At 44.0% G+C, this 127,646-nt stretch overlaps 1 protein-coding gene across 1 annotated transcript; it reads right to left on the bottom strand.

Moving 5' to 3' along the window:
* Positions 1-39,733: 39,733 nt before the first annotated feature.
* Positions 39,734-109,535, bottom strand: LOC124788006 (UDP-glucosyltransferase 2-like). The gene is made up of 7 exons (XM_047255048.1): positions 109,440-109,535; positions 82,765-82,947; positions 75,540-75,721; positions 74,063-74,522; positions 63,034-63,253; positions 45,362-45,581; positions 39,734-40,428 (listed from the first exon to the last, which is right to left on the bottom strand). Exons 2-7 carry the CDS (start codon positions 82,939-82,941, stop codon positions 40,152-40,154), a joined length of 1,536 nt encoding a protein of 511 aa, XP_047111004.1. The 5' UTR covers positions 82,942-82,947; positions 109,440-109,535; the 3' UTR covers positions 39,734-40,151.
* Between the last annotated feature and the right edge of the window lie 18,111 nt (positions 109,536-127,646).

Here is a 127,646-nt window from a genome sequence, read left to right as displayed (position 1 = left end):
AGTAGTGTTGCACTTTCAGAATCCGATGGCGCTGCTACGGCTCTGCAAGGGGACACAAAACTACGAGAGAACCTCCACGTAACAGGTTGGAAGAATTCCTATGTGTCAGCTCACTAAGCCAGTTCAAGCAAGGACTGGCTTCCTTACAGCGAAACTCGGGTGGGAAAGCTTGGCCAGTTATATTGTATGCCCCTTATAGCACAACCTACGGATTCACCTGCTGACTGTGACGTTTCTGGAGGTTTAGTATAAGCGACGGGTTCTTTCCACTTTTCAACGGTTTGTAACTCACTTTGATCTGTGACCATTACAGCGCCATCTATCACGCAACAATAAAACTGTTCTATACAAAAGTTACGTATTCTTTCCGCAGAATCCGAATACGCAATAAAGATTGGGTTGCTATCGAAGATTTCAAAGCTGATCACCATCCCACCCGTCGGGGTGTGGCAGGGTGTTCGTGTCATTGGATGTCCCCTTCCGAGACGAACAACTTTTGTTAGAACCTTTTTTCATTCCGGTTATAGTGTCCCAGATATTTCCACAAAGAGTTTTAACCGCCCCACCCTTTATATGAAGGGCTTATTTCAATAGTGGTACAAGTCCATTTTTATTGAAATAAACCCTTCATATGTAACTGCAGGGGCAGATTCGTGACTGGAAGTGAATCGGCAAACTGCAGTGTAGTCTCCTGACTGTAAATGGGGGAAAAGGGTCCTACACGCATGTGTTCAGAAAGCAGAGTAATCCGGTATTCATGCCGGAAACAAGGGGGATGCTGTTTGTATACGGCTAAGCAGATGGAAACGGTCAAGAGGTAGCACGGCTAGACCACAGCAAGTACCCTCACAGATACCAACAACATCACTCAACGTTTCCAGCCCTTTTTGGGCGTTTGTGTGATCATGGGTTCTTCCAGACAGGCAAACGTGGAAGGAAGCGGCGGATTGTGCGTACACCAGGTCTGGAACTTGTGCTAGGTGGACTGTCTCAATATCATGTAGAACTGGGTCCTCCAAATCTGGCGTACGCCGCATCCCTGCATGTTCGTCTGTCTGAAAGGGCCTACCATTACACAAACGCCCAAAAAAGGCAGTATATTGAATATAAAAATAGGAACTACATCGTGATTTTAAGTTCGAGCTAAACATTTCTTACCCAGAAACTGGCGACGTCAATTGCATTTGGCTTTGCTGCCATAAGGTCCTCTATAGGGAATTTGCGGCCTACAGTGGTCAGGTGTACATATGAAGTGTGGTTTGTAGTAGTGCACATTCGAAGAGGTTAGAGTCTATGGGGTAGCTGCATTTATTGCAAGTATCTCTCTATCTTGTGGTGCCTGTAGGTGGTTTGTTTAGTGCCTTCCAGATTCCTCCATTCTTGGCAGCAGCGCTGAGAGGCTTCAGCTGGTGGTGGCTTTAAGATGTCGGTCACATTCTGTTGAATGTTCTCCAGTATACCAAAATGACGTCCTTTTAAGACAGCCAGAGCTTCAAAGGTTCTCTTCATTACGTGTTTCACGGCCGTTCTTCATTTCTCTAGTTCCATTATTTAGTACTCTGTTTTGCATATACTTCACGGGATAGACTAACTAGTTCCTAATTTTGGCCCTAAAGGACGTACTTCGACAGCATAGCGAACCAATAAGGACAGCAAATCGTGTTCTGTTATCTAGTATGTAAGTCTGTAATTAAAACAGCACTATCAGTGACTGGAAGGAATTTACTATTCAGAAATGTGTTAAACCATAGAACACTTTTAATTAATAACGTGTAAACTGACGTAATAACAGCAGCTTCATATTGTGGAAAAAGTGCAACATTTAAATGAAGTAAGACTCGCATAGGGATTATTGTATTCTACGTGATAGCATTGTTTGATTATGGAAACGTCCAGACTAGAGACACGAAAAAGTTATTTTGCCTATCAGTTATCGCAGACCAAATTAGGTTTCGATACTTACAATTTTTAGCAGTCATACATAACTATATCAGTTATCTGTGAGATTATTGGCTGATGGAGAACTAACTGAAAAGACACCATATTTGATTTTATCATTCTGTAGCGTACGCTGTGCGCCGTATTTAGCAGTTTTTAAATTACGACGGTAGTTCAATAAGTAATGCACCACATTTTTCTGTCAGAACATATTTATTGTTAAGAGTCAGAATCTGGTGACTATATACATCAATATGCCTTGTCTATGTCCTATTTTTCTACGTAGTCACCATCACGTCCCATGGCCGTACCCAACGTTGTGGAAGGTCATCTATTCCCTGTTGGTAAAAGCTCTTGTCTTGTAGGCTTAGCCATGTTCTCACTGCATGACTGACACACTCGTCATCTTCAAAGTGTGCAGAGGATCTGCAAGCGGCCAAAAGAGATGGAAGTCCGAGGGTGCCAGGTCTGGACTGTAGGGTGGATGAGGCCATGATGTCCAACCCAATTTGTTGTGTGCTGTCATTAGGTTAGTTAGGTTTAAGTAGTTCTAAGTTCTAGGGGACTGATCACCATAGATGTTAAGTCCCATAGTTCTCAGAGCCATTTGAACCATCCAACCCAATTTGGTGGTGTGCACCCGGGTTCCATCATTGCAGACGCGCTTCCAATGCTGACAGACAACTGTAGAGCCAACTGTCGAGTTGTGATGCGCCGGTCAGCACAAATAATGGCATCCGCACGATTCAGTATGTCTGGAACGTGGCTGTGACGGCACGTCCCGAGAGTGGATGATCATGGAGCTTTGTTTCTGCATTTCCTGAGGCTGTAACTTTCTTTACACTGTTTATGGATGTTCACCACGGTTTCTTTTCCTGCGCACAAGAATTCAATAACAGTACGCTGCTTATAACGTGAGTCGTATGTAGACGCCATTTTGACGCTGTACTACGGCTCTACCATCTGCCAGAACGGTTCGAAACTTCACCGGCGCACAGAACAAACATCAAATGTGGAGCACCAACAAGCACGACTGTCTACGTATATTAATCGCTTTTTTAAAAATATGTCGTGAATTACTTATTGGACGACTCTCACATATCTCGAATCCATCTAAAAAGAAAACCAGCTGTATCAGCAGTAAAGCGTTAGACGTCTATCAAAACCTTAGATTTTCTTCACGATTTCTTAACATACTAATATGAGAGAAAAGACATAAATCTGAATTTTTATCTACCGAAGTTTTTACTTTTCAAACAACAATACTGCCCCTTCAAAGCAGTTCCCTTCGGCAGCTGTATATCGTCGGAGTCGTTGTTTCCAGTCTTGGTAGCAGCGCTGAGAAGTTTCAGCTGGTGGGGCCTTTAATATGTCGGTCACATTCTGTTGAATGTTCTCCAGTATCCCAAAATGACGTCCTTTCAAGACATTTTTCAATTTCTGGAAAAGAAAAACGTCGTAAAGACTCAGATTAGGTGACTAGCGGTGATGTGGCACAACAGGTACGCTTTTTGAGGTCACAAATTCCGTGATTGGCCGCGTTAGATGGGGGGGTTGTCATCCACTCCGGTCTCCATCGATTCACCTTCTTCCTGAGCCTTTCAGGGACATCCTTGTAAAACGCTTGGTTGATAGTTTGTCCTGGAGGAACAAATTCCTCACGCACGATACCCCTAATGTCAAAAAAGCAAATCAACATCATTTTGATATTTGAGTTGGTTATTCGAGCTTCTTTCGGTCAAGGAAATGTCTCAGTCAGCCACTGCTCACTTTTCCGTTTTGCCTCAGAATCGGACTCAAAAATACACAACTCACGACTGAACCGTTCGTGCTCATTAGGAGTTCTCTCAAGAAGATCAAAGCACACGTTTCTTCAAGTGACCTGCTGCTCAATTGTGGGGTTTTTCGACACCTTTTTGGCACAAACTTGTCGCATGTGCAAATCTTCGGTCAAAATTTGATGTACGGGGAAAGTATCTTTAACAGATCACCCATCATCTTAACTACTAAACATCGGTCTGATCTCACAAGAGCACGCACACGTTCGACATTTTCGTAGATTTTTGAAGTTGTAGGTCTCCCTGAGCTAAGTTCATTTTCAACGTGTTATCGGCCTTCCAAAAATGATTGCTCATGATAAGGAATGTTCCTCAAAGACCTGTTTCAACTTTTGAAGTTTAGCACAAAACTTGATTGCATAACCTTGCTCTAAATTCGATTGCTCCATTTTCGTAACACACAACTAAACACAGCCGGCCGGTGTGACCGAGCGGTTCTAGGCGCGTCAGTCTGGAACCGCGCTACCGCTACGGTCGCAAGTTCGAATCCTGCCTCGGGCATGGATGTGTGTGATGTCCTTAGGTTAGTTAGGTTTAAGTAGTTCTAAGTTCTAGGGGACTGACGACCCCAGATGTTAAGTCCCATAGTGCTCAGAGCCATTTGAACCATTTGAACTAAACACAACTTCCCCGATGGCCTTCTCAAAAATCACATAATGGCTGTACGGAGCTGATTCTCGAACTGAGCATCTAGAGGGATGAACACACAGGTCTACACAAGCAGAACTACACAGCGTTGCCAGATCGATCGCAATGTTGTCAGTCTCATTATTTTTCTCAAGCTTGTCGTACTATGATGTTTGTTTGTTCTTTTATCTCGAAGTATGTACTTTCTCTGTTTCTTAGCAACTGGATGCTTAACTCGGTTTGTGGAATATTAGATAGATGCCTCTCAGGCCAACAGTAAACTGATAAATCCTACAGAATTTGGCTGCGGTTCAGATTTCCAGCGATAATACTTTTTATCAGCTTCCCATTTGCTAAGTATGTAACAGAGCCACACGATGACGTACAATAGCAAACCTTAGTGTCATTATGTTCGTCACATTTTGAGTTTTTGTTCCTTTCCTAATCTTCTCTAGATTTAAAGAAATGGTGAATTCTAACTTTCCTCATGCAGCACAAATTAATACTCGACCGGTAATAAACTAACGCTGCTACATCTCGTCAGAGCTACTTACCGGTGCTGCACTGCCCTTACAAACCATAAACCATACATCGTCCCTATTCTCCTCCCCCCCCCCCCCCCTTCCTCTCTTGCTGCATATGTGTTAACTTTCAACGAGTTCACACTTACTCGCAAGACGCAGAGAAGGCGCAAAGATTGTGCTGTTTCTGTTGATATATGTATGGACCCAGCATACTGGAAACTTCTGACGAACGACTACTATGGGAATATCGAAGTGAGTACTTCGAATTTTTCGGTGTGAGTCACGGAAGATCTACTACCGCAACACAACAGAACCGTGCGTACTTGTCCACGCCTTTCTTCGACTTTGAAATGTATGTGCTTAGGATATAACGTTTCATCAACAGTGTTGCATTCAGTGACAATTGACAAACTGATTATTGCCCACTATCCCTTTGCTGCGCAGAAAGGTAAAAAGGGCGGTCTTTTGTGTTGCCTCACCGAAAATGATTTGGAGAAAAGTTTAAAGCAGCGGAAGGAACAAAAGCAGACGCGTGAGAACTGAAACTGGCGCCACTTTGAGGGTGAAAGCTACTTAGAGAGACATTATCGCAATCTCTCTCTCTCGCAAAATATTAACCTAATTTAAAACTTGTTCATATTGACTTGTAATTTAGATACGTATAAATATTTAATTGTAGCCATGTTGACTACTCCAGGATGACAAAGCATATCACCAGATCTGTAAATACAGCGAGAAAAATAAAACACTGTGCCGGACCGAGACTCGAACTTCCGCGGGCAAGTGATCAATGAAATGAGCTACCCAAACACGACGCACGAGCTCTCCTCACAGCTTCACTTCCGCCAGTACCTCGTCCCCTACCTTCCAAACGCCCAAGCTCTAGCCTCGGTACGGACACAGTTTAAACGTGCCAGAAAGTTTCGCATTAGCGCACACTGCTGCATCAAAATTTCCTTCTAAAAATAAAATAGTTTACTAACTGCAGAAAGTGTGACGTGGTAACTGCAGTCAAATATTAAGAGAAGAACAGCAAAATAAAATATTCAAAAGTCGATTTCTTCACAGGGCAGTCAAACAATTTCACTTAAAAGCCAGGGACATGCACTCTTCATACAGTGAAGAGGGGCTTCAGACAACTATACAGCATGACATAGCAGACCTTTCTCACATCTGCTGATGGGCAGCTTTATCTGCGAGAATAATTTTGCCAAACTTCCAGAGAATATACGAAGTACAGTGAAATATCGTATTTCTTATGGAATTGCGTTACTGACAAGCAGAACATGAAATACATTTCAATATGGAGGTCACATGATGCTTAATTTTCGACTCAAAAATCGTATTTATTTATATTACCGTCGTAATAAAGTGGGAAGATGTTGAAATATGTGTGAATTCCTAAGGGACCAAACTGCTGAGACCACCGCTCCCTAGACTTACACCCTACTTAAACTAACTTAACGCTAAGGACAACACTCACCCCATGCCCCGGGGAGGATTCGATCCTCCGGCGGGAGGGGCCGCACGATTAGTAATATGGCGCCTCTAACCACGCGGCCACTCCGCGCGGAAAGTGGAAAAGACAAAGCCACTTTGGAATGGGCGGATGGGCGGCTTTAGTGTATCACATAATTACTGCACTCTCGGTGTAAGTCACTTATTTTTTCACAGACATTCAGTCATGCGTCGCACCTTACTGCTAGAACGAGGCCCTTCGCCAAAGCGAGAAAGTACAGGACTATGCAAGCGTGAGCGGAGAGCTTGGAGAGCTTTGACCTCCTGCGAGCTAAGGCAATGCTAGGCAGCAAAATCCGGTTGTGTTCCACTACACTCTACTGGACAAAATTTCTTACAAGCAGCACGTTGTAGGAAACGGCTTTTCAGTCGTCTGTCAAGTGTGAATGTGGACGCATTCGACCAGCAAACATCGGTGTTGAGGCTGGGGGCACACGAACGGAGTATTTGCGGAACGTCAGCTGCCCCCTGTCAACAATGACTTATCCAGCCGCCCATCGCTGGCGCCCTATGCTGTATCTTTCCGCCATTTTGCCGATCGGTTCGGTACGCGAGCGCACCGAACAGTCTTGTTTTCGAAACAGAGACCCAACATTATTCAGTACGCATTTCGAAAGCGATGCCGAAGGGTCCTAGCGAATCGAAACACTGTTGTCAGTTCTCCTCACGCCAACCATAAAAACCAATCTGCCTCAGATCCGGGCATGCGCACTGCAGCGCCACAACGGCACGAACTCGAGGCGGCTAGCAGCCGACACAGGCATGCCATTCTTCACAGTACCGAAAAGTTTGGTTAGAGTAAGTAATACTGTTCAAATTTCGCTGACCACGGGCTTCCATCAATGCATGATAACGATAGAATATTGACTGTGGTCTGAAATCTGTCATAAATGTCACATTATGTCATTTTATTCTCATTCACATCGACGTATTGTTTTGGATTTTACGTTTCGGAATATGAGTTAGGAGTGGAGTGTAGTACCACATTGTACAAATACATCAATAGAAACATCCGAAAAATTCGTCATTTTTTCTGTTTTTCGTCGTTCCTTTCAAATTCATGGAGGTACGTTCCGTTTGTCCAACTAATTGAAGGCAGTTTGTTAATTGCCATACGCGTTTCGCTTCCTTTATTCGTGATGATGCTTCACAAATAAATGAAGCGAAACGCGTATCGGAATAAACTGCCTTCAATTAGTTGCATAGGTGGAACACATCTCCAAGAGCCTGAAAAATTATTTAAGAGAATGTCAAAGAATAAGAAGACGCATAGAATGTGGTTGTAGCTCGCTCCTAGTGGCGATGCAAATGATGAAGTAGCCTACTTCCCTATATGATACATCAACGATTTGGTTCATAAAAACAAAATTTTAAAAATCGCCTTTTCGAGAGCGTGTGGCGAGTGCAGCTACAGAAGTTCGTTGTAGTTTGTAACATGCATCTGATGAATAAAAATGTTTCATACATGGTAGTATAGTCTGAAAATATTGTGGCAGGAACCTTTCATCTTTGTCTACTGTTGTTAACGATTCGTTCGCAGATAAATACATGTGACAAGCTAAAATATAAAGACGATTGCTGCTAGTCTCATTCGCAGTAACTTACGTTGTGATATTAGATTCCTGTCTGACCATAGTCTCGGAAACCGCAACGTATTCCGAAATAAATGAACCGTTTGTGACAAGAAGTAGTATTAATGTCACTGTTAGTTGTTTCACACACAGTAATTTCATCTTTCATTTCTTGAACATGTGGAAGTCACGAAATTCGTCATCTACCAACTTCGCTACTACAGCTAGTGTGCTGTTGCCGCTTTATTTTATGTAATTCCCAGAGAGAGAGACGCAGGCTGACAACGTTGCTGAATGATGCGGGTGTAAGCCGTAAATGCATCAAATTCTGGGCCGGCCGGGGTGGCCGAGCGGTTCTAGGCGCTACAGTCTGGAAACGAGCGACCGATACGGTCGCAGGTTCGAATCCTGCCTCGGGCATGGATTTTTGTGATGTCCTTAGGTTAGTTAGGTTTAAGTAGTTCTAAGTTCTAGGGGACTGATGACCTTAGAAGTTAATTCCCATAGTGCTAGAGCCATTTGAACCAACCATCAAATTCTGGAAGGTTTCCTCTATCAGGCTTCACAAAATTCCTTTGCATTATTATTTAAAAGTTTTAAACGCGTTTCGATAGTTAATAAGTAAACCATTTGCGGAAAACAGTAGGCGAAGTCACTAGTAATTTCAGCTAACACTCATGTAATATACATAAGCAGAGCCGATGTCTTGATATTTAATGATCTTTAAACTCTTAACTACATAAAATAACAGGTGTTTTGAGAGAATATTGACCGAAAACTTTTTTTTTATGTTGTAATCATTCACAGTAACAACCTAACCTAACCATATTTCTGCCAAAGGAAAATAGTCTATTATAGACTCACTTCCCAACTGGACGCGTCCTGTGGTGATTCCTTAGTAACACAATCACTAAATCCAAAGCTAAAACCGCTCAGTATGTTTAAAATAACAAACTATAGGTAAATAAACCACAGCTAACCAAGCGATAGGGCCATACCGAAATCCAAAACCTCTCAGTATAGTTGTCGAAAAATCGGTCAGAGGACTGATCGGTATCAGGCCTCAGATGCTTACTGAATAGGAAATTCGGATAAAGAACTGAAGATGGCGTTACTACTGAGACTAACCTACTGCACTGATCGGTATGTACAATATAGAATAGGGCTCTGGACGGCCCCAGTTCGGTAGCAGACTTCGAGAGCATCAGTAGTGAATAATAGGAAGCTGATACTTAGCCTGCGTTATGTGAGTAGGGAAAAAGGAAATAGGGAAAAGTATTTGCATGTAGGAGGCACAGTAAGCAAATTAAGTTACGTTTATTTTCTTTTTAGAAATAAAGTGATTAATTAATGTTCAACTTCCTTGTTAGTGTCCTTGCTGACACCCACAGCAGCCGACACAACATTGAGAAAACTGACAAAAAGATTTTGAAAATGAAGGAATAGAAGAGGCCTTGTATTTGGGACATGTGAATCGATGAACAGAAAGATAAAACCAAAAAACATATGGCATAGCATGATATTTGCTGTCAATTACTTCTTGATTTCGCAGAGCCAAGTTGAGAGAGAGAGGATCTGTTGGTATTTACTTTCATCTTTTCATTCTTAACTAATTCTCTGGGTTACAAGATCAGTCGAAATTACTACAGAATTAGCGATACAGTTTCCCCAAATAGGTAACACATTTTTATTTAGAAATTCATCAAAGTGAAAAGTTTTGAGAAACTAAATTTTTATTATTGCCTTATCTTGCTTCTTCTGACACAGTCTAGCAAAAACACTAATTGAATTGCAGTTATGATGGAATCCAATAACTAGGTTTAAAACGTGATTGGATCTAAGGGAAAGATAGATAAAATACGATGGTTGGAACTTTAATAGTGGCAACTATTTAATTACAGCTCGTACAACATAGATACGTCTTTCAAGGTTTTACTGACGTTCTAAGTAGTCACCAGCATTGTGTATAACCCGTTGCCAGCGATGTGTAAGTCGCAGGATACTCTTAGCAGTGCCAGTTGTGTTGACAGTTCGAGCGGCGCGGTCTATTGCCCGGCGAATTTGTAGCAGTTCTGAAGCGAATGCCGTGAAGTGTTTCCTTCAGTTTAGAAATCGAGTTCAACTTACGAGGGCTTAAGTCAGGGGAGTACAGTAGGTGGTATAGCACTTAGCAGCCCCATCAGTCAAACAATTCAGTAACATCTTGTACTGTACGTGCTTGAGCATTGTCCTGCAAAATGATGGTCACGTCCCGCAGAAAGTGTCATCACTTCTGTCTCTAAGCTGGTCGTAGGTTGTGTTCCAAAAATGAACAGCTCAGAGACAGAAGTGATGATACTTTCTGCAGGATCTGACCATCATCTTGCACGACAATGCTCAAGCACGTACAGTGCAAGCTGTTATTGATTTGTTTGATTGATGGGGCTGCTAAGTGCTATACCACCTACTGCACTCCCCTGACTTGAGCCCTCGTAAGTTGAACTCGATTTCTAAACTGAAGGAAACACTTCATGGCATTCGCTTCAGAACTGCTACAAATTCGTCGGGCAATAGACCGCGCCGCTCGAACTGTCAACACAACTGGCACTGCTAAGAGTATCCTACGACTCCCACATCGCTGGCAACGGGTTATACACAATGCTGGTGACTACTTTGAAGGTCAGTAAAACTTTTAAACACGTTATCTATTTTGTACGAGCTGTAAATAAGTAGTTGCCACTATTAAAGTTCCAACCCTCGTATTTACGAAAATTCTCAATAATACGATTTCTGAGCTATTGATCGATGATTGGATACAGGGAAACATGACTAATATAATTAATGTTGATATGAAGACAAATATGTAACTTGTTAATTATTTGACTGTAAGCATGCACAGCAAATGCAATGACAAGAATGGGTGGCAGCGTGCGTTACAGTTTCTTATAAGTCGTGGCTAACGTTACTGTTTCAATTCTCGGTTCGTGAAGAATCGGCAGTAATGATATCGATTCCTTTCCATCCGATCAATTAAGCCACATAATCGCGTTGGGCAATCACGTTATTGGATATGAAATCAAATGAGCGTGTGTCTAGGACCTCCTGCCTAATAGACCGGTCACTTGGTGCAATTTTTTTTTTTTTTTTGTTGACGCTACTTCGGCCGCTTGAGTGTAGATGAGGATGAAAAGATGATGAAGACACCGCAACATCCAGTCTGAGACCGGAGAAAAATTCCCTCCCCGAACGGGGATCGAACCCGGACCCCTCCCTTGGCATCCTGCCGCACAAACCACTTTTTTTTACTGATCGCATTTTTAGTTAATGTTCGTTGTATTTCTTCGGGGCGGACATCCTATGACGCTGGTTCAAGCTCATCGTTGACTCATTAACTCAGGTTTTTTTTTATTATGGAGGGTAATTAACCCTCTGACCGAAGGCCACTTAGCTATGGAGGCGGACCAGGTTATTGGAGAAAGCCATGCATCAGTAAAAGTAGAACATTAAAAGTGCCACTTTCAGTAAGCGCTGCTCTAAAATGGATTTCTAGATGGTGTGAGAAAGAATCAACAGTAGCAGATTAGGTTTTGCATTGTACCTCAGGCAAATTTAGAGTTACAACTACCGCTAATAACAATCAAATTAACAAAATTGTACGTTTAAAGGAAAAAGCTTATGATTGCCCTTTTTGCTGTCTTATCAAAGCACTTTACTAGCCTCACTTACAATATAATTTGCAGTTACATCTCTGTCTATTATTGTTGACACATTTGTACTTCTTTCATCCATGTTTGTGGCAGACTCTGATCCTTTCATAGTAAATGCGTCCTCAGCTTGGTGCCCATCTCTCTCACATACGTAATTATGCAAAACACATCGTAGTTTTGTTATGCCAGCAGCGAATCGAATTTCACGTTCATTGACCGCTCGACCAGGAGCCATTTGTTTGACACTTCTCCGCCTCAATCTTTTCCAAACGAGCCAATATCGACAAAAACGTATCTATAATCTGAGTCGGCCACTGCTGGAAGAACAATGGAGAAGAAGTCCTTGTAATAGTAAAACAATAACCCACTCATTTTTGGCGTCACCAACCGTACGTGGTTACCATCGATTGCCCCTGTGCAGTTCGGTACATTCCCGTTGGTTTGGAATTCGTTTGCAATGTTCTTCCATTCCATCCCTGTGGGCTGAGGCGGAAACTTTTCACGCACTCAGCCAGAAATCGCACAGCACACTGTTCTCACTATGTCGCTGGCTGTTGAGCTGCCAGTTCTCTATGCACACCAAAGCTGAACTAAGTAACAAGTGGCCAAATACCTAAAGCCGAAGAGATAAATATATAAAATTATCATCAATTTTTAGTCATTATTTAACGACGTTAAACATTTCGAAGTTGATGGTAATTTTTTTTTTTTTTTTTTTTTTTTTTGCTATGTACACCAGTGGACTCACCAGAAGTGGCGAAAGAAGAGGGACTGTTGTCGGAAATATACAAAGAAAATGAAGATACCCGGTTCAGAAGCAGTAAGAAGATTGAAGTACTTGTATGATGACTAACTGAGATCCTTGTCACTTGTTTTAGAAGCAAGAGAGTCAATTTCAAATCCACAGGAAATCTGAATAAGGATGTGGTACTGCTCTTGGAATTATCTCTGGCAGAAGTCAACAGCGGCAACACTTGAACTGACTTGAGCAGGCTCATGACTTCTACAAAAGTCAGAAGTGTGAAACCTGATCTTGAAGCTAAATGATGGATATTCCTGGAAAGGTCTTCAGTTCCTTCTCATCCCTTGGTGACGAGGATAAGTCGTTTTTCAATTCCCTGTTGCCCACTTTGTGTAAGTTTGATCCGGAACTTGGATCTGCGAATGCCTGTCCCTGCTTTTAAAATGAGAATAACTATGACTGGGATGTTAACTGGAAGTCTGACTATAACTGACTACATAAACCACAATACGAAACGGAAATACGAGGCTCAACACCAAACAGCCCGTGGACATAGTCTAGAGTGCAGCTTGTCGTAGTCCATTGCGGCCGAACGCCAGTACATATCGCTCATTTATTCGGGATTGTGAAGAGGTATGGATTTCCTTGCAGAGTTAAGAGCAGCTCTGATGCGTTAGCTACATTTGGTACGCAGCATTTTACTGTATGTTCGAAAATTCACCAACCGTAAACTGGGCAGTGATGGCATTTTTTACAGCCGACTTTTCAAAATAAGCGCTTTTTTTTTATTTTCCTTCGGCGCACTACAATAAGTGTGAGCTATAACGAAAAGAAAAGCATTTCGTTGTCTATCTGTGATGTCAGACTATACGATGAGAGAAAATAAATTTATTTTATGCAGTAGTTTCCTGACAATCGAATGAGAGTGATTACATTGCAGTCTGAAAACTGTGCTTTTCAGTTTTTTATGCCAAAAATTGAAGTTTTAGTTATACACGGAGGGATCTAGCTTTGCTTCTTTTACATAAAACAAATTTTTTGTAGAGGCATAGCAGATGTTTCGATATTTGACCCTCCGTATGTGAGATTGTTACTCGGCGTTGTTATCGCAACCATGACTAAATCGTATAAGTAATCTACTGGTAAACTAAAGCGCTTATCTATTGCCTTTAGATACCGCGAACCCACTTTTTCCTGATATTATCAATTTCAGACGCGTGTGTTTGTCTTCATATCAGGTATGCCTCTTGTATTTGTGTTTGATTTGATTCAAGGCTACTTTGCACATGTCTTTCCTACTAGAGTTTCTGGTTTTCTTAAAGATTTTCAGCAAACAAGTTAAGTTGACACTGATGCAGTTACTCCGAAATTTCCTGCTGCTGAAACTACGTATCATAAAGCGAGGCATTCATATATGTTCATACGTTATCAGGCAAAGAAGGTAACAGCCGATCGGGACATTTGTCGCTGCACAAATCGAACCTGTAAGATGCGATTTATCGTACTTGGAGGTTATGCCGCATCTGATTGACAGCTTCACTGACGTTTTCAGTATTCAGTTGTGTTACTTCCGAGCAAGTTCCCCCTTTCTCGTTCAAAAATGGTTCAAATGGCTCTGAGCACTATGGGACTTAAATTCTAAGGTCATCAGTCCCCTAGAACTTGATCGTGTTATGACTGGAAGTAAATTTCAGGGCATAAAATGTGTTCATCATGTTATATGAAGAGTCGTAGCTAGTCGAGATAGTTAGACGGCTTACACGTGTTACTTTACAGATTTTTCATACCACTGCACATACTGGTGGCACACCCAGGTGTGGCTCGATGCAGGCAATTGTAATCCTGACAGCGGAAGATACATTTCTTATCCGTATTTAGGGAGCGACATGGCGCAGTTATTCAGACGACGAACTCAAACCGACTGCATTTCGTGTCTCCATTAGCCTCTCTAAATTCAGTTTTCTGTAATTTCCTTGAGCCAACGCCGTTGCCGCAGTAGTAACAGCGTTTCCCGTCATATCACCGAAGTTAAGCGCTGTCGGACTTGGCTGGCACTTGGATGGGTCACCGTCCGAATCTGCCGAGTGCCTTTGGCAGACAGGCTGCACTCAGCCCTTGTGAGGCCGACTGAGGAGCTATTTGATTGAGAATTAGCGTCACTGGGCACGAAAAGTGAAAACGGCCGGAAGAGCGGTGTGCGGGATACATGCCCTTCCGTATCCGCATCCAGTGGTGTCTACGGGTTGAGGATGACACGGCGGCCGGTCAGTACCGTTGGGCCTGAAGGCCTATCCAGACGGTGTCTTTGTAACTTCCTTAAATCTGCTGAGGCGAATGATTCCTCAAATAATGCGTGGTCAATTTCCCTACCCATTTTTGTCCAGAGTCCTAACCTGCGGAACCAAATGCAGCACCTTCCGGATCTCTTAGAATTTCGACTTTGCTCCAGACCTCAGCGTTCAGCAAAGTACCTTCTCTGGTTTTTGGCTGTTGAGAAAGAATAAGCTGCCATTTCTCCACATTACTCGTAACGGTTTTGTTTATTTATTTATTTGTTTATTAATTTTTGTGCGAGAACTGGTTCTTATTTTTTACTTTCCTGTGTGTCTGTATTTTTACGTGAAACTGAACAATGCATGCGGTGTACTTATATAAACTCTATCCGAAGAAAGTGTCACCAAATCCAACAGAAACTGTGAACTGTATTGCGCTTAATTTTTACCATAAATAATTGAAAACCCTAAGCATGTACTAAACGAGCTGGCCTGTGAAATTCTGGATTATCCTGTGCAGTGAAAAGTGCTACAATGTATGACGTAGCAGTAAGTGTCTTGCAGTTCTAACACATAAAACTAAGAGAGTAAGAATTCTGCATAAAATTACAAGCTGAACTTTGAAAGAATAACTGTCCAAAGTACTTCTTTAAAAAGCCCCGTAAATTTACGCAGGCACACTGACTAAATGCATTTCCAAATATTAGATGATGCACACCCGAATGTAGTACTGCGTTGCAATAGTATGGCTGTCTGCATAAGAAATGAAATCTTAATTGAACTGCACCTTAACTGACCCCGAAGATAAGTTTGAAAGGCAACGCTTAACTGTGAATGATCTTACTGCATCCCATCTGTGGTGCTAAACTGGCCCTAACAAACTTTTGTGACTTAGACTATGTGATCAAAAGTATACACACACCACCAAAAACATACGTTTTTCATATTAGGTGCATTGTGTTGTCACCTACTGCCAGGTACTCCATATAAGAGACCTCAGTAGTCATTAGACGTCGTGAGAGAGCAGAATGGGCACTCCGTGGAACTCACGGACTTCGAACGTGGTCAGATTATTGGATGTCACTTGTGTCATACGTCTGTACGCGAGATTTCCACACTCCTAAACATCCCTAGGTCCACTGTGATAGTGAAGTGGGAACGTGAAGGGACACGTACAGCACAAAAGCGTACAGACCGACCTCGTCTGTTGACCAAATGAGACCGCCGACCGTTGAAGAGGGTCGTAATGTGTAATAGGCAGACATCTATCCAGACCATCTCACAGGAATTCCAAAATGCACCAGGATCCACTGCAAGTACTATGACAGCTAGGCGGCAGGTGACAAAACTTGGATTTCATGGTCGAGCGGTTGCTCATGAGCCACACATCACGCCGCTAAATGCCAAACGACGCCTCGCTTGGTGTAGTGAGCGTAAATGTTGGACGATTGAACAGTGGAAAAACGTTGTGCGGAGTGACGAATCACGATACACAGTGTGGCGATACGATGGCAGGGTGTAGGTATGGCGAATGCCAGGTGAACGTCAACTGCCAACGTGTGCAGTGCCAACAATTAAATTCGGAGGCGGTGGTGTTATTGCGTGGTCGAGGTTTTCATGGAGGGGGCTTGCATCCCCTCTTGCTTTGCGTGACACTATCACAGCACCTTCTTGTTTCCAATTGCTGAAGAGCAATTCAGGGATGGCGATTGCACCTTTTAACACGGTCGTGCACCTGTTCATAATGCACGGCCTGTGACGGAGTGGTTACACGACAATAACATACCTGTAATGGACTGGCCTGCACAGAGTTCTGACCTGAATCCTGTAGGACACCTTTGGGATGTTTTGGAACGCCGACTTCGTGTCAGGCCTCACCGACCGACATCGATAGTTCTCAATGCAGCACTGCGTGAAGAAAGGGCTGTCATTCCCCAAGAAACCTTCCAGCACCTGATTGAACGTATGCCTGCGAGAGTGGTTCAAATGGCTCTGAGCACTATGGGACTTAACATTTATGGTCATCAGTCCCCTAGAACTTAGAACTACTTAAACCTAACTAACCTAAGGACATCACACAACACCCAGTCATCACGAGGCAGAGAAAATCCCTGACCCCGCCGCGGAATCGAACCCGGGAATCCGCGCGTGGGAAGCGAGAGCACTACCGCACGACCACGAGCTGCGGACCTGCGAGAGTGGAAGCTGTCATCAAGGCTAAGGGTGGGCCAACACCATATTGAATTCCAGCATTACCGATGGAGGGCGCCACGAACTTGTAAGTCATTTCCTGCCAGGTGTCCGGATACTTTTGATCACATATTGTACCTTCAAGCAACGGATACCCGATACTGCTCTAATGTGGTGAAAATTAAAATGCAGTGCAGCAGTAAACCAGCTAAAGAAAAACCTTGCCAAGTGCAGTGCAAGGACGAACAGCTATACCAAGCACATCACGCTTTACTTTGAAGACTATGTTCCGCTCGGTGCAGTGCTGTGACACACAACTACAAAACAGAATTTTCGTGGGTAGACACTGGAAGGAACTAAACTTCGTGAATGATTGAAAAGGGACTAGCATTCAAAACTGAACTACGAAACAACGATTCATTAACAATTACAACAATCTTTCCAAAATTAATTTCTTACGAAAAAAATACAATTCTGTCACGCAATTAGTTACTGAAATGGTAAACCATGTGAACAGACAATTTTGTTTAATCTCGTCTCGACAATCAGACTAACTGACCAAAACCAATAAAGAAAAATCATACTTTTTCAAACTCATCATAAATTACATGCGAGCAAGGAATGCAGCGATAACGTTACCTGAATATCTTCACAGTTCTCAAATCATATTTTCAAAAAGAGAAGATCGTCTGCATTTTCATCTCTGTGTTCTGATAGTTATTTCCAGACCACTCAGCAGCGTGACGAACACCCGACTCTCACTCACGTCTCACTGAAAAACTCCATTGACAACGACAATGCTAGTGACAACCAAAGATCACGTAGCTTGTTCTCAGAACCTCTGTGGCGTAAGATATCGACTAGTGAAGACTTCTGTTTTAAAAATACCCAGTGCACAAATATGAAGTGTGACACGTGGAACAAAAAGAGAGCTCACATTACTTTAAAACTGAATACCAAAAATAAGTTAGAAACGTTACATCATTCAGGTACTTCAATGAAAGTGTCCCCAACAGTTTCAAATGGTCATAAGGGCGAAGGATGGACACACGCTATATTGATGTCCATTAGCATTTGCCCATATAATTTCAATTAGATAGCATAAATTACCTGATTACACAGGATTTTATCCTTGTTACACACTTATTTCACTTACAGGATTTTATCCGTGTGACACACTTATTTCACTTAGTTATCATTAGGATAGATTGCTTATACTGACGCAGGGGGCTGATGAGATTTGGATTGCATTCCAAGACCACAGACCGTCACAAAGTCACATCTTAGGAGGTGGTGAACCTGTTGTTTTTTCAGCTTCCTCGCTGAACCTTCCTGACTTGTTAAAACTCTGGGGGAAAAACCGGACCCTTAACTCGAAACAGCGTCTTTCGCGGGCAGTGCTCTACCGACAGTCATGCAGGTAAGATTCACGACAAGTCTTCAGGCTTTATTACTGCCACTAACTCTCTTCTTCTTTCAACACTAGACATTAGCTCTCCATCATACATTGCTCACCTAGTGCTTCTGGACGAAAGGAAATTGCGAACAAATTGCTTAACGACACCATAGGACCTAAGCGATTGTTTCCAAAATGCAGCAGTGGAGTTTGCATTGTTCTGAAATTTCCTGGTCGACTTACCAGCGACTTCAACACTTGCAGCCGGCGGAATGAATTAATACCTTCCTCCGCTTTCTTTCTCCTCAGTATACAGGTTGTTCTGTGACGTCGTGTGGGGAGAAAATAACGAACGTACAGAATTATATACCAGTGCAGCTGACATCTTGGAACCCAAATGATGTTCTTCTAGACAATGTAGCTTCTGCATGTTACAACAATAACAAGACAACAGCTCGCTCTCTTGATACACGGTATCCAGCGAATCATAGATGCAGGTAGATTCTATCCCCCTAGATTTCAAAAAGACGCTAGACAGGACAGACGGTATACACAGAAATGTATGCGGTGCCTGCGAGTGACCTGTATTGTCTGAAATAATTCATATGGCCTAAAAAGTATTAGTTAATCCTCAACGGAATTAAGAAGAAAAGTTATATCGACAGTGCCCCAAGATAAAGTAAGTACCCCAAACATCGTCCAGTAAAGTCAGGAACCTCGAGCTGCCCGAGGACACTTCCTTTCCATCCTTTCCCATCGGAACTCCTCCAGGACTGATCACCTCGACGAAACTTCAGACTGTTAACATCGATTCCTCTTTAGCGCTCTTCCTTCCAAGGATCGTATGACTGAGGTTCGGTCACTTGGGTAAAGGCATTGAGAAGAAACTAGCTCGCCGGCCTGACTCCCACTGAGATAGCAACTGATGGAGGCTTCTTTTAGATAAAAAACATTTCATAACGTTTATCAACGTGATGTGTTATCATCTTGTGCCATTATTCTCTCAGATACAGCAGTCACAGAACACTGAAGGACTCGCGTTAACTTCATATTACACTTACGTGTCTGGTGCCGTCACTTCACTCGTCTCTCTCTCTCTCTCTCTCTCTCTCGCTGACAGCTTCGAAACGCCTGCGTTCAGACAGTCTTACGGCACCTCCAGCGGAGCGAAGTCTCTCATCCGCGGCTGGAACACGGCGTGGCATAAAATAATTCTCGTCTTTGTTGAAGTTGTACTGAGTTGCTACTGATACAAACATCGCGATCAATAACAAAATCAAGTACAGCACCGATATTAGCAGGAACACACGACAAGCAACTCGGAGTTCGTAGTAGGTTTCTATACATAATATGTCTAAAATACGTTGACAAGAGAAAAAAAGAAGCTGACAGTGTTAAATTCATGACATTACAATTTGATAATAGATTGTTTGAAGAAGTACACTACAGAATACCTGAAATGGCTAAACAAATCTTTATTGTAATTCTAATGTTGTCAGAAAAGCGTGAATAAAATGAGAAAACTCTATCATACTTTGGTTACTTCCACTCCATTTTCGGACAGTTCAGCAGGTCAAGCAACAGCTTTTGTAGTGCAAAACCGTGAGACACAAATTCTTCGTGAATTCGAGAACATCTTGCCGAAACCTGGTCAAGGAAGTGGGAATACTAGGTACTGCTTTGCAGTATATTTATTCCATAATTAGTCATTTCTACAAAACAAAAGCTCAGTTTGTGGAATCAGTTCTGGGAATCTGAAAAGTCCACATAAACACTTAAAGTCTTTTACTTAGGTCCAGAAAACTGCCCATTATTCAACAACAGACATTTTCAATAACTGCCCAGTGGCCATGTCCAACTCGTTCCTATACCACCGACATTTTTCTTAGTAGAACCATTTGACTTGTACACAGTAGGTCCCACGACAATATCCCCACCTACAAATCTTACTTAATGTATGTCAAAAGAGAAAAAACAACAAAGAGATTATATTTTACTGGTTTACTGGAATTTTTAGACAAAGCTGTACAGAACATATTAAATTAAAATTTACGTTTTATATGGGCACGTCGTCTCTCTTTAAGGGCTTGAACTCGACAAGTTTTTCAATGTACCCGATTCAGTATCATGGTACCAGACCTCAACAGTTTTCTCAGTTGGCAGTTTTCTACCGGTACAACAAGATTTACTTCAGTTTCTGTATGTTCATCCTTCTGGCCGAAGGTTTGTGGGACTTTGGCCTTTCACTTGCGTAATAAAATGAAACACCTGCGGCCGTTCTTTCGATGTTATTTTATTATGTAGCAACCAGTTTCGAAGATTTTCCACAAACATTGTCGCGAATAAAACAGTGACCCGTATATACAATAAGTTTCCTTCAATTTACGTCTATGGCCACAAACCTTTTGTTAACAGATTACCGGTTTCGGTCTATAATGACCATCATCAGATCTTTTTTATGAAAACAAAGTCCTAATGTACTGCAGCCATCAGATCTGATCTGATCAGATTTGATGATGTTCATTATAGACCGAAACCGGTAACCTGTTACCAAAAAGCTTGTGACCATAGACGTAAATTAAAGGAAACTTACAGTTTCGAAGACTCAATATACCGTCTTCAGGCCTTAACTGACGCTGCGGGGGTGAACTCCAATCGTATACACGATCCAATCAGTGGTCAACATCTATGACGTGGCTTTCGTAAACGACTGTAACAGTGATTCTGTGTCTGCAACCATCAACTGATTGTTTCAATTCTGGGATCAACTGTGGCCCCCATTCTGCTTAAGCTGTATATCCGTAACATGCAAGACACAAACTCCAAGAAAACTCAGTATGCAGGCATCATAGCATTAGTTCTCCAGAGTAAAGATTTTATTCTCTGTGAAACTGTTCTGACAAGTTATCTGACAAAACTGAGTGATAACTCCCCTTAACTGGAGACTTCATGGCAACCCTAATAAAACTGAGGTTTGCGCTTTCCATCTGAGTAATAAACACAAAAGAAGCCACTTAACAACTTTCGATGGAATCGAAGAACCCCGTAACTAGAATCAAATATATCTAGCAGTCACTCTGTATCGGTCCCTGGTACTCAAAGAACAGTGCATCAAGTTATTACCTAAGAACTTTGCTCGATACGAAATTACTTCATAAGATTGCGAAGTTGGGATGCGGCCGCCAGTACTCTATGGTCTCCTGCACAGGGTGATCGAGCCTTCAGATTTCCCTGGGGCACCCCAGAGGTTACTTTTGTCCCTTACCAACACACCAGGACACTGAGAAATTTGTGGTAGGCCAACCTACATCCTCAGTCATTCGTCAACGAATTACTCACTTTCATGACGCGAAAGCGCGCGGGTTGTGTGGTTTCCCCTACAGTTGCCGATACTTATAACTGTGTATAAATGTTTAACAATTCGTAAAGTAACAAAATAATTCAAGGATCGTAAAGTCAGAAATTTGATTATATACGACAGCTATGTTAAAGCCAGCTGAGTGCTGCTCACTTGAGATAATCAGACGGGGCATTGTAAACTGGCTACAAACGAAATAGTAAACTATGTTTAATGTTGGGGTACTCTTATAATATCAAGAAACTGAAGCGCCAAACAAACTGGTATAGGCACGCGTATTCAAATACAGAGAATTGTAAACAAGCAGAATACGGCGCTGCTGTCGGCAACACCTATGTGAAACAAGTGTCTGGCGCAGTTGTTAGATCGGGTACTGGCAGGTGATCAAGATTTAAGTGAGTCTGAACGTGGCGTTGTAGTCGACGAACGAGCAAAGGGACACAGCTTCTCCCAGGTAGCGATGAAGTCACAATTTTCTCGTACGACCATTTCACAAGTGTACCATGAAAATCAGGGGTCCGGTAAAACATCAAATCTCCGACATCGCTGCGGCCGGAAGAAGATACTGCAAGAACGAGAGCAACGACAACTGAAGAGAAGCGTTCAGCGTGACAGAAGTGCCACTCTTCCGCAAATTGCTGCAGATTTCAATGCTGGGCCACCAGCAAGTGTCAGCGTGCGAACCATTCAATGAAACATCATCGATATGGGCTTCCGGAGCTGAAGACCCACTTGTACACCCTTTGATGGCTACACGACACAAAGCTTTACGCCTCACCTGGGCCCGTCAACACCGACATTGGACTGTTGATGACTGGAAACATGTTGCCTGGTCGGACGAGTCTCGTTTCAAATTATGTCGAGCGGATGGATGTGTAAGGGTATGGAGACAACCTCATCAATCCATGGACCCAGCATGTGGGCAGGAGCATATCTGGGATGCCCTGAAACGTGTTGTTCAGAAGAGATCTCCACCCCCTCATAGTCTTACGGATTTATGGAGAGCTCTACAGGATTCATGGTGTCAGTTCCCTCCAACACTGCTGCAAACGTTAATCGAGTCCATGCCACGCTGTGTTGCTGCAATTCTGAATGCTCGCAGGGGCCCTACACGATATTAGAAAGGTATAGCAGTTTCTTTAGCTCTTCAGTGTAGCTCTCTAATCATAAAAGAAACTGCACAGGTTGGTCTAGGCACATGATTCAATTAATTGCTGCCAATGTAACTTATGAACGGACCCAGTTTCACTCCTCCGATAGCCACGAACTTGGGTAAACCCTTTTGTTTAATTCAGACAAGAAGGTAGAGAGGGCAGTGGAAAAGATTCGTGGAAATCGAGGTAAAATCTGCCTATTTGCTTGCATCCATATTTCGCAGGATAACGTGTATAAAATGCAATGCTGCGTTTCGCACTAGGGTTGCTATATGAAACACGCTGGTTTATGGACAGAAGTTTTTCCCCCCAGGGAACTCATTATATTCGATTTTCAGCATTATACGAATTATTATTATGGTACGAAGGTGCAGCGAATGACATTTATGTTGGATTGTCGGCTTAGCACATTTATGCCTATTAGTCTGCACACTTATAAATTTAAGTACATTATTACTCCCCCTTTTGTTCACAGCACGGTGCAGACCTTTCTGCTGGATGTAATTTCGGTCCCTTGCGCAACCGCTCGTCAGCTCTCAACAAACGCAATACAGTCTAACTCAAAAAAAAAGAAAAAGACGGACCATGAAGAAATTATCTGAATGGGTCGGAAATCGGTAGATGTGACGTATATGTACAGGCAAACAAATGATTATAATGTCCGGAAAATGATGATTTATTCAAATGTACGAGTTTTACAAATTTAGCAAGTCAGTAACGCGTTTGTTCCACCTGTGACCCTGGTACGGGCAACTATTCGGCTTGGTATTGACTGGAAGAGTTGTTGGACAACCTGAGGGATATCGTGCAAGATTCTGTCCAGATTGTGCGTTAGATCTTCGAAATCCCGAAGACCCTGACCACAATGCTCCAAAAGTTTTCAACTGAGGCCAAGGTAGGGTTTCAGAAATAGGAAGACAAGCAGTAGAAACTTTCTCAGCGTGTGGTCGCTGAAATATAGGGCAGGATTCCTCGCCATGAAGGACAAAGAAACGGGGCGTAGAATATAGTCAAAGTAGCGTTGTGATGTAAGGGTGCGGCGGATGGCAACCAAAAGGATCCTGCTAAGCAAAGAAAGGGCACCCCATCACTTCTGGATGTCGGATCGTATGGCTGGATACAGTCAGGTTGGTATACCGCCGCTGTACGTGGTGTCTCCAGTCACGTCTTTCGCCTGGAGTTTCATTGACTGGAGTGTAACTGTCTTCCGAGATGATTCCTACTTCGAAATGAGCACCGACGAACAGCAGAAACCCCCCAGACAGCACTGGGACACCAGCCTGATTATCGTCCGTCGTAAGACCCGACAGCCAGGAGGTGTCATATCGCTGCACAGCAGGACTCATTTGCTTGTCGTCTGCGTTACCCTTGCAGCACCGCCACATGTCGACTATATTCTACGTCCGGTTTCTTTGTCCTTTGGCAAGACATCCTGGGCTTATATTTCAGCATGACGATGCCCGCATGAACACGGCGAGAGTTTCTATTGCTTATCAAACCCTACCTCGGCCAGCAGGGTCGCCGGATTTCTTCCCAATTGGGGACGTTTGGACCATTAAGGGCAGTGTCCTCCAACCAACTCTGGATTTTGAAGATCTAATGAATCAGTTGGACAGAATCTGGCACGATATCCCTCAGGAGGTCATCCAACAACTCTCAATGCCAAGGCGGATAACTTCTAGCATGAGGTCAGAGGTGGGCCAACTGACTGGCTACCTCCTTTTGTGAAGCCTCTCTCCAGAATAAATCATCAATTTTTAATGAAACTGTACTCATATGTTTGTCTGTACGTGTACATCACATGTACCAATTTAGGTCCCATTCGGATGATTCCTTTTTGTGCGTCTTTTTCTTTTTGCCTCACAGTGAATGTGGAGGTGAAGGGTTAGGTACTTGTGCAGTGTAGCGTTGTGTTTGTGTTGTGTGTGCATCAGATATTCTACGCTACTACCTCTACTCGCCTTACTCTCACAAGACGGTCAAACTTGTCACTTCTGCCAGTGACATACATTTGTGTAAAACGGCTACTGCAGTCGGTAGTCTATATGAAACTCTACATTTCCCCGTACTCTGAGCTGACGAAGTCATGGGATAGCGATATGCACGTATACAGATGGTAGCATTGTCTTGTGCGCAGGGTATAGAAGGGCAGTGAGTTGGCGGAGTTGTCGGGTGATTCATACATCTACATCTCTACATCTACATCCATACTCAGCAAGCCATCTGACGGTGTGTGGCGGAGGGTACCCTGAGTACCTCTATCGGTTCTCCCTTCTATTCCAGTCTCGTATTGTTTGTGGAAAGAAGGATTGCCGGTATGCTTCTGTGTGGGCTCTAATCTCTCTGATTTTATCCTCATGGTCTCTTCGCGACATATACGTAGGAGGGAGCAATATACTGCTTGACTCTTCGGTGAAGGTATGTTCTCGAAACTTTAACAAAAACCCTTACCGAGCTACTGAGCGTCTCTCCTGCAGAGTCTTCCACTGGAGTTTATCTATCATCTCCGTAACGCTTTCTCGATTACTAAATAATCCTGTAACGAAGCGCGCTGTTCTCCGTTGGATCTTCTCGATCTCTTCTATCAACCCTATCTGGTACGGATCCCACACTGCTGAGCAGTATTCAAGCAGTGGGCGAACAAGCGTACTGTAACCTACTTCCTTTGTTTTCGGATTGCATTTTCTTAGGATTCTTCCAATGAATCTCAGTCTGGCATCTGCTTTACCGACGATCAACTTTATATGACCATTCTGTAGTGGTGGACTGGCAAGACAGCCAATCCACAGTGATGGGTAACCGAAAGGCACGCGCTTAAACTCACGCAGGCTGGCGTGAGGTCTGAAACAGGATACGTAATGAATGCTATAAAGAAAAGTACGTAGCTGCTGGAATACTTAACTTTAATCCACAATTGGTGAACATTGGTCTTGTTACTGTACATGCTTCATTAGATACATAGCAAAGGATAAATGGCGCCTTGCTAGGTCGTAGCAAATGTAGCTGAAGGCTATGCTAACTATCGTCTCGGCAAATGAGAGCGTATTTGTCAGTGAACCGTTCCTTGCAACGTCGGCTGTACAACTGGGGCGAGTGCTAGTAAGTCTCTCTAGACCTGCCGTGTGGCGGCGCTTGGTCTGCAAGTACTGACAGTGGCGACACGCGGGTCCGTCGTATACTAGCGGAATGCGGCCGATTTAAAAGGCTACCACCTAGCAACTGTGGTGTCTGGCGGTGACACCACATTCCTCCCCCGCAAATCGGCGGACAGTAGTGTTATAAGGCTTCCGCCCGCCGTGGAGAGGACCCTATGTTGGCGTATGCGACGAGGTGGGGAGCCTAACAACAGGCGAGGCTGTACCACCCGCACCCGGCCATTCGGTCCGAGGGGAGCTAGGAAACGCCTGAAAACCTAGTCCAGGGTGCACGCCAACATGCGGTGTATGCGCCCGTAGATAGACAGGAGGGGCCGAAGGGTCGACCTCCATCGAGTCGGAGCACCCGACTGGCGGAAACGACATCTGGTCCGGAGCGGGCAAGAGGTCCATGTCGGAGGACAGCTGGTCACGGGAAGCGATCGGCGGCGCGTGACCCAGGGAGGTGCTTGGCGGCTGCAGCGACGCGTCCACTGCGGGCGGCGCCGGCGGGAGAACAGGAGGCGGCGGCGGCGCGTCGCCATGGGGCAAAATGGAAGGCAGCGTCGGTAACACCTGGGGATGAGGCGAGCCAGTAGGTGGGTCCCCTTACTAGCACTCGTCGCTGAAAGCAGACGGGGAGCGGCAGAACCCAGACGACGACAGAGGGGCAGCTGATTGAGATGCCGGCGCACCTCACCAGAGGCCCCCAAAACCAGATACATAGCGCGGCCGAGGCAGCGAAGAATGCGCCCTGCGAGCCAACGCCCTGAACCGCGATCCGATAGTAGACAACGTCACCTGGAGCAAAAGCAGGTGGCTGCCGCTGCACAGGAACCTGATGCGGCGCATGCAGCAATGACATCAAGGTTCGATGAGGACGACCGTGCAACAACTCAGCCGGCGAGCGACCATCTCGGGGCTGAGAGCGATACGAAGACAAGAAGAGCAATAACGCGTCCTCCCGAGAATGCGACGCTTTTAACTTCAACATCTGGGACTTGAAAGTCCGGACCAATCTTTCAGCGGCACCGTTTGACTGAGACGAAAACGGCGCGGATGTCAGATGTTGAATACCATTGGCCTTGCAGAATGACTGAAATTCTGCGGACATGAATTGTGGGCCATTGTCGGAAACAATAGTCTGTGGAAGACCTTCAATACAAAAGATAGCGGATAACGCTTGGATGGTGGCAGATGACGTCGTGGAAGACATACGGACAACAAAAGGAAAATTACTGAATGAATCGACAACAACCAACCATCGAGCATTCCAGAATGGACCAGCAAAATCTATATGTAAGCGTTGCCAAGGGAAGTGGCTTTCGGCCATGCTAATAATTTCCGCGGTGGTGCGGATTGTTGTTCGGCACACGCCATGCAAGAAGAGCACATATTTTTAATCGCTGCATCGATTCCGAACCAAGTACAGTGCTGACGAGCAAGTTGTTTCGTTCTCCATATACCCCAATGACCTTGGTGGAGAAGCCGTAAGACAGAGGACTGTAATGAATGTGGGACCACGAACCTGGACTGATCATTATCAGAACGCAACAACAAAACACCACGTCGAACAAAAAGTCTCTCCTTGTGAACAAAAAATCTGCGAACCAACGGATCCTCGATCCGTGACTTTGACAAGGACCATTCCGTAGCAACAAAACGCAAAACGGTAGCAAGGACAGGGTCAGCAGCTGTGGCTGTAGCTACACGACGAAAATCAATCGGAAACGATTCGACCACATCATCGGTTTCCACATCAATGAACATGCAAGCAAGTTCAGAGGTATCGAATGCTCTATCCTCAGCAACAGGCAAACGGGACAACGCATCGGCGTTTCCGTGCTTAGCAGTGGACCGATACAAGATATCGTAGCGGTACTGCGAGAGGAAAATAGACCAGCGAATGAATTTCTGCGCTGTACGTGGAGGTACAGGCTTGTTCGGATGAAAAAGCGACGTCAAAGGTTTGTGGTCTGTGATGATGGTAAATTGACGACCATACAAGAAATCACGAAACTTTGTAACACCAAAGACGAGAGCCAAAGCTTCTTTCTCTATCTGTGAATAATTTCTTTGCGCTGACGAGAGCAATTTGGACGCAAAGGCAATAGGGCGATCATGCGAACCATCTTTTTGCGCAAGCACAGCACCGATCCCGAAATCCGATGCATCGACCATCAACAAAAGGGGTGTCCGGGGATCGAATGGCGTAAGGCAAGTATTTGAAAGCAACGCCGATTTCAACTGGCGAAAGGCGCGTTCGCATTCCGTCGTCCAGACGAACGGAACACCTTTACGGCGTAAGCGACGAGGCGGAGCTGAAATGGAAGAGGCATGGGGAACATAACGATGGTAATAATTAATTTTGCCCAGCACACTCTGCAGCTGCTTCAAATTCTGCGGCGAAGGCAAGTCTTGTATGGCACGGAGGTGCTCTGGACTCGGATGTATGCCCTGGGCATTGATTACATGTCCCAAATATGGTAAGTCACGAGCAAAAAACACACATTTGTCCTTCCGCAAGCGAAGACCATTTTGTTGCAAGACCTGAAATAATGTTCGGAGATTGGCGAAATGTTCTTCTTCTGTCTTTCCGGAGATCGCAATATCGTCCAGATAGTTTGCTGCAGTAGGGACCGACGCACAAACATTTTGTAGATACTGCTGAAACAATGCAGAGGCGGATGCACACCCGAATGGCAGTCTTTTGAATCGATATAAACCAAGATGGGTGTTAACCACCAATACGCGCTGGGATTCTTCGTCCACCGGTATTTGCAAATACGCATCTGCTAGGTCCAACTTAGAAAAATATTTATCCGGGCACAGTTCGTCAAAAAGATCTTCCGAGTGGCGTAAAGGAAAAGTTGCAATCACTAGTTGTGCATTCACTGTAGCTTTGAAGTCCACACAAAGTCTCAATTTTCCGGAAGGTTTTGACAAAATTACTAAGGGTGAGGCCCAGAGAGAAGCCTGCACACGTTCAATCACACCTTATGATTCCAAATCGTGTAATGTTCTTGCGACCTCATCACGCAATGCGTGGGGAACATTGCGCACTCTGAAAAATTTCGGTTGCGCGTTTACTTTCAGTTCCAAATGTGCTTTATAGTTCTTAGCGCAACCAAGGCCCGGTGCAAAAATGTCTGCAAACTCTTCACATAGACGAGAAACACTGGCTGAAGGCACAGTCTGTTTCACTGATAGGACCTGATTGACTACAGACAAGTTAAACAACTGAAATAAATCTAAACCAAACAAGTTCACAGCAGAAGAAGAACGAAGGACGTAAAATGACACAAGTTTTGTTTGTCCCTTGTATGTTGCAAGAAGGCTGCACTGTCCTAACACAGGGATATGCTGTCCTGAATAACTATGTAACTTAACATTTGCGGCACGGAACAGATGTGTGCCCAGTTGTTTGTACGTGTCTTTATTGATCAATGAAACTGCAGCTCCGGCATCGAGCTGGAATGGGATCACGTTGCCATTAATGTCCAAGTCTACAAAAAGTTTATTGTCCTGCTGACGACAAGAGCGACTGTCTCGTGCAACGTGAACAGACACTGGTACAGCATCACTTGCAACTTGACGTGATTTCCGTCGATGTCGACGCACACTTTTTGTGGGACGAACACAGTCACTGGTAGAGAGAGTGGTACTGGGCGGAGTGGAATTAACTACATGAATGTCCATGGGCGAAGGTTCACGAGCCTGAGTATTCTTGGTTCGATTCCGGAGGGAAGCAAAGGGCCTTGAATCGTTGTGAATGTCCGATCGGAGCTTTTTCTGGCAAACACTCTGAACATGTCCTTTTTTATTACAGAAAAAGCAAATAGCTTGGCGTGACGGGCAATTCTCACGCGAATGTCTAGTAGCACACCGCGGGCATCATTTTAGCACTGCATTTGCGTGCTTGCGCGGCACACTTAGCGGAGAGCTTGAGGGCAGCTGCGCGGACGGGTGCGATGGCTGTTTACTGTTCCGTGCAGCTCGCCCGGCGGGCCGGTTAATGTGACACACAGCTGGCGAAGTTTCAAACGATTCCTGAGCAAAGTCAAGTGTGTCTTGCCTATCCAATATGTCTATCACTTGTTGAAGGGAGGGATTGACTATTTTCAAAATTTGGTCCCATATACGAACATCAGAAACGTTCTGTGCAATTTCATCACGCACCATAGTATCTGAATAAGGGAGTCCACATTCACACTCAAAAGCACAAGCCCTTGTAAGGCCTTGCAAAGTTGCAACCCACTCCCGATTAGTTTGACCGGCCATACGTTTTGTACGAAAGAAAGCATACCTTTTTGCAACTACATTAACTGATTCTTTGAAATAGGCATCTAAAGCAGACAAAATTTCGTCGTAGGACAGAGTTGCTACGTCACGTCGGGAAAATAATTTCACTATCACACGGTACGTTTGCACCCCTACACACGCCAATAAATGAGGCTTCCGCTCGTTACCTTGAATTCTGTAGACGGCGAGATGAAATCCAAATTGGCGTGACCACTCCGTCCAGCTTTCCATCGCCGCATTGAAGTGTCGAAAAGGTGGTGCAACTGCATGTTGTGGCTGCGGGAGCGATGGAGCGGCGGCTGCCGCATCGTTTTGCATTGCACGTTGACCCTGGACGAGCTGTCCAAGGGCATCCAATAAGGCCTGCGTCTGCTGATTCTGCAAGCGATAAAATTCGGACAGTACATCTGGAGATTGTGGCGAAGCCATGACATAAGTAAATTAGAGCAATACGACCGTTTGTAGCCGAGTCACCAAAAATGTAGTGGTGGACTGGCAAGACAGCCAATCCACAGTGATGGGTAACCGAAAGGCACGCACTTAAACTCACGCAGGCTGGCGTGAGGTCTGAAACATGATACGTAATGAATGCTATAAAGAAAAGTACGTAGCTGCTGGAATACTTAACTTTAATCCACAATTGGCGAACATTGGTCTTGTTACTGTACATGCTTCATTAGATACATAGCAAAGGATAAATGGCGCCTTGCTAGGTCGTAGCAAATGTAGCTGAAGGCTATGCTAACTATCGTCTCGGCAAATGAGAGCGTATTTGTCAGTGAACCGTTCCTTGCAACGTCGGCATACAGCTGGGGCGAGTGCTAGTAAGTCTCTCTAGACCTGCCGTGTGGCGGCGCTCGGTCTGCAATTACTGACAGTGGCGACACGCGGGTCCGTCGTATACTAACGGACCGCGGCCGATTTAAAGGCTACCACCTAGCAAGTGTGGTGTCTGGCGGTGACACAACACATTCCATTTTAAATCACTCCTAATGCGTACTCCCAGATAATTTATGGAATTAACTGTTTCCACTTGCTGACCTGCTATTTTGTAGCTAAATGATAAGGGATCTTTTTCTCTATGTAGTCGCAGCACATTATACTTGTCTAGATTGAGATTCAATTGCCATTCCCTGCACCATGCGTCAATTCGCTGCAGATCCTCCTGTATTTCAGTACAATTTTCCATTGTTACAACCTCTCGATACACCACAGCATCAAAAAGCCTCAGTGAACTTCCGATGTCATCCACAAGGTCATTAACGAGTATTTGTGAACAGCAACGGTCCTACGACACTCCCCTGCGGCACACCTGAAATCACTCATACTTTGGAAGACTTTTCTCCATTGAGAATGACATGCTGCGTTCTGTTATCTAGGAACTCTTCAATCCAATCACACAATTGGTCTGATACTCCATATGCTCTTACTTTGTTCATTAAACGACTGTGGGGAACTGTATCGAACGCCTTGCGGAAGTCAAGAAACACGGCATCTACCTGTAAATCCGTGTCTATGGCCCTCTGAGTCTCGAGGACGAATAGCGCGAGCTGGGTTTCACGCGACCGTCTTTTTCGAAACCCATGGTGATTCCGACAGAGTAGATTTCTAGTCTCCAGAAATGTCATTATACTCGAACATAATACGTGTTCCAAAATTCTACAACTGATCGACGTTATAGATATAGGTCTATAGTTCTGCATATCTGTTCGACGTCCCTTCTTGAAAACGGGGATGAACTGCGCCCTTTTCCAATCCTTTGGAACGCTACGCTCTTCTAGAGACCTACGGTACACCGCTACAAGAAGGGGGGCAAGTTCCTTCGCGTAGTCTGTGTAAAATCGAAAATAGAGGTTTCCGACGTGATTATGGCTGCAGGACGGAAATTAACACTCTTTGAAGAAAATGATAATTCAATGGACACCCTAGCTGCAAACAGGCGTGATATACTTCATTGCGGACATGTTGAAAATGGGTTCCCCGACCAGGACTCGAACCCAGGATCTCCTGCTTACTTGGCAGACGCTCTATCCATCTGAGCCACCGAGGGCACAAATGATTGTGCACCTGCAGGGACTTATTTCTCGCACACTTTCCGTGAGTCCCACACTCCCAACATATCCACACCACTACATTTGTAGTGCGCCTAATAGATGTTTGCCCATCATACTCATTACTCGTGGCAGATTAATCTACCAAGTCCCGTACGAGTTCGGGCATAGCGTGTGCGTTCGCACAAGAAGGTCAATGACTGGGAAGCCATATTTTAGCTATATATCACGGTAGTATCTGTTCTCGAAAGATTAATCTGCCACGAGTAATGAGTAAGATGGGCAAACATCTACACTCCTGGAAATGGAAAAAAGAACACATTGACACCGGTGTGTCAGACCCACCATACTTGCTCCGGACACTGTGAGAGGGCTGTACAAGCGGCACAGCGGCACAGCGGACACACCAGGAACCGCGGTGTTGGCCGTCGAATGGCGCTAGCTGCGCAGCATTTGTGCACCGCCGCCGTCAGTGTCAGCCAGTTTGCCGTGGCATACGGAGCTCCATCGCAGTCTTTAACACTGGTAGCATGCCGCGACAGCGTGGACGTGAACCGTATGTGCAGTTGACGGACTTTGAGCGAGGGCGTGTAGTGGGCATGCGGGAGGCCGGGTGACGTACCGCCGAATTGCTCAACACGTGGGGCGTGAGGTCTCCACAGTACATCGATGTTGTCGCCAGTGGTCGGCGGAAGGTGCACGTGCCCGTCGACCTGGGACCGGACCGCAGCGACGCACGGATGCACGCCAAGACCGTAGGATCCTACGCAGTGCCGTAGGGGACCGCTCCGTCACTTCCCAGCAAATTAGGGACACTGTTGCTCCTGGGGTATCGGCGAGGACCATTCGCAGCCGTCGCCATGAAGCTGGGCTACGGTCCCGCACACCGTTAGGCCGTCTTCCGCTCACGCCCCAACATCGTGCAGCCCGCCTCCAGTGGTGTCGCGACAGGCGTGAATGGAGGGACGAATGGAGACGTGTCGTCTTCAGCGATGAGAGTCGCTTCTGCCTTGGTGCCAATGATGGTCGTATGCGTGTTTGGCGCCGTGCAGGTGAGCGCCACAATCAGAACTGCATACGACCGAGGCACATAGGGCCAACACCCGGCATCATGGTGTGGGGAGCGATCTCCTACACTGGCCGTACACCACTGGTGATCGTCGAGGGGACACTGAATACTGCACGGTACATCCAAACCGTCATCGAACCCATCGTTCTACCATTCCTAGACCGGCAAGGGAACTTGCTGTTCCAACAGGACAATGCACGTCCGCATGTATCCCGTGCCACCCAACGTGCCCTAGAAGGTGTAAGTCAACTACCATGGCCAGCAAGATCTCCGGATCTGTCCCCCATCGAGCATGTTTGGGACTGGATGAAGCGTCGTCTCACGCGGTCTGCACGTCCAGCACGAACGCTGGTCCAACTGAGGCGCCAGGTAGAAATGGCATGGCAAGCCGTTCCACAGGACTACATCCAGCATCTCTACGATCGTCTCCATGGGAGAATAGCAGCCTGCATTGCTGCGAAAGGTGGATATACACTGTACTAGTGCCGACATTGTGCATGCTCTGTTGCCTGTGTCTATGTGCCTGTGGTTCTGTCAGTGTGATCATGTGATGTATCTGACCCCAGGAATGTGTCAATAAAGTTTCCCCTTCCTGGGACAATGAATTCACGGTGTTCTTATTTCAATTTCCAGGAGTGTATTAGGCGCACTACGAATGCAGTGATGTCGACATGTTGGGAATGTGGGTCTCTTGGGGAGCGTAGAAGAGATAAGTCCCTGCAGGTGCACTATCCTCTGTGCCCTCGGTGGCTCAGATAGATAGAGCGTCTGCCATGTAAGCAGGACATCCCGGGATCGAGTCCCGGTCGGGGCACACATTTTCAACATGTCCCTAATGAATTATATCAGTGCCTGTTTGCAGCTAGGGTGTCCATTTAAATATCATTTCATTCTAGGAAAGCTGCATGGTCATCAACGGTAGCTGTTCTTTCGGGAACAGATACTACCGTTATATATACTCTTTGAACACGGGATGATAGTTGGGGCTATACGCATGCGGCATTCCATTTCGCAAATACCAAATTTCAAGTATTACTTCTCCCCAAGGACGACGCAGTGACCATTGCTAACAGCACGACATCGCCTGCAGTCCCTCTCCTAGGCTCGTGACCATATCGGTTGTACCCTAGGCAACTCGAAAACCGTACTCTGGTCAGATAAGTGCCGATTTCACCTGGTAAGACCTCATATTAGGGTTCAGTGTGTCGCACGAAGCCATGGACCCACGTTGCCAGCAGGGCACTGTGTAGACTGGTGATGGCTGCACAAAGGTATGGGCTTTGTTTACACGCAATGGTCCTCTGGACCAACTAATCCGATCATTGACTGGGAATTGTTATGTTTGCCTACTTGGAGACCATTTGCAGCCACTCATGGACTTTATGTTCCCAGGAAACGATGGAATTTTTATGGACTACAATGCGCCGATCACCTGGTCACAGTTGTTCGCGATTGCTTTAAAGAACGTCCCGGACACCCAGATAACCTGACATTAGTCCCATCGAACATTTATAGGATATCGAGTAGTCAGTTAGTGCACAAAATTGTGCACCGGCAACACTTTCGCAATTGTGGACAGCTGTAGAGGCAGCATGGGTCAATATTTCTGCAGGGGACTTCCGGCGACTTGTTGAATCCATGCTGCGTCGAGTTGCTGCACTACGCTGGGTAGGAGGAGGCCTGGCACGATATTAGGAGGTATCCTAGATAAAAAGGATGTTGTCGTATGCAAAAGATAAGCTGATTGTTGAAAGGTCGTTGTTGGATTCCTTTCATGTTAATTTCTTAAATATGTTGTCATTTACAGCATGCATACATTACACTTCTATGTGGTGTTTCTATCTGGGAGGAGACTGAGCAGTGGAACGTGTTATTTTTACACATAAATAAGAACGATCTGCCACATTACTGCACTTTAAAACACAGTTTATATGTAATACATGTCACACAGTCTCATATGGAACCTACATCCGCTTTCTTTTATATAGTGTATATGATAAGATACTGTCATCCCCCTTCTCTTCTGTGTGAAAGGATGAACGAGCAAATGTATTTCTAGTTGCATGCTTGATGGTAGCAGACAAGCGTGTCTGCTAGAGAACAGTAGGACCAACGTCGGAATAGGTAGCTTCGCTTTCTAAAAGCAAAGAGGTTTCTATTCTTGGTATGGTCCTTCCGTCCCTTGTCATATAGGAAACTGCCTCTCTGGTCACTTCCGACTATATTTGTGAGGCACCCTCGGTAGGTGCCCACACCAGTCTGTCCGCGGCGAGCGTCTGAAGTGGTAAGATATCCGGCTAAGCGCGTCTCTGCTAAGTCCGTAAGACAATGGATTTCTTAAGTTCAGTCTAACTGAAAATTTAATCACCTTTGTTTATATCTAAAATACCTTATGTTATCTTAAATTGCAATGCAGTGTAATTCGAGTGTGAAGTTCAGAATATCTTCCAGTAGTTGCTTTGTCACAACTTTGTGAGCAAAGTGGAACCACGTGTTGATGATCCGTAACTCTAACTAAGATCATCAATCTTAAATGTGAATGTGTGTGAGATTATAACCTCTAGTCTTGACAATATTTTTCAATATAGCAAGTTTTCTTTATGTTCAACCCACGTGGGGTGTACTTTGTGAGACCAGTACCACGTGCTTATATAATTGTTTGACCCATCAGGTTAATAGTATGACAATGGTAACCAGTTCGAGGTTTTTCTTTTGTAAATTGCGTTCAATGTAATTTATTTTAACTATCAAAATTATTGTGGAGTTACACTCGTTGTGTAAACCAAGTTGACCACGTGAAGCATGTGGTGTAATCATCAAAGTAACGCTCAGCTATTCTTTTCGAGAAGATTTCACAGACAATTAGTATGAATTTAGTATACCAGTGTGTGGTAATTTCATGACGGACAGGATTGCGCAACGACCGTAACTTCTTTGGGTGAAAATTGAATCGGTTGGTTGTGGTTAATTTCTTCTTGTATATGTTTCAACGTTCTTCGTGTGTTATTTTATGAATGCAGTGTTGTATGCAGTCTCCCAAACTTGGCTCCATATTTGATGTGTTCCGTAAGATTATAAACTCACATTTTCACAACCCTAAATAAGGCACCAGTGTAGTTATGAATCAAGTTTAATATGCTGAAATTTTAACGGAACAGTGATCAATGTTAAAATAAATGTCCAAATATAGATTGATTTATTTCTCTTTATTTAAATTCTCTTTATATATATGTATATATCACCTGTTGTCGTAAGATGACTATTAAAAGATTATAATTAATGTTAATCTGGTTGGCAGTTTGGTAAACTAGACTGGATACCTGGTGAAACAGTTGCTCAGTAAGGCAAGGATAACTTCCCCAGATACCTCACAGCTTTTAACCCACTTTTATGGTCTTGAATATCAGCACCGCTTTCAGAACAACGTAATGCATCAACATTACATATTTGCTGGAGCGTGATAAATGAAATGAAATCATCGTATGGCATTTATTGGCCGGGATATCCCCTTCGGGGTTCGGCCGCCGTATTGCAAGTGTTTTTAGTTGACACCACTTATAAAATTTTGTTTCGCAGATGCCACAGTTGGAATAAAACTCCCAAATCAAGAACTGAAGAGAGGTACGGAAATGTGATATACAAGATACCAGTTACTTCTTCCTCTGTAGAGCTAATGTTGGAGTTACGAGAACGTGAAACCTGAAGTATAGGGATAAAAAGGTAATGAAATTCTGGAGATGGGTGGCCGTAAACGCAATACAGTGAACACTCAAGTGACAAAAATAGCGCGAAAAATATGTCTGGACAAAACCAACTGGGGATACGCTACTCCCCACAGACCAGTCAGATTTACAAATTGAACCTACCACTGAAACGTAATGTGTACAAATTGACAAGGGAGGGATATAATTGTTACAGCCGAATGGTAAATATATCGAAGGATAGAAAAAGGAAGAGAAGATGATGGAAACAGTTATCAGCACAGCTTAACGTTACAGCCGTAATTTAAATGTAACCAGAAGAAAAACAATGCTTTGAACATAAAACTTATGCGCAAACTTGACATTAAAACGTATCTCTCGCCGTTCTCCGATTTCATTTTACTTTTTTTTTTTTTTTTTTTTTTTTTTTTTTTTTTTTTTTTTTTTTTTTTTTTTTGCGAGATATATAGTTTTCCATGACTTTCTTAAATCGCTTCACGCAAATGCCGGGATGCCTCCTTTGAAAGGCACGGCCGACTTCCTTCCCTATACTTCCCTAATCCGGTGGGACCGACGAGATCGCTGTTTGGTCCCCTTCCCCAAATCAACCAACCAATCAGCACTTTGTTAGAATGCAAAAGAGAAGAAAACAGCTTTAGTCGAAGTGTAGGATGTTGTCTACATTTGTAATAAAGATTTAGATTTTAAAAAAATGTTGGTGCTGTGATAACTTCATTGTCATTTCAACATTCCTCTAAAGCTCCTTATGGTGTGTGAATGAAAATATGATTCATATATAGTAAAATGTTTTATACACAGTACAACTATTTCTTGAATTGAAAAGGTACTGCGTGAAAGTGTGTTGATACCATGTATGAATTATGAATCACGAAAACGTTTTGACTCTTGTGTGTTGTACTAGACGCGAAGATGCAATAGGTATCACGTATATCAAGCTACTCTCGTTCCTATTTACGGCAGTCTGAACGGTTTTCTGCAGTTGCCTTTAGTCTCATTCTTATGTAGTATATTTACACGTAATTCACAGATGATCTTAGATTACAGGTTAATAAATTATTAATGGAATAAGTGAGTGCTTTTAGTGTGCAAGGGTTTTTACGAATCTGAAACGAATATGAAGAAAATCCAGATATGTTTCGGAGAATTCTGTACAGCATTATTTAATAAATTTATAGATTCTCCATAGTTTCTTTAGTACTACACTCCTGGAAATGGAAAAAAGAACACATTGACACCGGTGTGTCAGACCCACCATACTTGCTCCGGACACTGCGAGAGGGCTGTACAAGCAATGATCACACGCACGGCACAGCGGACACACCAGGAACCGCGGTGTTGGCCGTCGAATGGCGCTAGCTGCGCAGCATTTGTGCACCGCCGCCGTCAGTGTCAGCCAGTTTGCCGTGGCATACGGAGCTCCATCGCAGTCTTTAACACTGGTAGCATGCCGCGACAGCGTGGACGTGAACCGTATGTGCAGTTGACGGACTTTGAGCGAGGGCGTATAGTGGGCATGCGGGAGGCCGGGTGGACGTACCGCCGAATTGCTCAACACGTGGGGCGTGAGGTCTCCACAGTACATCGATGTTGTCGCCAGTGGTCGGCGGAAGGTGCACGTGCCCGTCGACCTGGGACCGGACCGCAGCGACGCACGGATGCACGCCAAGACCGTAGGATCCTACGCAGTGCCGTAGGGGACCGCACCGCCACTTCCCAGCAAATTAGGGACACTGTTGCTCCTGGGGTATCGGCGAGGACCATTCGCAACCGTCGCCATGAAGCTGGGCTACGGTCCCGCACACCGTTAGGCCGTCTTCCGCTCACGCCCCAACATCGCGCAGCCCGCCTCCAGTGGTGTCGCGACAGGCGTGAATGGAGGGACGAATGGAGACGTGTCGTCTTCAGCGATGAGAGTCGCTTCTGCCTTGGTGCCAATGATGGTCGTATGCGTGTTTGGCGCCGTGCAGGTGAGCGCCACAATCAGGACTGCATACGACCGAGGCACACAGGGCCAACAGCCGGCATCATGGTGTGGGGAGCGATCTCCTACACTGGCCGTACACCACTGGTGATCGTCGAGGGGACACTGAATAGTGCACGGTACATCCAAACCGTCATCGAACCCATCGTTCTATCATTCCTAGACCGGCAAGGGAACTTGCTGTTCCAACAGGACAATGCACGTCCGCATGTATCCCGTGCCACCCAACGTGCTCTAGAAGGTGTAAGTCAACTACCCTGGCCAGCAAGATCTCCGGATCTGTCCCCCATTGAGCATGTTTGGGACTGGATGAAGCGTCGTCTCACGCGGTCTGCACGTCCAGCACGAACGCTGGTCCAACTGAGGCGCCAGGTGGAAATGGCATGGCAAGCCGTTCCACAGGACTACATCCAGCATCTCTACGATCGTCTCCATGGGAGAATAGCAGCCTGCATTGCTGCGAAAGGTGGATATACACTGTACTAGTGCCGACATTGTGCATGCTCTGTTGCCTGTGTCTATGTGCCTGTGGTTCTGTCAGTGTGATCATGTGATGTATCTGACCCCAGGAATGTGTCAATAAAGTTTCCCCTTCCTGGGACAATGAATTCACGGTGTTCTTATTTCAATTTCCAGGAGTGTATATTAAACCTGTTTGTGAACATACGGCAACAAACGAATGCACAGAAGTGTAAAATGTTAGGCTGATATCAAAACTCTTAACTTATTAACACGACTATCCTGAAAAGGATGAAGAATGTTGTATTTTGTGGTAAAATGCTGCGTAAAAAATGACATACATAAAAAAACCAACTGCAAGCAGTGCTTGTGTGTCGCATTTCTGAAAAACTTCTTTTTTTTACACTAAAACTGTACCTTGCGTTACAGTAATGAGTTTTGTTTCCATCTGTAACGTAACATATTACATGTTAAAGTTGTGTGTCCTGTATTTTATACTACAGTCTAGACAATTATCTTACAAATCAATGTGCATGTATCTAATCCTCCACTTCACTTAACATATTTCTCAGTAAATTAATACGTAGAGAGCCTCTTACATCACAGAAGTTTAGATTCTCAGTTTCGTTTCAGTTTCTTTGATTTAAATAGTTTGGAGATGAGAAACCTAGCAATGCTGTAGAGAGCTATACAAAAGGTCACTACAACGGCCAGAACGAAGGCAATGACATCTAGCAGCAAGTACTGGTACCAGGTAAGATCTTTCGCTGCACTGCGCTGATGTGGTGCTCCGTTGTGGCGAAGTACGTACTCAATCCACCATATGGCCTTAGGAAGGGTCTCTTCCCTATGTTCGCGGTAAACTGCTGACAGCTGCTTCATATTCTCGCTTATCCTGTAGACAGAAAGAATGGTGATGATGGTTTATTTCCAATGTAGGTTATTTGTAATCGTAATCACTAAGTATTTAGTTGAATTTACAGCCTTCACATTTGTGTAGCTTATCACGTAATCGAAATTTAGCGGATTACTTTAGTACTCATGTGAATAACTTCACACTTTTCTTTATTCATGGTCAACTTCCACTTTTCGCACCACACAGATATCTTATCTAAATTATTTTGTAATTCGTTTTGGTCATCTAATGACTTTACAAGACGGTGAATGACTGCATCATCAGCAAACAATCTAAGAGAGCTACTCAGATTGTCTCCAATGTCGTTAATATAGACCAGGAACAATAGTGGGCCTATAACACTTCCTTGGGAAACGCCGGAAAATACTTTTGTTTTTCTCGATGACTTTCCGTCTATTCTGACAGGAAATCACGAATCCAGTCGCACACCTTAGGCGATATTCCATAGGCAAGCAGTTTAGTTAGAAGACGCCTGTGAGGAACGGTGTCGAAAGCCTTCCGGAAATCTAAAAATATGGAATCAGTTTGACATCCCCTGTCGATAGCACTCATTACTTCATGAGTATGAAGAGCTAGTTGTGTTTCACAAGAACGATGTTTTCTGAATCGGTGCTGACTATGTGTCAATAAATCGTTTTCTTCGAGGTAATTCATAATGTTGGAACAATGTTCCAAAACCCTACTGCAAATCGACGTTAGTGATGAGGGCCTGTAATTCAGCGGATTACTCCTATTTCCCTTTTTTGGTGTGACTTGAGCATTCTCCAGTCTTTAGGTACGGAGCTTTGTGTGAGCGAGCTGTTGTATATAATTGCTAAACATGGAGCTATTGTATCGGCATACTCTGAAAGGAACCTGACTGGTATACAAATTGGACCGAAGGCCTTGCCTTTATTAAGTGATTTAAGCAGCTTTTCTACACCGAGGAATCTGCTTCTATGTTTCTCATCTTGGCAGTTCTTGATTGGACTTCAGGAATATTTACTTCGTCTTCTTTCGTGAAGGAGTTTCGGAAAACAGTGTTTAATAACTCTGCTTTAGTGGCACTGTCTGTGACTTCACCGTTATTATCGCACAGTGAATGTATTGATTGCGTCTTGCCACTGGTGTGCTTTACGTATGACCAGAACCTCTTTGGGTTTTCTACCAGATTCCGAGACAGAGTTTCCTCGTGGAAATTATTATAATCATCTCGCATAGAAGTACGTGCTATATTTCGAACTTACGTAAAACTTTGCCAGTCTTGAAGATTTTGCGTTCTTTTAAATTTGGCATTCATTTTTCGTTGATTCTGCAACAGCGATCTGACCCGTTTTGTAGTACCATGGGGGATCAGTGCTACTGCCTATTAATTTATGTGGTATATATCTCTCAATTGCCGCCGATCTCCTCGACATCATTCCACATCTTTTCTACGCTTTCATGATCAGATCGGAAGGAGTGGAGACTGTCTCTTAAAAATGTGTTAAGAGCATATTTATCATCTTTTTTTAAATAGATGTACATTGCGTTTCTTTTTGATGGTTGTAGGTGTTACGGTATTCAGCCTAGCAGCAATTGCCTTGTGGTCGCTAATCCCTGTATTTGTCATGATACTCCTTAGTTGTCCAGGATTATTTGTTGCTAAGAGATCAACTATGCTTTCGCAACCATTTACACTTCGAGTGGACTCATGAACTAATTGTACAAAGTAATTTTCTGAGAAAGCATGCAGTGCAATTTCGGATGACGTTTTATGCCTGCCGCCGGCTTTAAACGTATAATTTTTCCAGCATGTCGAGGGTAGATTGAAGTCACCAACGACTATAATTGTATGAGTGGGGTACCTATTTGAAATGACACTCCATTTTTCTTTGAACTGTTCGGCGGTTATATGTTCTGAGTCGGGGGGAGGAGGGGGGGGGGTCGGTTAAACGATCCAATTAATAGTTCAGCCCGATTGTCAAGTATAGCCTCTACCCGTATATTTCGCAGGAACTATCTACTTCAATTTCACTACAAGGTAAGCTACTTCTGAGAGCAATAAATACTCCACCATTAACTGTGTTTTAATCTGTCCTTTCTGAACACTGTTAAATTGTTTGAAAAAAATGCGGCTGAACTTAATTTCCGGCTTTAGCCAGCTTTACGTACCTATAACTATTTGATCTTCCGTGCTTTCTATTAGGGCTTGTTTCCCAACACAGCTATGACAGTTTACAATTACAATACCCATTGTTTCTACAACTACCTTACTGTGCTTTACCTGCCCCCTTTTAGACGGACGCCATTTCTGTGGTTTCCTGAGACCCTCTAACTTAAAAAACCGCGCAGTCCCTTCCACACAGCCCCAGCTACCTGTGTAGCCGCTTCTTGTGTGTAGTGGACTCCTGACCTATTAAGCGAAACCCGGAGAGCCACCGCCCGATGGCGTAAGCCAAGGAATCTTCAGCCTATTATGAACACAGCTACTCACACACATTATGACATATGGTTAAATAAAATGTACCTATATTTTTAAATTCGCGTCCTTTCTTTGTGCTTTTGTTTTCAGTTAAACTTTTTCCCTTGTCTTTCATATTATTTATCTTCCTGTTTATTTTCCTTTCAGTGACGTCTTCTCTCGGTTGTCTGTGCGATCTGTGCTTTTATGCATCGCTTCAGTTTGCACGCCGACATTTTCTTGTTTTACACCTTTATAATCTTACCTTCGAGAAAGTTAGGTGTGTCTCAGGAAACGGTGTTGAAACACTTGTCTGTACATGTTACAAATAAATGACCTGGAAGGTAATATTAATAGTAACCTCAGAACATATTCAGATGATGCAGCTAGCTGTTATGAAGTCTAAAGAAGACTGCATACAGATGTAACTAGATCATCAAACGTTTACAAAGTAGTGCAAAGTTGGGAACTTTCTTTAAAAATTTCATAAATGTAAAATTGTATGCTTCATAAACATAAAACCCTAACAGCCTATGATTACAACATCTATGAGCCACATTTAGAATCTGGCAACTATATAAAAGGCTGTGTGTAACAGTTTGTAGGGATATGAAATGGAACGATCACCTTCAACTGTCTCTATTTCAGGTGGCATTTCTTGTGGTTTACGCTAATCCAATCTCATTTGTCTTGGATTCACATTTCAAATATCATTGATGTGACACTGTTGACATAAAGTCTGTAGGGAGACTGTTACCCACGCTAAGATGGTGGACGAATTTGCGGGATTCAAACTGCATATAATAATAGATACTGAAAATGCTCTGAAAGAATAGCAGCAATGCTCACACTTTTATTTGGCCCACGGGGAATCGCGAAGAAAATGCTGAAACAAATAAACTGGCAGATGTATGAGGGTAGACGTCAATCCGGCCTTGAAAGCACCTTAGAAATCTCAACGACCAATCTTAAGTGGAGAATCTAGATATATTCTATAGCGCCGTAGGTATTGCTCTCTCATTAACTGCGAATTCAAGTGCAAAGAAACATTTAACAGATCAGTTCTTCTGCAGTACACACACGAATGCCACAAGAAGAAACCCTAATATGTAACTTAATGGTAAGAACTAGTTTGTAGAGTGTGGAAGTAGCTACAGATAAGTTCTTGTGGTTTACGGTAATTCAATATCATTTGTCTTGGATTCACATTTCATATATCTCTGTAACTGCAATTTGTAAGCTGTATTCACTGTCGTTGTTTAAGGAAGCATGAAACTTGTTAATAGCAAATAAGATATAATATGCACAGACTAAGTAAGACTATATATGGTTAACAGTAAATTTTAGAGCGTTTGTGGCACGGAAAGAAAATGGGGAAACCTTCTGAGATCCTAAAATTCTTTTGTATATTGTGTTATTGTCTCTAACAACAACAAATGCATTTTAACCAGTCTATTTCTGTGTTACTTTTCATTTACGTCAATATACAGTAGTTAAAGGACTGGATGCTGTTGACTTGTTCACTGAGCAAAGACCTTATGGCCTCCTACCTCTCATTTTAAATGGCTTCGGTCTAAGCCATATTTCCACAAAGGTTTATAGCTCTCTTCGATTACAGTGAGTAATTCGGTTTCAAGAAAATTATTTCTCTCTTTCTCTTTACACATCATTGATAGCAACTTCCTCTAAAAACTATTTTCGCCCTTAAGAGTTTCCATGTTGTTTTAAACCATTAGCTGACGATATGGGTATTAGTGTATCTGTGCATCATAACAAGACGAGGCCTTTCGCTTAATAAAAATCGTCCAATGTTTTTACTCTCCTTACATAAAGCGAGGCGTCTGGCATTTACCAGCGTGATGTATGGCTTATGATCAGCCGCTCGACCGTGAAATCCAAGTTTTCTCACCTCCCGCCTAGCTGTTTTAGAACTTTCAGTGGATTCTGATGCTGTCTGTAATTCCTGTGTGATGGTATGGATAGATGTCTGCCTATTACACATTACGACCCTCTACGACTGTCGGCGGCCGAGATCGGCCTGTACACTTTTGTGCTGCACGTGTCCCTTCACGTTTCCACTTCACTGTCACATCGGAAACAGTGGACCTAGGGATGTTTAGGAGTGTGGAAAGCTCGCATACAGACGTATGACACAAGTGATACACAATCACCTGACCACGTTCGAAGTCCGTAAGTCCCGAGCGCCCCATTCTCCTCGCTCATGATGCGTAATGACTTCTGAGGTCCGCTGATGTGGAGTGCCTGGAAGTAGAGGCAGCACAATGCACCTAATATGAAAAATATATGTTTTTGGGGGTGTGCGGATACTTTTGATCACGTAGTGTATCTGGACCACAAAGCGATCAAGTTCGACAATGTTCCTGGGTACATTACGCGTCCCCGTCTTTCGCCATATGAGGGTTCGTTCAGTTACGGTTTTCTCACCATTGTCTATTAACAATAAGAATGATTGACTGACATTGTTCTTACCTTTTATCCGCAATAAGCGTCCGAATGGCGTCCGAAATCGTGTCTTTTGTGACGTCCAAGAATTTGAGCTGGATGCCGATGCCAGCATGTACCATCTTCGCCACATTGTGGTGCTGGTCGGAGAAGAAGGGCATCCCCAGAAGAGGAACTGCGTGGTAGACGGCCTCGTTAAAGCTCTGCAGGCCGCCCTGGGTGATGAACACGCGCACATTAGGATGCGCTGTAAGCCAGAAAACAGAAAGTTACTGAAACAGCACAAGGAGTAAAATTTTCCTAATTTGTTCCTATAATTTTACATTAAAACGTACATCTGTGATCTGTAAGCCAGTGTACGGAGTTTAATGGAAGGTGCACAGTGGTTAAGTGTCCTTCCAAAAACTTATTGTCACTTGCTCCAATTCCGTTAGCGGATGGCACAAGGGAAGACCCACGGTCAGTAACTACATAATGACGAATTCTCTAACTATGCTGTCATATGATTATGGCAGAAGTTCGTGCAAGTAAATTTATACGTCTCGTATCGTCCTGGGAAGTGTTCTCTCGTAGTTTTAATTTCTCTTTTAGTACCTACCTCTGGATATTGGTGAGTATGACGTTTAACCTAGGTTGGTGAGGGCCTCGAATTGAGGAAAATTACACAAGGACTGTTGAGCTGAGAGTCTTATACCGACTCCGTTCATGGATAAATGACGTTTCCTGTAACTGCGTAAACCGGACGGCACAATACAGGTGGGGGAAACGGTAGTGGTGGGGAACAGCTGTAAAGCATCGAGGCGCCGCAGGGGAGTTGTACCTCGACAGCTGAAGCCTGTGCACAGACGTTTATCTTGCGTAACTGGAAAGGTACAGCTAGAGAGTCTCAAAACAGTCTTGTTAACATATTATGTCAGTATGATCAATAATTCGACAAATGTAGACCTTCAAACTAAACAGTTTGTCACCAGAGTAACGAAAAATAAATATCCACATAAAAATATTGGCCAGGTGCGAGAAGGACTCTTGCACTGGGTATTCAATACAAACTCAATTATGCATTTGTACAGTTCATCCATCCTGTGAATCTAGAATTTCAACGATTTTTGCCTATTATCGATATCGATACTGGCAAGGAATTGTTCCTGGGAATTTCAAGACCGTATCAAAATTTCTTCAGTAGTTCGTCAGACTAGCCCGGACATGCAAAAAGAAGTGAACTGTGTACTTCAGTTTGTATATGCAGAGGGAGAAGATCTCCTACAATATTTTTTATTTATTTACTAAAACATGACTGCAACTTCCAGTTTATATTTGCGTGCAATAACATTCGTCCATTATGCTTTTCACGGATGCTGAATACATCGTATGTTTAAATGGCAAAAGATATTTTTATGTGATATAATCACAGTTTAACAATTTTCAATTTTTTATGCTTTACTTGTACTGTCAAACCTTGATTCTTACCAAATTTCATGATTCTAGGTCAACGGGAAGTATCCTATAGGTTTTGATAAGTGAGATTTGCTAGTATCAAAATATGTGGCGTACATGATCTATATTTTGATTGCATTGACTTAGAAGCCTAAATTTCTTATACAGTTCAGACACCATATACTTAAGAATGTGACAAATTTGACAGGGATACGCCAAACTGTTCCAGAAAAACAGGTTTTTTCAAAGACAAACTGACACTCAGTTAAAAAATGGCAAAACAATATTTTTTGATGTTGTATAAATACAAATTAACAATGTTCGGGTTTTTTCCTCATACTCTAAAACTTTGTTTCTTCTCAAATTTCACGGTTCTAGGTCAACAGGAAGCGCCCTATAGGTTTTGATGAGTGAGTTTTCGAGTATCTTTTGACTGAAGTGACTTACAAGCTTGAAATTTTTTCACTTTCAGGGGATCACAGACCTTAAAATGTGACATAAATTTTAACTTGAAACGTCTACCCGGTGCTGAGGAAAAGGGTTCCTAACTGTCGAGCAGACAGACAGAGAGATAGAGAGACAGAACGGTCCTGCAAGGGCTCCATTTTCACAGATTGAGACAAGAAGTCCTGAAAAAGTATAAACCAAAGCAATACAAGTCCAGTCACGCGCTGCCACGAGAAATTAACATAGAAAAATGGGTAAAATGTGGCATAGCGGAGAATGTCGCTTACTGCTATACTGAAAAGAAAATATGTCATGTGGAAATTATGTGTCCGTTCCTGGTAGCTTGTTCGAGGATTTCACCTAAAAACAAAATTTTCTTTTTCTTCTGCCGCATTTTTCCAAAACAGTGATGACTTGTGGCGTACTTGTAGCTATTTCTCCGTCTTTCTATTGTATATTCCTTCTATCGTGCGATTAAAATAGGTGGTGGTTCCAGAGACCCACTCAGACAAAGTTTTTAGAGAGAATTTTGCTTCCTCGTTTGCCTGTTTCGTCAGAAACGTAACAGTATTGCATGCAGTCGCTAATACCTGTTTAGAAGGAACTCCTTCTGGAAGTTGGGTGCGCGAAGACTAAGGTGCCATGCAGTGTAGTGAAGAGGCAGCGCCGAGAACAATCGAAGTGTGCAGGCGACAGTTAACTGATGTTGCCGCCCTTCGGGAACGGTGGGACGGAGTGGCCCAGCATCAGAAAGAGGATGCGTTTTTGAGCTGGTGTTAGCTTACTTGTCGCCAGCTTTAATAGAATTCACTCACAGAATTTCGATCTAGCATTTGCCTGGAAGTACGCTTTACCTCCCCATATTCACGAATAAGAATATTGTTGGTATTTCGGTTATTGACATTGATCCGATTTTCCATTCCTGTCGCATGCTAGATCTTCTTTTCATATCAGCGTACCTGCTTCATCCCACATCATCCGACAATCTGCCTAATGCACTCATACTGTCCCTGCGGTTCTTTTCTTCCGTCATCCCTTCGACTATATATTTCAGCAACGACTCAGCTCGTAATTTGTGTCCAGCCGTTCTGTCCCTTCATATCGTTATGATCTATATTAAGACGAGGGTTGGAACTTTAATAGCGGCAACTATTTACAGCTCGTACAAAATAGATACTTGTTTAGAAGCTTTGCCGACCTTCAAAGTAGTCACCAGCATTGTGTATAACCCGTTGCCAGCGATGTGGAAGTCGTAGGATACTCTTAGCACTGCCAGTTCTGTTGACAGTTCGAGCGACGCAGTCTATTGCCAGGCGAATTTGTAGCAGTTCTGAAGCGAATGCCGTGAAGTGTTTCCTTCAGTTTAGAGATCGAGTTGAACTCACGAGGACTTAGGCCAGGGGAGTGCAGTAGGTGGTATAGCACTTAGCAGCCCCATCAATCAAAGAAATCAGCAACAGCTTGCACTGCGCGTGCTTGAGCATTGTCCTGCAAAATGATGGTCACGTCCCGCAGAAAGTGTCATCACTTCTGTCTCTAAGCTTGTCGTAGGCTGTGTTCCAAAAATGAACAGCACAGAAACAGAAGTGATGACACTTTCCGCAGGACCTGATCATCATGTTCCAGGACAATGCTCAAGCACGTAAAGTGCAAGCTGTTACTGATTTGATGGGGATGCTAAGTGCTACACCACCTACTGTACGCCCCTGACTTAAGCCCTCGTGAGTTCAACTCGATTTCTAAACTGAAGGAAACACTTCACGGCATTCGCTTCAGAACTGCTACAAATTCGTAGGCCAATAGACCGCTCCGCTCGAACTGTCAACAAAACTGGCACTGCTGAAAGCATCCTACGACTTCCACGTCGCTGGTAACGAGATATGCACAATGCTGTGACTACTTTGAATGTCAGTAAAACTTTGAAACACGTATCTATTTTGTACGAACTGTAAATAAATAGTTGCCACTATTATAGTTCCAACCTCGTATTTTTCCTCGTTCCAATGCATCTGCATTGTTTACTCGATCATTCTCTTTGATCTTTAACAGTCTTCCGATCTTTTCAGTTCTGTCTGCCTCGCTACTCACATTTCCCATACATCCGGAGCTGGCTCCAAAACGTAGCTCTTTATTCTTCTGGTCTCAAGACCCTTTTTTTAGCAGTTGTTTATTTTCATATCGTGCCATGTTGCCTTGTGACATCTTTGCTACTGTATCTTTCTAGTATGTACCTCCCTTTTCTATTCTACTTGCTTGAGACGAAAAATCATGAACCTGTTTAGGACTCTCTTGTCCAAGTTAATATTCATCCATCCAACGTGTACACCTGCCGTGCAACGTCAATAGAGTGCACTGGGCTTGCACTTGCGCAAACAGCACGATGGGCGAGGGTAGAATGGTAGTGGTGGGGGGGCTCTGCTGCAACTGGTGACAGAGTGGTAGCTGAGGTGCTGTTAGACTGCTGAAACTGAGCGGAACTTCATAGGTACAGCTAGCGGGTCTGCAAACGATTGAGTTAACCAGTTATGCGTTTATGACCAATAATTTAACTAGGCATTCATCTGCGACAGGAGAACCAAATAGGAAAAGCAGCGCATAACTAAATGAAATGCCTGCTTCTAACCAATGGAGAGCACACCTCAGCAGGGGGCAGCAGGCTGAGGTAGGCGCCCCTCCAGAACAAAGGGGTGCACTCACACAACACTGGTAACTACAATGCGTTCCTGCACAGGTGCCCAGTTATTTTTCCTCAGTTGTACCTCGGTTTTTCTTTTTGTGTATGTGCATAGCATAGCCGTCCTCTATGTATTCAGTGATCACCGTTTTGTCATTTGCGAACTGTATCATGCTTATTTTTTCTTCGTGACAAACCACTTCCATGTCGAGATACTCCTTTACTTCCCTCACCGCATCTTCCACATATGGAGGAAATGTGTTGACTGTGAACGACCCTGCCTTACCTCACACCATTCCTGGTTTTAGCCTCTCGCACCACTCTTTCAGTCCCGAAGTATTCCACTTTGTTGCACACAAACAGAACAGGTTACCTTTTTAACCCTGTAGGTGATGCTATAATTCGTAAGTAAGGAAAACACTTTATTCTGTTCCGCATTTTAAAATCTACAAATGCAGTGTATGTTTCCTAAATCTATTATTTACTTATTGTATGAAAACTAATCACCGAAAATGTTAAAACATTTATCCCACTGTGAGACAAGACGGTCAGTGCCTTTATGGAAAAATGTTTGCGGTTGCATACAGAGACATGGCTGTACTCAGGTGTGCATCTGTTCTTCTGCCCACCCACACGTTGCCAAGTCTGTTTCGGGTACACTACAGAGGTTTCACTGGGAAGCCCTCACACATCCTCCATGTAGCCCTGGTGTCTATCTTTTCTGAGTTCTCAAGAAAGGCATTCAAGGCCGTCGACTTACTTCGGACGGAGAGGGTCACATGTGGGTACAATCATGTTTCCGCAGGCAACAGCAAACATTTTTCCATGAAGGCACTGACCATCTTGTCTCACAGCGGGATAAATGTATTAACAGTTATGGCGATTACTTTAAAATAATTAACATTTTACTTAGGCCGGTATTACACTATCAAATTTCTTTGTCAAAGATTTGATCAAAGATCTGACCCAATATTCCGTCCAATATATTTGACAAAGATCTTTGACGTAGCGCTAGAAGGGGTATCACACTGTCATCAAATTTTTCGTCAAAGTTCAAGATGGCTGACAACAACTTGTTATTAACCGCAGCAGTTCTACGTACCACAATTGCATTGTGTGCACATGCGGAAAAGAAGTGGGGGAAAAATGGAACCATACATACGAGGTTGACAGTCTTAAAAGTCCTGGGATTACAACTTGATAATAAATTCAGTTGGGAGGAGCACACCACAGAACTGCAGAAAGGCCTTAACAAATCTGTATTTGCAATTCGAGTGTTAGCAGACATTGGCGACATAAAAATGAAAAAGCTTGCATACTTTGCCTACTTTCATTCCATAATGTCATATGGGATAGTATTTTGGGGTAAATCTTGAAGTCAAACAAAAGTTTTCAGAGTCCAAAAGCGTGTAATACGTATTATTTGTGGAGTAAATTCACGGACGTCCTACAGAAACCTCTTCAAAGAACTGGATATACTAACTACTGCCTCTCAGTATATTTACTTCTTAATGAAATTTGTCGTAAATAATATATCTCTTTTTCCAACAAACAACTCAGTTCATACACACAATACCAGGAACAAAAATGATCTGCACAAGGACTTAAAAGCACTTACTATAGTTCAAAAAGGAGTCCACTACTCAGGAACACTCATCTTCAATAATTTGCCAGGAAACATAAAAAATTTAGTTAGAAATAAAGATCAGTTTAAAAGGAGCCTGAAAAACTTACTACTGGCCAACTCCTTCTACTCCATTGGCGAAATTTTTAATAGAAACAAATGGTGTATTGCATTTATTCATACTATTAGTATTGATATTTCAGGTTAAAAAAAATCGACATGTTGCACATCCACGAGGATCTCCTCAGCACGGATCTATGGAACGAAAAACTAATCTAATCTGGGTGAAGCCGTGGGTTTTACGACGACACGATAAAAGCATTCAACAAAACTTGTTACGTGAGCTTACAGTGGAAGACGTCAAGTCGTACATCAATTGCTTAAGAATGGATGAGCATACATTTCTGTATGTGCTCAATGAAGTGTATCCTCATATCACAAAGCACAATATTCACTTAAGAACTGCTACATCTTCAGAAGACAGGCTCACTGTAACACTCCGATTCCTTGTTACAGGAGAGGGTTATGTTATGCTAGGTTGGGTTAGGTTGGGTTAGGTCAGGTCAGGTCAGGTCAGGTCTGGTCTCCAATCTTCTTAGTCTATTTTTGTATTCAGGGTGCCTCACGTTGTAAAGCGCCTCATCAGCTTCAGACAGCTCTATTAATTTTGTAGTTGTCAGCACACACCAATTGTATTTACCGGCAATGGATATAAAAACACTACAGACGACAGAACGCTGCAGCGATGCTAGCGCTCCATGTGGTAACATGTCACATTGCAGTGAACAGAAGACAAGCGGTTTCTTTGATCAAATATACAGCGAGGCCCTAGATTTGATCAAATATTGGTCGACATTTGACAAAGTCCCTATTACAGTATCAAATCTTTGACAAAGATATTGCACAAAGATATTGGACAAAGAAATTTGATAGTGTAATACCGGCCTTACTTTACTCTAGGGTAATTCTGGACAACTCCAGGAACAAAATCGACAGTCACAGAGTTGCCAAATGTATTCTACAGTTCTGCCGGATCTCCATCAGACGATCAACAGCCACAATTCGTTTTTTCAGCCGATGTGTTTCTTTACGCAGGATTGCACGGGGAAGCAAAACCACTCGAAGGCGCGCCGTCGCCGCTGCTAGTGCATCGACCGGGAGCAGAAGTACCCAGTAGAGGCCAATGAGTTTTATTCGCGTTTATGTATCTATGGTTTGGATCTAGAGTGTACTTACGAACAATATTCAGATGCACCAAATGTCGAAAGTCGTAAATAAAGAGCAGGGAAAATCATTTGGGTGGTTTACCTCTTCAGTGGCGTGCCTTTCCACCTTAAGTGAACTGTAAACTAAAAAACCTCTTTCATCGTACGTGATGCTTTTCTAATTTTACCAGTTGTGAATATTCGTGTCTTGTAATCAAATTTCATAGGCTGTGAATAGCATATATTGTCAAATCACAAAAGGAAACCGTGCAAGAAAATCTTTCGCAATGACCAAAAAATAGGACTCAAAACCACGAAGATATTTAAACAAGTGAATCATTGTAGTGCAAGTTCGATTCCAGGGTTTCATAACATGAAAGGAGAAGCAGTTGTAATGAGAATGTGGAACAAGGAGAAAAAGTGCCAACTTTAATGTGCTGAATACGTCATTCTCGAGCAAAAGGCCGGCCGGTGGGGCCGAACTGTTCTAGGCGCTTCAGTCTGGAACCGCGCGCCTGCTACGGTCGCAGGTTCGAATCCTGCCTCGGACATGGATGTGTGTGATGTTCTTAGGTTAGTCAGGTTCAAGTAGTTCTAATTTCTAGGGGACTGATGACATCAGATGTTAAGTACCATAGTGCTCAGAGCCATTTGAACCTTTCGAGCTAAACTGTCATTCATTCTATAAAAAGCAAAGAGACGAAAGGTATCGCCTACTCGTAACAATTATAATATGCCTGCAGGCGATACTTTCTCAGTAAAAGCGAAAAGCTTCTGAAGACTGAGCTTTCCGATTTGAGACAACACAGAGAGGAACTAAAGTAACAAGAAGAAGTTGTCCCCGGTGAGCGTGAGACGGAATTTCTATCAGTTCCTCACAGCTGGCGCATTTCGATCGTAGTTTAATTCCCAGTTGTTTCACATGAACAGCCATCTAGCGTATCACAACATTCGTATGAGAATTATCCAGATGTTATCGTTAAAACAGACTATTGTTTTAAATACCACAGTACTTGCAGCCGGATCTGGATGACTGGACAATTCTAATTTTAATTTTACGTCATCTTTGACACTACTGGGAAGGCTTAATAACGCTTTTAAGATACATCCTGTTCACAAGATCTTGTCTCCTGATGCAACTGCTCATCGGCTCTTGCTTAACAACAAACTTGAGCGTCACATAAATAGGGTAAAACCAGAAGGACAAATAGTCATGGAGGACAGACATGCTATTATTTACATCACCGTTGAAGAACATGAAAAAGTTAAGCATTGGTAAAGCAACGAATTAAGATGACACATTAGTATCATCACAGCAGTCCAGAGAAACGCAGGACATGATGCTTCATTTCTGTAGCATATTAGTTTCTCAGGACACACTCTGGGCAGGTACTGCCCATTACGAAAAACGCATCATATAGCCCACAATATGGTACACAACTGTTCTCCGAGCTCGCACGCTTCCATGAATGGTAGGCATATACACTCCTGGAAATTGAAATAAGAACACCGTGAATTCATTGTCCCAGGAAGGGGAAACTTTATTGACACATTCCTGGGGTCAGATACATCACATGATCACACTGACAGAACCACAGGCACATAGACACAGGCAACAGAGCATGCACAATGTCGGCACTAGTACAGTGTATATCCACCTTTCGCAGCAATGCAGGCTGCTATTCTCCCATGGAGACGATCGTAGAGATGCTGGATGTAGTCCTGTGGAACGGCTTGCCATGCCATTTCCACCTGGCGCCTCAGTTGGACCAGCGTTCGTGCTGGACGTGCAGACCGCGTGAGACGACGCTTCATCCAGTCCCAAACATGCTCAATGGGGGACAGATCCGGAGATCTTGCTGGCCAGGGTAGTTGACTTACAGCTTCTAGAGCACGTTGGGTGGCACGGGATACATGCGGACGTGCATTGTCCTATTGGAACAGCAAGTTCCCTTGCCGGTCTAGGAATGGTAAAACGATGGGTTCGATGATGGTTTGGATGTACGGTGCACTATTCAGTGTCCCCTCGACGATCACCAGTGGTGTACGGCCAGTGTAGGAGATCGCTCCCCACACCATGATGCCGGGTGTTGGCCCTGTGTGCCTCGGTCGTATGCAGTCCTGATTGTGGCGCTCACCTGCACGGCGCCAAACACGCATACGACCATCATTGGCACCAAGGCAGAAGCGACTCTCATCGCTGAAGACGACACGTCTCCATTCGTCCTTCCATTCACGCCTGTCGCGACACCACTGGAGGCGGGCTGCACGATGTTGGGGCGTGAGCGGAAGACGGCCTAACGGTGTGCGGGACCATAGCCCAGCTTCATGGAGACGGTTGCGAATGGTCCTCGCCGATACCCCAGGAGCAACAGTGTCCCTAATTTGCTGGGAAGTGGCGGTGCGGTCCCCTACGGCACTGCGTAGGATCCTACGGTCTTGGCGTGCATCCGTGCGTCGCTGCGGTCCGGTCCCAGGTCGACGGGCACGTGCACCTTCCGCCGACCACTGGCGACAACATCGTTGTACTGTGGAGACCTCACGCCCCACGTGTTGAGCAATTCGGCGGTACGTCCACCCGGCCTCCCGCATGCCCACTATACGCCTTCGCTCAAAGTCCGTCAACTGGACATACGGTTCACGTCCACGCTGTCGCGGCATGCTACCAGTGTTAAAGACTGCGATGGAGCTCCGTATGCCACGGCAAACTGGCTGACACTGACGGCGGCGGTGCACAAATGCTGCGCAGCTAGCGCCATTCGACGGCCCAACACCGCGGTTCCTGGTGTGTCCGCTGTGCCGTGCGTGTGATCATTGCTTGTACAGCCCTCTCGCAGTGTCCGGAGCAAGTATGGTGGGTCTGACACACCGGTGTCAATGTGTTCTTTTTTCCATTTCCAGGAGTGTAGTAAGATGAACCACGGTTAAATTTGTTGGTGATGTCACCCACCATTATAGAAACTGAAATAAAGTACCTGTCCTTTCCTTGAGAAAATAAAAAAAATAATAATAAATATTACACGACAGACTTTTAACGGCCGAGAAGTTATTGCTTATCGTACATTTCAGATATGTGAAGTGTATAACAGAGATCGTGGTTCATCCTAGTATATGTCTACAATGCCGTTGGTTCTCAGGACAAGGAATCGTCGTAGTGCAAATGAATCAGAGACTCTGTCCGTATGGGTTAAAGGTGCACTGAGTTGTGCAAAGATTAAAGTTGTTGGTGTTGTCACGCATTATTAAAGAGACTGAAATAAAGTACCTGTCCTTTCCTCGAGAAAATAAAAAATGATAATAAATATTACACGACAGCAAAAATGAAACGTATTGGGTCATGTCAATGACCCATCCCAAGTCATCCAGATACTGATTCACCAAGAGACACTCACATCTCAGAGGGGGGAACCATGGCAATGGGGAGAGGCGTGCTCCCATAAAAAGTGTACTATGCACGTGTTGGGCCGTGTCAGGATTGAGAAAATAATAATTAGTAATAAATATTGCACAACAGCAAAAAAGAAACCCACTGAAGGCTGCGGAGGCAATTTTGAAGGCCCTGTCGAAGAATGGTTTCCAGCATGTATCTGAAGACTGGCAGAAACGCTGGGACAAGCGCAAAGCATTTATGGGAGAGTACTTTGAGAAGGACCATCAAAATAATGAGGATGAGTAAAGGTATGTTGTCAAAAATATTATGATCATTCTTTATTGAACAGCCCTCGTACTTATTTATAGGACACATTTCTTCGTGAACATTTGATGAGGAAAATTATTTGCAGGGAAGTTCAGTATAATCGGTATCCCATGTGCCTTGGTTCAAATGATTCAAATGGCTCTGAGCACTATGGGACTTAACATCTGAGGTCATCAGTTCCCTAGAACTACTTAAACCCAACTAACCTAAGGACATCACACACATCCATGCCCGAGGCAGGATTCGAACCTGCGACCGTAACAGTCGCGCGGTTCCGGACTGAAGCGCCTAGAACCGCTCGGCCACCCCGGCTGGTCCACCGTGTGCCTAACACCATCTAATGTTAAGTGAGTTGTGTTACAGTTTCGTGCTTCTAACTCCAATTTTGGGAAATTGGATCATACCACTTCTAAAAAAAATATACGTTTTTCTGTAGGCCAATACGAAGGTGCCTGAATCAGGCGAAACGCGTCTTTGGTAAATAAGTAATGATTGCAGCCAGACGACCAAAACTGTTTTTTTCTTTATCCAGTGAATGAGTTCTTTAGTTCGCAGTTCGCCTAAAACAGGGAAAAAAATTTAGTATTACGCTTTAGACCCAGACAATAGAGAAATGCGAATAAAGCTCACTTACTCATGTTAGGTATTTCTGCTTCTTGTCAACGCAGTGCTAGCCGACGACACTGTGTCTTCACAGGGTGAGCTTCCCCAGCTCAGGAAACACATCGGCTGAGCAAACCTATTCTGCCTGTCTGTGGTGTAATGGCTAACTGACGATATTGTAGAATATGTTTGGCAAGTATGTGACTGTCGATCTACTTCCTGGAGTGCTTCAGATTTATCCTGATAAATTCACTCAATAATTTCTTATGATTTACACATAATATTCTGAATTATTCTCACTTAGGGGATGACATGGAGGCAGCAAATTGATATTTTTGGGTCCAGGGAGCTAGTTTCAACAGGAACTGCAGTTTGTGGAGCGCTGTCTGCCTTAGTTGTATGCTAGATTAGTGGTAGCCGGCACGGTAGCTCAGCGTGTTCGGTCAGAGGGCTGCGCGCTCTCTGTAATAAAAAAAAAACTGAGTCAAGGAACCAATGATCAATTTGAACGGATGTCTTGTCCCCACCAAACGCAACGAACTATATCAAACAAAATGAGTAAAAACAGTGAAGACACCCTAAGACAAATTCTCCCCTATAAGTTTTGTCGCTACCTTGATTCTGTATCTTGTAGATCTAAATGTGAAAGACTTTCACAGTTGTTAGTGCTAGCTTTCTGTGCTTCTGTCAATTGTATTGACTTAATTGTCGCACTGAACCATTTGTTAGCTGATTTTTTTTTTGCATATACCCCTACTACTGCAGTTGCATGTGGTGTCACCGCCAGACACCACACTTGCTAGGTGGTAGCCTTTAAATCGGCCGCGGTCCGTTATTATACGTCGGACCCGCGTGTCGCCACTGTCAGTGGTTGCAGACCGACCGCCGCCACACGGCAGGTCTAGAGAGACTTCCTAGCACTCGCCCCAGTTGTACAGCCGACTTTGCTAGTGATGGTTCACTGACAATTACGCTCTCATTAGCCGAGACGATAGTTAGCATAGCCTTCAGCTACGTCATTTGCTACGACCTAGCAAGGCGCCATTGTGATGCATGTACAGTCAGACTGATGTTCACCAATTATGGATTAAAGTTAAGTATTCCTGAAGCTACGTACTTTTCTTGATAGTATAATTACTTTACCTGTTCCAGACCTCGCGCCAGCCTGCGTGAGCTTAAACGCGTGCCTTTTGGCTTCCTCTCCTAGTGGCTTGGCTGTCTTGCCAAGTCACAACATTGTATATTTTTGTGATAGTCCTCTAAAGCTTCTTCATGTGGACTGAACGAAGACTCTGACCGTTTCGAAGCCCAAATGCGCATATTGTTCAGAAATTCGTGACAATTTGGGATACTTCGTTCTATTAAAAAAGAGCTTTTTCGTATCATTATCATGATAAGTTATAATTCATTTATTTTAGCTCTCCGTCCGAACAGGCTTCGGAAGGTCCAACGGTACCGACCAACCGCCGTGTCATCCTCAACCGATAGGCGTCACTGAATGGGGATATGGAGGGGCATGTGATCAGCACAACGTTCTCCCGGCCGCTGTCAGTCTTTGTGAACGGAGCCGCTATTTCTCTGTCAAGAAGCTACTCAAATGGTCTAACAAGGTTGAGCCGTGGTAAAAATCGCTGTTTTGAAGAGCACGCCGCAGAGCGTAGTGTGAAGCAGTCGCCCTCCGTTTCTGGCGGTGGCGCCGCTGTGGCAATCGCAGCTTTGGTGTCTCCCTCTGGTGGGAAAGGGGAAAGGTTGCCTACTCACGTGCATTTAAGGGGCGCGATAAGCTCGCCAGTCGGTCAGTTGGTCAGTCTGGAGTCAGTCTGGGATCAGTCTCTCGTCCCCAGCTTGCTGCTCTGTCTCTCGTCCGAATTTGTGGCGCAGTGAGAGAACTCAACGAGTGGTCGCCCGGTCGGGGGCTTAGTTCCTGCATCTGAGTCTGCGCATTAGGCCTCCAGTCTGCTCGAGTTGCTCAGGCAACGCTCATTGGCGGTTGGATCGATCGGTTGGTCGGTCGCGCACTGAGACACAAGATGACTTGTCCGCCTTGACCGTCGGCGCATGTGAGGTCGCCACGTGAGTGCAGTGGGCCGCGCCGTATAGCGAGGGGTAGTGGCTTCGCGACCGACACGAGAGCAACAGGAGTCAACCCACGACATCAGTCTGGCCGGTGCGAGCTGCGACGCCTTCCTGCGTCCGTTGAAGCTGCTGGCAGCGGACAGTTCGGGAGAGCGTTTTGGGGGTGCTGCGCCAGGTCTTCGCTAGAAATCGCAGTTTATTAGGAGTTGCGTGATTGGTGATACGTTGTTTCATTTCCTTGTTAAATTCTACTTGTTTTCTTGGTGAGGTCACCAGCCGCTTTGTTTTGGGGTCGTCCCACCATTCTTCTCCGTTTGCCCACCCGCGGGAAAGTGGTTATTTATGAATTGGATGGTCCGTTTTTTCCCTTGTGGAGTAGGGGCGGGTTAGAGCAACCTGCGGTTCGGGTTGTTCGGTAATCTCCCCATGTACCTGCCGTACGTTAATAGCTGCCTCTGTCATGTTTGTCGGATTCGGTGTGTTAACAAATTTGTTGCTTCAAGTTTAGCGGCCTAATTCCTGAAATATGTTTTTATCTTGCCTATCATCTTGAGAGGCGGTATATGTGTACTGCACAGCATGTTTTGCCAACCTTGTATAATTTTATGTAACATTGCGTTTCATGGACTTTTGTTTAAATGGTCATTTTAGTGTATAAAGTTGCCACGCTTCCACTGTAAGACTTTCTTAGAAGTTATAATCAAGTTGCACGTTCGGTGGCAAGTTAATCTTTAATTTTTAGTGTTTTGCACCATTTCCATCCCTCCTTCGGGGTGCATAGTTTGTGTGCTTGTGTGAATTGTTAAAACTTTTACTTTAAGGTAATCTGGTGTGTTGCAGATTTTCACCTGTCTAGTCTTTCAGAGGTTGTTGTGAGCGGTCGTGAGTACAGTCGTGTCAAAAGGGAGTGGCAAGGTTCTCAGCCCGAAGGCTCTTTTATTTCTTTCTGCCTCTGAATAAATTGTAACTTGATATTTAGTGGGTGCTTTCTGCTTATAATTTTAAATGTTTCTAAAAAAGAAAAAAAATGCTTTTAGGAATAAAATTCCCATTTGTTAAAAATAATTTCATTTTGATTTCATCAGTTACTCCCTGGCAACTACTTCCACGCTCACATAGTGTGATTAAATGTGTTAATGTTCTTGGTGAACAGCTAGTAAATAAAGTAATGCATCCCATTTTCCAAAAGCGCTCGGGAGACCTGGAGGGTCATCAATCCAAGTGCTAGCCAAGACCAACAGTGCTTAACTGCGGTGATCTGACGGAAAACAGTGTTATCATTTGGGCAAGGCCGCTGGCTAAGTTAGTACGGTGCATACTAAATAGCAAATTTTCGTTAGTTTATTGAATAGAGCAGATAAACATGAGATATAAACTAATCAGCTGCAGTGTAGTCTCCCATACTATCTACAACAGTGTGACAATGTTCGGATGGTTTTTCGACTTGACGCCTGTAGATAACACGTTGGTAGTACCTCGTCTCCTTGCATGTTATGCCAACAGACAGTAAAGCTGGGAGTTCAGCATAACCATAAGGCGAGGAATCTCGGAAATTCTGTCACCAGCTGAACTTCAGACAGAAGGCAAAGCGGAAATTATAGACTTTGATTGGGCCATTTCCGGAAGTCAGTGTTGACGTCTCGTTTTTGTCTGTTTTTTCATTAAATTTCTAAAAATATTAACAGATATTTCCATTAGAGCTTCAATGTAATGTGCTGTTCGTTTCAGAGCATCTTGTGCTGTACACATGTGACTGGTTTTGATTATTTAATGAACGTACCGATAAATGTCTATGTCTGCAGACTATGTTCTCATTCTGGAGGCATCCCAGTTGCGACCATCGCTACGAGACTCACGTCATTCATTCAGTTTTTTCAGAGCCGTTTACCACAACAAAACCCCACCTCACGCTATAATGACACCCAGTCATTAACTTCAGCAGTAGAGCAGGACTTTGCACCGTTTTCTTGGGAAGGCGCTCGTCAGTGTTGTTCATTGAACTCTACACTAAAATTATTTCGACCTAGCTATGAGTTTTTAGTATTTATAGCAGTATCGTGAGAATGACAGTGATGAATGATTGCCCAGTAAGTATTCCGTTCACGCTGTTACGAACGAGTATTTCACATACTGGGTGATACCCAGTCCCAGCACGTTGCCCACTCCTCTCTATTAACACCTACGAGGTTTGTCCGGAAAATACGTATAAAAGTTGAATAATGTCTTTTGTTACAAGTTGCAGTCACCGCCAGGTGGGACTACTGCTGTAGTCAATCCCATCAACGCTCAGTTCGAGTCAGAGCACGCTTCATGAAGGTGGGAGTGTGCGGCAGCTTGTTGACAGTTACCCTTTTTCACCTGCCGTCGGCATGGAGCTCTCTCTGATTGAGGAACAGCGCGTCAACATCAAGTTTCTTGCAAAGCTAGGCAAGAATGGCCGTGAGATTTTTGAGTGTTTGAAACAGGTTTACGGAGACAATTCTCTGAAGGAACCAACCGTGAACAAGTGGTTAAAAAGGTTGCGGGATGGCCGAGAAGAAGTGAACGATGGCCCTCGCCCAGGACGCCGTCAACATCGAGTTCCGATGCAAGTGTTGAACGACATCGGGCTTGTGTTCTTAAGGACCGTAGCTTGACAGTCAGAATGATTGCTGACGAGCTGTCAATCCCCAAAACAATGGTTCAAGAAATCCTGACACAAAAACTTGAAATGAAGAAATTGTGTGCGAAAATCGCACCGAAGCTCTTGACGCCATAACAGAAAGCAAAGAGGGTTGAGTGCTGTGAGGATTGGTTGGAAGCAGAGGAACGAGGGGACTTTCTCAACCGAGTCATCACTGGAAACGAGTACTGGTTTTACGAATTCGATGTGGAGCTCAAATCTCAAAGCAAGGAATGGAAACTAGCAAGAGAACCGAGAACAAGACTGTCGCGAAAATCAAGGTCCAATGTGAACACAATGTTGATTGTTTTCTTTGATTCTAGGGGCATTGTTCACAAGAAATTTGTCCCTCCCGGCCAGAGAGTGAACGGAAATTTTTACGTTGAAGATCTGACACGTGTCAGAGCTCGTGTGGCCCGAGTTCGACCGGAGCTGATAAAAGGGGGCAGGTGGATCCTTCATCATGACAATGCGCCCGCTCACACGTCGCTCGTTGTGCGCGATGTTTTGGCCCGAAGCTCAATCACCGTGACAGACCACCCGCCTTATTCACCCGATTTTGCCGCGTGTGACTTCTTCATGTTCCCGAAATGCAAAATGGTGCTTCGGGGGCGGCACTTGGGAGATGTGGAAGCCATCAAGGCGGAAACGACACGGCAACTGAACAACATCACAACTGAAGACTTTCAGCAATGTTATCAACAGTGGAAACGGCGTTGGCAGAAGTGTATCGCGTCTTAAGGCGAGTATTTTGAGGGAGACCATATTGTAATACCTGAATAATTGTAAAATAAAGTTATTATTCAACTTTTATACGTATTTTCCGGACAAACCTCGTATATCACTGGACCGTTGAACATTCTCATCTAACAGATAGATAACAGTGAGAAATGATGCATGCCCTCACACCATGCAATTTTATGACGGCAAATTTATAACGGCATTCAAAGTTTAAAGGAAAACGTTGGTGCAGATATTCTAGCAGCACCTCTCCTTCCACTGATGGCCAAATATCCCTGTTGAAAATTTCTTCTGCGATCAGCATTCGAGGTAGTTGTCTCTAAATAGAATACTGCGGCACTTCCAAGAAACAGCAACACACTCTAAACTAGGCCAGGTAAGGTTTTGCTGTTTAGATCTGCTGGAGGCTCCGACAGGTGTAAGAACCATTCGAGATTTTTGCAGGTTTGGCTATCCGAATGTGAGACAGCCAAATGATGGAAATAGATATACAAATGAAACATATTCGTGATGTTGGTACGTTAGCTGTGCCATACCTAGTACAGATTGCTGCGGCAGCCATTTTGAGACTTTGACGTTGGGTGGCAAGTCGTCCATGTCCTTCTCCCACTTCCAGAGCACCCTCTGTCGCAGTTTCTTAAAACCCTCGAGAAACGCCAGCCTTCTTTCTTCAGGCATCGTGCTCGCCTGGACCATGGAACCCAGGCTGAAGTAGACGGCACCGTCCTCTGCCCCATCCAGCCAGTCCTGTATGTCCTGCACGTGAAAGTAAACAACTTTAGTTACGATCATTCGTTAATTATCGAGACAACTGCAAGGCAGGTACGCCATAAATTTCAAATGAAACACCTCATTGGCACTCTTTGTACATTATGAAGACAGTCAGATGCAATCACAGTTCCTCCAGTGATCAGCGGTGAAGCATAAGCAGCTTAGACACTTGCGATCGCTTTACCTTGTCTAGAATTTTTCCACTAAGTAAAATTGCGATATCTTTATAGGAATAACGCAAGCAGTTGACTACCAACTGTTTGGCGTATATTTCAGGTATGCGCCAACACTTGGCACTGCTGTATTGGCTGTAGTCTTTAGGGTTACCTGAAGATTCAAAAATCCAAGAGTGTGGGAAATTTAAAAATAGATCAAAAAGTTTAAGAAATATTCGAAAAATCCATTATGGCGGAGCTAGTCTAGTTGTGGATTGAAAATCCATCCGCCTCTCCTTCCCTCTCCAGTCAACTTCAGCGTAGCATTTTAGTGGGTGTTAAAATGAAGCAATAACAGCATAGTAATTGAGCAGGTATTAAAATGAATCAACCAGCCACAATGTAGCTGTGAAATTAGGTAAGTTTCATTTGAACTGCGCAATAATGGTGCCAAATTCAAAGATATTTGCCTATGAATTGCGTAAAATGACGTAACGTACAATATTTCCAAGTTGAAAAAATATTGAAGCTTCACTTGACTTGGTGTTATATTGTAAGATATTTGCCTCTGAATTACATAAAGTGACACCATAGAACACATACACACACACACACACACACACACACACACACACACACACACACACTCGCTGTATGTTCCACTTCTGTAAATAAATCGTCAAATTTCATCCGTCATACGTGCCCACAATATCAAAAGAATTACGTATAACATTTGCCCATCTGCCTCATCATCATCTCTCTCATTTATACACATCTATAAACTCTGTACTGCCGGCAGCTGTGACCGAGCTGTTCTAAGCGCTTCAGTCCGGAACCGCGCTGCTGCTACGGTCGCAGGTTCGAATCCTGCCTCGGACATGGCTGTGTTTGATGTCCTTATGTTAGTTAGGTTTAAGTAGTTCTAAGTATAGGGGACTGATGACAAATGTTAAGTCCCATACTGCTTAGAGCCATTTGGAACACTGTACTGCCTCATCATTAAATTCATTCCACATATGTGCATTGGCATGTTCAATAAAGTATAAATACATGAGCATCGTGATTAGTAAAACACACACGCACGTACACTTCTGTAAATCATTTTTCTCTGTTTTCATATGTGAATACTATACTCCTTCCAAATATGCAGCCACTTACTAGATGGTCTAGAGAGAGGGAGAGAGAGAGAGAGAGAGAGACTGAGGGAGATAGACTGATAGATAGATAGAGAGACAGAGAGAGAAAGGGAGAGAGACATTGGGGGCCTGTGCGAGGGGAAAACTAGCTCTTCACGTCTGTGGTAGAAGTGTCTGGTATGCTGGAAAAAGCATTTAAATCCGTTTCTCAGTCGCTACAGAGAATAACTCAAGAAGAACAGTTATTCTGATAGGAGAAGAAGAAGACAGGCCAAGATTACGATGAGGAGTATGTTGGTGATGAGGAAGGAGAGAATGTTTGTTATGAGGAAGACGATTATTATGACGATGATGGGAGGAATATGAACAGGAAGAAAAGGAGGATGATTACGACGAGGAAAATGACGTTCACGATTGGAAAAACAGACTCCAAAAGTCGCCAGCAGACATCGACAACTTTCATTGGAATAAACTTAATGAAATGGTAGAGCAAGTGGTTTTGTTTCTAACTTTGAAAAAGTAGGGAATATTTCGCATTTTAAGGAATTAATTTCTACAGATCGATTAGTACTTGAAGTTCATGGTGTCTGTCAGAAATCAGGTGTGTGTGTGTGTGTTTGAGAGAGAGAGAGAGAGAGAGAGAGAGAGAGAGAGAGATACAAAGAGGGAGGGAGGGGGAGAGAGGGAGAGAGAGAAAGAGAGAGAGAGAGAGAGGAGCACAAGTGAGATGAGAGATACAGTGTCTGATGACCATCACTGCTCCACCCGGTAGTATCTGGGGTAAAGGCAGTTACCTGTGTAATGTAGCCAACATTGCCCCATCCACTAAGTATCCTGGGGTGATGGCAGTCACCTATATAAACTGACAATTAGCTCCATCCAATGGTCCAGTAGTATCCATGGGGTAATGGCAATGAATGGAATAATATTGCTCTAACCCAACAAGGTGTGTGTGTGTGTGTGTGTGTGTGTGTGTGTGTGCGCGCGCGTGTGTGTGATGGTGCCAGTTTAGACAATTCAGTCTCAAATATCTTTGAACATAGTGCCAGAGCCAATTCAAGTGAAGGTTACGTATATTTTCAACATGGAGGTATTGTACATGACATGGCTGTACACAATTTAGAGGGACCGGAGTGGGGAAAGGAGTAACAGTGGGAGGGGGAGAGGAAGGGGAGGGGGGAGCTCACAAACAGCAACTAGGCTAAGCGCCAATTTGGATTTTACAATTTTTTACATTTATTCTTAATTTACCAGAATCTTGAATTTTCTAAGTTTCCTCCCAGCGCCACTTGGTATTTTTAAATTTCCCACCAGTCGCCAGCTTGGATTTTTTTTATTTTCCACCACCACCAGAGACTGCAGTGCCGCGATAGCAGTGCTGACTAGCGGTGGAAACTTCAGCTACGCACCAAAGAGTTGGCAGCCATACTACTACTCTCTGCTTTGTCTATGCACAAAATGAAGTGAATGGTTTAACGTCTAGTTAACGTTGAGTACATAAACATGAAGCACAAACTTGAGCTTGACAAGGATAGAGAAAGCCATCAGCTGTTTCCTTTTCCGATTATCCATCCGGGGATTTATTTAGGGAAACCAAGGAAACTCTAACTCTGGATGGCCAGATGTAGAATACAGCCATGTTCTTCCTGAATGCGCATCCCTCGCTCTAAGTCTAGTAACGTGATTCAATAAAGACGAAAAGCGCAGCATGAAGCCGATAGTGCCTAACTCGTGTTCGCAATTTCGTTTCGTCTAGAGCTTAGTCGCCTGTCAAAGCTTACAACACAACGCCACAAAGACGCTGTTTGTACCCTTTTGGCAGATCAGAATCCTTGGAACAGATGAGAAACTGACTGGAAGCTCAAGAGTACTGAACCTACCACCAGGTGCCGTATCAGGCTCCTTAGCGACGATTAGTGGACATGGAAAATTTTCGTGGTAGGTGGTTGGGGGATGACAAAGAGTAAACAATCCAGTAACGTTGAGACGGGTGTTACGATTAACCAAGGAAAACCCCCAGTTGGGAAACGGGGCAAAAATTAGTTGGTTACTGTCGAGTTGCAATTTACAATTTCTTTATTGATTACTTTAACCATTAAAAGTCATTTCTTTATCACTTGACCAGGAACAGATCCAAAAAACCTAGTAGGTATGAGTGCCCTTTCAAAACAATTTACTTTACAGTTAACGGCCAAGCCATTTTACTTAAAACCGACTTTGATAAAACATTTGATAACAAATCAAAATTTTCCAAGTAATGAAACTAAAAACTTTACTTTACCGATAATAGCCAAGCAATTTTACTTAAAACAGACTTTGATAAAGCATTTAATAACAAAATTAAAACTTTCCAAGTAATGAAACAAAAAAAACCACTAGTTTGCTTACAATTTCGCTACCGAACATGTAGGGAGCCAACTTCTTTTAAACTTTGGCACAACAAAATATTAAATTACAAGGGCTCGCTAACAAGGAGGTAGAACTAGCATTTTCAAAGGATGCCAAGTAGATTAAAACAATCAAAGTAAAGATAGTCGTTCACCTTTTACAATAACTAACCATTTTAAAGCCACGTAATTTTAAAAACCCACCAATGAAAGGCAAACTTAACCTTTTTAAACAGTGGCCAAAAACAATCAGAGTAAAATACAACTATTTAACATTTTACAATAACTAACAACTTTAGTACCATGTCCTGCCACCAAAATGTCCTCGGATAGAAATAATTAACCGACCGGGTGTAAGGGCGGCCACAACTGTCTCCCGAAGGATGCTCAGGCTAGAAGCGGGCTAACAGACCCACAACGCCTCACATTCAGCAATCACATCGACCTCACGGGGCGCCAGGGGAGGAGGAGGAATCAAATCAGGAACCATAATCCCTGCCCAAAAATACACTTCCTGCCAGGCAGTACTAATAAGAAGCCAAAAGATCACTGTCTGTAATTACACCGGCGACAGGGACAGAAAACCCGAACGCAGCAGGCCACAAGGCAGAAAAGACGCTGGTTGCACAAATCAAAATTCTTCAATTAACATCTAAACCTTTAACCAAGTTAACTTGCAGTTTATCAGAGAAACAGCAGGTGAACTCCGATGCAAAGGTCCTCACACCCGACCGTGTCCACGTCGCCAGCGCACCCAACTGGGCACAGTCACGTAGCCACGCGCTCTGTCGCCGGAGCCCTCGTCTTCTCTGCATCCACGGCGGCGAAGTACCACTCCTCAGGTTAGGCCAGTTACTAGTCCATCATTCCCGCCTCCAGACGGAAAATTTAAAGACATCCGTTGCCGCGTCCCACCAAGTAGTGACTCGGAACCACAGCCGTGGCCCCCGGGTGCTCACAGCAAGAGCTTACAGCCTTGTCCCGTCAACTCGTCCCACTCGTCTCGCACCGCCAGGGATAGACCACGCGGCTTCTCGGAACAACAGCCAACTCACCACCGCCACGCCACGCCGCGGTCTCATCGTACGACATTCTCTAATTCCCGATTTTAAAAACCGACCGACCGACTCGTCAGCGCTAGGCAACCAACCGGCCATCCCCCCAGAGATCTTATTCCCTTACACAAGGCTATCAGGAAGCAACGACTAGATAAGACCAGACACGCCGCCAGAGGGGAATTTCAACAGAATCGTACGCACCGTAACGATAAATATGAAAGAATCAATTAATGATGGAATGGAAGGGCTCAGAACAATCTTTACAGCGCGATATATGTTGAGAGCCGACACACGGCTCAAACGTCTTAGACGTGTGGTCTGAACTGTATTAATAAACCGAACGATATATGCAGAGCATACACCCACTCCCAAGAAACTACCTGTCAGTTTGTCAAAGAAACTGATCTATGTGAGACAAGTCCAGCAATGTGTGTACCGCACACTGACATTCAGAGCCCCGTTCATGCAGGAGTATGATTGGGTGGAGAAACATTGTTACAGCACAGAATAGTAAGTGGTTAAAAATCAGAAAATTTTATTACAACTCTGTCACCTTGCTACAAGCAAAGTGCGGTCACGCCAGAGGCACAGACAGGACCAGGAAATAAGCTCTATGTCGCAAGTGGATCAGGCCTCGGCACGTTACAACACTGCGCTGAGAGAGAGAGAGAGAGAGAGAGAGAGAGAGAGAGGGAGAGAGAGAGAGAGATAGAGAGAGAGGACGGCCTCAGCAGAAAACAGCACAGGACAGAAAACCAACAGAAATGTGACACGCATATTCGTTAGCTCTTAAGAGATGTCGAAGAAAACTGTACCAATCGTGAGAAACAGTATCGGAGAACCTGCTCAGCAGTTAAGAGCCTATTAAGCGAATACAGCAGAATAAGAAGGACACATGCTGTCATTACGGACCGAGGATGGCGTCATAGCCTCACGTTGGTCCCCTTTAAATACACGAGCTCTCCATCTCTCAAGAAGTTGATCACTGGGCTCGATGACATTCGCAGTAATAGCACTCGATTCAGTGATTATGATAGTGTATCGAATCTATGTCCTAGATTTTTCAGAACATTTTTGAAAAATATGTAAAAATCTGCCAACCGATTGCATAGATTTTCTGTATACCTGGACCAGGTTTCGTCTAAGGGTGACTTCATCAGGAGGTAAGGTAATTACATGAAAAACATATCGTCAAAGATGTACAGTGATTTAAGAGCTGAGTTGCTCAAGTCATACATTAAAATATAAAACTCACACCACACCGGTGTCACTTATGTTTTAATGTTTGACTTTTCGAAGAACATTATGTCATATTTTAATGTATGACTTGAGCAACTCAGCTCTTAAATCACTGTACATCTTTGACGATATGTTCTTCATGTAATTACCTTACCTTCTGATGAAGTCACTCTTAGAGGTGACTAAACCTGGTCAAGGTATATAGAAAATCTATGCAACCGGTTGCCAGATTTTTACATATTTTTCAAATTTGTGCATACGGTTGCTGCACACCTCAGCCATGTTCAAAGTTGTTTTCTTCAGAACAGTCTACGAACCAGCCAAAGATGTAAATGTATATGACACGACGGACTTCGCATGATGAATTTCATACTGTTCGCCACCTACCAGCCGGCCGGAGTGGCCGAGCGGTTCTAAGCGCTTCAGTCTGGAACCGCGCGAACGCTACGATTGCAGGTTCGAACCCTGCCTCGGGCATGGATTGTATGATGTCCTTAGGTTAGTTAGGTTTAAATAGTTCTAAGTTCTAGGGGACTGATGACCTCAGATGTTCAGTCCCATAGTGCTCAGAGCCATTTGAACCATTTTTGACCCAGCTGATGGAGAAACCGACAGTCTTCTAACAACACCATGTCACAGAGTGCTGAAATCACCGAACTTCAACACGGACACCAGTAGCAGGGCCTAGTGGGGTCCACGTTCCTGGTCAACACTTACGCGCCTGCCGGTGCTGAAACCCACCTGGCCCGTAGGAAGGGGATCGACCGACCACACGACTTCCGACAACACCACTCGCGGATGGGTCATCAACACAGAATTCGGAGTGGGATCGAGCACACTGCAGCAGCTAGTGGAGTCCATTAGTGCTGGACCATAGCCTCGGCGCGATGTCGCTCACTCTTCGCTTGAGCCCGCAGACGAGGAGTTGACTCGGCAGCCGTCAGCGGGTATCCAGCAAGCAGCTGAATGAGGCATCGGCTGCAAAGCCGGTGTGGAACAAGGAGACCGTTAACATGGTTAATAAGTAACTGGACTCTGACCATGTTTCACTAACGTCAGCAACGCTTTACAGGTACCAAACTGCTATCCGGTCTTCATGCAGAAGTGTCTTCTCTCGGTCCTTTCTTTAGCATGGTCTTTGCAGACGATTCCCGCTTTTATTTTGAGAATGATTCTCATCGCAAATTCATCTGAAAGGAAAGACGTCGCGAATACAATCACGGGGACGTCATGGGAATCAATTACTAGTAATTTCGTGGTGCCGAAGTTCTGGTGTGAGAGCCATCACATCAGATGGGCGTAAGGCGACTCATATTTTCCCAGGTGGTTGGAGGTAATGTAGCGATATTCGTGAGTTTTCAGCGAAGAAATGCGACCAGACTCCATCTTTGGGATATTAGTGCTTGTTCAGACGCAGCTGTTCTGGTGGGTTGGTCAGAAAGGTCATCTGATTGTAATATCTCTTTATATTCTACTAATTATCCCTGCACAATTCTGTGAGTGAATTACGTTTGCTACTTGACCATCTATATACTCGTAGAATCGATGTGCAGAGTAGTACAGTACTATTACTATTCCATGAGCGCACAATTACTCTTTGTAATATTCTCTCTGGTGTGTTGAGGGGACTTCTAGGATCTTCTTGTAGGGAAGCAGCCTACTCACGCCGTATAAAATTCACATCAGTCTTTCCATTGTGTGCCAGCCTAGTCCGCTGTAACTAGCTCTGACGTCATAAATGTTGCGCAATACTTTAAAAATCAAGTAAATAACCTGAAACGTTTCTAGTATGTCAGGAGTAATACTAAATCAATATGTGTTGAATATCAGTTCAATAACTTTAACCATTTTCGAAATTTGGATGTTTTCTGTAAAAATCATTGGCGCAACAGAAAAGAGCTAGAAACTTAAAAATTTGTATTTAGATTCCTTTTGCATAATAATTTAGTAGAAACAGTATTCTGGATCTCATAAATAAAAATTTTAGTTGAAATTCATGATTTTCTGGTTTTTGTCTTAGAAATTAATGAAGCAAGATAGATTAAGTAGTCGAATAAATAAGGCTAGGATTTTTAAATTTAAGTAGAAGGGAGATCCGCTATAATCATAAAGATGTGACAAGTTTCAACTGAATAACTATAAAACTATAGCGATAGCGTATCTCCAAAGAGCAAGTTCAAAGCTCGTCTACTGCGTGTAGCGTAATTAAATTAATTCTCTCGCCCAAAATATTTGACTTAGCCACGTCAGACTTTTATTATGATTACTTACCTGTGTGCTGAATGCACATTTAAATTGAGAGCTTCATCGGCCATCAGCAAAGCAAGCAATGATTTATTCGATAACTTAAAGTGGTGCATTACTAGCCCCGCGGCTAGTCGGGAGAGCGGAATTGTTCAGGCGTTCCCTTAGCCGTGTGCACCGCGGCTTTATATATAAGAACGCTGCGCGAGAGAAGAAGGCCCCAGTTCTCTCCAGACGCTGCATAGCACGCCACCTGTGCCGGGAGTCGCGTCGCGTCGGTATCATTGCTATAAACAGCCTCGGATGCCGTAATAAGTTAGTCGGGATACGCGTAACCATGAAATCGTTTTCGATAAAGTGTTAATTCTGGGATGACTTAAATGATCTATCTTCAGTTTGCGTATGTCGTATTTTCACGTGCCGCCGCGGGGCAGACATTCTACCATTATTTAGCGTGGCGTTTGATGAACATTATCATCAAATTATGGCGAGCATTCACTTAAACATTTAATTTTAACAGCTATAGTTGGATCAGCGCATTAGACTCTGAATTGCTCTGGTAGTTTGATTGTGTGGATTCTTTTTGGTCTGTGACTTTCAGAATATAGTGAACCCTTTATAGAGAATCGTTTTTGATTATGAATCCCAGACAATCTCCTAATTCCTCAGAGCTATAAGTGTATTTCTCAGATGAAGTGGGCACTAGGAATTCTGATTACAGGCTTCACGTTTTGCTAATCACCATCTGGTTGCTAATTTCGTAGTTAGAGAGCCAGTGTTGAGAACGGCAAAAGACTGCATAAATAATAGGAACATTTTTATAACAATTAATTCCACCCGCCGCCCCACATATGATTAATCGGCCGGGAAATGCATCTTTTCTGCATTACATTCTACATATATTTATAAACCAATATATTCCACTAGCCGCCCCACATATGTTGCTAATCGGCTGGGAAAAACAAACAAAACATTTATTTAATAAACAATTATTTCACCCGCCGCCCCACATTCTCCATGCCGAATAGCCGCATTGAATAATTGTAATTTTGCTATCGAGATTAGTGGAAGAAAGAGATTGAAAATATATTGTATGCTACTCAAGAAAATATATACTGAGCATTTACATCAAAGGTGTGTAAGGAATTTCATTGTATATGTATTCTCTAATTGGAAATTTGCACGGAGGTGTCATTTCGTTGGTAATGAGAGGGGAACTTCCGATGAATTGGAAACGAACCTGCAACTATTAGATCCAAGAGCTCCATTATCTAATCGGATAATTAAACTCTATCAAAGCAAACTTTCCGCTTGATCGGAGGTTTCCCGACTGACTACGCATCGCAAGAAAACCAAGACATTTTATTTACACAGATCGCTTCGAAAAATCGAGACTGCGGACAAGGAGAGTCATCGTCCGATTCTGATTAAACAAGTAAAGCTTAATTATAACTTTCTTGAGCGACTGTGATATGGCTGCTTATGAATGAGATCATTAAAAAATACCAATAACTAACTTTCCTCCTCACCAGCAACCAGTATAAACACAATATTAATTAAAATTATATGATCTGAACCCTACAGAACATGTCTGCGAACCGAGTTTCATCTCTATCTCTGACGCTAGGGACCTTCAAGACCTGCACACAGTCCTTGCTCAGGATTTGGATTGACTACCGACAGAGCTGTCCAATCTCCTCGTACAAAGCATGCAAGGTTATTGTCAACTGTTATAGCTAATGGTACGCATATCTCCTGTGATTTATCTTATTCTTTTGGAAGAGGTTTTTTACAATTACAGAGCGAGGTGATGTAAATGCTAAGTCACTTGACTTGCATTCCGGAGAATGGAGATTCAAATTTCTGTCCGGCCATTCACATTTAGATTTTGTGCGGTTGATCTAAATGGCTTAAGGCAAATGACGGAACAGTTTCCTCGAAAAGTACTTGGCAGATTGCCTTTCCCATCCTTTTCCCATCCGAGCTTGTGCTCCATCTATGATGACTTCGACATCGTCGGGGCGTTCCTTTCTTCCTTCCCTTTTGTATTTTAGTTTCATTATTTACTGTAATACGCTTTGAGAACTTTGCTAATGACACTACTACACGGTTTACATTGTTCTGTTATGATTCCGACGTTCTGTTGACACATGTCCTCAAATCTACTGATTATGCTTGACTTCTGCACAATAGCGTAATATTGCTTCTGTTACAAGTGAAGATTCGCTATGGAATTTTAAAATTGTACACTTCTGCTTATAAAGCAGCTTTCAGTTTGTGAAGATTTCATCTTTTTGATAAGTCAGTAGATTCTGCTCTACACTGTCTCACACATCCCACCACGTGATGTAATCGCCTACCACACGTTTATGTAAACCAATCCTGGGGTGCCACCAGAAATGATCAATCTACGCATTTATTTATTGATAAACCTATATGTGTTCATACTAGACGAATGTGTAAATTGTCTAAAGATTATTCTCTATCAGTGTTTATTCGTGATAGGGGTATTTCTATTAAGCTCAAATTCATTCGTGATTGCACTATTTACAATAGTAGAAAAAAGAATAATTACCTTAGGAAGAGGCGGTGGGTTGGCTTCCACATGCAGTCCAGTCAATTCTATCATGTTTGGCAGATTCGGTCGAGGATAATTTATACTGAAGTGATTGTTTATGAGCATTAAACTGAAATTCTTTTCAGTTTCATAAACCGATGGAACGTCAGGCCCAAAATATTTTCTCTGGATTTCTTCTTGATCTTCCATAATTTGATATAAGTAGTAATAATTTGTGAAAAGCCATAAGTATGTCACGTAAACTCTCTCCCAGAATGACATGTGGTCTGAGCAGCGGGCTTGAAAGTCTAGAAGGTAAGCGGGGTTACTGGGATTCCCATCAGTCCAGTGGGTGGGGGTGGTGGCGCCTAAGGAGACGTATCCGATGAGAGGCGGGGAGCCCAGTTTGTGGACTAAACCGTAGTAGCAAGGCGTCATCACCCGTTCCAAAATAATCAGGTCGAATTTTGGAGCTGACCTGAAAGAAATGTATGTATTAGTGGAATACTGCTACCTGACTAAGTTCAAATATTCAAGAAATATTGGATTAGTTTAAATGGTACATAATGCGACTTATGATTAAAGAGTTTACCGAAAAAAGAAACTGTGTCTTTATGAATGTGCAGATGTTGGACAAAATTCAATGACTACACTGGTATAATCTACTCATTTCTGGAGCTAGTGTTCTGCCTTACATGTGACGTATACACGCTGTTCTTTCGTGTTGTCCTGAACACCACTACGATTTCGAACCTAGTTAACCAGTCCTGCCATTCTGCTTCACCGATTCCAACAAATGATACCGACCAAACACCTTCACATGCTTCACATCTTCCCTCGACTTCTTCTTCCCCCAGACAACATAATCCTTTCTGACATTCGTTCTTCCTAAAAGATGTGACGAATTCCTTCCCATCCTTGCTTATATACAGGTTCCGCCCCCTTTTCCTATCCTGTCCTTTTCTTTTCCCTGTATAACCATGGTCTGACTTCCACCCTAGTCACCCCATCCCAAATCAAACGTCTCCTATCATCCACTGTCCAGCACTACACTTCTCCACATACTAATCCTCCAATTCTGTTACAAGCCAATTTCTCACAACACCAGTTAAGCTTCCTACTCGCAATTTACTGTTTCCAGTTAACATAGTAGAACATAATGCAGTGAAGTGAAGTAGTCCAATACTACAATAAATACTACCACCAATTATTGCTTTAATAGTCAATAAATAGTTTTTAACATCTTCAATGCACAGTTTTAAATAATAAAGAATGTAAACATTTTTTCCATTTCATTTGAAAATTATATTTGTGTGCTTTATGAAATTACAATATAGCATAAAATACACGAGCATATATGAAAGTTGATGAGGCAAGATGTTCTAGTACTGTTTGCAAAGGAGTTCAATGAACATGAGGAAGAAACAGAAGGAGGCGAAGAAAGAGGAGGAAGAAATGACTGAGAATGAGGAAGACTGATGCAGCAACTACGTACTTTATGAAGTGCTGCATCTCTGGAGAACTGAGTTCGCTCTCACAAGCTGCTCTCCCTATCTGCTTCCAAAAAAATAGCATATCAATTTCTGTCCAATGGACCGTAGCCATCCAATCAGTGGATGTTTTCAAATAGTTATATGCGGCAGATATGTCAATTTCCGTGAAGTTGGTGATGTTTTCCTGAAATTAAAAAAAAGTCACAACAGCGCTACACACCATTTCCCGTAGTCTATACACAAAAGTTTTGCTGGCATTCAGGCTGATACAGAATACGGTATTTTGCGGCTGAACTTTGATCATCCTGTTTTTGTAAGATTTGCAATTTGTACTAGAGCGTTTACACTTCCCAGTATGTACGAGTATAATTCCCGCGTGGAATATTTCTTGGCTTTTGTGATTCCACTTGTGGTCATGTCGATCTTATGCTAATTTTGACTTGCTGCAGTAAATGTAGAGTATTTGATTGTCTAGTTTGTAACCATTCGTTTCTTGAGTGTTACCACCATGCGATGCACTCTACATGTACAGCAGGTAGACAAAAAAAATGGAAACACCAATATCACAACAAATTACCATGCCCAGTATACTGTAGGAAAACCGTTGGGAACCAAAATAGCTTCCAGCGGTTTCGAAATGGATAAACACAGATACTACGTGGTTTTCAATGAAATCTTATACCATTCCTCCTGCAAAATAGTGGCAAGCTCAGGAACGGTCATGAAGGTGGACAGCGATTATGGACCTTCCTCTGGAAAGTAAATCATAGAGCCTCAATAATACTGAGATCTGGTGAGTGTGGGGTCCAGAGCAGATGCTTCAATTCATCTTCGTGCCCACAAAACCAGTGATGGATGCTGCGAGCTATAATCTTTGGCATCAGTCCCACGTTGCAGATTAGCCATGGGGCACATGGAAATCGCGATATCGTTGCCAAATCATCACCGAACCCCCACATATTTCACTCTTGGTACGTAAACTCGACCAGAAATTGGAAACAGTATGAAACAAAACTTATCCGACCAAATGGCATCCTTCCACTGCTCCTTAGTCCGGGTTTTATGGCTTCGGCACCACTTTTACCTGTTACAGGGATTCCATCACTGATATGTGATTTCGGACTTCCATCTTGCCCAGTAATTCTTCGCTTTTTGTGCTTCCTCCGTGTTGTTTTGGTGCAGACAGCGACATTCAGTTCTGCAGTGACTTTTCAGCTGTCATCCAGTTATTTTTCGTCGCAGTCCTCTTGAATGACCGACCATCACATCACTCAGCACACACATTCATCCGCGTGTTGGCTCAGTAGATGTTTTTCCACTTTCCCTGTATGTGTCTCTTGAAACATCAAACACCTCGACTACCTCGCTTACGGAAGGACCCATCATACGAGCATCAACAATTTGCTCACGTTCGAATTCGCTTACATCCGAAATAAAGCACTGACAACTACGCAGGACACTATTCTAACCACGACTGACACTTCCAATGCACTGATGAGCGCTCGTGGCCAAACAGAGCAGTGGACCTTGAAGGCTTGGCTGGCGTCTGCATTTCTTTCGAGCAGGCATTTCTCCCGCTGTTTCCATTTGTTTTTCCAACCCTTATACACTACTGGCCATTAAAATTGCTACACCACGAAGATGACGTGCTAGAGACGCGAAATTTAACCGACGGGAAGAAGATGCTGTGATATGCAAATGATTAGCTTTTCAGAGTATTTACACAAAGTTGGCGCCGGTGGCCACACCTACAACGTGCTGACATGAGGAAAGTTTCCAACCGATTTCTCATATACAAACAGTAGCTCACCGGCGTTGCCTGGTGAAACGTTGTTGTGATGCCTCGTGTAAGGAGGAGAAATGCGTACCATCACGTTTCCGACTTTGATAAAGGTCGGATTGTAGACTATCGCGATTGCGGTTTATCGTATTGCAACATTTCTGCTCGCGTTGGTCGAGATCCAATGACTGCTAGCAGAATATGGAATCGATCGGTTCAGGAGGGTAATACGGAACGCCGTGCTGGATCCCAACGGCCTCGTATCACTAGCAGTCGAGATGACAGGCATCTTGTCCTCATGGCTGTAACGGATCGTGCAGCCACGTCTCGATCCCTGAATGAACAGATGGGGACGTTGGCAAGACAACAACCATCTGCACGAACAGTTCGACGACGTTTGCAGCAGCATGGGCTATCACCTCGGAGACCGTGCCTGCGGTTACCCTTGACGCTGCATCACAGACAGGAGCGCCTGCGATGGTGTACTCAACGACGAACCTGGGTGCACGAATGGCAAAACATCATTTTTTCGGATGAATCCTGGTTCTGTTTACAGCCTCATGATGGTCTAATCCGTGTTTGGCGACGTCGCGGTGAACGCACATTGGAAGCGTGTATTCGTCATCGCCATATTGGCGTATCACTCGTCTTGATGGTATGGGGTGCCATTGGTTACACGTCTCGCTCACCTCTTGTTCGCATTGACGGCACTTTGAACAGTGGACGTTACATTTCAGATGTGTTACGACCCGTGGCTCTACCCTTCATTCAATCCTTGCGAAACTCTTGGATAATGCACGACCGCATGTTGCAGGTCCTGTAAGGGCTTTCTGGATACAGAAAATGTTCGACTGCTGCCCTGGCCAGCACATTCTCCAGATCTCTCACCAATTGAAAACGTCTGGTCAATGGCGGCCGAGCAACTGACTCGTCACAATGCGCCAGTCACTACTATTGATGAACTGTGGTATCGTGTTGAAGCTGCATGGGCAGCTGTAGCTGTATACGCCATCCAAGCTCTGTTTGACTCAATGCCCAGGTGTATCAAGGCCGTTTTACGGCCAGAGGTGGTTGTTGTGGGTACTGATTTCTCAGGATCTATGCACCCAAATTGCGTGAAAATGTAATCAGATGTCAGTTCTAGTATAGTATATTTGTCCAATGAATACCCGTTTATCATCTGCATTTCATCTCGGTGTAGCAATTTTAATGGCCAGTAGTGTAGTTGTATTAAATGCAGCCCCACCTTAGGTAAGTGGGACAGGACAAGTAGAGCACATGTAATTACACAGTTGTGGTACTATACCAAAAAATATAGACAATAGTGCACCTGAAATGATAAAACAACTGCAAGTGTGCGTGTGTTAGACTAATAGTTTTGTCTTCTGGCGGAGCTCCAGAACACGTGTGTAGTGTTCTCGTTCACTGCTTCGTACTTGATGCATTCTGACGAAACTTTTGTCGCAGCCTAGCAGCACTATCCAAGGTCGAAAAAAATGCCGCAACAAATACACTGACGGAAAAAAAGGCAGCACCAAAAAGGAGTTGTGCGACATACGAGAAAACCAACACACACGGACCGATACCTGCACGAACTATCAAACAACCACCCGAGCCAGAAAAGAGGCATGATTAATACGCTTGTAACGCGAGCAGGACGAATATGTGAGCCGCAGCACCTCAGACGCGAAATGCAACACCTGGAAAGTATTCTGAGGAGCAATGGGTACTCCACAAGTTATGTTAGAAGTGTAACAGAGCCAAACACTCAGCGAAGTAAGGAATCAGAAAAAGAAATGTCGGGTACGGCCTTTCTGACATACATTCCCAGAGTGACGGACAGAATCGGCCGTATATTGCGCAAACACGGCGTAAAGCCGATTTTCAAACCGACAAGGAAGATCAAAGAGTGTCTTAGATCGGCAAAGGAGAAAAGGGAGCAACATGCAATGTCGGAAACATACTGTATACCATGCACATGCGGAAAAGTTTATGTCGAAATGACTGGAAGATCAATCAACACCAGGATCAAAGAACATAAGCGACTTTGCAAGTTGGGGCAGGTGGAGAAATCGGCCGTGGCAGAGCACGCACTGAATGAGACCGACCACGTAATAAAATTCGCACACACGGAAGTTCTGGCTGTAGAGAAGCACTAGCACACGCGCTTGTTGAGAGAAGCTGTAGAAATACAAAAACACGCGAACAGTTTCAACAAGAAAGAGGATCCTGGCTCCCCTACTGCAGCGAACGACCGTCGCAGGTAGCAAGAGGAGAACCGCAACGGAATCACCGAGAAGCCCCCGGACGTTGGCGCGCCAGGTACATACAGTCTGCGGCCGCGAACTCGGCTCCAGTTCACCACCGCAATGGAGGGTGAAGCTTTGACAATGCCAGCCACTCGTGCTGGCGAAACGTCAGAAAAATCATTCGATGAACGTCGGCTGAAGAACCCGATACAGAAGCAAATAGCCGCGCGGGATTAGCCGAGCGGTCTAATGCGCTGCAGTCATGAACTGTGCTTCTGGTCACGGCGGAGGTTCGAGTCCTCCCTCGGGCATGGGTGTGTGTGCTTGTCCTTAGGATAATTTAGGTTAAGTAGTGTGTAAGCTTAGGGACTGATGACCTTAGCAGTTAAGTCCCATAAGATTTCACACACACACACACACACACAGAAGCCAATAAGCAGTTTGTCAACAAGTGGCCACGTAAGCCTTAACAATTTTGTACATAAGAGAAAGTTGGTAGGCGTGTTTCTACATCTGAAAGATGATGTCTGTTCAGATTTCGCACCAGTCGCGTAAGAGTGGTGCTAATAGCGCCACTATGAGGATGCAGGTCAGGTTTGCTTTAAATACACGCTGTAACGGCCGTGAGCCTTAGTTACCTCTGAGATTCGACGTGGTGAGCTGATGATAATCAAGAATGCCTTTAAGACGACGAAGACGCCATTATGATCACCTCAGTTTGAAGGCGGTCTTGTAATAGGGCAGCGAGAAGTTGGATGCTCCTTCTGCGACACTGCAGAAAGACTTGGCAGGAATGGAGCCACTGTGCATGATTGCCAGCAGCGGTCGTTACGACAATGTACGGTCGCAAGAAGACTGGGCTCCGGACGGCTACGTTTCACTGCCGTTTCGGAGTGTGGCTGTGGTGCGTCGTACTGAACATGCAGCAGCAATTCGAGCAGCAGTTGGTGTTGTGGATTGGCAGGAGACCAGCCCACTAAATTTAGAGGAAGCCGAAAGGCACGCGTTTTAGCTCACGCAGGCTGGCGTGAGGTCTGGAACAGGACAAGGAAATTAGAACTTAGAAAAATGGACGCACATGGTGGAATACTTAACTTTAATCCATTAATGTTGAACGTAGCTCTTGTCTGTACATTATTTACAATATCAATAGCAACTGATAATGGCGCCTTGCTAGGTCGTAGCAAATGACGTAGCTGAAGGCTATGCTAACTATCGTCTCGGCAAATGAGAGCGTATTTTGTTAGTGAACCATCGCTAGCAAAGTCGGCTGTACAACTGGGCCGAGTGCTAGGAAGTGTCTCTAGACCTGCCGTGTGGCGGCGCTCGGTCTGCAATCACTGATAGTGGCGACACGCGGGTCCGACGTGTACTAACGGACCGCGGCCGATTTAAAGGCTACCAGCTAGCAAGTGTGGTGTCTGGCGGTGGCACCACAGTAGGCACCACAGTGACGCAACGAATTGTTGCAAACAAGTTACTTCAAGGACAGCTTCGAGCCAGACGCCTATAGTGTGCATTCCACTGACCACAAACCACCGCCATTTGCGACTTCAGGATGTCGGAGTGAGAGCTCATTAGAGGGATGGTGGAGGGTTTTGTGATGAGAACTGGCTCTGCCTCTGTGCCATTGAAGGCTTTATGTTGAGTAGAAGGAGACCACGTAATGGTCTGCAACCAACCTATCTGCTTGCTAGACACACTGGACCTACACCTGGAGTTATGGTCCGGGATGCAATATCGTATGACAGCAGAAGCACCACCGTGGTTATCCCTCGTACCGTGACTGCAAATATGTATGACAGTGTGGTGACTCGACTTGTGCTGCCATTAACCAACAGCATTCCAGTGGGTGATTTCCAACAGGATAACGCTCGCACTCATACCGTTCCACGGAGTGCCGACATGTTGCCGCGGCCTCCTCAATCGCCAGATCCACCTCCAGTCGACCACACATGGGACATCGCCGGATGACAACTCCAGCGTCATCCACAAGCAGCGTTAACTGTCCCTATGTTGAGTCACCAGGTGCTAAAGGCATCGAATTCCAGTCCACGAACTTATATCCGGGACCTGTAGAGCACTATGTTGGAACGTTCCCATGCTTGCATCCAACATTCTGGAGGTTACAACGGTTATTAAACTACCAGGAGTGCACATTTCTACTTACATTAACTTCTGATCCTGTAATGTTAATCACTTAAACATGATATCTAGACAAAGGTATTCCCGAAATTTCATTACTCTACATTAATTATTTTTTCGTACCGCGATTTTTTCACGGTCAGCGTAGTTTCTCAATAATGAGATTCGTCTCCTTTGACTTCTTTTTCATGTTGTTGTTGTTGTTGTTGTTGTGGTCTTCAGTCATGAGACTGGTTTCATGCAGCTCTCCACGCTACTCTATCCTGTGCAAGCTTCTTCATCTCCCAGTACCTACTGCAGCCTACATCCTTCTTAGTGTACTCATCTCTTGGTCTCCCTCTGCGATTTTTACCCTCCACTCTGCCCTCCAGTACTAAATTGGTGATCCCTTGATGCCTCAGAACATGTCCTACCAACCGATCTCTTCTTCTAGTCACGTTGTGCCACAAACTCCTCTTCTCCCCAATTCTATTCAGTACCTCCTAATTAGTTATGTGATCTGCCCATCTAATCTTCAGCATTCTTCTGTAGCACCACATTTCGAAAGCTTCTATTCTATTCTTGTCTAAACTATTTATCGTCCATGTTTCACTTCCATGCATTGCTACACTCCATACAAATACTTTCAGAAACAACTTCCTGACACTTAAATCAATACTCAATGTTAACAAATTTCTCTTCTTCAGAAACACTTTCCTTGCCATTGCCAGTCTACATTTTATAGCCTCTCTACTTCGACCATCATCAGTTATTTTGCTCCCCAAATAGCAAAACTCCTTCACTCCTTTCCTACTCTAATTCCCTCAGCATCACCCGACTTAATTCGCCTACATTCCATTATCCTCGTTTTGCTTTTTTGATTTTCATCTTATACCCTCCTTTCAAGACACTGTCCATTCCGTTCAACTGCTCTTCCAAGCCTTTTTCATACTTAGTACTTTTGTATTTACATCTTTAATCTTATCTTATGTGATACATGCTGTTGCATTCACGATAGTTTGCGCCCCTCCCCCCGTCCGTAACCATGAAGAGACTGTAGATTAGGTGCGGTACCTTGGACGGGTTGGTGGTGATGAATGTGACCTGGTGGCCCCTCCTGGCCAGCTCGAGACTCATCGTCCTGAGGGGTCTCTGGTGGCTGATAGCCGGGAACGGCACGACGGACAGAATCCTGGCCGCCTCCGAGGCTCCCAGCATAAACAACACGGTCAGCAGGACGCAGGCATTCATGGCGACCTGTCAACATCAGCAGCTTTACTGCAGTGGTTCAAATGGTTCAAATGGCTCTGAGCACTATGGGACTTCTGAGATCATCAGTCCCCTGGAACTTAGAACTGCTTAAACGGAACTAACCTAAGGACATCACACACATCCATGCCCGAGGCAGGATTCGAACCTGCGACCGTAGCAGTCGTGCGGTTCCAGATTGTAGCGCCTAGAACCGCTCGGCCACTTCGGCCGCCTTACTGCACTGGTAATACACACAGACGTCGACTGCGTTTGCAGATATTGTAAATAGAGATCCCAGCGCAATAGTTTGCGAGGCTAATGTAGGAACATAATGGCAGAGGAGCAAGAGGTTGTCAAAAGGATTATGAAAGGATGTCCACAAGGCTCTATCTGCAGACCCATCTTCTAGTATATCAAAATTGAACCTCTTTTGAAGTTATTCACAGGAGATGAATGTTCAGGTGGGATCGTTGTGTATGCTGGTGACCTGTTAGCCGAGATATCAGCCAACAAAAGAACAACGTTGGCAAGGCCAGTGCTATGCTACATACACATATACAACAGTGGTTCAACCAAAACACATTATCAACAGCAGCACAAAAAACAGCATACAAAATGCCCAAAGGATCACTACAAAGAAAACAAAGAATTAGAATCAACAACACAAACATAAAACGCGAAATTACAACTCGATACCTAGGGGTGCATATTGACAACCGGCATAGCTTCAAAGAACACATATGACTAACCACGAACAATGCCAGAACCATTTTTCAAAAACTAGCGAGATTAAATTCGATGCATACTACCAGTTACACAAATAAGAATGTACCACTGCACGCTATTTGAGTCGGTCTTCAGCTTTGCAGCTAGTACAATAGAATATCGACACGCTCTCACCATGAACAGGATACTGTTAGGTGGGGCAGAGGAGTGTGCTACTTAGACTATCTGGGGCGTTCGGCACCACATCAGTCGATTCGCTGTATGTGGTGCTTGGAATATCCAATATCAGATAACTATCAGACATCGGGCTGTGACCTATTGGTTGAAGATGGATAGACCTGAGACAGTGTTGCACCACATAGACATACGCCAACTAAAATATTGATGTTGGGTACTTGGCAAAAAGAGTGGGATGAAGGTCCGTGCAGTCAATTTTCCTCCTGTTTCCAGGAGTGGTTTCTGATGTGCCATGTCAATCCTGGCCGAGGCATGGTTCATTTTGTGACCGTACACAGCCCTTGTCCCATGTACTTGCCGTGTGTGCCACTTTCAGAAAGCAGTCTGTGTCGATGCAGGAAAATCGGTTCACCCAGAAAATTTTCTTTTGAAATGCATTAGATACAGGAACTTACGTAACAATTTTGAGCACGTAACAGAAAATACACTAAACGATGTGTTGAGGAACCTATACACATAGGCGCAACTGTACACAGTCACTAACATCGTCTGGAAACAAAACATGACATATAAGAAGAGACTCGTCAATGTAGAAGGCCCAGAAGACAACGACAAGACGACACAGATAACTGGAGCAGCTCCAGTACTAACGATGGAACGAGCGATAGTGACCAAACTGGCACAACACAGACACAAAAAACTACCACATCATAAAACAAACACGACATGTAACTTGAACATTTGTTGAAGATCACAATTTATGTATCATAATGCATGAATTTAATTCATACTAGAAGTAATTAGAGTAGTCCAAGGACACATATTCTTCTAGAATCCACTTTAAACCTGGGCCTTCTAAAGTAGTAATATAAATATGCAAATGGTTCAAATGGCTCTAAGCACTATGGTACTTAACACGTGAGGACATCAGTCCACTAAACTTAGAAATACTTAAACCTAACTAACCTAAGGACATCACACACATCCATGCCCGATGCAAGATTCGAACCAGCGACCGTAGCAGCAGCGCGGTTCCGGACTGAAGCGCCTAGAACCGCTCGGCCACAGCAACCGGCTATAAATATACACTTCATTGTAAATACAATAATATGAATGTAATTTAAATGTCATACAAAGTAACATAGAAACACACAGCAGTATTTTAAACGCTGTTAATAGACGACAGTGACACATCATGGATATTATTCAATATGTACAAGATTAACGACTCAAACGAACTAGTTTTATTACACAAGTATGTCTTTAAAAGAGTAGTAATAAGTTAACTGAGGCTTGTTATTTTTCCTACAGTCACGTAGGATCTTTACATAGTTAGGATAGATCGTGGTGGAATATTGTTACAGAGACACAAAATTTGTTTACTTACTAACCTAGTACAAGCTGTTGTTTTGTAACATAACAAACATTAACATACGCAGAATGCTAACAAACAACACCAATATACACTGAAGCGCCAAAGAAACTGGTATAAGTAAGAGTATTCAAATACAGAGATATGTAAACAGACAGAATACGATGCTGCGGTCGGCAAAGCCTCGTATAAGACAGCAACTGTCTGGCGCAGTTGTTAGATCAGTTACTGCCGCTACAATGGCACGTTATCAAGATTTAAGTGAGATTAAACGAGGTGCTATAGTCGGCGCACGAGTTATGGGAGACAGCGCCTCCGAGGTAGCAATGAAGTGAGGATTTTCCCATACGACCATTTCACAAGTGTACCGTGAATATCAGGAACACGGTGAAGCATCAGATCTTGACATTGCTGCGCCCGGAAAAAGATCCTGAAAGAACGGAACCAAGAGAATCGTTCATCGTGATAGAAGAGCAACCCTTCCTCGAATTGCTGCAGATTTCAGTGCTGGGCCATCGACAAGTGTCAGCGTGCGAACCATTCAACGAAACTTCATCGATATGGCCTTTCGGAGCAAGGCCCACTCGTGTACCCTTGATGACTGCACGACACAAAGCTTTGCACCTCGCCTGGGCCATTGGACTGTTGATGACTGGAAACATGTTGCCTGGACGGACGAGTCTTGTTTCAAATTCTATTGAACGGATGGACGTGTACGAGTATGGAGACAACCTCATGAATCCATGGACCCTACATGTCAGCAGGAGACTGTTCAAGCTGGTGGAGGCTGTGAATGGTGTGAGGAACGTGCAATTGGAGTGATATGGGACCTACGTCTAGATATGACTCTGACAGGTGACACGTACGTAAGCATCCTGTCTGATCACCTGCATCCCTTCATGTCCATCGTGCATTCCGATGAACTTGGGCAATTCCAGCAGGAAAATGCGACACCCCACACTTCCAGAATTACTACAGAGTGGCTCCAGGAACACTCTTCTGAATTCAAACACTTCCGCTGGTCACGAAACTCCCCAGACATGAACACTATTGGGTATATCTGGGATGCCTTGCAACATGCTGTTCAGAAAAGATCTCAACCCCTCGTACTCATCCGGATTTATGGAGAGCCTTGCAGCATTCATGGTGTCAATTGCCTCCAGCACTACTTAAGACATTTGTCGAGTCCATTCCACGTCGTGTTGCAGCACTTCTACGTGCTGGAGGGTCCCCTACACGATAATAGGCAGGTGGACCAGTTTTTTTGGCTCTTCAGTGTATATCGGACTAGATCTGCATGGACTAAACAAATCGAGTTTTCCCGAGGAGCGATATTCATGCATGTAACACTAACAACACCACGCTGGGATGCCAAACTTGAAGTTCAATATCAAGTCGTCTCCCCCTGGGTGGCTTTGGTGTAGGAATATCTATAACTACTCTTTCCTGTGTGTTTCTTTTTTTCTCTTCTGAAAATCCGCCTTTAGCTTGTAGTTCTTTGGTTACAGATTCATATTTTTTTAAAAATTAGGTATAATTGCTGCAAGTAAGTAAAAGATTATATTAAAGAGCAAACAAAAGAACTCCACGCAGTCCTAGATCCACATGGTGCTGCATGCTCGACAGTGTCAGCGATCTTAGCTATGTATCACAATTCTGCTGCACTGTGGGGGCTGTGGGTGGTGTTGAGATGCCTGTGTGGAGAACTACTGCCTGCATAAAGTAGTAAGCTGGCAGGCCCTAGTAGTCATACTGCAGCTTCAAAAAAGAGAGCGGGATGCAGCTGTTGTAAATGATCTCTCACACATCCAAACGTAATCTCCACAGTACTACACGTACCGTAGAAACAGCACCTATGCAGGAAGATTACATGAAGTGAATGATGAGGAAACTGTGGAGCAAGCAGTGCAGTACGGAACAAAAACTACGACTTTGGACTGGGGACAGAGTTATATTGAGGAAAACTGTACACAGCGGAAACTCTGGTATCCCACCCCACTGACTTTAAAAGCCCACCAGAGAATACGGAACTGGAGCTCGGCCGCAAGGCGGAGTGTTACATCCGCCAGCGCTATCGTAGTCGGCCAACCAGAGTTTCCGCCCCCCGCCCCCCCCAGTAAGCTCCGCCATGCAGCGACACAGATGTCGGTGGTGCATTTGACTCACCATTTCTCATTTCTCTCTTTCCGGTTTACTCGCTGGGCTTGGTTTATCTGTAGTCTAGGGGATCGCTAAACGACGTCTCTGAATTGTATTCTATCTCTGCTTTGCAATGAAAGATGCATTAAATTCCATAACAGAGAAGTTATGTGCAAGTAAACTTGTATGTTACTTGGCGTTAAAATCACTTTCAGATTGTCCCACACATTTTCTGGTGTCGAAATTTTGGAAAAAGCGACGCGGACGAGAGTTTTTGAAATGTCTGGACCATCGTGATAGTTCGAAAGGAATTGCACATCGATTCAGAGCAACTAAAAGGTGAAATTTCGTCACAGATAACGTATAATGTATGCTCTCAGGTAAGTTATCTACACGTTAAGACCTCCAGCTTACTTGTAACTACTGCAGTAACGTATATTAGTTGTTGGAGTAATATTTGAGTACTGTATAGAACAATAATTCACAAACCTCTTTCCTCTGCCTCCCTGCCCCTTCACGGGGAAAAATAGTATCAGCCCCCCTCCCCCCGACTGTTTTATTAAGTAAAGAAGTCAATTCTTTATATTGTTTTCGCCTTATTTTTTGTTTTATCAAATTCAGTTCAGAAGAATTTATGCAGCAGAAACCAAAACTACATGAATTATAATAACTAAAATACGGAAAAACTGTTTATCTTTATCACATTTTCATTTATTCTAAATGTATGAAATAAACAACATTTATTGATCAGCAAACGAGGATTACAAGAGCATTAAAATTTTAAATTACGAAGTTCATTGTGATAGATGAGCTTGCTTTTGAGAAGAAAATTTCTCATGGCGTAGTGCAATAACAGAAACAGCCCCTCCAAGCTCTTTGCTTTCATTTAGCTTCGAACGGTAGTTCGACTTCATAGCTGCCAAAGCTGAAAAGCCGGTCTCGCACAAGTATGTTGTTGCAGAATGAATCAGAATCATCATTACATTTTGGCTCCACGTTGGGAATCGCTTGCTAATACGTATCCAAAACTCCAACAAAGGTACTCCATTGAATTTGCTCCTCAGCGAAGTATCACAAGTAAGATCAGTAAGTTGTTCCTGCTCTTTTGTAGTTAGACATGATGGTCCAGGGGTATTTTTGAATGGATTTCTGATCTAATTAAATTTATCAAAATTATTGCTGATATACCTCTAGAAATGAACAATGTGGCAAATGATGACGACTGCAGGCTTTTGTCTCCCCTGGAACTACCGGATTATCTGCGTCCTCTAACAGTGACGCTAGAGAAGAGAACATATCTAGCACCAACTTTCCATTCACTTTTCGCACAGCTCTAATTTCTTTATGAACGCCTTCTCTTTTTCATTCCAAGATAGCACACTTTGCCTGATTACATCTCAAAAATGTCAGGGAGGTAAGCCATTTTCAATAGAAAATTTCCGTTGCTGAAACAGTCTGCCAGAGAGTGACTTTTCTCCTGGACTTTCGCTTACAGTTCACCATGAATTCCCGACGTTGGGTGAGCTTCATCTATGTATAATCCAATGCACTTATCTCGTGATATAACATTTCAATTAAAAAAGTATTTATTATGTTAGAAAGGCTTTAAGCTGTAAATTTTTGCTGTATCGGGTCACAGAAGAAAAATTCCTCTCGAATGTTAAACTCATCAACGAAACGAACGTAAGCAATCAAATGAGCATCTTAATGAATATCAGTCGTTTTATCCACTTGAAGTGCGAAACAATTGTTATACAGTTCATCGATTAACTGCTCGAGTAAATAGTCAGATATGTCTAAAATCCCTCTACGCACTGTGTCGCTATAGGTAGGAATACTTTTTAACTGTTGAGTAAATGAGACACCAAAATTGTTACTACTACACTAAAATGCCAAAGAAACATATACACCTGTTGCGAACACACAGACGTGCCGCAACACGACGTTGCATGGACTCGACTAATGTTTGAAGTAGTGCTGGAGGGAACTGACACCATGAATCCTACAGGGCTTTCCATAAATCCATAAGACTACGAGAGGGTGGAAATCTCTTCTTAACAACACGTTGCAAGGCATCCCAGATATGCTCAATAATGTTCCTCTCTGGGGAGTTTTGTGGCCAGCCACAGAGTTTAAACGCAGAAGACTTTTCCTGGAGGCACTCTGTAGCACTTCTGGGCGTGTGGGGTGTCGCATTGTCCTGCTGTAAATGCTCAAGTCCGTCGCGAAGCACAATGGACGTGAATGGATGCAAGTGATCAGACAGGATGCTTACTTACGTGTCACCTGTCAGAGTCGTATCTAGACTACCTGCGGTCCCATATCACTGTAGCTGCACGCACCCAACACAGTTACAGAGCCTGCACCGGCTTTAAGAGTCACCTGCTAAAATGCAGGGTCCATGGATTCATGGGTTCCCTCCATACCCATACACGTCCATCCGCTCGATACAATTCCAAACGAGACTCGTCCGACCAGGCAACATGTTGCCCGTCATCAACAGTCCAATTTCGGTGTTGAGGGGCCCAGGCGAGGCGTAAAGCTGTGTGTCCTGCAGTCATCGAGGGTCCGAGAGTCGGCCTTCGGCTCAGAAAACCAGCATCAATGATGTTTCGTAGAATGGTTCGCGCGCTGTCAGTTGTTGATGGCCCAGCATTGAAATTTGCAGCCATTTGCGGAATGTTTGCACTTCAGTCGTCTTTGGTCCCCTTCTTGCAGGATCTTTTTCCGGCCGCAGCGATGTCGGACATTTGATGTTTTACCGGATTCCTGATATTCACGGTACGCTCGTGAAATGGTCGTAGGGGAAAATCCCCACTTCATCGCTACCTCGGAGATAGTGTGTCTCACCGTTCGTGTGCGGACTATAACACATGCTCCAACTCACTTAAATCTTGATAACCTACCATTGTAGCGGTAGTAACCGATCTAACAATTGCGCCAAACAATTGTTGCCTTATTTAGGCGTTTCCGACCGCAGCGCCGTATTCTGCCTGTTTACATATTTCTGTATTTGAATATGCACGCCAGCACCAGTTTCTTTGGAGTGCCAGTGTATATCAATTGCTGTTGGTAAAACTAGAGTTTCTACAACCGTGTGCGGTTTCTTGCGTTTAGCGATCCTATGCGCTAAAAGGCGCTTACAAGGGAACCTCCCCATCGCACCCCCCTCAGATTTAGTTATAAGTTGGCACAGTGGATAGGCCTTGAAAAACTGAACACAGTTCAATCGAGAAAACAGGAAGAAATTGTGTGGAACTATGAAAAAAATAAGCAAAATATACAAACTGAGTAGTCCATGTTTCTCATATGCAACATTAAGGATTGTACTACTTCGGTAGCGCCGTGGTCCTGTGGTTAGCGTGAGCAGCTGTTGTACCAGAGGTCCTTGGTTCGTATCTTACCCCGAGCGAAAATTTTAATTTTTTATTTTCAGACAATTATCAAAGTTCAGGCACACACACACAATCAACTTCGTTCTCCAAAATTCCAGGACATGTTCAGATTTGCTTGGACATGTGCAGGATTTGACGGTCTACACACGGAAAAATTTGAAAACATTAAAAACTTATGTTTTGACGGAGCACAAGGAAAACTGTGCGACTGTTGCAGTCATTTGTTGCAATTTATGTGACAAACTCTCATGTTTTCATCACTTTTTTGGGAGTGATTATCACATCCACAAGAAAACCTAAATCGGGCAAGGTAGAAGAATCTTTTTACCTATTCGCCAAGTGTACAAGTTAGGTGGGTCGACAACATATTCCTGTCATGTGACGCACATGCCGTCACCATTGTCGTATAGAATACATCAGACCTGTTTTCCTGTGGAGGAATCGGTTGACTTATGACCTTGCGATCAAATGTTTTCGGTTCCCATTGGAGAGGCACATCCTTTCGTCTACTAATCGCACGGTTTTGCGGTGCGGTCGCAAAACACAGACACTAAACTTGTTACAGTGAACAAAGACGTCAATGAACGAACGGACAGATCATAACTGCGAAAACAAAGAAATTAAGTTTTTCGCTCGAGGTAGGACTTGAACCAAGGATCTCTCGTTCCACTGCTGCTCACGCTAACCACGGGACCACGGCGCTCCTGATCTCACACTGTCCTTGATGTTGCATATGTTGCACATAGACTACTAAGTTTGTATATTTTGCTTATTTTTTTCATAGTTCCACACAACTTCTTCCTGTTTTCTTGATTGATCTGTGTTCAGTTTTTCAAGGCCTATCCACTGTGCCAACTTATAACTAAATCTGAGGGGGGTGCGATCGGGAGGTTCCCTTGTTAGAAGTCACATTCGTCGTTTTAGCAAAATTCTTCTGGGTAGACAATTAAACATGTATTTTCCTGACAAAATATTCTTTTAGTTTTCAATATGTCTCCTTAACTTTTTAAGCCACCTGTTAGTGATTACACAAAAAAATGAGTGTTTGGTGTGATTGGCCAGGAGGCCCCTTACGGGGGAGCTCCGGCCGCCTTGGTGCAGGTCTTATTACGTTCGACGCCACACTGGGCGACCTGCGCGCCGGATGGGGAGGTGATGAAGACTACACAACACCCAGTGCCTCAGTGGAGATAATCTCAGACCCAGCCGGAAACCCCGTAGGACGGCAATCCGTCACACTGAAAACTTTTTTTAAAAAATCTCATTTTGTTCGTTTCATTTGCTCGGGGCGGACATCGTCAGACAGCCGTTTCAGTTAGTCGTTGATCCATTAATTCAGTTTTTTTATTACAGAGGGCAGATAACCCTCCGACCGAACACGCTGAGTTACCATGCCAGCGCCACTCAGCTCTCAGGACGGACAGGGATGATACAATTACAACTAAACGTGAGTACACATGACAAAGCAACCGTCTACCTTTCTAAGTTAAAACGTAAAGTAGGAACGCAGCATTGCAATCTCACACACTTTATCAAAAATGGTTCAAATGGCTCTGAGCACTATGGGACTTTACATCTGAGGACATCAGTCCCCTAGAACTTAGAACTACTTAAACCTAACTAACCTAAGGACATCACTCACATCCATGCCCGAGGCAGAATACGAACCTGCGACCGTAGCGGTCGCGCGGTTCCAGACTGAAGCGCCTAGAACCGCTCGGCCACTCCGGCCGGCGAATGGAGAAGGATGGGGAAGGAAGTCGGCCGTGGCCTTTCAAAGGAATCATACCGGCATTTGCCTGAAGCGATTTAGGGACATCACGGAAAACCTAAATCAGGATGGCTGGACGCGGGTTTGAACCGTCGTTCTTCCGAATGCGGGACCAGTGTGCCAACCACTGCGACACCTCGTTCGGTGCGGCCTACGTGACGGGGGGCTGTTGCGCACCCGACGGTCAACCTTTAGCGTCTTCGCGGTGGTACCTACCATCGTCTTAAAATACGCATATATGTAAAGTCAGGTATTACTTGTCACTTTGGTCGTGCTAATCGAATGTTGCCATTTCTTCGTTTCCAGAAGTGTGTAACTGCAGATGTCTGTTTATACTTCGGCTATCTGTACTTGTATTGTAGAAATCTCTTCCTTCAGAAGTAATTCTGTTGTTGCCTCCAGGTAGACGCTACAACAACTTTTAAAACAACACTATTAACCTACTTTATTATCTTGACCCAGTCCTTTTTCTAACGTTCCCTTTATCCATTTTATCAGTTACCTTTTCATTTTCCTTCGTCTCTTATTCCCGTCCTTTTGTAAATGTTCCTCCTGCTCCTTTTGACATGACACAAATGCTACTTCTAGGGTATCAAGAAGTTCGTCAAGCAGTTCGCCATCAGTCTTAGACCACGTAAACTGAGGGAAAAAATCATTACACCAAGAAATAATTAATATTGAGTTACAAAATTCCGGGAATGTATTTAAGTGATTAGTGTTGCAAGTTCACAGGTTAATATATGGACGAGAAAAGCCATTGTAATTAATACATCTACATCTACGTGATTACTCTGCTATTCACAATAAAGTGCCTGGCAGAGGGTTCAATGAACCATTTTCAAGCTGTCTCTCTACCGTTCCACTCTCGAACAGCACTTAAATTTTTCTGTGCGAGCCCTGATTTCTCTTATTTTATTGTGACGATCATTTCTCCCTATGTACAGGGCTATTACAAATGATTGAAGCGATTTCACAGCTCTACAATAACTTTATTATTTGAGATATTTTCACAATGCTTTGCACACACATACAAAAACTCAAAAAGTATTTTTAGGCATTCACAAATGTTCTATATATGCCCCTTTAGTTATTCGGCAGACATCAAGCTGATAATCAAGTTCCTCCCACACTCGGCGCAGCATGTCCCCATCAATGAGTTCGAAAGCATCGTTGACGCGAGCTCACAGTTCTGGCACGTTTATTGGTAGAGGAGCTTTAAACACTGAATCTTTCACATAACCCCACAGAAAGAAATCGCATGGGGTTAAGTCGGGAGAGCGTGGAGGCCATGACATGAATTGCTGTTCATGATCTCCACCACGACCGATCCATCGGTTTTCCAATCTCCTGTTTAAGAAATGCCGAACATCATGATGAAAGTGCGGTGGAGCACCATCCTATTGAAAGATGAAGTCGGCGCTGTTGGTCTCCAGTTGTGGCATGAGCCAATTTTCCAGCATGTCCAGATACACGTGTCCTGTAACGTTTTTTTCGCAGAAGAAAAAGGGGCCGCAAACTTTAAACCGTGAGATTGCACAAAACACGTTAACTTTTGGTGAATTGCGAATTTGCTGCACGAATGCGTGAGGATTCTCTACCGCCCAGATTCGCACATTGTGTCTGTTCACTTCACCATTAAGAAAAAATGTTGCTTCATCACTGAAAACAAGTTTCGCACTGAACGCATCCTCTTCCATGAGCTGTTGCAACCGCGCCGAAAATTCAAAGCGTTTGACCTTGTCATCGGGTGTCAGGGCTTGTAGCAATTGTAAACGGTAAGGCTTCTGCTTTAGCCTTTTCCGTAAGATTTTCCAAACCGTCGGCTGTGGTACGTTTAGCTCCCTGCTTGCTTTATTCGTCGACTTCCGCGGGCTACGCGTGAAACTTGCCCGCACGCGTTCAACCGTTTCTTCGCTCACTGCAGGCCGACCCGTTGATTTCCCCTTACAGAGGCATCCAGAAGCTTTAAACTGCGCATACCGTCGCCGAATGGAGTTAGCGGTTGGTGGATCTTTGGTGAACTTTGTCGTGAAGTGTCGTTGCACTGTTATGACTGACTGATGTGAGTGCGTTTCAAGCACGACATACGCTTTCTCGGCTCCTGTCGCCGTTTTGTCTCACTGCGCTCTCGAGCGCTCTGGCGGCAGAAACCTGAAGTGCAGTTTCAACCGAACAAAACTTTATGAGTTTTTCTACGTATCTGTAGTGTGTCGTGACCATATGTCAATGAATGGAGCTACAGTGAATTTATGAAATCGCTTCAATCATTTGTAATAGTCCTGTAGGTGGGTGCCAACAGAATGTTTTCGCAATCGGAGGAGAAAACTGGTGATTGAAATTTCATGAGAGGGTCCTGTCGCAACGAAAAACGCCTTTGCTTTAATTATTGCCACTCCAATTCACGTATAATGTCTGTGATACTATCTCCGTTATTTCGCTATAATACAAAACGAGCTTCCCTTCTTTGTACTTTTTCGATGTCATCCGTCAGTCCCACCTGATGCAGATCCCACACCGCACAGCAATACTCCAGAATAGGACGGACAAGCGTAGTGTAAACAGTCTCTTTAGTAGACCTGTTGCACCTTCTAAGTGTTCTGCCAGTGAATCTACCCACAATATTATCTATGTGATCGTTCCAGTTTAGGTTATTTGTAATGGTAATCCCTAAGTATTTAGTTGAATTTAGAGCATTCAGATCTGTGTGACTTATCGCGTAATCGAAATTTAGCTGATTTCATTTAGTACTCATGCGAATAACTTCACACTTTTCCTTATCCAGGGTCAATTGCCACTTTTCGCACCACACAGATATCTTATCTAAATCATTTTGCAATTCATTTTGGTCATCTGATGACTTTAAAAGACGGTAAATGACAGCATCATCTGCAGACAATCTAAGACGGCTACTCAGATTGTCTCCTATGTCGTTAATATAGATCAGGAACAATAGAGAGCCTATAACACTTCCTTGGGGAACGCCGGATATTATTTCTGTTTCACTACGAACTGTGACCTTTCTGACAGGAAGTCACGAATCCAGTCGCACAACTGAGGCGGTACTCCGTAGGCACGCAGTTTGGTTAGAAGACTCTTGTGAGGAACGGTGTCGAAAGCCTTCTGGAAATAAAAAAAATATGGAATCAATTTGACATTCCCTGTCGATAGCACTTATTACTTCATGAGTATAAAGAGCAAGTTGTGTTGCACAAGAACGATATTTTCTGAAACCGTGCTGACTATGTGTCAATAAATCCAAAAACCACCAAAATGTTGAATGCAAGGATGCAAACGTGGTCAGTTAATGCTGTTTGTGGATGATGCTGGAGTTGTCATCCGATGATGTCAAATACGTTCTCGATTGGAGACAGATCTGGTGATCGTGCACGCCAAAACAAGATGTCGACACTCTGTAGAGCATGTTGGGTGACAACAGCGGTATGTGGGATAGTGTTTTCCAGTTGGAAAACACCCCCTGGAATGCTGTTCATTAACAGCAGCACAAAAAGTTGAATCACCAGACTGACGTACAAATTTGCAGTCAGGATGCGTGGGATAACCGCGGGGGTGCTTCTGCTGTCATACGAAATCGCACCATAGACCATAACTCTAGGTGTAGGTCCAGTTGTCTAGCAAGCAGACAGGTTGGTTGCAGACCATTACGTGGTCTCCTTCTACTCAACGCATGGCCGTCACTGGCACCGAGGCAGAACAAGTTTTCATCAGCAAACACAAGAGACCTCCACCCTACCCTGCAATGAGCTCTCCCTTCGTCACTAGTGAAGTCACAAAGGGCGGCGATTTGGTGTCAGTGGAATGTACGCTATAGGGGGTCTGGTTCGCAGCTGCCCTTGAAGTAACTCGTGCACTGGTGGGGAGCGCCAAAGATGACCTGGGTTTGAGGAAGGCCGGCGTGTACCAGATTCCGTGTCAATGTGGCAAGTCGTATATTGGTCAGACGATGCGTACCGTCGAGGATCGATGCCGTGAACACCAGAGGCACACTCGACTGATGTATCCGAGCAAGTCGGCGGTCGCTGAACATTGTTCGTCGGAAAATCACGCCATGGAATATGACCGCACGAGGATTCTGGTACAGACGTCGAGATACTGGGACAGCGTTGTTAGAGAGGCCATCGAAATTCGCACCAATGACGACCTCATAAACCGTGACTGTGGCTATAATCTTGGCAAGGCTTGGGAACCAGCGATCGGGTTAATCAAGAGTAAATCGAGCAAACGTATAGTTGTGACGGCCACGGCGGACAGAGCCATCACACCGACGTCATCTCAGACGCCGTCGCAATCTGTTCCACCGCGCGTCCGTGGCGCGGGGCGCGGAAGGCGGAGGGAGCGCGCCGCGGGCGGAGGGTATTTAAATCGGCCGCCGCCGCGACCGAAACCAGTTCCCTCTGAGCAGCCGTAGCGTACGGATCTCCGTGCCGACACGTTCACAGGAGCTCAGTCCGTCAGTTCACCTGATGATGGAGACATGTATGATCGCCGAAATATTGTGCCCGTTGGACACTATAGACCGGCAGCACACCCGTGGATATTTTGATTATCATTTGTAACAGTTCGTTGTGTTACTGCGGTGCCAGCTGCTGCTCGAACATCCGCTGCACATGCAGTACGACGCACAACAGTCATACGCTGAAGACGACGGTCTTCCGTCTCGGCAGTGCCACGTGACCGTCCGGAGAGCAGTCTTCTTGCGGCCATACTTTCCCACGACCATCGCTGCTGGAAACCACATGCAGAGGCTACGTTCCTGCCAAGCCTTTCCGCAGTATCGCGAAAGCAACATCAAGCTTCTGATAGCCCTGTTGCAAGACATCGTTCAAACTCAGTGAGGTGTTGGTAATAGCGTCTTTGTTGCCTTAAACACATTTTTGACTAACATCAGCTCGCTACTCCAGCGCAGACGCAACTAACGCTCACGACCGTCACAGCACTTATTTGAAGCAAATCTGATTTCAACCACATAATGGAGCTGCTAGCGCTGCTCTTATGAGACTGTCGCGACATCTGGAATTCATCTTTCAGATGTAGAAACGAGCCTACCAACTTTCGTTTATATTGCACAACTCCTTCTTGGTACTGAGATCTTTTTTCGTCAGTGTACTTGCAGATATTATAGGGAAAATCGTATTTATAAGAGTGTTGACCTTTGTTGATCATAACTGTCACTAATAAACTAAAAACAGGCTCGTTTACCCACAAAATTGCAAGGCTACAAAACGATCTACATTCTTTTTCTAAAGCACTGGAAAATCAAATCTGGGATGAACTGTACATGGAAAATGGAGCAGATGCTAAGTTCTCTAAATCCTGGACGTTATTGAAATTTAGGTTTGCAGAAAGAAGCCTCTTCAGTAGCAGCAGCTAAAGAAAATGGATGGATAACTGCAGGTATTAGAAAGTCCTCCCAGACATTTAAAATATCTCATTTCTTTACAAAAGCACTACGATAATCCACAATTAGTAGATTACTATAACAGCTATAGTAAAATACACAGGACTGTATGCTTGTTGCAACAAAATAATTCAATCAAAAAATAATAGATAATGCAGAAAATAAAAGCAAAGTAGTATCGGATGTCATGAAATATGCAATTGCGAAAGGTAGACACAAGTATAATAACATAGAAATCAAAGATTGTTGAAGAATAAAAGAAAATCCTCAGCAGTTGACAAATTTTGTAAATGACAACTCTTGTATTGTGGAGGAGTTGGAGCTAAATAATCTTAAAACACGCGTAACACCCACAAGACTTACACAGTTTTTTCTCACAACAGAAATTGAAGTCAGGAAAACAAGACACAAATTAAAAAATAAATCAGCGGGCGTAGATGAGGTTCCAGACTTTGCTTCTGGACGTATGCCTATGCATGCACACAAGCCCTGTTAACAAACGTAATAAATGAGTCCTTTAGTTCAGATGTTATTCCAGAGTATCTAAAGTACGCAGAGGTTGTGGGATCACAAAGACAGGTAATGCCGAGGGTGCTGAAAAATAAAGGCCATTGGTACTGCTTCCCAGAATCACAAAAATAAATGCATCGATCATGAGGGATAGACTTATGAGTTACATGAGTAAATACAGTCTTTTTAACAAATCACAGTTTTGCAGAAGCGTAACATTAGCCGCTATAGAGTTCACAAATGTGGTACTTGAAGCTCTTGACAAGGAAGACTGTGTTACAGGCATATTCTTTGATTTGTTCAAGGATTTTGACAGTTGTTGACAACAAAATATTATTAAAGAAACTGGAAGCGCTAGGTATAAGAGGAATAGCAAACGAATGGTTCCAGTCTTACCTCGGTAACAGTGTGCAAAGGATGTAGCAACTTCATATGTATGCTAATGATAAATTTTTAATGAAACCACTGGTAGGCAAGAAACAAGTAAACCTAGGTGTTCCTCAGGGTAGCGTATTGGGTCCAATACTGTTCTTAATATATGTCAATGACTTTACAGGCAGTATAAGATGTGAAGAGCCAATGACTTTGTCGCAGTGGTAACACCGGTTCCCGTCGGATTACCGAAGTTAGCACTTGGATGGATCACCGCCCGTCCTGTTGCCAAGCGGGATGTAGTCAACCTTGTGAGGCCAATTGAGAAGCTACTCGATTGAGAAGTAGCGACACGGTCACAAAACTGATAACAGCCGAGAGAGCGGTGTGATGACCACATTCTCTCCATTTCCGCATCAAGCGATGCCTAAGAGCTGAGGATGACATGGCGGCTGGTCGGCACCGTTGGGCCTACAATGCCTGTTCGGATCGTGTTAGTTTTTTTTTATAAGACGCGAAGAAAAAGCTCTGTTTGCTGACGACAGTAACATCGTAGTACTGCTAAAACACCAGAACTCCTATTAGGGAAACCAAATTAAACTTTCAAGGATGTTTACGGTTGGGCAGTGTTTAATAAATAAAGACTGAACATAAAGCAAACAATCAGTGTGTACTTCAGCATAAAGAGGGAAAAGAGCTCTATCGAATTAAGCGTAGATGACAAATCTATAGATTGTGTAATAAACACAAGGCTTTTAGGGATGAATATTGATTGTCAGTTAACTTGGAAGGAACACAAAACGATACTAGCAAAAAGGATTTCATCAACACGTTATGCTCTTAGTGTCCTGACATCAGATTCTAACAGGCAAAGGTCTATGGTGACATACTGCTGTTGTGTACACTTAGTACTTAGCGATGGGATTCTTTTCTGGGGTCAAAGCCACAAAATATGGACACGATTTTTAAACACAACTAGAAACAGTAATTGGGCTCCCTGTAAAGAGCTATTTTAAAACTGCAACAGGTGAGTACATACATCAATCTGTTCTGCGTATCATGAAAAACATTGATAAGTAATTCGCTGATAGCTCTAGAGATAATCATGGAATGAAAGCGAGTATGGACTTACGTTTACGAATTAAAAATAAACAAAAACACAAAACAGCATTTTCTGTCACAGAATAAAGCCAGATAGTAAGATGCCCAAGGATATGAAAAAGATACTCAAATACATCCGTTAAAAGCGGCAGCTAAAACAGTTTTCGTGAGTAATACACACTACAAAATTAAAGATTGCTCGTATTTAGAAAACTCTATCAATCTGTATATTAACCGAGTAGTAAAGGAAACAAACGAAAAATTCGGAGTAGGAATTAAATTCCATGGAGAAGAAATGAAAACTTTAAGGTTCGCCGATGACATTGTAATTCTGTCAGAGACAGTAAAGGACCTGGAAGAGCAGCTAAACGGAATGGACAGTGTCTTGAAAGGAAGATATAGGATGAACATCAACAAAAGCAAAACGAGGATAATGGAATGTAGTCGAATTAAATCGGGTTGATGCTGCGGGAATTAGATTAGGAAATGAGACGCTTAAAGTAGTAAATGAGTTTTGCTATTTGGGGAGCAAAATAATTGATGATGGTCGGAGTAGAGAGGATATAAAATGTAGACTGGCAATGGCAGGGAAAGCGTTTCTGAAGAAGAGGAATTTGTTAACACCGAGTGTAGATTCAAGTGACAGGAAGTCGTTTCTGAAAGTATTTGTGTGGAGTGTAACGTGGACGATAAATAGTTTGGACAAGAAGAGAATAGAAGCTTTCGAAATGTAATGCTACGGAAGAACGCTGAAGATTAGATGGGTAGATCACATAGCTAATTAGGAGGTATTGAATAGGATTGGGGAGAAGAGAAATTTGTGGCACAACTTAACTAGAAGAAGGAGTCGGGTGGTAGGACATATTCTGAGGCATCAAGGGATGACCAATTTAGTACTGAAGAGCGGCGAGGAGGGTAAAATCGTAGAGGGAGACCAAGAGATGAATACACTAAACAGATTCAGAAGGATGTAGGTTGCAGTAGGTACTGGAAGATGAAGAAGCGTGCACAGGATAGAGTAGCATGGAGAGCTGCATCAAACCAGTCTCTGGAGTGAAGACCACAACAACAGCAGAAAATTCTACTGTGTTCAGTATCTTACTCGTCAAGGGGGGATGCTGGCTCATATTTTCAGGCGGACTGAGGAGAGGACACGGGGCATAGCTGGATGTTGATGGGCTTCGAGTCAGTTTCCCAAAGAGATTGGAGCTATTGCAAGGAGCATAGCAGCGTGTTCATGGTTCAGGAGTTGCCAACGGGTGTCCTCAGTACGCGCAGCAATCAAGTGCAAATTTGTGTTTTGTATTAGGCGTTGTATGTAATTCAAACAACGTTGTACAATAAGCAACAACCGAATGAGGCAGTGCAGTTGTTAATAAACTGGAATCCCTCAATAAAATGTTGCATTTTTCCAACCGTCAGCAAAAATACAAGACTCTCAAGGACGAGGTCATTTTATTAACAAGTGACGTACGTTGTTGTGGTCTTCAGAGACTGGTTGGACGCAGCTCTCCATGCTACTCTATCCTGTGCAAGCTTCTTCATCTCCCAATACCTACTGCAACCTACATCCTTCTGAATCTGCTTTGTGTATTCATCTCTTGGTCTCCCTCTACGATTTTCACCCTCCACGCTGCCCTCCGGTACTAAATTGGTGATCCCTGGATGCCTCAGAACATGTCCTATCACCCGATCCCTTCTTCTAGTCAAGTTGTGCCGCAAATTTCTCTTCTCCCCCGTTCTATCCACCTCCTCATTAGTTACGTGAGCTTCCCATCTAATCTTTAGCATTCTTCTGTAACACCACATTTCGAAAGCTTCTATTCTAAAAGTAGTTCATTATTGTAGGAATACATAATTCTGACGAAGCCACACACGTGTCACAGTGAAGGGTGGCCAAACTGTCGCAACAGTAACCTCTTCTGGCAGCTACGCAGGCGTGTATTCTCACATGCGAACGATCATAAAGGTGACGAATGGCGCAGTCCGATAGATTGTTCCACATACCGCTCGACTTTCGTCGCATTCCGGCAGTGGTTCATGAGGCCCTGAAGGCCGAGTATGACTTCCTGCCTCTTCGTGTCACATACGTGTCCAATTGGCGGGAGATCTGCAGATCTTGCTAACCAGGCCAGTTATATTAGTTCTCCCTCGTTAGAATCGTTTGGCACATTTCCTCTTATGTTTAGGCAGATATTTGCAATTAAGTTTTTGTAATGTGTAGCTGGAGTCACCCAAAACAGAAACTGCTCATCACGTCTTTGATGCGATGACCAGTGTTGACGCAATACGTTTGTTTATGTACTATTACAAACAAAATGGTATTTAAAACGCAACTTTCGTGCCTATTCGATAGAGAGGTCCCAAATTAGTCAACTGCGATGTCCCTGAAGCCACTCTGTAGCAAATCTGGACTTGTGGGGTGTCGCATTGTCCTGCTGGAATTGCTCAAGTTCGTCTGAATGCACAATGGACATGAATGGATGCACGTGATCAGGCAGGATGCTTAAGTACGTGAATTATATTAACAGGGGCAGTAAAACATGAAGAACAACCAGTACTGCAGTAGCAACTCAGCAGCACTGCTGCATGACGAAAGCAGACAGCACTGGGCAGGGTGGTGCTCAGCTGCTGCTGCAGTACTGGTTGTTACTCATGTTTTACTGTCCCTGTTAATATACACTGCTCAATAAAAGTTTGGAATACTATCTTAAAATGGCATCTACGATACTAGAGGTCTCATTGACCTAGGCACTTGATGTATTACCCAGTTAGAGCCCATATACTGGACGGGGCTTCCTGCTCGCATGCTTTGTCGCCATTTCCCAGTCATGTAAACATACCGCTGCCGCATACACACACTATGAGCAGTCCAGTGTCAACAATTTCATTCTGTTTTACTTCAGCACTGCATTGATATGCCAAGTAGAGGCATACAACGCTTTGACAGGATAGTGGCTTTACTTTCAGCAGGTCATACACAGCCAGATATTACCGATCAGTTACAATACTGTCCATTAAAAATGCTACGCCACGAAAATGACGTGCTACAGACGCGAAATTTAACCGGCACGAAGAAGATGCTGTGATATGCAAATGATTAGCTTTTCAGAGCATTCACACAAGGTTGGCCCGGGGGCGACACTTACAACGTGCTGACAAGAGGAAAGTTTCCAATCGATTTCTCATACACAAACAGCAGTTGACCGGCGTTGCTGGTGAAACGTTGTTGTGATGCCTCGTGTGAGGAGGAGAAATGCGTACCATCACGTTTCCGACTTTGGTAAAGGTCGGGTTGTAGCCTATCGCGATTGCGGTTTATCGTATCGCGACTTGTTGCTCGCGTTGGTCGAGATGCTATGACTGTTAGCAGAATATGGAATCGGTGGGTTCATGAGGGTAATGCGGAACGCCGTGCTGGATCCCAATGGCCCCGTATCACTAGCAGTCGAGATGACAGGCATCTTATCTGCATAGCGGTGACGGATCGTGCAGCCACGTCTCGATCCCTGAGTCAACTGATGGGGACGTTTGCAAGACAACTACCACCTGCACGAGCAGTTCGACGACGTTTGCAGCAGCATGGACTATCAACTCGGAGACCATGGCTGAGGTTACCCTTGACGCTGCATCACAGACAGGAGCGCCTGCGATGGTGTACTGAACGACGAACCTGGGTGCACGAATGGCAAAACGTCATTTTTTCGGATCAATCCAGGTTCTGTTTACAGCATCTTGATGGTCGCATCCGTGTTTGGCGACATCGCGGTGAACGCACATTGGAAGCGTGTATTCGTCATCACCATTCTGGCGTATCACACGGCGTGATGGTATGGATGCCATTGGTTACACGTCTCGGTCACCTCTTGTTCGCATTGACGGCACTTTGAACAGTGGACGTTACATTTCAGACGTGTTACGAGCCGTGGCTCTACCCTTCATTCGATCCCTGCGAAACCCTACATTTCAGCAGGATAATGCACGACCGCATGTTGCAGGTCCTGTACGGGCCTTTCTGGACACAGAAAATGTTCGACTGTTGCCCTAGCCAGCACATTCTCCAGTTCACTCACCAACTGAAAACGTCTGGTCAATGGTGGCCGAGCAACTGGCTCGTCACAATGCGCCAGTCACTACTCTTGATGAACTGTGGTATCGTGTTGAAGCTGCATGGGCAGCTGTACCTGTACACGCCATCCAAGCTCTGTTTGACTCAATGCCCAGGCGTATCAAGGCCGTTATTACGGCCAGAGGTGGTTGTTCTGGGTACTGATTTCTCAGGATCCATGCACCCAAATTGCGTGAAAATGTAATCACATGTCAGTTCTAGTATGATATATTTGTCCAATGAATTCCCGTTTATCATCTGCATTTCTTCTTGGTGTAGTAATTTTATTGGCCAGTAGTGTACAGGTCACTCAAAGTGGTGTGCCTAAGGTACAGAGAACGGGAAACATGGACGACCGACCTCGCAGTGGCCGTTCTCGTATGACGACACAGATGCAGTATAGTTTCCCTCAGTTGTTGGCACGCAGGCGCACAGCATCAGCTGCCAGAAATATTTGAAATGACTTCTCCCGGGCAACAGAGTTTCGTATCTCAGACCAGACAGTGCGTAGAAGATATCATTAGTGTGGTCCTCATTCCACAAGACCAATGAGGTGTTTTGCAGTTGAACCAACGGAACTGATGCAACCGAAGGACCTGGGCTCTTGGACATCAACATTGGACTATTGCAGAATGGAGTAACTTCAAGTTTGCTGACGAGACCAAGATTGGTTTGCCACCAGACCGTCGATACGTTCAGGAAGTCTAACTGTTTTCAGGTGGAAGTGTAATGTTCTGAGCGGCAATAATGATGGAATGACGGACCCCTCCGATTACCATCTATGGAAGACTGACTGGTCCCCAATACATCCAAGAGGTCCTACAAACGATTGTAAGGCCCTACAGACGTTAAGCTGGTGACTGCTTCATCCTACTCGATGACACCAAGATCGCACTGTACATGTAGCAGTGTCTCGGTATCTTCAAAGATGTGATATCAATCGAATGCATTGACCAGTACAGTCCCCAGACATGAGTGCAACTGAGCATCCATGGCACTTGTTGAAGATGTCCACTGGGCAGCACCCGAATCCACTTGATTTTTCATGGCCTCACTGAAGCTGCCATTGAGGAGTGGGACCTCATACTCCAAGATAAACTTCATGGTCTCATTCAGAGCACGTCACACAGAGTGGAAGAAGTCATCTGCATGCGGAGAGGACATACTCACTACTACAGACTGATAATAATCATCATGCGACAAAGATTTTGCCATCTTGTTTTCAAGGTATACATACAGGGCTATTACAAATGATTGAAGCGATTTCATAAATTCACTGTAGCTCCATTCATTGACATATGGTCACGACTCACTACAGATATGTAGAAAAACTCATAAAGTTTTGTTCGGATGAAGACGCACTTCAGGTTTCTGCCGCCAGAGCGCTCGAGAGCGCAGTGAGACAAAATGGCGACAGGAGCCGAGAAAGCGTATGTCATGCTTGAAATGCACTCACATCAGTCAGTCATAAGAGTGCAACTACACTTCAGGACGAAGTTCAACAAAGATCCACCAACTGCTAACTCCATTCGGCGATGGTATGCGCAGTTTAAAGCTTCTGGATGCCTCTGTAAGGGGAAATCAACGGGCCGGCCTGCAGTGAGCAAAGAAACGGTTGAACGCGTGCGGGCAAGTTTCACGCGTAGCCCGCGGAAGTCGACGAATAAAGCAAGCAGGGAGCTAAACGTACCACAGCCGACGGTTTGGAAAATCTTACGGAAAAGGCCAAAGCAGAAGCCTTACCGTTTACAATTGCTACAAGCCCTGACACCCGATGACAAAGTCAAACGCTTTGAATTTTCGGCGCTGTTGCAACAGCTCATGGAAGAGGATGCGTTCAGTGCGAAACTTGTTTTCAGTGATGAAGCAACATTTTTTCTTAATGGTGAAGTGAACAGATACAATGTGCGAATCTGGGCGGTAGAGAATCCTCACGCATTCGTGCAGCAAATTCGCAATTCACCAAAAGTTAACGTGTTTTGTGCAATCTCACGGTTTAAAGTTTACGGCCCCTTTCTCTTCTGCGAAAAAAACGTTACAGGACACGTGTATCTGGACGTGCTGGAAAACTGGCTCATGCCACAACTGGAGACCGACAGTGCCGACTTCATCTTTGAACAGGATGGTGCTCCACTGCACTTCCATCATGATGTTCGGCATTTCTTAAACAGGAGATTGGAAAACCGATTGATCGGTCGTGGTGGAGATCATGATCAGCAATTCATTTCACGGCCTCCACGCTCTCCCGACTTAACCCCATGCGATTTCTTTCTGTGGGGTTATGTGAAAGATTCAGTGTTTAAACCTCCTCTACCAAGAAACGTGCCAGAACTGCGAGCTCGCATCAACGATGCTTTCGAACTCATTGATGGGGACATGCTGCGCCGAGTGTGGGAGGAACTAGATTATCGGCTTGATGTCTGCCGAATCACTAAAGGGGCACATATCGAACATTTGTGAATGCATAAAAAAACTTTTTGAGTTTTTGCATGTGTGTGCAAAGCATTGTGAAAATATCTCAAATAATAAAGCTATTGTAGAGCTGTGAAATCGCTTCAATCATTTGTAATAACCCTGTATAGGATAATTTTGTTAATACACTGAAGCGCCAAAGAAACTGATGTAGACAAGAGTACTCAAATACAGTGATGTGTAAACAGGCAGAAAACGGAACTGCGGCCGGCAACGCCTATGTAACAAGTGTCTGGCGCAGTTGTTAAATCAGTCACTGCTGCTACAACCGCAGGTTATCAAGATTTACGTGACTTTGAAGTGTTGTTACACTCGGTGCACGAGCGAGGGGGCACAGCATTCCCAAGGTAGCGATGAACTGTGGATTTTCCCGTACGATCATTTCACGAGTGTCCCCTCAATATCAGGAATCCGGTAAAACATCAAATCTCCGACATCGCTGTGACCGGAAAAAGATCTGGCAAGAACGAGACCAACGACGACTGAAGAGAATCGTTCAATGTGACAGAATTGCACCCCTTCCGCAAATTGCTGCATATTTCAATGCTGGACCATCTAACAACCCTACCACAACAAAGGTCAAAAACTAATTATGATTGTAGTGTTGCTCACGCTGCTAACTATTGCATTTTCGGGCAACAACAAAGTTATATTATGTGGCAGGTGTCATTAGAGCACAGTTAATAAAGTCATTTCTTGAAATAATGGATAAACTAGGCACTCATCTTTTCGTGTTTCCCACGCTGGTCTCGTTGTGAACTCATGGCTCAATCGTCGAAAATCTAGGTAGTGATGATTCCAAGCTCGGATGCAAAGAGGCCTAGGTGTTATTCTGTGATATTCAAAAGTTTTATAGATGTGTTTCATAAAACATTCTTGAAGACTAAACTTTTGCGAGTTGGGACAATGGTGATGTAAAAAAGTAATCAGCACTCCAAATTTAAGTTACACTTCTTTTGTATTACTTTTGTTGCATTATCACGTAACTCGTTCCAAAACATCACTTCACAATATAAAACATACTTGAAAATATCTTCCTCACTGTTAAAGTTCATATTTCATAAACTGATTACAATTTGCGTCTTTTTAACACGACGACCAAAGCTTGAGCCTCTAATAACCGCTTTCGCGCCCAAAAATCAGAGTTACAAGTACGTCAATGATCATAGTGACAAAAGAAAGAATACACATAAGAATAATATCATTGCAATATATACATATCGATGTATCGAAGTACCTCTACATTAATGAAATCAAATCTGAATGTTGTCACAGAAATATGTTAACTATTTTTACAGAAACACAGTAGAATATTGCAGGTATCGAGATGTTGAGGTGAGGTGCCGTAATGGTTACGTAATTCAAGTACCATTACAACCATTAACAAGTGTCAGCGTGCTAACCATTCAGCGACGCATCATCGATAGGGGTTTTCGGAGCCGAAGGGCCTTCGTGCACCCTTGATAACTACTCCACACCAAGTTTTACGCCTGGCCTTGGACCGTCAACACCGACATTGGTCTGTTGATGACTGAATACATGTTGCCTGGTCGGACGAGTCTCGTTCCAAATTGTGTCGAGCGGATGAGCGTGTACGGGTATGGAGACAACCTCATGAATCTATGGACCCTGACTATTCAAGCTGGTGGAGGCTCTGTGATGGTGTTGGGCGAGTGTAGTTAGAGTGATATGGGACACCTGATACATCTAGATACGACAGATGATCCGTACGTAAGCATCCAGTCTGATTACCTGCATCCATTCATGTCCATTGTGCATTCCGACGGACTTGGGCAATTCCAGCAGGACAATGTGACACCCCACACGCCCATAATTGCTACAGAGTGGCTCCAGGAACACTCTTCTGAGTTTAAACACTTCCGCAGCCCACCAAATTCCCCAGACACGAACATTATTGAGCATATCTGGGATGCCTTGCAACGTGCTGTTTAGAAGAGATCTCCACCCTCTCGTACTCTTACGGATTTATGGACAGCCCTGCAGGATTCATGGTGTCAGTTCCCTCCAGCACCACTTCAGATATTAGTTGAGACCATGCCACGTGGTGTTGTGATACTTCTGCGTACTTGCGGGGGTCCTACACGTTATTAGGCAGGTGTACCAGTTCCTTCGGCTTCTCAGTGCATAACGCCATGGGTTAAAGCGATATCGCTAGGTGCAGTTGAATCACGCTCTTTGTGTGTGTGTGTGTGTGTGTGTGTGTGTGTGTGTGTGCGTGTGTGTGAGTGAGTGAATTAGAGCGCACCATTCTCAGACGTATCAGTAAACATGTGGTGACGGGGATAAGTATCCGTCATGACACACCGTAATGAGGCTTGCAGAGTATAGATGTAGATATGGTGACATTGTTTATCGAGTACTGAGGGACCGTATGAAGCTTTCCGTATACATGAAGAATCACAAACAAGTGCAGAGTGATTACGCACTGTATATAAATATTGTTTACATAAACAGTATGAATACACTAAACAAATACAAAACGATCACGGGTGATTAGTGTTAAATATACTGTGCGAGTACTGTGGAGAAAGGGTGACGAAAATTAACTGAAGCATAGAAGAGAGATGGTGCGAACGAGAGTCTGACCATCTGTAATACCATGCTGACCGCCGGCCGGCGTGGCCGAGAGTTTCTAGGCGCTACAGCCTGGAACCGCGCGACCGCTACGGTCGCAGGTTCGAATCCTGCCACGGGCATGAATGTGTGTGATGTCCTAAGGTTGGTTAGCTTTAAGTATTTGTAAGTTCTAGGGGACTGATGACCTCAGAAGTTTAGTCCCATAGTGCTCAGAGCCATTTGAAGCTTATTTTGAACATGCTGACAGTGTGACAGACGCTTGTTAAAGGGCCTCTATCAACTTCAGGCTTCGCTTGTTATTTGTTCTTTTAAGCCATTCGTATGATAAGCTGTTCACTAACCTCAGCCGCTAATGATGCTTTTCGTGGACGTCGACTGCGCGCGAGATGGGAGCACGTGAAGGTCCGGCCCTGCTGTGTGTTGTTGGAGCTTCCGGCGGCCCGGTCACTGCCGGCTACTATTGCTTCGCCTAGCTATATAGCTAGACGGAGGCTTGTGTCCTTGCTGCGGGCTCGCAGTTATCACAAAGCACAACGGCGCCAAAATAATGGGGCGTTAAGATGTTTCATAACCGAGAACATAGCGCCTGAGGCCAGCGTAATCACTCTAACTATAAACACCGTCCGAATTACGTTTTATCCGGAACAGCAGTCGCGACTCCAGCCAGAGGTCATCTTCAGTTCGAGTTAGATTTGACCTTTGGCAAGAGTCGCCAACGGTAATCCTAATTAGCGTAAAAACTGACCCATATGGTGTTTGTCTTTCTTTATGCAGGAAGATATCGCGTGTGTTGTAGTCTTACTGATATTCTAGATGACCGTATCCTTTAACAAGCCTGTCTCGAACAACAAAAAAGCGGTGACATGATGTGACGCGCTGTTGTGCAACAACATGGCAGCTCCTACTAGTGAATACGAATGTATTAAGGAGGCAAAATACAACTCGGATAACAGTTCTTTCACTAGAATTTCGGGATATTCTGCAGCTCATAAGCTGCCCCTCAGGTAAAGGTAACAAATACACGCTAGAGTTATGGTGTCAGATCCGGAGTTTTTTTCGAAAATTAGTTGTATGTAGGTCCATCATATTCAGTGGTGAAAGGCTCGTATCAGCTCTATATTGTTATGCTTTTTTCTGCCACTAACGTAAAACATGCTAGGCTGATCTCTAGGTCGGTAGTACTGTTCATCCATTTACACATCATAGTGGCTGAATTTATTACAAGAGTAATATATCAAAGATCAGCACTCGCGAACACATTAAGTGGCACAAGTTAACATCTCCTCATAATCGTGCAATAAATTCAAGCGGTATGACTTCGAAATGGATATACGGCATCAAAAAGTTGTTGTCTCCATAGTACCTGGAAACTTCAAAAAGTAGGCTACACTTCGTTATGTGAGGCCAAGTAACTTTTACGCAGTGCTGCACTACACTTTAAACTGATACACATATTCGACTCGTTTTTCTACATAGTCACCACGTATGTTCTCCACCATATCTTTCTATATGAATTTTAGCCCAAATTTACCTCTCATTCTATAAAAAGTCTGCATATTACCAAAACTGTGTACCCACGAAATTTTATCCAACTTAAACACGTATGCTAACGTTTGACTAAACAGAACCCACTTTAGTATTGATCTATAACTTGTCTGAATGCAACTTGACTTTATACTGAATGGGCAACTGAAATAAAACAGTTATCTGTCCCTAACCAAAATTTGACCTCATCTAGCACCTTAACAATATTGTTGAAGATTTCTCGAAAGCACAACAGCAAACACCCAGCAGGCGGAGGCTAAGCTATATTTCCACTTTAAAAAAAAATTTCCAAACCATATTCAAAACATTGCATAGCATATGGTGCAATGTGCTGATGCGCAATGATAAACCTTCTTTAAAGAGTGGGATGACGAGAGTAACTACTTCTACAAAATTACATTCCAAGACAACGATTTTAGAATGAAGTACGTATTCAAAAAGACAGATTAAAACTTCGCGTGATCTTCAAACCTAACACTGGTCTGAACAATACTATGCTTAACAAAGTGAACAATAATTTTAAAAGGATACAATGTTAACAGCCAATGTTAATATTGGTCTTGTTGTGGCATGTTGTGGCACAGTCTTTGCCTCTGCGCAGTCTGATACCTTCTTACAAGGGGAGGCCATTAAAACAACATAATGCGCAAGTAGTAACTCTGCCAATTCCGAGAAAATCGCAAGAGAAGTTTTACGCGTCTCTAATGTAACTGATGTATCAGGGTGTAGGTGCCGGATGTTAGAGTTCATGGTGGCCTACTAACACGCGGCACGGTAGCTCAAGCGTGTTCCGTCATAGAGTTAGTCGCCGTCTGTAACAAAAAAACTGAGTAAATGGATCCACGATGAACTTGAACGGGTGCCGTGCAACTTCCGCCCCGCACAAATGCAAGGAATAAGGCGAGATCAACACAAAAAAGCATGTTCGGTCTGAGGGTTAGCTGCCCTCTGTAATAAAGAAAGTGAGTGAAGGGATTAACTATGAACTTTAATGGGGTCACGTGAAGTCCACCATGACCAAATGCAACAACAACAACAACAACAAAAATGTGGTTAGCGTTCGAGCGTTGTAACACATGCGAGTATAAACGGAAAAAAACGGTTCGACTCCCGCTCTATATTTCTTTCATCACTGGTCATATTATTTAAGTTATATGATATTTGAGAGGTAATGTAATTAAAGAACCAAGTGTATTTACATGATGTTTTAGTGAATTTCATGTTATTTGACTACTTACTATTTTTAATTAATTTTAATTAGTAGAAGAAACATATTTATAGCTATCGACAACTAAATGAATAATCGCATAGAGTTTTCCTGCAAATGTATGCCTGTCGTGATTTGCGAAGTCCTTTATAAATGCAATCTGACAAGGTACGCGGGAATACTTCGCACCTCGGCGCTTCTAGCTGCTGACAGAGGCAGGCGGCCCCATTTGGCAGTTAGCGTGCGTAGCGGCGAGACGTTACTGATGGAGCAAGAACGGATAGTGTAAGTGCAAATTTTTTGAATATCGCATAATTTTCGTGTTTACACTTGTACTACAAAAATGTAGGCTTCAGCGGAAGTCGAACCGTCGCCTCATACACGTTTGTCTTACTTATCTGAACAGCCGGGGGTAGTGCACCTCGCCCCTTGCACATTTTATTGTTTTAATGGCCTACTAAAGGCGTACAAAGTTTGAAGTAAATCCGTGATCCCAACATCGGTCCTCCCCTAATTATCTGAAGAGTCGTAGGCGATGGACGTATTCAGCAGTGCTGGCTCACTTGATATTGTTTCTGTTAGAGAAGAAAGATTTATTGTATAGGACAGCAAGGAAGAATATGACAAATATATAAAAAGGGAAAAGAATATGAATTATGAATAATTTTATTATTTTTTTTAATACACTCCTGGAAATGGAAAAAGGAACACATTGACACCGGTGTGTCAGACCCACCATATTTGCTCCGGACACTGCGAGAGGGCTGTACAAGCAATGATCACACGCACGGCACAGCGGACACACCAGGAACCGCGGTGTTGGCCGTCGAATGGCGCTAGCTGCGCAGCATTTGTGCACCGCCGCCGTCAGTGCCAGCCAGTTTGCCGTGGCATATGGAGCTCCATCGCAGTCTTTAACACTGGTAGCATGCCGCGACAGCGTGGACGTGAACCGTATGTGCAGTTGACGGACTTTGAGCGAGGGCGTATAGTGGGCATGCGGGAGGCCGGGTGGACGTACCGCCGAATAGCTCAACACGTGGGGCGTGAGGTCTCCACAGTACATCGATGTTGTCGCCAGTGGTCGGCGGAAGGTGCACGTGCCCGTCGACCTGGGACCGGACCGCAGCGACGCACGGATGCACGCCAAGACCGTAGGATCCTACGCAGTGCCGTAGGGGACCGCACCGCCACTTCCCAGCAAATTAGGGACACTGTTGCTCCTGGGGTATCGGCGAGGACCATTCGCAACCGTCTCCATGAAGCTGGGCTACGGTACCGCACACCGTTAGGCCGTCTTCCGCTCACGCCCCAACATCGTGCAGCCCGCCTTCAGTGGTGTCGCGACAGGCGTGAATGGAGGGACGAATGGAGACGTGCCGTCTTCAGCGATGAGATTCGCTTCTGCCTTGGTGCCAATGATGATCGTATGCGTGTTTGGCGCCGTGCAGGTGAGCGACACAATCGGGACTGCATACGACCGAGGCACACAGGGCCAACACCCGGCATCATGGTGTGGGGAGCGATCTCCTACACTGGCCGTACACCACTGGTGATCGTCGAGGGGACACTGAATAGTGCACGGTACATCCAAACCGTCATTGAACCCATCGTTCTACCATTCCTAGACCGGCAAGGGAACTTGCTGTTCCAACAGGACAATGCACGTCCGCATGTATCCCGTGCCACCCAACGTGATCTAGAAGGTGTAAGTCAACTACCCTGGCCAGCAAGATCTCCGGATCTGTCCCCCATTGAGCATGTTTGGGACTGGATGAAGCGTCGTCTCACGCGGTCTGCACGTCCAGCACGAACGCTGGTCCAACTGAGGCGCCAGGTGGAAATGGCATGGCAAGCCGTTCCACAGGACTACATCGAGCATCTCTACGATCGTCTCCATGGGAGAATAGCAGCCTGCATTGCTGCGAAAGGTGGATATACACTGTACTAGTGCCGACATTGTGCATGCTCTGTTGCCTGTGTCTACGTGCCTGTGGTTCTGTCAGTGTGATCATGTGATGTATCTGACCCCAGGAATGTGTCAATAAAGTTTCCCCTTCCCGGGACAATGAATTCACGGTGTTCTTATTTCAATTTCCATGAGTGTAATAGAAGAAGTTTGGGATAAGACTGCAGCACTGCGCAGTTAGTTTGTCGAATTGATTATTGTCAGTTAGTTAAAAACTTTGATCACGCACTCGGAGCTGAGATAAAGACCATCCCACTTTCCTGATCGTGCATTAACTAGTCACCGTGGACTGCAATTCACGTCTGGTTGTAACGCATGACTTACGCACATGGACGACTTGATAATGGGCGAGCCGTCAGAAACTAGTCATCAGTGAATAAATAAAACTTTCTACGCAACTTCAAAAGGTTCCTTTAACTGTTATTGTAATCACATAAAAGTTGCTGACCAGTTCAACCTCAGCAAACCAATTATGTATAACATGTTGTCTTCACTCCCTAACTGGAATTGACAGAATTTTTTAACTTTTTAACTAAGCAGTTTCTATAGATTACTGCTGGGGCTGTGGTGGGGGTAGGCAGTTGCACGTGGTCTGCCTTTGTTCTGTCGTTGACCTCATGTCTGTAGCCAGCATGATCTTGAACGGTGCACATCGTGGTTTGGCCGTTGACTCTAATTATGAAAATAACAGATCTTTGATCGCTACACAACGAGCTTTTCGGCGACAATTGAGCATTCCAAGCAACAATGCAGTTCCTAATGCAAACACATTTCGGTCCTGGGTTCGGCAGTTGGAGGAAAGAGGTAGCACACGAAGAATAGATACACATGGCCGACGCAGATCCATCAGAACGCCAGAAAATGTGCAGCGGGTGAGAACAGCAGTTCAACAATCGCCGCAACGTTCGCTCGACGACATGCTGTTGCATTGGGGATTTCAGACTGCAGTTTGGGAAGGATTCTGCAATGCGATTTGAAGTTCCATCCTTTGAAAATAATGATTGCTCAAGAATTACGCCCAGCAGGTTAGGCCAACCGTCAAAATCTGTGTGAGCAAATGCTTCCTCAGACCCCTCCGAATGCAGCTTTCTTCAGTACTGACGAGGCAAATTTTCATCTTAGTGGGTGTGCGATTAAGCAAAACTTTTGCTACTGGGCTGAAAATAAGCCCCGAATTACTCATGAAAGACCGCTACATTCTCCTAAAGTGGCAGTGTGGTGTGCCATATCACAGTTTTTCGTGGTCAGCCCTTACTTTATTGAGGAGGAAGGAGTGACCGTGACAGTGAATCCCACAAGTTATGTTTTAACGTTGCAAAATTTTTTGCAACCCTGAATGGACGAGATTGTTGAAGAACATGGACTGGGGGACTTGTGGTCCCAACAGGATGGAGCTACTGCTCACACAGCTCGAATTTCACTTGATGTTTTGGGAGAAATGTTTCCGGGACGCCTTGTCTCTTTGAGGGGTGATGTCGGGTGGACTGCGCAGTCACCAGATCTGACCATTTGTGACTACTTTCGTTGGGGGTATCTGAGGGAAAAGGTTTTCGAAAGCTGCCCTCAGACCCTGCCAGAGTTAAAAGAGCGGATGCCATACCCCGCGATGTGTGTGCAAGAGCTGATAGAAACTTCAGGGAACGTCTACAACAATCTATTGATGCTAACGGCCGCCATCTTGAAGACATTACTTGCGAAACTAAATGAATGTAAAATGGTATGTCGTACTAATTTAGAAAATAAAAACATTTTTTCTCCATACATCCAGATTTACTTTTTATTGCTCCTTAAAACTGCTTAGTCGGTTCTGTCTCACACTGTACTACAGCTGCATGATAAAAAGATTCAGCTCTTCGCTTTAAGTCTGTGGGGAAAACTAAATAAACTATATTCATAACTCCGCAGAAAGAGTAACTTCTGCTACGATTTCTAATTTACAGACAAAAACACTTCATTTGAAATATTCTACGAGGGCCACTTCAAAAGAAATGCACACTATTTTTGTAAAAGTACAGTTTTCATTCTGCATGTGTGAAAGTTTTACAGTGTGTAGATACATCCTTCCCGCTTGTTTTCAAACTTAGTTCAACCTGTTCCCGTGATTGGCGCCGTCACAGCATGTCTTCAAGATGGTTGCTACCCGGCGGGGTCAGGGATTTTCTCTGCCTCGTGATGGCTGGGTGTTGTGTGCTGTCCTTAGGTTAGTTAGGTTTAAGTAGTTCTAAGTTCTAGGGGACTTATGATGACAGCAGTTGAGTCCCATAGTGCTCAGAGCCATTTGAACCATTTTTTTTATGGTTGCTACACTTGACGTTCGTCAGAAGCAACGTGTTGTCATAGAATTGCTGTGTTGTGAAAACGAGACAGTGGAAAACATCCACAACAGGTTGAAAAAGGTGTATGGAGATGCTGCTGTCGATTGTAGTACAGTTAGTCGGTGGGCAAGCAGGTTGCGTGATGAAAGCGGGCACGGCAATGTTGAGGATTGTCCTCGCAGCGGCAGGCCTCGTACTGCACACACTCCAGACAATGTGCACAGAGTTAACGAACTGGTGACTGCTGACAGACGCATCACAGTGAACGAATTGTCACGCTACGGTGGGATAGGGGAAGGAAGTGTTTGCAGAATACTGAAAGTGTTGGCGTTAAAAAAGGTTTGTGCCAGATGGATTCCCACGATGTTGACAGTGGTTTACAAACAAGCAAAGAAAACGGTATGCAGCGAACTTTTGGAACAGTAAGAGAATTTCTTGTAAGAACTGTAAGAGGTGAGGAAACATGGCTCCATCATTTTTCGCCAGAGACGAAGAGGCAATCAATGGAGTGGCATCATGCAAATTCACCCAAGAAAAAATTTCAAAACCACACCTTCTGCTGGAAAAGTTATGGCTACGGTGTTTCTCGATTCCGAAGGACTCTTGCTTGTGGACATCATGCCAAGTGGAACTACTAGAAATTCTGATGCATATGTGACGACACTGAAGAAACTTCAAGCTCGACTGAGTCGTGTTCGACCACATCGGCAAAAGCAGGATGTTTTGCTGTTGCACGACAATGCACAGCCACATGTCAGTCAAAAACTCATGGAATCGATCACAAAACTCGGATGGACAACACTGAAACACCCGCCTTACAGTCTTGACCTGGCTGCATGTGACTATCATCTCTTTGGAAAACTGAAAGACTCTCTTCGGGAACAAGGTTTGAAGATGATGACTCCCTTGTGCACGCTGCCAAACAGTGGCTCCAACATGTTGGTCCAGAACTTTACCGTGCGGGTATACAGGCGCTGGTTCCAAGATGGCGTAAGGCAGTTGAGAGGGATAGAAATTATGTGGAGAAATGAAAATATTGTTCCTAAAGGATGTATCTAGACACTGTAAAACTTTCAAACATGTGGAGTAAAAGATGGATTTAAAAAAATAAAATAGTGCGCATTCCTTTTCGAGTGACCCTCGTATATACAGGGTGTTTCACCATAGAGGTCATAAACTTTCAGGAGGCTACACCTAGACAACGTTAAATCACACAGCAGTACACGGTCGGAAACGCTTTCTGGTGCTGTAGCGACAACAGAAAACAGGAGAAAGGAAGAACACGCGTCGGGCGAGAAAACATGTTTATTACGCGTGGTGCAGCGAAAATGCTAGTGCGGCTGTGGCTTGTGTGCGCATTGGATGGCGGCGCTGCGAACATCACGACGTCACATGACGCAGCGCGCGGGCGGCAGCTGCGGCCGCGTTCTCTGTGAAGCTCAACTTCGCCCGTCCACTGAGTGGAAGTAGCATGGCGCGTCAACGTGCGTCCATACGGCCGCACGATCTGCGCTCGCCAGACTTCTGAGATTCGTCGCTCGTGCTAGAGTTATCTTCGTCCACACTACCCTATTTGCTTGTCGGGCTTTTCTACTCGTGGGGGCCCTCTCCATACTTGCAATCGAGACCAGTGCCAGCTTCCTAATTTAAAAATGGACGAGGTGGTTGTAGCAACTGCCAGCTTCCTTGTAATGCGCCTGGTAGCTTAGGTATGAGATAGAAGAAGACGCAACAAAGACCCAAGAAAATGCAGGTGGTGGATGACCACAGTTTTCAGATGCAGAGAAAGATACAGTGGGAGTGATTTGATGGATGACTTGGATCTTGAGGACATACACTCCTGGAAATTGAAATAAGAACACCGTGAATTCATTGTCCCGGGAAGGGGAAACTTTATTGACACATTCCTGGGGTCAGATACATCACATGATCACACTGACAGAACCACAGGCACATAGACACAGGCAACAGAGCATGCACAATGTCGGCACTAGTACAGTGTATATCCACCTTTCGCAGCAATGCAGGCTGCTATTCTCCCATGGAGACGATCGTAGAGATGCTGGATGTAGTCCTGTGGAACGGCTTGCCATGCCATTTCCACCTGGCGCCTCAGTTGGACCAGCGTTCGTGCTGGACGTGCAGACCGCGTGAGACGACGCTTCATCCAGTCCCAAACATGCTCAATGGGGGACAGATCCGGAGATCTTGCTGGCCAGGGTAGTTGACTTACACCTTCTAGAGCACGTTGGGTGGCACGGGATACATGCGGACGTGCATTGTCCTGTTGGAACAGCAAGTTCCCTTGCCGGTCTAGGAATGGTAGAACGATGGGTTCGATGACGGTTTGGATGTACCGTGCACTATTCAGTGTCCCCTCGACGATCACCAGTGGTGTACGGCCAGTGTAGGAGATCGCTCCCCACACCATGATGCCGGGTGTTGGCCCTGTGTACCTCGGTCGTATGCAGTCCTGATTGTGGCGCTCACCTGCACGGCGCCAAACACACATACCACCATCAATGGCACCAAGGCAGAAGCGACTCTCATCGCTGAAGACGACACTTCTCCATTCGTCCCTCCATTCACGCCTGTCACGACACCACTGGAGGTGGGCTGCACGATGTTGGGGCGTGAGCGGAAGACGGCCTAACGGTGTGCGGGACCGTAGCCTAGCTTCATGGAGACGGTTGCGAATGGTCCTCGCCGATACCCCAGGAGCAACAGTGTCCCTAATTTGCTGGGAAGTGGCGGTGCGGTCCCCTACGGCACTGCGTAGGATCCTACGGTCTTGGCGTGCATCCGTGCGTCGCTGCGGTCCGGTCCCAGGTCGACGGGCACGTGCACCTTCCGCCGACCACTGGCGACAACATCGATGTACTGTGGAGACCTCACGCCCCACGTGTTGAGCAATTCGGCGGTACGTCCACCCGGCCTCCCGCATGCCCACTATACGCCCTCGCTCAAAGTCCGTCAACTGCACATACGGTTCACGTCCACGTTGTCGCGGCATGCTAACAGTGTTAAAGACTGCGATGGAGCTCCGTATGCCATGGCAAACTGGCTGACACTGACGGCGGCGGTGCACAAATGCTGCGCAGCTAGTGCCATTCGACGGCCAACACCGCGGTTCCTGGTGTGTCCGCTGTGCCGTGTGTGTGATCATTGCTTGTACAGCCCTCTCGCAGTGTCCGGAGCAAGTATGGTGGGTCTGACACACCGGTGTCAATGTGTTCTTTTTTCCATTTCCAGGAGTGTACATTTGAAGATAGTTTGCAGTATGTCCACATCTGATTTTGAATGTTTGATAAATTTGGTTGGACCGAAGGTAGTAAAAGCTGACAGCAATTTTCGGGAAGCTACCCATGTAATGAGTGGTAGGCACGTACACTCAGATACGTAGCAATTGGCGATTCCTACTGCAGCCTCAGTGTCTTACTTGAAGTCTCCAGCCAAGCGATACCAAACGTTGTTACTGAAGTGTCTGCAACTCGTACTGCAGCTTCATCTACATATACATCTACAGTTATACTCCGGAAGCCACCCAACGGTGTGTGGCGGAGGGCACTTTACGTGCCACTGTCATTACCTTCCTTTCCTGTTCCAGTCGCGTATGGTTCGCGGGACGAACGACTGCCGGGAAGCCTCCGCGCGCGCTCGAATCTCTCTAATTTTACATTCGTGATCTCCTCGGGTGGTATAAGTAGGGGGAATCAATATATTCGATACCTCATCCAGAAACGCACAGTCTCGAAACCTGGGCAGCAAGCTGCACCGCGATGCAGAGCGCCTCTCTTGCAGAGCATGCCACTTGAGTTTGTTAAACATCTCCGTAACGCTATCAAATAACACTGTGACGAAATGCGCCGCTCTTCTTTGGATCTTCTCTATCTCCTCTGTCAACCAAACCTGGTACGGATCCCACACTGATGAGCAATACCCAAGTATAGGTCGAACGAGTGTTTTGTAAGCCACCTCCTTTGTTGATAGACTAAATTTTCTGAGGACTCTCCCAATGAATCTCAACCTGGCACCTGCCTTACCAACAACTAATTTCATATGATCATTCCACTTCAAATCGTTCAGTGTGCATACTCCCAGATATTTTACAGAAGTAACTGCTACCAGTGTTTGTTCCGCTATCATATAATCATACAAAAAAGGATCCTTCTTTCTATATTTTCGCAATACATTACATTTGTCTATGTTAAGGGTCAGTTGGCACCCCATGCACCAAGTGCCTACCCGCTTGAGGAGCTTGTAAAGGTAAGTTGATAAATTATACAAATTTTGTTATTAACGCACTTTTATTCATTAGTTATTAAGAAAAAAAATAATACACAATTTTTTATTTAAAATTAGTAAAAAAACATTGAAAGTAGATATTATTACTTTTTCTTAAGTATTATAAATCAAGCAAATTCAGAAAATGTGGAGAGCCTTGTTCGTAGAAGTAGACATCTGATGGATGTTGGTCTGCATCTGTTCATTGGCATGCACATGTTGAAGGAATGGATGAATGCGACGAGCGACTGTAGTCGCTGTTGGTCGCCATGGCCAAGAATGTTCGAAACAGTCGATTTCTTTCCTGAAAATCGTGTCGGAAAATTCTTTTTTAAGAAAATCATGTGTTCTTTTCTCTATGGATCGTAGAAGGTTCGCTAAGTACTCTCCATAGGGTTGAAACTCACATAGTTTCATATACAGCAGTTTCTAGTGCATCATATGCCTCTCCTATATGGGGATTTCGGCCCTTTTTCTCTGATTTTTTCTTGGTGGGTCAAATACCGTTTGTGGTGCTTTGGTGTGGGTGGTACTTCGTTGCTCTGCGTTGTCTGATGATCCAGTTCTTCATTACTGATTTTTTCACAAGTTCTCCGTGTATTTTCGTTTGTATGCATGTTCACAACCCTCTGTTCTTCCAGATCTCCCTTAAATGGCTCTTAAAACAAAGCAACGACAAGAGATTAACATAACAATAACAAAACAAGGAAAATAAAAAAGAAAAGAATGGGTGTACGAATAGGTGAAATATAGGATAAAATCGTAAAAAATGGGGAGCCATGTAAAGTTGATAAGCAAAATCTAGAACATTCGTTACAATTATTATGTACACATAATTGTTTATTAAAGAATTTCTTTTTCTCTCAGCTCCTAGCTACCTACATATTAGTGACTACCTGATTGTACACATTTCAACTACCTATCTATGTGAGGTTATATCTCCATTAGTTCCCGTTTTTTATTATTATTTCCTTAGAAAAAAATGTATGTAAAATACAAAAATTAATTACATAAGCTTCCATGTATTATGGTAAATAAATAAATGTTATGCATTATTACTACCATTTCTGTCAATTCCACCTGGCTGATCATATTTAAGAGAGTTCAAACACTTTTGTCAAAAGAAAAAATTCTACTTTCATTATTTTTTAAAAATCTGTCATGTTCAGAGTTTGTTTTGCTGTAAACCCTATAAATAGATTTTTTTTAACTTTTAAATTTCAAAACTATAACCAATTACTATATTCCTAATAATAATAGTAATAAACTCAAATAAATATAAATTATTTTAGATATGACACGATTAATAATATACCAGTGTATAACAACAACAAAATTTAGAAACAACAAATAAACAAGGACTGAAATATAAGCTGAGACAGATAAAAAGTTAAGTAGCCATGAAGACAGAATCCAAAAGGTACTGAACCCCATCAAGTTCATTAACAGGTTTTTTATTCTTTTCCCAAAATGAATACTTTTTACTTACTTCATCTGTTGATTGTCTTCTGTGGCTGATACTTGTAGTGGAGAAATTCAAACACTTTGAAAGCGAACCAGTGTGAAACGTTTACTTCCTCAACCTCTGTGCCAGACCTTCCAGGCTCATTTTTCTGCTGGCAGACTTTCCTATAAGTGTTGATAAGCTGCGATAATATCTATTTTTCTTGTCAATTTATTTGTATGTGCATTTATTACTGACCTTGTTGATAACTTTTGATAAATACATTATTGTGCTAATAAGCTCATAGCCTCCTCATGTAGAATGCTGTGATGGTATTTTTATGATGCAGGAATTGATGTTAATGTTCCATTCATTAAGGGATTGTTGAGAAGATGCAATTCCTGTGACAAGTAATTGTTGGATCATTTTGAGATGCTATGAAACGAGTGTGGAAAGTGTGTCTTTGCTAATCAGTAGTCATTCTCGTGCATGTGGATACTCTGGGCCAAAACAGGTGCATTATCTGGTTAATAAATTACTTCAGTGAATCTTAGCTTTGATATTCACTCTATAGGCCTGTGAAGTTTGATTTTGTGTGGACTGTCTCATTGGTTACCATGTTCTTACACTTTTCTGAAATCAAATCATGTTTTATGAATTGATGGAGTGAGGAGACTGGTACGTTTGTTCAGTACTTCTTAACATTGAATTTACTGGAAAAGAATATTTTCTTCGCTGGTAGTCATCTACAAACTAGAATTTTTATGTTAGCTGAGTGTAGTGGCAAATTTCCATTTATGTGAATCCCCACTGTGTACTGCGAATTCATATTCTCCAACTGCATTAGTTTTGAGCCTTTACAACTGAACTGAGTTAGCACTATAAAGCAATGTAAATTGGCATTGTTAGGAAAAATGGTTCAAATGGCTCTGAACACTATGGGACTTAACATCTAAGGTCATCAGTCCCCTAGACTTAGAGCTACTTAAACCTAACTAACCTAAGGACATCACACATATCCATGCCCGAGGCAGGATTCGAACCTGCGACCGTAGCGGTCGCGCGGTTCCAGACTGAAGGGCCTAGAACCGCTCGGCCCCACCGGCCGGCGTTAGGAAAAAAACATAAAGTGAGTGTAGTGGTGGAATGGGATGACAGCCAGTCACGAATTTATGAAGTGTAAGTCCATTGTGCACACAGACCAAACTACATGAACAAGATGGCGGATTCGGGGCCAGAGATCGAACTAGCAGAGCAGTATGGCGGCTGTGGAAATCATAGAGCGAACTACAAGAACAAGTTGGCAGTGTAAGGGTCGGAGATCGAAGAGCAAGATGGTGGCTCTGAGCTGCAACAACGAATTGTAGGTGCAAGATGAAGGAGTAGGGCTCAGAAATGGAACTAGCAGAGCAAGAAGGCAGCACTTGGGTGCATAGAACAAACTGCCAGCGCAATAGTGTGGAGCAGGCATGCAGCGAAGGAATTGCGTTAGTAGTAATCTACAGACGCTCCACCTCACTTAGCATTTAAATGAGGTACTTAAATATGTAATACCACTGACATCACAATACAAGATGGTGACCCACTGACCTTGAAAAGTGCAAGTGTTGGTAAAAGTTGCCTGTATGCATGGGCAATCATATCAGTGACATCATCAGGCTTATCTGTGATGTCACTTTTCCCCCTTTCCTTCTCTTCCAACCAATCACAGGGTAACATTAAAAATGAAGCAGCCAATCAAAAGATCATAGATGGCAGAACTAGCTCAATTGTGTCTTACACCACACCCCTCCCCTCCTTTGCAGCCAAGTTCATTAAAAATGAAACAGCCAATAAAAAATCCAAGATGGAGGAACTAGCTCAATTATGTGTTATGCCCCATGTCCCCCTCCTGCTCTTTTCAGTCAAGCAGAATGATATATTAAAGTGATGTGTAATAATGGTGTCAAGTTACACTATTTCTTTAACATGTTTACTTGTCTGTGGAATAATATTAAAAAGATTCATAAATATCATGTCAGTCTACTTTATTTCCAAAGATATTCATATACCTCTAGTGTAAAATTAAAATAATGTCTAAAATCAATGTCGAGATCAAAGATATTCATTATTTATGTATAACTGCATACATATACACACTTCTGTACTTAACTAGTATTATGTTAAAATGATGTGTGAAAATGGTGTCAAGTTACATTATTTTCTTGAAAGCCAAAGATATTTTACAAACCTCTGGCGTAATATTCAAATGGTGTGTAAAAATGATGTCAAGGTTAAAGAGATGTATTATTTCAGTGATTTGAGTATTTACATAACACTATGGACATATACATATCTCTGTATTTAATCAATATAATATGAAAATTGCTATTTGTGTAAAATGGTATACGCAAAAGCACTCTCTCTCTCTCTCTCTCTCTCTCTCTCTCTCTCTCTCATACACACACACACACACACACACACACACACTATTGGATGAGGGAAATGATGGTTATTTTACAGAATGGTCAGCTTTCCTTCTAGGCATCCATCATTCCTCTTGGATTGGCACCATTTCTATACTAGATGACCACTATGGAAATGGGTCACTGTTTAAAGAAACAGAATGGGCCATGTTTTAAGAAAATGGGCATTGTCTGAAAAAAAACAATGTATTATCATTTAAAAAGCAGAATGGGACATTGTTTACAGAATGAGAATGGGTACCGTTTTAAAAATGAAATGAGGCATCATTTAAAAATGGAACTAGTCACTGCTTTAAAAAATGGAACTGGCCATCATGTAAACTGAACTGGTTTCCTTGTAAAGAAAAATAGAAAGAGTTACTGTTTAAGAAAATGGAACAAGTAACTGTTTGAGAAAATGGAATGACCATCATTTAAGAAAATGCAATGTATTACCATTTAAGAAAAAGTGCTAGGTCACAATTTAAAGAAATGGAATGCATCGCCATTAACAAAAACAGAACAAGCCACAGTTTAAATTAATGGGACAAGTCATTGTTTACGAAAATGGAATGGATCACCATTTAGGAAAATGAAATAGGTCACCATTTAAAGAAACGCAGTGGGTGACCATTTAAAAAATGAAGGTCTGTAGAGTATGATGGACAATGTAGAATTATGGTCAGTTTACAGCGTGAAGACCATTACCTTGCATACTATTAGTTGGGGCAATGACACACATAATCGGCATATAGCTATGTAAATATTGTATTATGTCGTTATTTAAACTGAATTATTTCTCCTGGTTCATCATTAAATTTCATCTCAGATATATGTGCTAGCACAAAATATTTCACATCTTCTCAAGTGTGCCGCATTATTAAATGCCATCTCACAACATGTGAAAAACAGAACCTCCACTTTTTGTCTCTCTCTCTCTCACACACACACACACACACACACACACACACACACACATACAATACCCATCTATGAGCGTCAGTGAAGGCTGTTACATGTTGTGAGACAGAGAGCTCAGTGCAGTGTGGGTGGTTAGCTCTGTATGCCTTAGCTGTCTTGTTAAGACTTGTGTCTCTGTTAAGAGAGAGACTCACTTACTTTATGTTGCAGGAAACAAACAAACTATGGGGAGAATGGTAAGGAAACAAAAGAATACACTTCTTATGAAGTTTATTATAAAAAGTTTGTTCATATAACGTTTTAGCTACAGTGTTCTACCATGTATTTATATTTCTATGGATGTTTACAGTATTTACATTAAATTATTTAAATTTTTTGCATGTATTTACGTTTTTTACAATATTTACACTTCTAACAATAAGATCAGCGGTAATTTTCTGAAATTTACATTGCTTACAAGTATTTACATCAAAATTAATCATCATTTTTGATGTGGTAATAACCCCAGGCCACTTTATTTACTTCTCCCGTAAGTGTATGGCATTTCTCGTCCTGTGAGAGTCGAACCAATATGCTGCTTCAACTGAAAGACGAACTGCACTGCGGGGTCTACTTGCAAATCCAAGACGCACTGTCTGCAGTTCTTGATGGTTAATTTATTTATAGAAGACTGCTTTATGACTTTTGTTCTGCAATCTCAAGAGCATATGTGTTTGCTCATAGGCCAACAAACTGCTCAATTGTATCACTATGCAGTGCGTCTTTCATTAATCCAGCCTTTTTTTTATTTACCAGTGGAATATTGTATCATTTATTTGCTGCGAAACTCGATGTATCGAACCTTGTATGCGCATCATTCCTGATGTCTTCGTAGATATTTGTGTTTTATTTTGACATGTGAGGCTAGCAATGTCTGTGCAGCAGCACTTGACACGATTTGGCGGAAATTTGTTCATTATATGGCATTTGTAAAACTCGTAAAGAAGCGTCTCGGAAATGCCCAAAATTGCCTTACCAGTTGCAACTGGTTTATCAAGGACCGCATTTAGTCTGATCGGTATGATGGCGACAATATTTTCACTAAAAATAACGTTCCTCTGAAAATTCGGTTTGGTAATTGATGCAGCTGCCCTGAAGCTGCCTTATTACGATGTTCCGAGTCTTATGTCCCGCATCTTTTGCATGGTGCATGCGAATATGTAATTATTCGGGAGTCTAAAGCTCTTCTCGAACTCATTGCTTATAACCGTGTATTAATCCCGGTATATAGCTTCATGATTCGATGAAGCTTTCTTAAAAGCTGTTTATGTTGTAAACATTGTTTCAGATTTCTGTGGTAAATGACATTTATTTTCTGGGAAACTCGATGTATCGAACCTTGGATGCACTTAATAAAAATGGTTCAAATGGCTCTAAGCACAATGGGACTTAACATCTGAGGTCATCAGTCCCCTAGACTTAGAACTACTTAAACCTAACTAACCTAAGGACGTCACACACATCCAAGCCCGAGGCAGGATTCGAACCTGCGACCGCAGCGGTCGCGTGGTTCCAGACTGTAGCGCCTAGAACCGCTCGGCCACCGTGGCCGGCTGATGCCATTAAGGAATTATAATTTATAACATCTGGCACACAATACACATACATACACTGATCAGCAGAACATTATCACCATGTATGTAATAGCAGGTATGTCCACCTTTGGCACAGACAACAGTGGTGACGCATCGAGGCATGGAAGCAATGACGCCTTGGTAGGCCCCTGGAGGGAGTGGGCACCACATCTGCTCAAAGTCACCTAATTACCGTGAATGAGTCCACCACGTTGAGTCACATCCAAGATGTGTTCGATGGGGTTCAGATCTGGCGAGTTGGGGGGGCCAGCACATCAACTGGAACTCGCCACTGTGGTCCTCTAACCACTCCTTCACACTGCTGGCCTTGTGACATGGCGCATTACGTTGTTCAAAAGTGCCACTGTCGTAGGGAGTGGTACTCATGAAGGGCTGTACGTGGTCTCCAACCAGCGTACGATACTACTTGGCTGTCATGATGCCTCACACGAGCTCCACTGGACCCAAGGACGCCCACGTTAATGTTCCCCAGAGCATAATGGAGCGGGCATCAGCTTGTCTACATCCCTCAGTACAGGTCTCAAGGAGCTGTTCCCTTGGAAGACGACGTATTCGCGCCCTGCCATCGGCATGATGAGAAGATGTTGGGATTCACCAGACCATGCAACGTTATGCCACTACACCAACGTCCAGTGATTATGGTCACATGCCCATTTGTCACAACTGCCAATGTCATGGTGTTAACATTGCCACAAGCATTGGTCGTCGGCTGTGGTGGTCCATCGTGGGGCGTGTTTGGTGCACTGTGTTTTCAGACACACTTCTACTCTGCCCAGCATTAAAGT

This window comes from Schistocerca piceifrons, chromosome 3 (genome assembly GCF_021461385.2).
Source record: "Schistocerca piceifrons isolate TAMUIC-IGC-003096 chromosome 3, iqSchPice1.1, whole genome shotgun sequence".
Classification (NCBI taxonomy): domain Eukaryota; kingdom Metazoa; phylum Arthropoda; class Insecta; order Orthoptera; family Acrididae; genus Schistocerca; species Schistocerca piceifrons.
Note: the sequence above shows the minus strand (reverse complement) of the source record. Positions and strands in the feature narration are given on the sequence as shown.

What these genes read in the sequence shown, in the direction of transcription:
- LOC124788006 (XM_047255048.1), bottom strand. Translation starts at nt 82,941, where the DNA reads ATGAATGCCTGCGTCCTGCTGACCGTGTTGTTTATGCTGGGAGCCTCG. An exon ending in GCCGCAGCAATCTGTACTAG is followed by an intron (nt 45,582 to 63,033) that starts GTATGGCACAGC and finishes TCTGGCTTACAG; the next exon opens with CGCATCCTAATGTGCGCGTG. An exon ending in ACGCTTATTGCGGATAAAAG is followed by an intron (nt 40,429 to 45,361) that starts GTAAGAACAATG and finishes TTCTGTCTACAG; the next exon opens with GATAAGCGAGAATATGAAGC.